The 124,786-nt window shown below is 38.0% G+C and overlaps 6 protein-coding genes across 10 annotated transcripts; 3 read left to right on the top strand and 3 right to left on the bottom strand.

Moving 5' to 3' along the window:
* Nucleotides 1-4,198: 4,198 nt before the first annotated feature.
* LOC126371082 (beta-secretase 1-like) lies at nt 4,199-15,755 on the bottom strand. The gene is made up of 9 exons (XM_050016276.1): nt 15,459-15,755; nt 14,380-14,499; nt 13,491-13,643; nt 12,771-12,945; nt 11,666-11,943; nt 10,131-10,205; nt 8,418-8,525; nt 7,058-7,192; nt 4,199-5,599 (listed from the first exon to the last, which is right to left on the bottom strand). Exons 1-9 carry the CDS (start codon nt 15,600-15,602, stop codon nt 5,288-5,290), a joined length of 1,500 nt encoding a protein of 499 aa, XP_049872233.1. The 5' UTR covers nt 15,603-15,755; the 3' UTR covers nt 4,199-5,287.
* A 1,397-nt stretch (nt 15,756-17,152) lies between these two features.
* Nucleotides 17,153-18,400, top strand: LOC126371092 (replication factor C subunit 3). The gene has a single exon (XM_050016298.1). The coding sequence runs from the start codon at nt 17,249-17,251 to the stop codon at nt 18,314-18,316; it is 1,068 nt and encodes a 355-aa protein (XP_049872255.1). The 5' UTR covers nt 17,153-17,248; the 3' UTR covers nt 18,317-18,400.
* Nucleotides 18,401-18,772: 372 nt separating this feature from the next.
* Nucleotides 18,773-31,432, bottom strand: LOC126371107 (uncharacterized). The gene is made up of 5 exons (XM_050016317.1): nt 31,304-31,432; nt 24,096-24,324; nt 22,765-22,889; nt 21,384-21,515; nt 18,773-18,952 (listed from the first exon to the last, which is right to left on the bottom strand). Exons 1-5 carry the CDS (start codon nt 31,398-31,400, stop codon nt 18,789-18,791), a joined length of 747 nt encoding a protein of 248 aa, XP_049872274.1. The 5' UTR covers nt 31,401-31,432; the 3' UTR covers nt 18,773-18,788.
* Nucleotides 31,433-43,815: 12,383 nt separating this feature from the next.
* LOC126371095 (uncharacterized) lies at nt 43,816-50,693 on the top strand. 4 transcript variants are annotated; one of them, XR_007566953.1, is made up of 3 exons: nt 43,816-44,311; nt 44,849-44,931; nt 50,075-50,215. XR_007566953.1 is itself a non-coding variant. In XM_050016300.1 (2 exons), exons 1-2 carry the CDS (start codon nt 45,147-45,149, stop codon nt 50,427-50,429), a joined length of 999 nt encoding a protein of 332 aa, XP_049872257.1. In that variant the 5' UTR covers nt 44,938-45,146; the 3' UTR covers nt 50,430-50,693. The 4 variants fall into 4 exon arrangements, 1 of the variants encoding a protein (XP_049872257.1); XR_007566952.1 differs by lacking the exon at nt 44,849-44,931; XM_050016300.1 differs by lacking the exons at nt 43,816-44,311; nt 44,849-44,931 and adding an exon at nt 44,938-45,790 and having other exon boundaries at nt 50,075-50,693.
* A 5,726-nt stretch (nt 50,694-56,419) lies between these two features.
* On the bottom strand, nt 56,420-61,628 carry LOC126371113 (juvenile hormone-binding protein-like). Its single transcript, XM_050016324.1, has 5 exons — nt 61,469-61,628; nt 58,606-58,828; nt 57,876-57,985; nt 56,969-57,127; nt 56,420-56,611 (listed from the first exon to the last, which is right to left on the bottom strand). The coding sequence occupies exons 1-5, from the start codon at nt 61,521-61,523 to the stop codon at nt 56,481-56,483; spliced, it is 678 nt and encodes a 225-aa protein (XP_049872281.1). The 5' UTR covers nt 61,524-61,628; the 3' UTR covers nt 56,420-56,480.
* Nucleotides 61,629-70,631: 9,003 nt separating this feature from the next.
* Nucleotides 70,632-74,507, top strand: LOC126371106 (juvenile hormone-binding protein-like). 2 transcript variants are annotated; one of them, XM_050016315.1, is made up of 5 exons: nt 70,632-70,781; nt 71,154-71,385; nt 72,136-72,260; nt 73,365-73,517; nt 74,083-74,507. In XM_050016315.1, the coding sequence occupies exons 1-5, from the start codon at nt 70,718-70,720 to the stop codon at nt 74,253-74,255; spliced, it is 747 nt and encodes a 248-aa protein (XP_049872272.1). In that variant the 5' UTR covers nt 70,632-70,717; the 3' UTR covers nt 74,256-74,507. The 2 variants fall into 2 exon arrangements, with proteins under 2 accessions (XP_049872272.1, XP_049872273.1); XM_050016316.1 differs by lacking the exon at nt 74,083-74,507 and adding an exon at nt 73,799-74,029.
* Nucleotides 74,508-124,786: the final 50,279 nt, after the last annotated feature.

Raw genomic sequence — 124,786 nt, 5'->3', positions numbered from 1 at the left:
GTCATGATCGGACGGAAAGCGGTGTTCCTATTAGGATGTAGATGCTCACTAAGAATTTCAACCGAAAATTGCGAAATTTAAGGGGGTAAAATGTGGTGGTAAAGTTTGTATGCAACTTTTATAGTTTTAATATTAGGGTTTCACACGAAGTCGCGGGTTGAAACTGTCTATTTTATAAAATAGACATACCTATATGCAATGAGGTTAAACATAGTAACATTTATCAGTATATCAATGTATATTATACATCAACGCATAAATGAATAGTCAAATGTGAAAACAAATTCGGAATTCGATGAAAAATTCAACAGCCATTCGAAAACGGAGTTAAAAACAAATGACAAATAGGAACTCGTGATGTCACATGTTGCTTTTGCAATACAAACTAGGAACAACAGCCGTTTTGCAAGAACGGGACGGAGCATTCCCCCACCCCATTACATAACATAAACAGCCTATATACGTCCCACTGCTGGGCACAGGCCATTAATATCTATCTATATCACTCCCCCACCCCATTAATATCTCGATATTGAAAGACACTCTCCTTTTTTGAAGTCGGTTAAATATGGTTTTTCAGGTCTATTTTCTGCACGTGCTCATGAACAAAATCACTCTTGGCCATATTTTATTTCGATTTTCTAATTATTTATTATATTTAGCGAACCAAATAACGTGTACAGAGGTTCCTTACGTACATAGTTGTCAATAAAACAATGTATCGAGTTAATTATTGTAAATATATTTCTCATTCAGACTACATATTAACCCTTTTGCCTTTTATTGGTCAGTTATTACAATTCACACAATCCCGTGGTTTGTCACAAATCTACTGTCTATGAGAAACATAAAAAACTGTTACCTATCACAAAATTAATCCCAAAATGAATTAAGCTGTCTTATTTGCCTACATTTTATAACTAAGCGGAGATTTCAAGTCCGTGGACTTGCAACTGCAACTCTTGCTCAGTCTACCCTGAAGGGGGAAGTAGCGTGATTTGGTAATCTGCTATAAATCTGCTGTGGCGCTATGAAACGAAGACATCAAATGCTTACATTAAGCATCTAATTAGTATTGGAAGGTATTCTTGGACATTCGTAAATTTAAATAGAATACGTATGTGATTCCTGTAGACACTTCCTAATTTTATTTTAAGTTATACCGGTCATATTGACAGCTGTTAAAGAAAAAATATATAATTAACTCGGGCGTATCAAATAAGGATCTCGCTGATGTGCACCCTTTTGACGTGTGCTGTTAACTTAATTCGGTCAGATTATTGGCCAATGTAAAATTTTGAGAAGGTTGTTTAAATTTCTGCTTAAAATGGACGCGTGTTCCATAAATTATATGCCTCTCCATTTCCTGCCCCTTTCCTTTTCGGCGAATAAGAAAACGAACGGTATAACTTAAAATAAAATTAAGTGGTGCTACTGCTAATTCAGGCACGGTCACAAGTTCGGCGTATTTCGCACAGATGCATACTATTTGACCATTATATATGAACTAAACGTTAACAACCACTTTGCACAGGAGTAAAGCTGCCCATAGCTACGCTACAAACTAGTCCTTGAATGACTTGTACAAAAACATAATGCGTATCGTGAGACGCAACAGGATATTGGCTTAACATTTAACCTTAAAGACTGAGCATCATTAAACTTCACAAAACAATAGGATAGTTGACAACCCTATTATTGGATAATGTACCTCTGGCTACTCCAATTCGGATATAGTCTTGAGCTAATGTTATGTTGTTCTAAAATATACATAAATTGATATTCCAATGTGAAAACAGAATCTAAATTCGTCGAAAATTTTACAGTTACAGCTAGGGAATGCAATCCCGATCTCGCGAGATCCCGTCTAATTTTTCGGGATCAATCCCGAAACACAATATGACGAGATCCCATTCGAGATTGATGGGATTGGGCGAGTCTCGTTGAGTTATAATTTACCCGAAAATTTCGGTATCTCGCGAGATTGATATTTCGAATCCCGTGGGATCTCGAATTTGTGATCTCGAGTCGGGATTGCGTTCCCTAGTTACAGCCACCCGAAAGAAATGAGTTGAAAGAAATGGCAACAGGAACTCATGACGTCACATGTTACAACAGCCGTTTTGCTAGAACAGGACGGAGCATTCCCCACCATTGACTTTAACCATGAGTATCTCTGGTGTTAGAAGAGATATTATCAAACGGATTTTAGGTCTGTAATCAATCAATATTATTCAATAAAAATAAAAATTTTTCAGCTATCCTAGTGTATGATTGCTAAAGTATACAATAGTCACACAATCAATAGTCAGTAAACTACTTAGTAGTATTATGGCAAAAGGAACAGCTAAGAGTTTCACTTACTTCATAAACCTATAAATACGAAGCGTATTAGTCAAATCCTAATAATAACTGACTATGAGCGTATAAGTACACTGTTCATACTTATTTAATTATGAAATTATAATATGGAAGATATGAGAAACTTGGCAAAAGATGTTACACAATAATACTAGTGGCTTGGAGTTCAATACTTTGTAATTTGTATAGTATATTATGGGGCTTCCAAGCGGTTAAGGTATAAACACACCTCAGACTCTCCATACAGAAATCACATTCTTACCGTGTGTTACGCGTAAGTGCGAGCGAGACGCAGTCCGCGCGCTCTTCTCCTTACTGGCTTACGGCCATTTACAACTAAAGTAAGACCCAGAGGGAGTGAGGTAGGCGCCCGATATGAATTGGTGCGGGCGGAGTTCCCGTTCTATAAGTAATAATATTCATTATTCTATGGTATGGTTGTGTTACCGTAATCATACCGGTACAAAATTACGGTACCGATTTTCTATTGAACCGTAAAATCGATACCTTAATTTTATACCGGTAGCATAACCTTAACCGCTTCCAAGCCCTGCTATACAAGAATCACAATACATAATACGGCTCAACGCTTTACATACGTCATTTTAAGTTATTGAGATATGTTTAGAGAATAGGTACAAGGTAAAAGTCTCAACGTAAGATATTTTAGTGATAATTAATCTATTCAACGATTTATTATGAACAGTCGCATTTATTATAGAAGTACCTAAATATCGGTTTATACTAAAACACCAAGCCCCTACACCTAAAGTTAAGGAAAATAAGCACAATTATAAAGATATTATGCAAAAATAAAATATTGAATACTGTCACGAGTAGTCACTAAATGAGGTGCGTTTAACATCCATACTACTTTGTACGTGTGCAGCACCAAAATCTTAGAAAACTTTGAAATACTTTTAAGTAAACATATTTCTTATCGGTGTTATACTGGGGGGAGGGGGGAAGTATCAAACGTCTAAATACTACCCTCGACGCGTCTCGTTGCGCGAGAACTTCCGTTACCTACTCGTCGAATAGAAACTTTTGCGACTTGGCCAACCCCCTTGCCATACAAATACAAAACTGAGATCTACCTATGTAATTGGCTACTTGACAGTTGTAACAATAAAATATTAATTATAACGATAATTATCATTTTTAAATATTTTATTTTTATAAAATAAGAATTCGATTTTTTATCTGTGTATTACAAGACCCGAAACACGGGCGGCCATGATTGAGCTTCGTGTGACGTCACATATCACAAAATAAACAGAAACTATTTGTCAAGTTTCAAGTTATACTGTTTGACAGTTTTTTTGTTTATTGAAATATGACGTCACTGGCCGAATGTCACGTGTTAAGGGTTATATAAGTGTTTGTAATTTTTAAAATGCTTATCCGAAAACTGTCAACTAGCCAAATAAAAAGGTTTATTCAAAAGCTCCTTTTCAATATTGCAAACACACTTGAAGGATAAAAATAGCTTTCAAGATATGAAAATCGTGATTAAATTCAATGTTTCATAAGAATATCTACTTAACCTACCACTAACTTAGAGCTACCGATTCAGACTTATCAAAATAAATACGACCCTTTTAGAGTGAACTACTTTCCAACAATTGAAAGATAAATAACTTTTTTTAGTTAGAAATCTAATAATATTGAATTTGGTTTTAATTTCAAATACTGCCTACCAATTATATACCTATAATTTATATTGATTACTAAAATAAAGTGTTAAAGACTTCAAGATTTCACTTTTAAGGACGCATTATTATTAAAATTATAGGAAATTATTAGATTATATAGAAAAATTATATTAGAGAAATTATTAAAAAAACCGGACTTGAAAGCGGTTAAGATTATAAGGTTACTACCGGTATGAAATTACGATACCTACCGATTTGATTATCCAATAGGAAATATTAATAATTTCATACCGGTAGCGTAACCTTATACATTATCTTAACGGCTTGCAAGGCCTTTTTCAAAAGTATTCCAGTAAAGCATAAAAGTGTTTAAGAGAAGTTCATAGGCTAAGAATAATAAAGCCGCATATCAGTAGGTACTAAAGATAGACTTTTTGAGAGTTGCGAATTTTCAAACCCTATAGATATTTAGACCCCTTAACACTTTTATAGCAATAAAGTCTATCGTATTTGATCTACAAATCACGAAATCAAGTCATACATAAAAAAGAAATAAGTGTTTTTTAAGCTCTCGCTCGAAGCTCACAGAGGAGGCACCGGGCACGTTTCGGCCGAAATTGTTGTTTAAGATTGTATATAAGCGTTCACACAGATCCTGACGCGGTTTCATGCAATCTTCGCTTATTCGCCCGTTACGGTCGCAATGCCGCCTCAATATTATGCATTCCAATTTTCCAAAATCCATTTGAAGTCCACTTCAAATATTTTTTTCTAAAAGATAATTATTATAATATTATCATAAGAATTCGACGTATAACACATTAGTGTGTCATCAGCTTGGGTTTTAATCAAATCGTAACTTATTAATAGTGATATAAATGTCACATTAATGGATAAATACCACATTAAAGTCATTACAGACTCTCCTTTTAACATCCAAACCCATAGATTTACTACTACCCCATTGTTTAACTATTGAGTCTGGAAATGTCGCCCGCATGAGGGTGACAATGGACACACGTAACTTAGTAATATTTTTGGCATGTTGCATACGGGAATCGAACTCAAGCCAAACGATCGAACCGAACAGATGTCTTTAAAACTTGGTTTTGGTGGAACAATATTTTTAAATATTATTTTGATGGTAGTTGTTTTCGTTTCAATCACTTTTTACTATTTCAATATTTGAGCCTAGTAACCCTGTTGTTGGCGTACTAATCAAAACGAGCTTTAACCACTTAAGCTGACGACACACTAATGCGAGACGGCCCCTAGGCAGACTCTTGCTCGAACAGCGCAGCTTGCGACAGCGAAATCTGCGGCGAACTCGGCATTTGCTTTACCAACATCATTTTCACGCAAGGAGCTAGCAGATACACTAAAACGCCTCCAGCTATGATAGAGACGACGCATAGAGCCCATTGCGCGGCTTTTATAGATATAGCTGTGTCGATAACAGGCCTTGTAAGCTGGCAGTAGGTGACTAGAGAACGGGAGAAGTTGTAAGGGCCGCTGATGCGGGCGTTTGGACCGCAGTTGGATGTCTGGAAACCGATCCAGCCGGCTGATCTGTTGAACAGAACCTGAAAATAAAAAAGTGGAATTTAAAATAGGCCAGTTTCCAACTAGTTAATTTAGTTTTTTTTTCTAAACGGCAAAACACGAAATGACTATGGAATTTTGTACGAAAAAACCTCGAAAATGCACATTGTGACGTCACAGAAAAACGTGATAAAATGTCGCACTTATTATTACGTTCACTAACGTTTGTCTTGATAAAAGTTCATAAACAAGGTATTTAAATAGAAAAAAGAAAATACTTTCGTCAGTTTTAGATCTGTCTTGATTTAGTAACAATAATTTTATAATTTATCCTTGATCTAGGATACTTACTATCCAAATTGATATCAAACGTTAGTCGTTAAACCAAGTCAGGAGAACTTCGGCCAACTCAAAATCTCTGGCAAAGGTACCACCTACTAACTTCGATAATGCGCCTGGAAATTGTACCCGGTCGTCTGTCTAAATTGTGAACCGAAACCTCAATAACGTCACGCGGCGCGAATTATATTGAGCGCTTCGACCAAAAGCCGTTTGACGTCCATCTACGTAGATAGCATTCGTATCGTTTATTGGTCCAAGCGCTCGATATAATTCGCGCTGCGCGGCGCGGTTGTCATGCAGACCCGGCATGAAGACTATTTATAAGTAGTACTTTTATTCGTACATATCGTAAAAATACACCATCTCCATAGCGTTATCCCGTTTTCACAGGGTCCGCTTACCTAACCTGAAGGTTTGAGATGTCCTATTTATACATATCGCAAAAATAAACAAATATAAGACATTAATTATACTACACCTACGAGGAAAGTGCCTTCTTCCTCTTTTGAAAAAGGGGAAGTATGACATTACTGTAACACAAGTAAGCGGGAGCGAAGAATGTTTAAAAATCAATTATTTCCGCTTTCTAAATTTAAATTTTTTGACATGTCAAAAGACAAAGATTTTATATCGCTAAATGCTAATAATCCAAGTTCGTTAAATGTTACTAGTGGCGGCGGCGGTGTGGCGTGGCTCCAACTACACTCTCGTAGGTAATCGGTCACTTTCTTACGTCGGTGAACACACTATTATTTCAATAGAGTACATAGATAAACTTAAAGCACATAATAACGGGTTCTTACCGCGTTTAAATGGGGATATGAGACTCCCGATATTTCGACACTGTTGCAAGTGCCATGATCACGGGATGACTGATGAGATTGAAGTGGAGTAGGTAGATCCATAATTTTCTACGGGCAGATATATCTGTCTACACTCTTTCTTTGCCACTTGTTTATGTTTTTGACATCGGAATGTTCGGAACCATCTGAACTCCACTCCAATCTCATCAGTCATCCCGTAATCATGGCACTTGCAACAGTGTCGAAATATCGGGAGACTCATATCCCCATTTAAACGCGGTAAGAACCCGTTATTATGTGCTTTAATTGTGATAATAACCGCGTAAACTTAAAACAATGTATAGATAAACTTACCTCAAAACCCTCCATGGCAGTGTAACCCAGTACGGTTTCCTTGCCGCCCGCTTCTAACCCCAACTTGTAACAGAACTCCGACACCGAGCCACTGTGCTCGCTGCTATTGCGTGCCGTCACCACCCGCATGTAGTTCTGCAAAGCAAATAAATAAAACATTATGTCAATCTTAGGGCTTAACCATCTACAGGACAGATCTGTAATTTACTATGGCGGAACAACTGACTTTTATAAAATACAACAAGGAAACAATTACAGTAAAACGTATCGATAGGTACTTATCGCTTAAAGGTCAAACCACAATTAGTCAGCACCTCAGGGGGGTTAAAATGGCCCCATCGAAGCAATTCATCTAAGAAAGCTATATTGCAATTTGACATTTGCGCATATATAAATATAATATGTAAAAGTAAGTGCGCAATGCAAACAAATGTCAAATAGCAATATTGCTTTCTTCGATGAATTGCTTCGATGTGGCCATTTTAACCAACCAGAACGTGGAAGAAATCGCTTTAGGAATCCTTTTCTGTTACTCAATACAGTCATATTTTGCTAGAGCGACCGCACACGGCAGAATCGAGACGAGGCGATAGCGCGCGTAAGCGTGCGGTCGCTCTCTCTCGCTCTAGCAAATGACGGCTCTAAGTAACAGAAAGGGATAGAAGTATAAGAAAGTGCGATGAGGTTCTGACAAAGGTGGTTCAACCCTAAAGCGATTTCTCCCACGCGACCTCAGAATGAGGAAACTACTGACAAGATTAACTAAAGGGTCTTCTTCTTCTACCGTGTGGTTTGCAAGGTGGATTACCAACCTTATCAACCTTGGTGCCAAGGTTATTATTGAGCCGCCAAAGGCCCCGACATGGCTCATGTAACAACTACGTACTTACATCAGTAAGTAGTAACCAGGGCCAACGGCTTAACGTGCCTTCCGGAGCGCGGATCATCTTACTTTCGGACACTAACCTAACCAAACCAAGGATAGCAAGTGATTTTTATGACCCCACCGGGATTCGACTAAAGGGTTATAATTCAAAATACCAAATGTATGTGGCTCCGACTTCAGTCTTTATTCCCGCTGCTAAGCTAATGCATACTCCACCTATCTGTATAATATAATAATAATAAAATATTTCAGATTCTGCATCCATATTATGTTAGTAAAACAATAGAGACTTACGAACTATGTTAGTATAATAAATTAAATGACATTACTTAGCCACACGGCGTATATGTAACACGTGAGTCATAACCCAGTGTTTCCAGAATGGGCCATCCATCCTCTCTGCTACGATTCTTAGAAGACTGTTGGCGCTGCCACGGTCTCTCATCATTAGGGTATAATGTATGGGGTAATTACCTGGGGTGGTAGCTCTAAAGTAAAATATTGACGGTCATTGTCATCGTTTAGAAGGTCTACCGCCAACCACGGCAACGACCACTCCTGAGGTTCAGGCCAGCAGGCGGCCTGAAATTACAACAAAAAATAAGTTTAAAATATATCACGGCCTCTCCGCGTTCCTCAAAACCAATATAGATGGCGCTGTACAGATTTTTCTTCGTTTAACCTTCAAATTTCATGGATAACATTATGCTTTTATCTTTGTCTTTGGGTATAAATGATGCCCCTTTTTATTACACCCTGCACAGTTACATTTTCTACCCATTATTATTTTGATCAAAATAAAGAGAAGCAGTATTATTAGCACCATAATTTTATTCTACACATAATGTGATCCAAATAGTAAGCAACAATTAATAATCTGCCATTACAATGTATTTTGGAGTAATAATAAAATCATCATCATCAGCCCATTAACGTCCCCACTGCTGGGGCACGGGCCTTCCCTATGGATGGATAGGGAGATCGGGCCTTAAACCCTCACGCGGGCCCAGTGCGGATTGATGGTTATTAACGACTGCTAATGCAGCCGGGACCAACGGCTTAACGTGCCTTCCGAAGCACGGAGGAGCTCGAGATGAAAACTTTTTTTTTGTGGTCACCCATCCTATGACCGGCCTTTGCGAAAGTTGCTTTATTTTAACAAATGCAGACCGAGCGCGTTAACCGCTGCGCCACCGAGCTTCTCAAATGTAATAAAATAGGTAATTACAACGTTAAAGCTGTACAATGCCATTTATCTCGTTCATTAGTTTCGTTAGAGATATGGTATAGTTAGAGAGACAGTATCCTTAGAGGAATAAGTTTAATTAGAGTGATAATGGCCCCGATTCCTGCAGACACCGCCTAATTTTATTTTAAGTTATATCCGTCATTTTCATATCCGTCGAAAAGGAAAGGGACGGATGATTCACAGCTCTTAATTTTAGGAAGAATGAGTAAATGAATGAATAACCCGGGCGAATCAAAAGGTACGTCGCTGGTATGCAATCCGTTTGACGTGCTGTCTACTTAACCGTGTCGGGTTATTGACGGATGTAAAATTTTTAGACGGTTGGTTTAGATTTGTGCTTAAAATTGACGTGTGTTCCATAAATTTTATGCTTGTCGATTACCCGTCCCTTTCCTTTTCGGCGGATAAGAAAATGACAGATATAGCTTAAAATAAAATTAGATGGTATTTACAGGAATTAGCACCAATGTCGTTAGAGGGATAGTGTTACTGACATACATATTGAACCATTCTTTGGGCGATGGCTTGACCACCTGTCATTGTAAGGTTCATCATATTCATCTTAAGACTTAGTATAAAGAGTGCCTGCAACTTGTGTTGTATTGTATCGTAAAACACAATCTACGCTATTTCTTTATTGCCATTCTAGTACTAAAGTTCTATGTACGTTGCAACCTTTCTTTAAAACTAGACTGAAGTCTGGCTATTGGAACAACAATTTTATGATATAAAAGAGCTTATGACAAAAAAAGTTTTAATTGACAAAATAAGTAATTGAATTATAATTGTTATCGATACTAAATAGTATACATTATTAATAGATTAATGGTGCGAATAATACAAAATATTACTCTTGATATGAAATTGTTTATTTATTTTACTTTTTGTATGTGACTTGCAACGAAATCTTCTGTTCAAAATAATCAAAGATTACATACCTCGCCGTGGTACCAAACTTCATCCAATATGAGAACATTCGATGCTTGAGCCGCATTCCTTAATTCGTCCACAACCTGGACGCAAGGAAACATGTAAATATAAGTTGTAAACTTGAAACTATGTCTGTTATGGTTAGGATCTGTTATTAAATTCCTAGGTAACCGTCATCATAATTGTATATGCAATTTCAAAGAATATTTTGGTGTAAGCATAAGGATTCCCGACCGAATCCAAACCGGGAGCTCTGGCTTGATGATCAGTGTCTTGCCATCACTTTAGGCTAAATGGGCGTTAACAGTTAGGGCTCAAACTGGATGACAGCGGCAGCGGCGCGGGGGCGATAGCGGCGCGGGGAGCGGCGCGGCGGCCGCTGTTCCGTTCTCGATGCCAGCGGCCAAATCGCGCGGTGTTGCGGCGGTATAGAGTTGTGTCTTAAATAAACGCGATGTCGAAACGGCGACAACGCATTTTTGATTGTAGTTCTTTTGTTTCGTACGATTTATTATGGGCAAAAGAAGATCAGAATCCCTATAATGAACAAAGGAAACAAAAAGGCGAGTTTCAAACGCAGAGACACCGCTCGACTAGAGCGCACCGCTCGTACCCCGCTCGCCGCGCCGCTGCCATCGAGAACACTTTAATATAAATCTTAGCATTTGAACGCGCCGCTCCCCGCACCGCCGCCGCCGCCGCGCTGCTGCCGCTGTCATCCAGTTTCAGGCCTTAAGGAGTAAGCAAGCGGACTGTCTGCCTGGCTCTCACTTGCGCGCTAGGCGGCACACGATAAGTGCGAGATTTTTTTATAGTGTCTGGGGTCTATTGGTATTGGGACATGCATACATAAACTCACGCCTATTTTCCACCGGGGTAAGCAGAGAACATAGAATTGCATTTGCTTCGATCCTGACATTGCGTCCTCCACATTTATCAATCGCTTCATACATGGACGCTGGTTCAGAGTAGATCGTACTAAACCTTTTCTAAGGACATCTCCAGTCTGGTAAATGTAATCAACTTTCGCTTTATATACAGCTTTTACAATTCTATTATCCTTCATCCGCTCTACGTGTCCAAACCAAACTAACATTCCCTTCTCAATCTTAGTCACTATATCGCCTTTTACACCACTTCTCTGTCTTATCACACTGTTTCTCACTCTATCACTCAACTTAACACCGCAAACATATGTTATATAATGTATGTATAAATAATCCGTGGTAGCCCAGTTGGTAGAACGCTTGCCTCTCAATTTGAGGTCGCAGGTTCGAATCTAGCACAGGCCTAAACCAATCATTGTTGAATTTGTTTTCGAATTCATGTTTGGATCATAAATTATTATCAAGTGCTCAGCAGTTACATGTAACTTAACCTATATTGGGCTGGTTTCCCCTTCGTGGGTTGGAAGATCAGACAGGCAGTCGTTTCTGTAACTGGGCCTGTCAAATCTTCAGGCTAGGTAGGCGAACCCTGCGAAAAACGGGATAATGCTAAAGAGATAATAATGATGTATGTATAAATAATATTAATAACATACCTGTCTAAATAATAAGTCAGGCAACCTAATATTTGTGGTACCACTATCCACAATACTCTTCTCGTCATTCAGTTTGGTACAAGTTTCTTGATTCACTTCTGAGAATCCACCTTTAGCGTCACTATCAGTAGTCAGTTGTTTAAAAGTAGTATTATTTGTAATAGTATTAGAAGCGTTGCTTGGTATCAATCTTATAGATATCACTCCGACTTCGTACCAACGTTTGCGAAGTATTGTTGTTCGAAACATTGTATTGGGATTTGTTATTGGGTCGTCTTCTGTAAAGAATAACAGGGTGTGTTATGTTAGATGTTTAGGCAAGACTTGCTAAAAGGAACGAAAAAAGGAACGAAAACTAACATACACACATAGATACCGAAACTTAGGAAACGTAGGCAGAGCCATAAGTAATACAAATACAAATATAGTTTATTGCACACAACATACAAAACAAGTTTTACACACATGAACGAAAGGTACAGTACTTATAATCTGGCGGCCTTATCACAATTTGTGTGGGCCATTGTATATCTATTTAGTGTAGGAAGTATGAATGATGATACCTTGTTCTTTAAGTTATACCATAGCATCACGTCTAGATAGGCATAGGCAGAGATGTATAGTACACCCAGTACTTTCCAGCTATGTTTAAGTCCCATGTAATAGAGAACGAGCCAGTGTTTTTTTTTATAGAAAATATAATACTTAAGTATATCTTATTCTTTATTTAATAATAAATAAACTTAATAGAAACAATAATAAAAAACAGTAATAAACAAGTTTACAAAAAATAAGAGTAGGTAATAAACGCAAAAATAAGGATTAAAACTATACTACTAAAACTAAATTAAAAAGCTCAATTAAAAATGCTCCCTTTTATCACCTCTCGACCGAATGTGCCCATCACGCTCGCAGCATTGCCCCGTTGGATGGCGAGAGAAATATGCTGCGCTAAGTAATGCCCGGACCGGGAGTCGCCCCCCTGCTCCCTTAGCCGCTTACCCACCTCTCTGATAAAGCGCTTCGCTTCAGAACCCCAAGTCCCCGCCGTTTCGACGGCAAACGGCACAGTATATCTTGAAAAAATATAAATGAATAAACTTACCAAGCATCTTGAAACTGCCAATATGCGTAGCGTTGTACGCGCTGTGTGCACCGCACAATTTTAATTTAAATGACATAGGTTTATTAAGCATACGGTCCAGAGAATCCAGCCAGGATTCCACTATAACGTTCTCGCCCCATGCGCCCACTGGCAGGTAGGCTAAGCCAAGAAGACCCTGAAATCACAAACGTTTGAAAATAGGGCTGATACAACTTAGATTTGAGATAGACAGCTTAAAAATTACTCACTCGCTGTTTTCTACTTAGCTAGAAGTGGTTATTATACTACCCAATCCAGCCTGCCTGATACGTTAGGGTCGTGGGCTCGCGTAACCAGATTGCAAAAATTGACGCTAATAGACTCGCTCGATATCGTGGTTACCATGGTTACGCCAACCAATTTGCTCTTATACTACACGACTCCGATTGCCGAGCCTTGTGGCATCGTGCAGGACGGATTGGCAAATGTAATAACCGCTTAGGCTGCAGCTTTTTTTAGCTCAGTTAGAGTTATCAAACTGTAAAATAAAATTAAGTTTGTGTCTGCCAGACGGCGCGATACCACAGGATTCAGCCACGTTTTGATGCAGCAAATGCTGTACGTCGTTTAGCTATTGATATTGTGGAATTATAGTCACGCCGCGCCGCGCGCGACTACGTAACCGTGTAGAATCTACACTATCTTACGTTTTTTTATATTAAAAAAGTATATCCGTCCTACCTGCCATCCAGATCCATTCATGAAGAACTTGTGACTCTTTGTGATGAGTGCAATATCACTCCTCACCTCAGGCACCGATGGGAGTGATGGAAACTGTATAAAATCAGTTACTAGACGGCCCACCCACATGCCTTGAGAATATTTAGCTTGCACCTGAAAAGTTTTTAAAATAATAGTAGGTAAATGTAATAGTCACTGTCTTATATTAATACTACAAACTAAGGATGTCGGGAGGCATAGCATAAATCTCGTTCTTACTGCCTTACTCCATTCGTGCGAGTGAGACAGACAATCTGCATAGAGTAAAGTGGTCCTCATGTGGGATGAAGTGAACCAAGCTTGCTCCAAGCTATAGTACTATTGTTTATTCTATGCTAAAGGAAAACGTAACTTGATAGAAATGAAGCTGCCTACTATGGCCCTTTGGAAAATATTATTATGCTATTACATACCAGAGCATACACATACAATAGATGTAGATGTATGTATTATGAACTTAATCTATACAACTAAAACATAAAAACTTCATATTTAGCTTAAACTTAATATGTTTAAGGATATTATTTGCCTTCCTCGTTCATTTGTCTTTTGACAAAGGGCTCCTCCAGCTCTTTCTACTTATCTCTGTCTCTCGCCACTCTTTCATTTTTATTAGTATGTGTGTTACTTGTTGCAGATGTTGGTTTTATTGGATGCTTATTAGTATCTACTTTACATATACAATAGTTCATCATAATTCAACTTAAGACTTGGAAACAGGATGCAAATTGTCTTGTGATAAATTGCATGGTGGCCTTGTTTTAATTAAGTTATTTATGTGGCAATTGTGAGGAAAAATATAATATTATATAAGTAGGTATTTAAGTGAATAAGCCAATAATTTACTCACTTCTTTTGCACTGTCATAAATGCTGCTTGAATTTTTTGACTGGAAGTATATATCACTGTCTTGTCGAGCATATGAAGCTATGGCCAAAGTTGTACTGCCTGTATCCACTAGGACGCTCAGCTATAAATAAAAATTATAAGAAAATTAAACAGTTTTTTAACAAGTAATATAATAATAATATTTTTTAAAATAAATTTAGCAACATTACAATGGAATTTGGGGGAGCCCTATGCCCAGCAGTGGACGTCGTACGGCTGATGATGATGATGACAATGGAATATTTCCTTGAATATTTTTTTCTTAGACATGGCATCAAGTATCCTAAATTTACCAAATTATTACCAGACAGCTATCTCTAGTTATTAGCTTATTCAATTTTCTTTTAGTTTAGTGTAATTTTTAATTTTATTATATCCTAAATATATTTTCAGATCAAGGATCTTTTAAAGAAGAGTCAAGTCAAGACAACTCTAAACCGGTGAGTGTGAAGTCTTTGATGAGGGTGGAAGAAGCAATAGTGGTTTGTGAGGATTGCCATAAGTGGATTTCCATGGTGTCTGCCTACCCCAACGAGGAATAAGCGTCACCTTATGTATGTATATGGAAGTAACTTTTCTACCTAATAATAGAAATACAGTAAAAGATAAATTAGGTACTTCTAACTTATAAATGTACTAGATTTAAATTTACAGATTAGTAAACAATCCTTGACCTATGCTACTGATGAAGATGCTAAAACAATTCATGATGTAACATTGTTACAAGTTTAGAATTACTATATTAATGCTATGTGTCATTTTATTTGTCTATTTTTATAGCGATGACCACAACAATATGAAACAAGCTAGCCAACAATTTAATTTTGTTCGGGTCACTCAATCAAAGATAATTTTTATGTATTGTATTGTATATATATATATGTAAACTTAACGCAATGCAAAAACGAAGTTAGGATAAGAGTTAGTTACGATAAGATTTTTTTCATTAGTAGCAATAAGATAACTAAAAATGATGTTACAGTTAACTGAAGTGGAATTTATGTTGTTTTTCAACAAAATTATACTTAATTTTATGGTTACCTTTTGATGTGGATGTCCTACGTTGATTTCTATCGCGTAAGCTTGTCCAGCCTCACCAGACAAATTGTATTCCTCTCCATAGCACTTACTTAAGAAAACAAATAAGAATATAGCAAACGATACGCAAATTCTACTCATTGTCATTACTTCTGCATCCTGCCACGAACAGTCAATAATAACTCACTGGAGTCAGTCAGATTGTTTTTAAAACAGATATTGAAATTATTTGTTTTGATTCGCTTCCTTCGTTTTTAATTTGACTTAATTGAATGAATGAAATTGTTCATTTGAGTGAGTTACTGATTGATTTTACTTTATTTCCATCTTTGCCTACCATAAACAAAATTATTGTTTTTTAAATATTATTATTATTTTTAAGCGGGCTATAAATAAACGTATATTTGAACATACATTTATTACATGTACACACACTTCTTTTTACCAGTACATGACAAAAACAAATTGTAGAGCTTAAATAAAATTAAAAGTGCCTCTAAATGATTATCCACAAAATTATCCTAGAGTTGGAGTCATAAAGTAACACAATAAGACCAAAAGAAGTGGAAATAGGCACACTAAAATAAACAATAATATTATGAGTTTGATTTTTACACACTCATGATAATATTTTATTATTAAAACATTAATTTAATAACATATTATTATAATGCTCAATTAGATATTACGGGAATTCCAGAGCATGCACACGCATTTTCATACTTACGGTAGCAGTGTTACTTATTTCCATTAAAATCATAACTCTCCTTCTCGCACAGTCCGGTAAAAGTAGACCTCAGAACAATAACTAAAGCATAGAAGGAAGGCTAAAATAGCAACAGAACTCTATAATTCTGCTCTACTTTATCTTACGGAACCGGCGTAATGTTAGACAAAGACGCATATACAAAAATTGTTTCGTAATTTCGTAGGTTGTCACAAGTTTTTCATTGCCTAGTGTTGGGTTTCACTTTAGTAATATGTCGATAAAATTAAATTTACTTACAATTAATGTCGATAATTTTTTTTACAAGATTTCTTTTTGTAGGACGCAATTATCTTCTTCTTGATGAAAGGAGACTCTGTCTCTGATAGGTAAGTATCTAACCATTTTTGGATTATATTATCTGGTTTATATTAGTTTGGAGCTGCAGCTCACATTCAGGAAGGAAAGAAAATAGCCAACTGTTATCGTTTCATCGGTAAGTATTTTGAGCTGCAGCCCCATACCACACAAGACATAATGTCACAGAGTCGAGACACTCAATTATTTGATATAAATAAAAGTTTCTTTCCATTTATTTGGAAAAATATTGTTAAATTATCACTTAAAACAATCTGAACACAAGACACTCGTAAACAAAGTTCACGCGACCGTGTCAAATAGTTCGGTAAATATAAGTAAAATCTTCTTATGTTATGTTACTATGTATTTCAAAGGAGTCCAATAGGTCCAAATGACATTTCATGTTGTGACAACTTGTGACAACCTCGGAAAAAATGAAGCAAAGAGCGAATCATTTGTCCTTTTCTCACTCATAGTTTGTGTCGTAAGCTAGAAGAGAGCCGGTTTATAGTTTCTGAATTCTTATTTTAGCCTTCCTTCTATGCTTTAGTTATTGTTCTGAGAAGTAGACCCGTGTATTGCTTGCCAATGTTACTAAAAAAATAACAGATTTTGTCTCTGATAAATTATTTGGCGCGAATTGAACGAATGGAAGAAGGAATAATTCAAATGTCATTACAAAATCTGAATTTCTGTTTCATATGTTTTGTTATCAAAATATTAGAAAATGAGTCTCTGGGTAGATAAACACCGTCCAAGGGATTTAATGAAGTTGGATTTCCACAAAGAGCAAGCTGTTAGACTGAAGAACCTCGTCCAGCAAAGCGATTTCCCTCATCTACTTGTTTACGGCCCTTCAGGAGCCGGTAAGAAAACTCGAATAATGTGCCTTCTAAGGGAGCTCTACGGCTCCGGCGTTGAACGTCTACGCCAAGAAACTATGAACTTCACTACTCCTTCAAACAAGAAAATTGAAATCATGACCGTAAGTAGCAATTATCACATTGAGGTTAACCCGACTGACGTTGGTATTTATGACAGAGTTGTTATCATGGATTTGGTGAAGAATGTAGCCCAAACGCATCAGATCGACTCATCGGGACAGAGGGAGTTTAAAGTGGTAATTTTAAATGAGGTTGATGACTTGACAAAAGACGCCCAACATGCACTTCGACGGACAATGGAGAAATATGTTGCTACTTGTCGTCTTATTCTTATTGCCAACTCCATTTCTCGCGTCATACCTGCCATTAGGTCTCGTTGTCTGACTATCAGAGTACCAGCACCTACAGAAAATGAAATTGCCTCAGTACTACATACCGTTTGCAAGAAGGAAGGTTTGAGTTTGCCTTCAGAACTGGGTTTGAGGATAGCTAAGTGTGCTGATCGCAATCTAAGAAGAGCCCTACTTATGTGTGAAGCTTGTAAAGTACAACAGTATCCGTTTACAAGTGACCAGAAAGTTCCAGAACCAGATTGGCAAGTGTACATAAGGGAAACTGCTAAAATGATATTGTCAGAACAATCTCCGAAGAAATTAGGTGAAGTGAGACAGAAATTGTATGAATTATTGATTCATGGTGTACCTCCTGATATGATCTTTGCCGGTATGCTGAGAGAATTGGTAAGGAATTGCGATATGGCAATGAAATGTCAAGTGGCAAGTCATGCAGCTAAATATGAACATCGAATGAGGCAGGGAAACAAAGCCATATTCCATTTAGAAGCATTTGTTGCTAAATTCATGGCTATATACAAAAAGTTTATGGAGGAATCTTTGGGTGATGCATTTTGAAATTGTAAATTCACAATAATTTGTTTTTTAATTAAGAACTGTAACTTTAAAATAATGTCTGTTTAATAAACATGTTTTACATAATACTGTGGTATAAAATTTACAATACATCTCTTTTTTTTATTTTTTCATATTCGGGTTAACAACAGTTCATTGTTACATGTATAATTAAGGGAGTACAATTTTTGTGAAACTAATTATAGTTAAACACATTATAATTTATCAGTCATCTTCATTTAGTTATTATTGAGTAGTTTCTCTTATTAGCAGTGACACAGCTTTTGGACAAATTAACTTGGCCACTTAATACTGACACCTGATAAAAAGTATTACTCATATATTTTCAAAGATAATAAATGTTGTATAGGTAATGTTCCATGCAATTTCAGTCATAATTAAGAGCTCATTATGGTGGAATTATCAAAAGCAAGGTCTATAAAAATAAAACACTGGATCGTGCATAGTTCAGCATTTATTTGAAGTATCCGTAGTAATATTTCACAGGTACTTTTCTAGCAAATAATCTGAAATTATCCATAACAGAGTGCATCACAGCGGAGGTCACTTCATTAGCAAGGTGATCCAAAACTGATTGCTGACTTAACGTCAAGGTCATATCCAAATCGGTGCTCGCATCTGTAATAAAAGCAAAATTTTACATTTTGCGGTAAAATTAAAATGCGGGTCGAGCAGCGCGTCGTTGCATAACGCGATGACTTCGGCGCGTGCGGCTTCTGCGGCGCGTCTAGTTGCACATTCAACTTTATTCATCACACAATTGAATTGGGAGTGTTGTGTGATGGTAAGTTTTTAGATGAGAACCAAGGAACAACAGTTTATGGCCGTAAATTATTATTTTGGCTTATTTCGACTCTCCTTATAAAGATTACGGGTTTAGGTATGTGTGTATCTACATACCTACCTTCTTAACAATAACATAATTATGAGCCCACGACAGTATTCCCAATTGGGCTAGTCTAGAGTTATCTACGTCCATTGCATGATGAACTATAAGTACCCAAAGATAAGTACCGATGCTTCACCTATGACGTCAGTCTAACAGAAAGCTAACAATAAATACCTACGTTATTCAAGTAATATACAAGTTCTGCTGGATCCATAGCATATTTACGCCGCGGTAGGCACTTCCTAAGTTAACTGGCATCTGCCAACAGCATTGTTCGAGAAATTAATAAAACACGCTAACAAAGCGCCTGAAAGCTCCTAAAGGTAATTACGTGAAAGCGAAATAAGCCGTTTGTTACCATCAGTGACAGATCCGAAATGATAAATGATGACTACAGGTCTGTAGGCGACAAATGCAGGAAAATGAAAAGTTTTTCCCATCTCTTACCACACTCCATTAGAAAGAGTGCGTCTGTAGAGAATAGGTACGTCCACACCGCTAATCTATCATTAAGTATTTTTTCAGACTCCAAACTGTAATAGGTACCTACCTACTACCTACCTGCAAATTTATTAAACCAACATTGTTGTAAGTAGGTAGGTATGCGAATTGTTTTGTGACTTATTGGGAAATTAATTCACTGCAAGTGTAATATTAATTTAAAAGTAGATAGGTATTTATCAAATAACATGTTTACAGTTAATAACTTTTAATACTTAATAATTAAAATAGTAGGTAATAATATATAAGTACAGGGTATAGATACAGAGAGAGACTCGAGGCCTTTGAAATGTGGTGTTGGAGGTGGATGGAAAGAATAGTTGGACAGAAAGGGTTATAAATGAGTAAGTAAGAGTAAGGGAAAAAAAGACAAATACTGAGAATTATTGAGGACAGAAGAGGCAAGATGATTGGACACCTAATAAAACACGACGAATTTTTTAAAAACATAGAAGGAAAGAGAGGAAGGGGAAGTCCAAGAAGAGCTTACGAGTACATGGAACAGATTAAAGAAAAGGTTAACATCGTGTCTTATAGGGAAGTCAAGGAATTGGCCTTTGATGTACTGGAATGGAAAATGCTACACCGACAAGAGCGTGGCTTTAAATTGGTGATGATGACAGGGTGTTTAGTGACACCGTACCGAATACAGAGGGGGACGATTCGGAGTTACCTAATATCATGCATGATAAATATCTGAAATTAATGTTTTTTCCATACTTTTGCGACGGAAAATGCCACTTGATACAAACTCAGAATCATGAGCTGAATCACCCCCCTCAATATTCGGTATGGTGTAAATGTCACTATCAGCCTGTATACTTATATGAGCAACAAATATTGGGAGTGCGTTGACCTCAAAAATCGAAATTACATTATCCAAAATCCATTAAGACGGTTGAAAGCGGCTTACTTTATTTTAATGAAAAAAATTATAACATTTGGCAACCAACTGGACTGGAGATTAAATTAAGTGAAATCTGTCACTCGGTCGCTGATGATAAAATTGTTCAATTCCTCAGTATGTTACACTAAATTGGAAGTAGGTATTGCAATAGAAAATCTGTTCCGGCTGCACGCCAGAGAGATTAGCCAAAAGCAAATGTAAGTATTAAGTATATTGACCTGTTTAAATTGAATAAACACAGGGAGAAGGAAAAAGCGAGGTGTGAAGTCATTGTGTCAGTCAGTTTGAAATCCAGAACTAAGAATGAAAATCACCTATGAATTATTAATTTCAGTCTTCACTGTCACAGTTGGCTCGATCATACGGTTTACCACATAATTATCACGTTGGTCTTTTCTCCTAAACGTGTGGGTTGTGAGGTGAAATACCGGCCTCATCAACCCTGGCGTCAGGGTTATGGGTTGGTGATCACGTCGGCCTAACAGAAAGCTCGGTGAGGTGTGGGTACTAGTACATCTTGCAATGAATCCCCTCTGACTACCCCAATTGTGATATAGTCGTAAGGTTATGTTATGTGTTTAGTTGAGTAGGTACCCATTATACTTTCAGCAATTACTTATAGAAATATCTTACCTACTCAGTATGCTTAGCTATATCATACGCGAATCGAGGCGCCTCGCAAGTACGCATGTTAGCGAGTGTAGATACTTACTTTATGTAGAAACATTTGACAATTTAACGCCTTGTCTTACCTTGGTGCATGAAGAATGTCGGAATCCTGGTGTTCCTAACAGCTATGGTCTCTTTACCAATCAATATGTAGTCGTTAAAATTAGCGTCTCGCTCACCGGACCATGGGTAAGTGATGTTGCTCTCGACATTGGCTGAAAAAATTGGCATTTATTTCATTTTAAACATTTTAGATTCGTAGAAGTATTGCTTTTATTATTATTAGGGGAGCCTACAGTGAATTATGGCGGGTCATCATCATCTCCCTAGCGATATCCCGTTTTCACGGGGTCCGCTTACCTAACCTGAGGATTTGACAAGTCCGATTTTTACAAAAGCGACTGCCTGTCTGAACTTCCAACCCGCAAAAGGATAACTACCCCAATACAGGATTAGGTCACATACCTTCGAAACGCATTTCTCGTGTACGCGTGTTATCTCACGATGTCATACAGGTGATTTATGACGGGTTACAACTAGAATAAATATAACCTAAAAAAAGATCGACAGTGAATCGAATGTAAGTGCATCTTTACTGTACGCTATGGAGTAGGTACGTATGCTCTAGGTTCCTCCGCTCCGGTTGATTGAGGGGAGGTCTGGGCCCAGCAGTGGGACGTAAGTTGGTACTGTTATGATGTGACCTCTTCTAGGCACATCGTCCTGGCTGGTATGCGCGTTATTTTAAAAGTTAATCTGTCTTATGACAGCGAGTGCACCATAGTGTCGTGCGCCTAGCACAAAGTTATCTACTGTTAGTAGAGAAAATAACAAGGAACTCGATAATTTCTACCTGATTATTAATTATTTGTATTTACTCTTAAAGATCCCGCGTGACGGTATTTACTTATTATAGTTTATGTAGGTATGTTATGCAACTTACTAAAGAATTACTGTTAGGTACCTTCAGTCAGCGCAAATCGAGAGCTTAATGAGCATTCCGATGCACGGAATCTTACTTCATTTTCTTAGGGACAATTAGTAATTAAACATTATACGCAGATAAGAGAATTCATTCACTAGATTGGCAAGTATGGACAATTGTCCATGCTACATACATAATCGCATGCCCTTTAATGGGGGAGTAGACCCGCAGCCCGCAAGTAATCAAAGACAACTTGCAGCCACCATTGATACAAAGTCCCACGATGGATATGACTGAGTCCACATTCGCTGTTATATGTATTTAACCAAAGAACAAGGTGATTTAATACATAGGAGGTACTAATGTAGAACAAAACTATCAATACTAACTCTCCTCTTACTAACTATACTCTTGTTTTTAGGGTTCCGAACCCCAAAAGGTAATACGGAACGTTATGGGATCACTTTGTTGTCCGTCCTTCCGTCTGTCTGTCAAGACCTTTTTTCTCGTTTTATCGATAGGCAACGTTTAACACTTACATATATCCATAGTGAATACTCCTGAGTGCGGTCGTGAGTCTGAGTGGATTTTCATATTCATTTCGCCCGTCAAATGTAGATCACTGCTAAACCTAACACCACTTCTTCCACCTTCTAGGTTGAATCTGGAAATAAAATAATCCATGAGTACTTAATACTTATTATAAATTCGAAAGTAACTCTGTCTCTCTGTTACGTTTTCACGCTTAAATCGCTGAACAGTTTTAAATGAAATTCGATAAAGCAATAGTTAAAGATCCAGAAAAGAACATAGGTAGAGCAGTTTTTATCTTCGAAATCATTCCTTAAGAGAATGGAAATGATCATGCCGCGCGATAAACGACAGAAGAAGACGGATGAACTTAGGGTGCCTAAGTAGGCACGTATTTCATACGTATCAAATTTACGTTCATAATTTATTATGTTTAACTAGCTTTCGGGGTAACACGGTTCCCCTGTCCTAATGTACCAATTTTTACAAACAAACAGACAGACACACACATATATGTACCTTCTCATTTATCATGGTAAGTATAAGAAAACCATGGTTATACTTATGTATAATATTAGTGTGGATTAGGGTGGACAGATTGAAAATGTCAGGCAGACAGGACAGATAGGGAGTATTAAGGACCTACCTAGTATTTAAAGATAATGCTTGTTATGTTTAACGGGTTGTGAAAAAAGTAAATGTGCATGGCTTAGTTTTTACTAGACGATGATTGAAATCATCATCTCAAACCAGATAATAATGGGTAGGTAAGTACCTTTTTAAAGTGTTATCGAGTAATAAAATTATACCCGAATCTTGGTCCAATTAAAACCCTTTTAACATAGCGACCGACGACAAGTTTTAAATCATTATTGTGTTAAAATGTAAACAAGGGTCTGAGACTGAGATAAACATAAAATTTTCCTAAGATCCCTTTTTAAATTAAAATCCATTTTTCAAGTGATGGTTAAATACCATTAGTTATCAAAAATAATCATAATCATCATCATCATCATCAGCCAATTAACGTCCCCACTGCAGGGGCACGGGCTTTCCCTATGGATGGATACGCGTAGGGAGAACGGGCCTTAAACCATCACGCGGGCCCAGTGCGGATTGATGGTTATTAACGACTCCTAATGCAGCCGGGACCAACGGCTTAACGTGCCTTCCGAAGCACGGAGCAGCTCGAGATGAAAACTTTTTTTGTGGTCACCCATCCTATGACCGGTCTTTGCGAAAGTTGCTTAACTTCAACGATCGCAGACCGAGCGTGTTTACCGCTGCGCCACCGAGCTTCTATCATTATCATCAAAAATAATAAAGAAGTCAAACCAACTTCCTATCTACGAGTCTAGTCCACCTAGCGCCAGTAACGTTGACTCGTCGCATCAGTATAGACAAATTTTGGTCCGGTAGGGAAATAGCCACGCTGTTCACCACCATGGGGTCGACAGGCGTCATTCCAAGATGGCCGGAGTCCATGAGGAAGAAGAACGTGCGCAGCCCGCGGCGGAGGCAGTCGATGTTGTCGGCTCGACAAGTTGGGAACGGCACGGGTGAAGGCGCTGTGAAAGAAAAGATGAAATTTAATTAGTCAGCGATACGGCTCACCACCTATCACGTTGGTCTAACAGAAAGTTCGGTATAGTTTTGGATCTTCTTCTTCTAATCCTTTTATCCTTGTTGGGATGCAGGGATGTGCTGAGTGTGGCCAGTACTCGCAAAATATGTGCGTTATCCTTGACTATACTGCGCGGACCTTTTGTATTAAATGATTGCAATGAATATCGGAAATTACCCGGTGTCAAATGCCAAACTTCCATTTATCTGAATCGTTATAAAGTCGGCGAAGTTCGGCGAATGAGCCGGTAGAGCGTCTGGTCTGTAACCTGGTCTGTAGCGTGGTGAGTATGGGGGCTTAGTTCATCTTACGATTGATGTACCTCTGACTATCCCGTAGGGATATAAAAACATATCCGTGTTTACTGCGTTGATATAACAAGATGAGGTGAAGCGTGGTTAGTTACCCAAATCATCTACTCGTGAAGGTATGTTATAAACTTACAATGTAGGTACTTACTTTCGATCTTTTTATAGAGCATGTAGTGAAGAGATATGCTCAGAAAAAAAAAATATTAACTTCATCATCATCAATTTAAGAGCCACGCTCTTGTCGATGCAGCATTTTCAATGCTACTTTTTTAGGGAAAAATAGGGCAGTGGTTTCCCTCTTGCCTTCCGCTCCGCAGTACTCTGTCTGACGCAAGTGGGATGGCGCCCAAAGTAGAATATTACAAAGCCATACTAGGACTCCTGTCCTCCGCCTCTGAATAGTACTGACAGTCACTGCTGCCCTCTGTCAGGTTCCAGGTTACAGTCCCTGTGACTGTGATTTTACGACACGCCTTCTTCTATCGTGTGGGTTTTGAGGCGAATTACTAACCTCATCAACCCTGGTGTCAGGGTTACTATTGAGCCGCCAAAGGCCCCTGACATGACTCATTTATAACGACTACGTACTTACACAGTAAGTAGTAACCGGGACCAACGGCTTAACGTGCCTTCCGAAGCACGGATCGTCTTACTGTCGGACAATCAGGTGATCAGCCTGTAATGTCCTAACCAAACTAGGGACCACAAAGTAATTTTTGTGATATGTCCCCACTGGGAATCGAACCCAGGACCTCCGGATCGTGAGTCCAACGCTCAACCACTGGACCACGGAGGCCGTTACACGCCTGACATAATAATATTAACACCTGATTGCATTCTACTTATGTTTTAGTAAGTATACTTGCCTACTCTAAAATCTAGCAGAGCGATGAGGGAATTTCCATGTTGTGTACGGTCACGAGTACTAATAGGTATGTATACACTTTGCAACCATGTCACATTAACTTTTTTGACAAATTAAACCGTAAGCCTCATGAAATGTTAAGTATGATAGTGCGACAGGGTTCTAAAGTGGGTACATGATATTGCTCATAACTGTACGTTCCCCAATAAAATATAAAGATGACGCTGTACAGAGTTACCTTCGTTTATTTAACCTTTTAATTTCATGGATAACGGACATATGCATCTTTTATCTTTGTTTTTGGGTATAAATGATGACCCTTGTTATTACACCCAGGCTCAACACATCTTCTACCCATTATTATTCGGATAAAAAAAGAGAAGCAATGTAGATAGCGACATTTTCATAACAATTCTGTACCATTTCTGATCCAAATATCAAGTAATTATTATCTTTATATATGCCTCTGCCATTACTTACATATTTTATTTGGATAAGTGATTGTGTACCCGAGCAATGAGAAAATAGGTAACATAAACAGCCTATACACGTCCCACTGCTGGGCACAGGCCTCCCCTCAATCAACCGGAGGGAGTACCACGTTGCTCCAATGCGTGTTGGTGGAGGTGTTTTTACGGCTAATAGCCGGGACCAAAGGCTTAACGTGCCCTCTGAAGCACGGAATCATCTTACATTTTCGGACAATCAGGTGATTCAAGCCTGAAAAGTCCTTACCAAACAAAGGACAGTCTCACAAAGTGATTTCGACAATGTCCCCATCGGGAATCGAACCCGGACCTCCAGATCGTGAGCCTAACGCTCTAACCACTAGACCACTGAGGCTGTAGAAAATAGGTAATTATCACGTTAAATCTGTACAGCGCCATTTATATTGTTTTTGGGGAACGTAGCCTGGAAAATCCCTTATCAGCTACTCGTATTATCGTTACTAGCTCGATATATTACGCTATTGTCTAACGTTACAGGTACCTACGTTATCACAATGACAATTATCAAATAATAGGCCTACAAATTGTAAACCTACGAGGTTACAGACAGCCCAATTATACGGCTGTGACAACATTAACATACGTACCTAAGTAAACTAAGTCTAAGCGAAGCCAGAAGCAAGTAATAAGGAGATTGCAGCCACTTTTGATCGGTATGAGAAGTTCGAAGATGGATAATTATTGTAAAGCGAAGGTGATCAAGCCATCCATCGCCCATCACATAACACAACATACATAAACAGCCTATATACGTCCCACTGCTGGGCACAGACCTCCCCTCAATCAACCGGAAGGGCTATGGAGCATACTCCACCACGCTGCTCGATTGCGGGTTAGCGGAAGTGTTTTTTACAGGTAATAGCCGGGGCCAACGGCTTAACGTGCACTCCGAAGCATCGCCCATCGCCGTTATTATACCTACTAATGATCCAACGGATTGGAAAGATTCAATGTGCGGGAAGGTGAGCAGCTGAAGCATCCAATGCTTTTATTTGCTTTCAGTACTTACAGCATATTAGAGACATTGAAGTAAGTGCGCAATGTCGACAAATGTCAAATGAATTATTGCTTTTTCAGATAAATTGCTCTAATGAGGCCTTTTTAACCCACCAGATATTACTAAATGTCTTCGGTTTTGCTTTCACGTTATCACAGTTCCGCCATGGCCTCCGTGGTCCAGTGGTTGAGCGTTGGGCTCACGATCGGTGGTCCAGGGTTCTAATCCCAGTGGGGACATATCGCAAAAATCCCTTTGTGATCCCTAGTTTGGTTAGGACATTACAGACTGATCACATAATTGTCCAAAAGTAAGAGATCCGTGCTTCGGAAGTCACGTTAAGCCGTTGGTCCCGGTTACTACTTGCTGATGTAAATGAGTAATCGTTACATGAGCCAGGTCAGGGGCCTTTGGTAGCTCAATAATAACCCTGACACCAGGGTTGATGAGGTTGCTAATTCACCTCACAACCCATACGACAGAAGAAGTTCAGCGCGTATATAAAGAATATACTTTGATGTACAATTGGGCTTAAGTTCATAAATAAATAAACATGCAGGAACAACCTAATCTTTTGTCTCTACTAAAACAATGAGCATATTTTTGATGTGACGTGACCCTTTTTAACGCACTCGGAATATTAGATTTTCCACACACATACCTTGTGATGTTGGGTACACAAAATTTCGTGATGTCGTCGGAAAATAAAATGAGACGTGTTTACCTGTAGGGGCCACTGCTAGTTTCTCAGGTAAACAATTTACACAGAGAAAAATGTTCTCGATTCAGTAGGTGGAAGGCTTTTCGGCGGGAAACGGGAACGGGACAGTTGCTTTCTTCATTGAGTAATCTAAATAATTAATACGAAGTGGTGTTTTGCGGTTAATGATCGCATTAAGTTAGTCGGAAGACATTCGCGAGTGTTATTATATTGGAGTATTCAATGAACAAAGTGTATCTGCCTATTTTCGCTTCGTGCCGGGAAGCCGCTTCATAACTCAAAAGTTTATGCGGACTTTTGAGTTAATTCGTTTGGGGTTCGGAGTATGAGTCTACTCCGAGGGTGGGGGCTTAGGTTTCATCATCATCACCTTTCATCATTTCATTAATCATCAAGAAAAAAAATACGTCAGACATGGCTGTATGGGCATAGTTCCCTTTGCCTTACCCTTCGGGGAAAACCAAAACAAAAAAAAAAAATCAGTAGGTGGAAAAATATGATGATCTCATAAATAGTAGGCACAGTTTTATCACGGACACAGTATCAGAAGTACAAACGGCCCTACTTGAATGGACCCTTAGCTCTCAAAGTGGTTCGATTCAAATCACTGATAACCTTGAGCTTTTAGGCATGGAGATGGCGTCTTCAAATTCTACCAGAGAATCTGAGGCATAAATCACGTGGTGTAAGTTATTGTATATTGCAACCTAGCGTCAAGGAGCTAACCCTTTAACCCTTTGTATTAAGTGAACCTAGCATAGAGGATTAAAGGTTCATCGTGAACCTTATTATGTCAAAACTGTAGATGCCACAGCCGAATAAAAGTCGATACAGGGAGATCACGCACGATATAATTATCACCTTTCCTGTTTACCTGTGTAAACTGGAATGTCGAAGACCGGACATAACGAGGTTGACTTTACTTACATAAAATATGTAGGTATACCTCAAATGATCTTTGAGGAAAGAACTTTCGATGAAGAGTGCAAAGTTGAATTAAAAAAAATTGCTTTCCAACCGTGGTTTCGTCCGCGTGGACGCGTGGGGTAAGTGCGGCTAGTAATCGTTAAGTTGGTAAGTTTATCCCTGTTTCGATCTATCTACTTACGTTCAGCGAGTAAAAGATTTAGGTTACCTACTTTCATGGATGAATTTAGCTTAACGCTGTCTTGAACCAAAATTATTTTTGTTAAATAAAATAATTATGGCACATCTTTGAAAAACCTGTTCAAAACAAGCGGGACCACTGGCAATAAATTTATATTTAGATGCATAATATTATGCATATATCCATTTGTGGATTATGTTTTAATTAAATTTTGAATAAACAGTTCTCAGTTCATCTTGCGAATACAGTCGTGAACTTATGTTATGTTAAACCTGAACAAAGAAAATAAGCAATCGTTATACACCAATAAAGTTCTAGCTTCAATTTGCAATACATAAGTAAAGAATCAACTCTTATAAGTTTTTCGAACTAAGTAAGTACTTATTTAACCTTGCATGATCCGCTTTGCTCGTTTAATTGTTATTATGAGGAAATAGAGCTTCCTTGACATATCCAAACATGCGGTCTAACCTGGATTGACATGTTTGCATTGAAACCATTCTCAGTCCATGATCACAAAGGGAATCCGTATCTACTGTCAATACTGCTAAACCGAACGGACTACACAATATCTACACACTTTACGGACCTATTCACGTAAAGTGACGTATCGTTCCCAGAAATGACCCCAAAGTGGGAATGTTCTTGTTGTTATAACTCTTTATTAGTAAAGACACTGGCTGTGGAGGAAGTAAGAGAAGTGTGTCAGGATCGAAGGAAATGGAATTCAATAGTTTCTGCTTACCCCGGTGGGAAATAGGTGAGTTTATGTATGTATGTGCACGGGATGCTTTTCTTTTTCAAATTTTCTTTCTTGTAATCTTATCGTATCTGCCTAAAGGCTACGTAATAAAGTTATTTTTACATAACTGTAGAGCCATTCCCACTTTTGGAAGATTCTCAGAAACGGCACATCACTTCTCACGAATCACTAAAGAGCGTCCACAGTTACTATTATTTGTGTCAATCTAAAGCATTCGTAAAAAATGTGCTGACTTAAGAAATACCCGACTTATCTTTTTCTTTCTTTTCAACTCAGTCAACATTTTTAGCCTAGATCTGGTAATCTTATAAAGATTACAAAACAAACCTGTCTAATTATTATAATAGCATAAGGTGCGAAAAAATACGAATGTTAAAATATAAAGAGTATTAGTTCGTTATTCCACGAGGCAACAAAGCAACGGATATACTTATAGCTGTTTTATACATACATACATAAACGCATGCCTATTTCCCACCGGGGTAAGCGAAGACTATATGTATTTTATCTTTTCAATAAAAGCAGTTATGACATCAGCTATACCTCGTCATCAGCCGTACGACGCCCACTGTTGGACATAGGCCTCCCCCAAGGATCTCCACGACCCAGCTATATCTAGTTACTTCTTATTTCGGAAAAAAATTATGAATGGACTATGAGAGCGTAAGTCTGTAATGACCCTCTCCATCTCAATCAAACAATCACTTTCGTTGGGTGGAAGCTTTAATAAGTAGCTAAAATTAAACCGAACGACCAGTTCAGTACAAATTTAAATATTTCAATAACTAACATCAACTCCAACTTTATAGTTGTATGGCAACATTACCATATATATAACACTAGCTTTTGCCCGCGACTTCGTCCGCGTGGCGTGTATCTATCTTACGCGGTTTAGATTTTTTCATACAAATGTTTTTTCCCGCTAACTCCCGTTTCCATGGGAATTTTGCAATATCCGTGGGAATTTCGGGAATTCCTTTCTTATTGCACCTCTACGGTACCTACGCTACGGCCCTTCCAAATTTCAAGTGCCTACGTTTAGCCGTTTAGGCTGTGCGTTGATATGTCAGTCAGTCAGTTTCTCCTTTTATATATTTAGATTTTGCAATAGTCTCAATGCGCGGTAAGCATTAGATCTCTTAAAGTACATATACGTTAGCTAGTGTTGTGACATTTTTCGATTCTCAGTCGATCGATTCTTTTCTTTCTAACATATAACGCAAGTACCTAGGTATTGTAGAATGGATGTCGAAAAAACCTTTTCTAGGTTCACGGTTTAATGTATTAATATTTTTGTAGGTTGTAAACTCGATGACCTTAAATCTTCATGTTACTTTTTCCTATCAGCTACTTACTAGTAATTTGTCTAAAACTATCCTTTTAATTTTGACGTAATGACAGAGAAATAACCAATTCAATATTAAAGGGTAAACACAACTCTGATGTAGGTATAGGTAAAGTTTGTTTAAAGTGATTATAAGATTTTCTTTTCAAACAAGGCCAAGATGTTTCTATGCTAATTTAATAATTATTTAATTAAATTTATGAAATAAAACAGGTGGGTAGGTAGACAGGCAGACCTATTTAAAAAGAAAGCAAATAAGAAAGTAAATTCTAAAAAGAGCAAGTGTAAAAATGTATGTACTTACTGGTGTATTCATATCTAAAGCTGGGTGTAAAATTAAATTGAGCATTGCACAAATCACTGAGCAGCACAAGCACGCACAAGCAAACGCATAACCGCATCGTCTTGCAAGCACTAAATAAGTCCAAAAGGCTCAGCGGCCCGAGTCAACAATTTATACTCGATTCATGTAAAAAAGAAAAAAAAAACATTCTCAAAACCGAAACATACGAAACCACAATCCGCTCTGCCTGGTAAAGGAAAGTAGACCCACAATAAATACCTATCTGATACCTGTATAACTTCTGTTCAGACTGTTTTTTGTCTTAATTTTATGATGTCGAGTCACTTGCCTATTAAGCCTTGTTTCCACTAGACGACATTTTCTCGGACAACATGTGTCTACATCAATCATGTGTCGGCGGTGTCGGCAAGTTTCATTTGACATTTCATTGTCATTAAAGCGGTTATTAGGCTACCCAATCCATCCTGCCAGATGCGTCTCGGCTCGGCGATCGGAACCATGAAGTCTAAATTGGTGTGCGTAACCATGGTAACCTCATTCTTGAGCAAGTCTAATAGCGTCCATCTTTCCGATCTCGATGCGCGTGCCTCTGACGCATCGGGCTGAGTCTAACAACCGCTATAGTTGTCCTGTCGGGCGAAGTCTACCGACACATCGTCCGATAAAGCCCGATCTACGTCTGCGAGTACATAATGTCGTCCGGCAAACGCTGCCTAGTGGAGACTAGGCTTTTTACCCAAGCTCGCACCTAGTAATTTTAGATAATTTGAAGTACTTGCTGGCAATAATGTAAATTGGAAACAATTTTTCTTTTTTGATATTTTATCAAGTATTTATGGGGATCAATGGACATTAATTTGCTTGAAACATTTGTGGAATATTTTGTAATGGTCTGTGTAGACCATTGATCTCAATTCTCTCATTTTAAGCTCTTTGGAAAAATTTGAAAGACATTGTTTCTCTACTCATAATTAATCTAATGATGGACTTTCCAGGCTACTTTCCCCAAAAAACCTATAGATGGCGCTGTACAGATTTGTTTTCGTTTAACCTTCTAATTTCATGGATAACAAACTTATACATCTTTTATCTTCGTTTTTGGGTATAAATGATAACCCTTGTTATTAAACCCAGGCACAACATATCTACCACCCATTATTATTCAGATCGAAATAAAAAGAAGAAATATATCTGGTCCAAATATCAAGCACAAAATATTTTTATACAGGGTGTTAGTGACTTCGTAACGAAAACTTTGAGGGATGATTGAGACCATGATTCTGAGATGATATCAAGTGGAATTTTCCGTCGCAAAAGTATGAAACAGAAAATAAACTTAAAAAAAAAACAAAAATTTTCTTGAATTTTCCGACTGAAAATTCCACTTGATATCAAAAATCATTTTCAGAATCATGGTCTGAATCATCCCCCTCAGTATTTGTTACGGTGTCACTAACACCCATACCTACTTGTATGACTACAGTATGTACTTGTGCGGGGTGTAAGTGACATCGTAACGAATACTGAGGGGGATGATTCAGCTGATTATTCTGAGTTAATATCAAGTGGAATTTTTCATCGCAAAAGTATAGAATTGAAAATAATTTTAAAAAACTAAATAAAAAACATGAATTTTGCGACGGAAAATTCCACTTGATATCAACTCAGAATCATGGTCTGAATCATCCCCCTCAGTATTCGTTACGATGTCACTAACACCCTGTATATCCCCTAGCCATTAAAAGTAATTATGTACCCCGTGTAATGAGAAAATATGTAATTATCACGTTGAATCTGAACAGCACCATCTATATTGTTTTTGGGAATGTAGCCTGGATTGTCCCCCATTGTTACTTGATGGAGTCCCACGCATAATGAAAATTGTGACAAATTAAAGTAATTTTAAGCTGATTGTTTCATTACTCACAGAGCTGAAGCAAAGAGGAAACTTTGTCAAAATAGACTACAAAAGATATTTAAGTAACATAAGTAATTATTCATTAATATTGACAACACCTGTGCGATCTCCGATTAACCTCGGATTGTTGTGAAAAAGACTCAAAATGAACATAATAATATAAAATACTTACTCTTAGGCAATCTCAACTCTATCTTCTTCTATCGTGTGGGTTGTAAGGTGAATTACCAACAACCTCATCAACCCTTCCCGGATAATTATTGAGATGCCAAAGGCCCCTGAAATGGCTCATGTAACGACTACTTACATCAGTAAGTAATAACCGGGACCAACTCTACCTATTCTATCTTCTTCTTGTCGTTTCGATGGCATTCAGATTTGATATCGTAACTGGGAAGGCAAAATTACTTAAACGCCAAAATATTCTGAAATAGCAGCTAAGTTATAATTATGTATTGCTAGATGTAAAAAATTAAAAAAGCAATGTGGGTAAAATTTGATAAATAAGTTACGAAAAATACTTTAAATGACTTTTTTTCGAAATGGCCTCTTCGCACTTATAAGTAATATTTTTGTCTTTCCAGTGACGATATAATAACTGTCTCTATTTATAATTCTTGCTTAAAAAACTGGAACGCCTGGCATCAGCTCCACCGGGTATGGTGTTAATTAATAAATTATGATATTACTTAAAATAAACGATATAATATAATATGTTGATGAGTATGTTTATTATTAACTAAAACTTGTATGTGTTTATAGCGCCCTACGGTTACTATAGGCACACCTCAGACACTTCATACAACCAACCTCGTTTTACACAGACACTACACATTTAAATTATCGTACACGCGCATCTGTGTGTGTGACGTCTGACACCATACGATTCAAGTCTAGACTGTGTTCGAGGGGGGATGAGGTAAACCTAGCTCAGGCGCTGGTGGGGAGCGGAGAGTCTCCGTTCTATATGTAATATTATTACTTATTATATTATTCTATGCTATAGGTTCAACTACCTTTTACGATAAGTCAATGTTTGATAGAAAGATGTTTGTTCCATATTTGTGGGTTGTGTTTATCTTGGGTCTTCTTACAAGAAGTATTAGCGTTATTGTATTAATATATATTCAGTTTGGCATTATCCATAATATATAAAGTATAGGTTTTTGGTGTGTGATTGACTACTACTTAGTCTTAGACATTTTTGTTGCACCGTCCCGCAGCCCAGTTTATATGACTCATTCCTGGTAGTTGTTGCCTGAATGAAATTACTTCAGAGCAATAAGGCCACCCATTTGTACTGTAGTTATATGTTGTGTTACCTATTTTTAATAATGAATACTTAATAAAACTATATTTTGATTTGATTTGATTGAATTTACGTAAAGAATTCGTTTATTACGAAATTCTTGATTGAACGTAAATAAATCAGTAACTAGAAAAATAATTAAGTTGTTTATGGCAAATGTTTTATTAGTTGAAATATTTTGAAGAATTTGTAATATTTTTTTAATTCTTGATTACTTTTTATCTTATATCGTAAAGTGTTGTTAAATTGTTTTGGAAATGAAGCTTTAAGAATACATGTTTTCAGTAACATAATACCTTTTGATTTAGCGCGACGTCGCCTATAAGAACTGAACAATCAAGACGCTTCTAGTGACACCTAATTTGTTGAATTTTGATAAATAGTTTAGAAGTTAGTAAGTAGGGAGCAGACCTACATACGTACATATATAGCGGTCAAACACCTAATCATTTTTTCTTCACCGCAGTCGGGTAAAAATGTGAAATACCTGCTATAGATTTTGATTCTTGTGTGTACTCTAATCGACGATCCGCGAAGATTTAAAGCGTATAAGTACGCTTAATTATGTGAAGCGGCTGAGTTTTATCGTTGCTGTTAAAGAACGCTTCGTCGGGTTTTGCGACGATTTATGGATGTGGCAGGGAGGTAAATTATAGAGATTATATAGAGATTATTGAGATGTTGATTTACGGAAGAAAGCGACGGTATTAAAGGGAATGTCCCTATTTGTTTGTTGCGACGGTTTTCCATTCGAAACAATTGGGGATAGCGGCTTGTGATTCAAAATTTTGTTGCTGTGAAGTGAGAAAAAATACTTAAGTACCTACTTGGGAATATTCCTAGTCTATATCCTAATTGGGAAGTCAGAGGTACATCCATCGTGAAGAACCTCTCAACGTGCTTTCCGTTAGACCAACGTGATTAGGCGGTGAGCTGTTTCGCCGTCTATAATGGTCGAGGTAGAGGTCATTTTTAATTCTGATTGAATGCCAACGAGTGTAATTGAAGGAAGGAGTTCCTAGGGTATTGATGCGGATGTTCAGAAAGGCTGTCTTAGCCAAGGTTTTCGGAAATCCCATAGGGAAAGTCCTGGCATGTTGAATTGTTGCCCAACAATATGCGGATATGTTGGCAATAAAAGTCTCCATTATCCCATTATCGGTAGTGAGTAAGTGACTTATCATCATCAACATCATGTCATTATGTCATGTAACGGCTTCCGTGGTCCAGTGGTTTGAACGTTGGGGTCACGATCTGGAGGTCTGGGTTCAAATCCCGGCGGGGACATATCACAAAAATCACCCCTCCCTCCCTAGTTAGGACATTACAGGCCGATCGCCTGATTGTTCGAAACTGCCATGATCCGTGCTTCGGAAGGGACGTTAAGCCGTTGGTCCCGGCTGCATTAGCAGTCGTTAATAACCATCAATCCGCACTGGGCCCGCGTGATGGTTTAAGGCCCGATCTCCCTATCCATCCATAGGGAAGGCCCGTGCCCCCGCAGTGAGGACGTTAATGGGCTGATGATGATGATGATGAATGAATACTGGTCAAACTGTGTCAAGGCGATCCACTCACCCTAATTTTTCATAATTTTAAATTGTATCTTCAATCTCTTCATCGTAGTCATGTAGAGAAAAGATGCACCAAAAAAAACCTTACTTGCAAATAGACATGAGGCATTTTTCATGCGCAAAAGATAAAAGGTACCTATTTAGATAACTTTTCCCATAGATAATCATTGTAATTTGTTATTAAGCAGCTAGTGTTGAAACAATACCACTTTTCTAAGATACCTACATAAAATACATAAACTCACGCCTATTTCCCACGAGGGTAAACAGAGACTATGGAATTCCATCTGTTTCGATCCTGATACACTTCTCTTGCTCCAAGATACCTACTGCAGCAAAAAGACCGAAGGTAAATGAACCTTTACCATAAAGTACGGTTGCTAGTTCAGGTAAAAAAACAAGTTTATTGAACCTGAACTTGTCCTCACAAAATTCTTACCAGTTTACTTACTTTTCTGATTGTTATCAAGTTGACTCACACCCAAATCTTAACTGCAGACACACCCACGACTTAAACCTGTTATTTAGGGCTATTACAGACGGTCTGCATTGGAACTGCCTTTTTTGTCGTAACTTATTGTAGATTTGCCGCAGATGGCATTAACTACTCAGACAAATGGAGATGATTGGAAATGCCAAGCAGCGGGAAAATTCCGGTTGTTATAAATGCGTTTGGCATAATTACATAGAAACTGTAAAGACGCCAACTGCAAACAAACACCATAGTCGGTATGTGATCGCCCTTAAAAATAAAATTATTGTTAACCCATCAGGCGTCCTGTCCAAAACAAAACAAAATTCGAATTTCAAGTTCTCCTTGAAAGTACTACAAAAATGCCAAAGAACTTTTTGGTTCGGAATTTAAATTTTGCCGGGTACTTTTCCAGTTTTTTGGACTAATATGACATTTTTTAATTTTAAAAATAGAGCCTTTGCATTTCAGTGCCCTACCAACGAACAGATTCGATGTTTATGTAATTAATTTATGGAAGTATCATAATAAAATGATTAAGCAACACTTCAACTGATACTTATAACATACGGTAATGCAATTGTTATTTCCTTTCTTTGTTGTGCCTTGACCTTTTTACAAATATTAACAATGAAACAGTGCTTACTTACTTTTTTTTACCCACGACGGAACGGAGCAGGTATATGCGTTTAGGGTGAGAGATGTTTGTGTGTGCGTTTGTGCAAAGTAATGTTATCACTTATCTTCTAAACTAATGATCCGATTTTGATACGGTTTTCAATAACGGGTTTGTGTTTGATGAATTCATGTTATTAGATAAGTGTCATGTCTGTAACTCACTAGGGGGCGCCACAATATTAGTGTTTAGAGTCAATATTATTCGAAACGCCTTTTCAATTTATAAGAGCAATTTATTTGCAATAGTTTTTATTAGTTAATTGTTTTTGACAGGCGTTTTTTTTTCGGTTCCATCGATTACACGTAATTACGTCGAACACGGTGCTGTTTCATTGCTACCTAAATCCCTTAAAAATCAGTAAAAAGTCATATCAGGCATATTCATGGTCCTTCGAGCCGGATTTCAGAGAAGATCATAAACAATAAATTGTAGATAAATTAATACGAAGTGATTGGCGAAGATTAAAGAAAAATCAAGATCGACTATAAGTGGCACGTGGATTGTGTGGTCAAGTGAATCAAATTCATCCTATTAATCCTCATTTAATTCATAAAGTTGAACCTATCACTCAATAATCAGGTAGTATTAAGTAAAGCAAAGTGTTGTTAATTACGGTTAGTATAATTTTAATTACATTTATTACCCACGACGGAACGGAGCAGGTATATGTGTTTAGGGTGAGAGATGTTTGTGTGTGCGTTTGTGCAAAGTAATGTTACCACCTATCTTTTAAACTAATGATCCGATTTTGAGGCGGTTTTCAATAACGGGATTGTGTTTGTTGAGTTCATGTTCTTAGACAGGTGTCATGGCTGTAACTCACTAGGGGGCGCCACAATATTAGTGCAAAACAATGTTGCAATATAATCAAAACGAAATGTCCGATTACAATTCTGTTTTCAGCAATGTGTACGTGGTAGCTTAATGCATGTTCCCAAATAATAAAAATTACGTCTTTACCTCACTAGAGGGCGCTACAATATTAGTGAAAAATAGTATTGCAATAATATTAAAACGAATTGTCCAATTTCAATGCGGTTTTCAGCAATGGGTTCGTAGTTGAATGGTGCATGGTCTAAGATAAGTCTTATGATATTAACTCACTAGGGGGCGCTGCTCTATTAGTGTGAATCGTTTATATTGCAATATTATTAAAATTAAAACGTATTGTCTGATTTCAATGCGGATTTCAGAAATGAGTTCGTGGGTGATTGGTGCATGTTCTAAGATGAGTGTTATAGAGGTAACTTTAAACAGAAAGCAACTGTATAATATTTAATAAGAAACTTAATATTATGTGGTAGGATGAATCACACTTATTGTTTTGCGAGATCTTACCTACACAATATATAGATTATAATTCGTATATGCTCTCTAAAAAGTCTGAAATAAAATTAAGCAAAATTAAAAATTTTGAAATAACCCACGACGGTAAAAATTTCATCGACATAATAACTCAAAACCCCCGACTTAACCAAAGTATTATGTAACGAAATATTATATTAGACTTAAAAATACTTTCTAAAAAAGAGTTGATATCTCGAGACATCGGTAATAGATATACTTAAGTACCTAAACAATGAATATGGATGTTTACAGTTTTTTCCTAACGTGTCTGTTTCTCGAAGATATACTTAAATGTAGCGATATTAATTTTACCATAATACATAACCGAGGAATATCCGTCGGGGGCTGCCTTTTCTATATAAAATTTCAACAAAAAAATCATACTTTTTTTCAAGAATAAGTATCTGTGGTTATTACGAATCTCTTTAATCAAATCAAATCAAATACATCTTATTTCACAGAACTTAATTTGAACAATCAGGCATAACACGTGAACACAGTACAACTTGACCAGCCTTATTGCTCTATAGCAATTTCTTCCAGGCAACCACTACCAGGAACAGATAGACTAGACTTGGATGCGGAATGGTGCAATAATAATAAGATATAATAAAAGTAAAATAAAGTTAATATCATAAATATTATTATTCTGAATCTGAACAAAATAGAGAGAAGCAATATAAATATTTATTTACGACAGGTAGCGCATATCAAAGAAAGGCACACAGCGATTTCCCTCTGATGCAGTTATTCAGATATTCATTGAGTGGTCTAAGTTATACTCGACTTATTGGGTTATGTTTTAAATTATAACGCACCAACCAGAGTCAGTAAGTTTCGTCATAAATAAACTTATTAGGTACGAAATCTTTACTTAACAAAATATTCAATGAGGGATTAACGGCCTCCGTGGTCCAGTGGTTGAACGTTGGGTTCACGATCCGAAGGCCCCGGGTTCGAATCCCGGTGGGGACATATCACAAAAATCACTTTGTTTGGTAAGGACATTACAGGCTGATCACCTGATTGTCTGAAAGTAAGATGATCCGTGCTTCGTAAGGTTGGTCCCGGCTACTATTTACCGATGTAAGTAAGTAGTCGTTACATGAGTAATGTCAGGGGCCTTCGGCGGCTCAGTAATAACCCTGACACCAGGGTTGATGAGGTTGGTATTCCACCTCACAACCCACACGATAAGAAGAATGAGCGACTTTCCAGGCTGCGTTCACCAAAAACAATATAGATGGCGTTGTACAGCTTCAACGTGATTATCTATTTTCTCATTACTCGGGTACATAATTGACAACATTTCTCCCGGGTGAGAGCCTTCAGCGCTCCCCATTTGTCCGGCCAAGTAGTTAATGCCATCTGCGGCAATAAGTCACGTCAAAAAAAAAAAAAAAATGACAACATTTCATTTTTACTAAGGTGCCTTAAATCGAAAACCATTTCGAGATATTTCTATGATTTACACAAAACACATTTTTTCAGATTTTTTAATTCAGTAATAATAGAAATATATTGAAAAATCCACGAGGTTCAGACCGTTACATAAAAATTATAAAAAAAGTAAATGTCATACATAACATGACACTTTGTTTGCGACTTGTTTTAAATACGCATGCAAAGGTACATTACATTATACTGCCTTCATTCTATCAATGGCAGAATCCAATTTTCAAAAAATATTTTTTGTAACTTCTAGTGGAAAAATCTTGAAAAGAAAAAATACGTGTCTTCTATTTAAACAAGTACTTTCGAAATAGCACAAAAAAACCACGGCTTAAAAATTTGAAATGTTGTCAATTATACCAAAATACAATGTAATGGATGGAAAGAAAGAAAGAAAATATTTATTCGGCATACTTAACACTAATTAACAAAAAAATAATAATAATTATACATAGTGCCGAAACGGCTTCAGCTCAGCAAATGTCACGGCCTAGCTGTAGCAAGACTATGACGCTGATTTTCAGCTGCAGCCGGTTGGGGAATCAAAAAACAGTAAAACAAAAAGAACTGGGCTCTAAAGTCTAAGCACATAATTACGTACCTAAACCGTAATATAAAGTATTTGAGGAAAAAGAAAATATTAATAAGAAAAATAAATAAATTAATAATTCTGTATATTATGTATTATACTGTATGTGTGTGTATAATATACTATTATGTATGTGAGTTATATATGGCTTACATAATGCATGAATATTTTTAATAGGTTGTATCACCGCTTAACTGGCATTGTAGAAAGTGAAATGGATAGGGAGATCGGGCCTTAAACCATCACGCGGGCCGAGTGCGGTGGGTATGGTGTTCCATAGGGAAGGCCCGTGCCCCAGCAGTGGGGACGTTAATGGGCTGATGATGATGATGTTGATGACAATGTAATGGCAGAAGCATGTATAAAAATTATTGTTGCTTGATACATACATAAACTCACGCCTATTTCCCACCGGGGTAAGCAGAGACTATAGAATTCCATTTGCTTCGATCCTGGCACACTTCTCTTGCTTCCTCCACATTACACGCACGCCGGTTCAGAGTAGATCGTATCGAACCTTTTCTAAGGACATCTAAGACAAGACATCTAAGGACATTGTTGCTTGATATTCGGTTCAAGTACGTTATAGAATTATTTTGATCACAATAATAATGGGTGGAACATGTATTGTACCTGGACGTAATAAAAGGAGTCATCATTTATACCCAAAAACAAAGAAAAACGATGCATAATATGTCTGTTATCCATAAAATTAGAAGGTTCATCATCATCAGCCGTATGACGCCCACTGCTGGGCATAGGCCTCCCCCAAGGATCTCCACGACGATCGGTCCTGCGCTGCCCGCATCCAGCGGCTTCCCGCGACCTTCACCAGATCGTCGGTCCACCTTGTAGCGGGCCTACCCACTGAGCGTCGTCCGACACGTGGTCGCCACTCCAGAACCTTTCCGCCCCATCGGCCATCGGTTCTCCTCGCTATGTGTCCTGCCCACTGCCACTTCAGCTTTGCAATTCTTCGAGCTATGTCGGTGACTTTAGTTCTCCTGCGGATCTCCTCATTTCTGAGGAAAAAATAATTGTAATTTTAAAATAATAAAATTAGAAGGTTATACGAAGGAAAATCTGTACAGCGCCATCTGTATTGTTTTTGAAGAACGTAACCTGGAAAGTCCCTCATAGAGTACATTCGAATGGTAATAAGCAGTTGGTTCTTTAAACTTGGACTTTTATTTAAAATCAATAAGATGAAAATAGAATTACTAAATCAAGGCGTAATTCCATAAATATTTCAATCATTTTCCATAGGAACATTATGCTTATTGTCAAAAAACGATGTTATTTTTTTATTTTTGCATTAAAATACGTAAAGTATATTGAATCTCATCTGAAATGGAATAATAAGGAAAAAGACAATGGAAACAACCATCAAACCAATTCAGTAAAAAACGAAACGGTTCGTTTGGTAATTAATTCCATTATGACAAAGAAAAATAAAGCAAATAATTTTATTACAATCTTTTTTGGTCACGAATCGAGCAATGTCGAATGGTTTTGCAAACAGATACAAATTCGACATTTCTTTATTTATTAGTTCGATGACTTTTCGAGTTGAAAATTGGGTTTATTAAACAAAATGCCTTACTTTAACACCCACGCGTACGTACCTCTTATTTTTTGACGTGAGTTATTGTAGATTTGCCGCAGATGGCATTAACTACTTGGCCGGACAAATGGGGAGCGCTGAAGGCTCTCTCCCGGTACAACGTTTAAGACAACCCACATCTTCTATCGTGTGAACTGTAAGGCGTATTACCAAGCTCATCAACCCTGGTGTCAGGGTTATTATTGAGCCGCCAAATGCCCCTGACATAACTCACGTAACGACTACGTACTTACATCAGTAAGTAGTAACCGGGACCAACGGTTTAACGTGCCTTCGGAAGCACGGCTCATCTAACTTTTGGACAATCAGGGGATCAGCCTGTAATGTTCTAACCAAACTAGATTTGTCCCCACCGTGATTCGAACGCGGGACCTCCGAATCGTTGGCATAACGCTCAACAACTGGACCACGGAGGCCGATAGAAGAATGTGTGATATATGTGTGTGGTTACATTTAGGTAAGTACCTGGTAGGTACGTTAGTTTAGTTCATACTATAGGTAATATTTACGAACTAATTATTCAAGCACCAAATGTATGTTGTCTTGTCGCTCCATTAACGAGACTTGTTAAAATACTAACCCTTTTATTTGAAACTCCAATTCACATAAGAGTCTGTATAAAATGATATGGTTTGTAACTTTCAAACAGTAACAGAAATTGAACTAGTTCAGTACAATTTGTGATTATATTTCAATAAGTGTACTAATAAACAATAAACGATTCGCCTCTTTCTTTTTCATGGGAACAGTGATGGATTAAAACTGCCTGCCGTCGTCTGCTTTTCCACCTCGTTATAATCTGAGAGTGTTCAAGGCTAGAATGAATAGGCATTTGCTAGGTAAACGTGATCCACCCTAGACCACATCGCGACTTACGATCAGGTGAGATTGTGGTGTTTTTTTTTTGACATGACTTATTCTTGATTTGCCGCAGATGGCATTAACTACTTGGCCGGCCAAATGGGGAGCGCTGAGGGCTCTCACCCGGTACAAAATTTAAGACAACAGGCCTAAGGGTGCCCACTTGGGCGCGAACCTCAGGGCGTCGTCTAAGAGGAAGAATATTTTAAATAATCAACCCTAGAGGGTCGATAGCGATAAGCGTTGAATGAGGGAAATCGACGACCACGCCGGCTGGGTCGGTATCGGAGTTCTGAAGTGTTTGGTGTCGCGAGCTGATTGGCCGCGTTTATGGCAAGAGTAATCGGGTCGTCGGGATCGTATATTACGTCCTTTGGACGCCGATACTTTTTAGTACTGTCCCTGAGTGGGTGAGATTGTAGTCACACGCGAGCTAATAATTATTATTTAAAAAGTATAAATAATGGTTTATAACAGCTTCAATGCGCGGTACGAGTTAGTTAGTAGTCACACAAGCCAGAGTTGTGACGTTAAGTTTAGCATAATGATGTATCCAGAGATATTAGATGTATCAAACGAGATCTAACAGTACACAAACAACATTTGTTTATTTAATGATGAACCGAAGAGAAGGGGGGTTAAAATGGTTACATCGAAGCAATATTGCTATTTGACAATTGTTCGCGCGCGTAATAAGGAATGCGCGAGCGGCGACGGCGGCGGCTGAGGCGCGGGAGGCAGGCTCCGCGCAGGCGACGGCGGCGCGGCGGCTGAGGCGCGGGCGCCGGGGCGACCGCCGCCACACACACTACCTTGCTACCTTAACCGAACGGACGCGTTGCGAGCAATCTCGCTGTTTTGTCGGGAATTTGTATTTAATTTCATAATCACGAACATTATAAGTAATAATCACCAGTATTTCTTTTATTTTATGTCCCACAAGAGACATAATTTGGCGCCCCCGGGTGGGCCACGAACTGCCTATTTCGGAATTACGTCGTAAGCATAGTCCGTCTGTTCCATTGTTGTTACGTGTCACCGCAGCACCGCGCGCTACAATATTACATCGCGTTGTGATTCGATAACCCTGAGCAGAGTCTGAGAAGCCCGAAAGAAGGCTAACACGACGAGGTGACGGTCCAGCGGCACGAAAGCGGTTTCGTCCTCCATCATCGAGTGCCACGTAAGACAGCCACTGACGGAAGTTCATCATCAAAACGCTGCACTGCATGATTCATCTGCTAAGGGGAGTGTCGTGAGCCTGCTTTTTCCTTATATTTCCTACCTAATTACCTATATTTTACTTTGGCAGACAGTGTTAGATTGCTCATCAACGCGTGTGTTGCATCATCCATCTTCATCATTGCTAATAAGCATAATTTGTTCGTGCATCCTTGTGCAAATCATCCTACAAATTGCCACAGCTACCTCACCAGGTATATTTTTGAAATATTCGTCATTTTTCGAAAAGGCGTTTATATCGTAAATAAGTAGGTATCTTACATCCATCCTTTGCTTAAACATAGCATTAAACGTGGCATACCTATACCTGAAATATTACTTTCCTTCATGCTACATTTAAGTATATCTTCATAACTTCGTAAATAATCTTCCCAAATTCCTGTTATAAAATAATCCAGTCAGAAACATAAATATTCGCACCGCATCGCACCATTATATTGCACGCTTACTAACGCATTCCTTTCTATAACCCTTCCAGTGAGAAACCACGAACTTACCTACAGTCATCGACCGCTCGGCGACTTGCGATTGTGTGCCTGCCTACTTTGCTCAGCTGTTCGGGTACCGGACAACCTGCCGGCTCGCTGGCGCGTGTTCGTCATTATTACAAGGAGCGTAAGCCGTTTCATTTTTAGTTTCTACTTTCCGTTTTTTTTATTCTTATCAGCTCCAAACATTTTATTTGTTAAATAGTTTTATTTTTTGCATTACCTTAGTTTCTTGTTGCTACTCACTTCTTATCTTCGTACTATATTATTAACTTTTTTTTTTAAACCATGTCTGGTACGTCGGACGACGAGGGTAGAGATATGGAGATTGAATTAGCGCAACTTGAAGCAAAACGTAGTTCAATAAAAGGACAAACTACAAAAATTGAAAAGTTTTTGAAGTCTTTCGATGATAGTGAGGCAGTTGATGCTGTCGAGTTTAATAAATTAACTCTAAAACTACATAAGTGTATGGAGCTGATACAGAAATTTGAGACGCTGCAGAGTCGCATAGAGGTTCTGAATAGTGGAAAACTCGAAGAAGAACTCACAACACGAGACACTATGGAAGAAAATCTCCATAATTGTATTGCAACCGTTCAATTTTTACTTGAAAAACATAAGCTAAAGTCGAGCTCTGGGGCTGATAATACAAATTCTTCCACTACCACTCATCACTCGCATTGCCGCGATACCATAGTTGGTTTTAACTTGCCTCAAATTAAAATAAATAAATTTGATGGAACATTTTATAAATGGCTTGAATTCCGTGATACATATGAATCATTGATACACGATAACATTAGTTTGAAGCCCATTCACAAGTTCCATTACCTTTGCTCTTACTTAGAAGGTGAAGCGGCGCGAGTTATTAGTAACTTGGAAATATCAGCGGCGAATTATTCCGAAGCTTGGACTCTTTTATGCGAGAGGTATAATAATAAGCGGCAACTTATTTATAATCATTTAAATTCATTATTTAGTGTTGATGCAATCCAAAGAGAGTCTGACAAGTCACTGCGCTTTTTAGGTGATCACATCACTAAAAATTTGCGCGCTTTGAAAACACTAGGCCAGCCCACAGAGCAATGGGACACCATCATTATACATCTTGCCACTACGAAACTAGATTCAGTTACTAGTGTAAAATGGGAGGAGTACCGAAACGGTCTGACAAGTGAAATACCTACTTTGAAGGATTTTAAAGAATTCTTAAAGTCACGGGCAGATGTTCTAGAGACCTTGTATAGATCTAAAAGGGACAAACAAGCTAGAACACCTTCTTCATCTCATTTCAAACAAAATAATCATCATTCACATCATAAACAAGATTTTCAAACGAAGTCCTTCGTAATTTCAGCTAACAACGGCAGGCAGCTGCGTCCGTGCGTCATTTGCCAGGGAAAACATCGTATCTTCGATTGCAACGCGTTCAAGGCCCTGACAACTGAAGAGAAATGGGCACAGGTTCATAAGTTGAAGCTCTGCCACAACTGCTTGCGTCCAGACCACGATGCAGCTCATTGCCGCTTGGGTGGCTGTCGCGCTTGTAAGGGACGACACAACACAGTACTTCATAAACATGACACTACCTCAAATACATACACATCCTCACCGTCTACCTCCCAAGGTGAAAACAATGGTGGGGAGGGCCAGCCCCCTTTTATAGTTATGTCGTCTACCTCTTGTGTAGAGTCCGAAACTCTTCTTTCCACTGCGATGATTGACATCATTAATCCCCATAACAATAAAGTAGAAACTGTGAGAGCGCTGCTAGACAGCGGGAGTCAGTCGTCTTTCATCACTACAAACTTAAAGTCACGTCTGCAGCTGACATCTCAGCCATCAGGTGCCACAAGCATCTTAGGTATTGGTGACACCTCGCTTGACATCATTCCCGAGCGATGCACTGCCATTATTCAGTCAAAACTAAACACTTTTGTTCAAACGCAGAACTTTTTAGTACTGCCTCATATCACAGACAAACTTCCTAAGCGTCATATAGATATTTCATCACTAAAACTACCTTCAGTGGTACGTTTAGCAGACCCCTTCTTTAATAAACCATCTCCAATAGACGTGCTCCTCGGAGCTGACATCTTTTGGGATCTTCTTAGCCCTGAGCGTCATTCACTAGGACCAAATCTACCTACTTTGTGTAATACAAGGTTGGGCTGGATTGTAGCAGGACATATTCCATCGCTTCATAAACCAAACCAAATTCGTTGTAATTTTGTGTCTACTGAACAGCTTCACTCAGAATTAGCAAAATTCTGGAATGATGAGGATTTCCCTTTACCAAATCACAAGGAAAATATCATTACTGAAAGCGAAACCCACTTCATAGAAAATACTTATCGCCTGAATGATGGTAGGTTCTGTGTTCGGCTTCCTCTCTTAGACTCACCCGATTGTCTAGGGGATTCCTATGGTCGAGCTAGGACTCGTTTTTTTGGGCTAGAGAAACGATTTAGACAAAATCCTTGCTTAAAAAAGATGTATACCGACTTCATTTCTGAATATCGAGATCTAGGTCACCTTGCAGAAGCACCCAATCAGAGACCCAGCTCATCTTATTTTTTGCCTCATCACGCAATACTTAAAGAAAATAGCGAATCAACCAAGCTACGAGTGGTATTTGATGCCTCTGCGCGCACTTCATCGGGTTTCTCCATCAACGACATTCAAATGGTAGGGCCCACCATTCAAGATTCGTTATTTAACATCCTACTCAGATTTCGCCATTACAAATACGTTCTCTCCGGCGACATAGAAAAACAATATCGCCAAGTCATTATGAATGAACTTGATCGTGATTTACAGCTCATTCTATGGAGAGAGAATGAAAGCCTTCCAATTCGTTCACTTAGACTAAATACGGTCACATACGGTTTTGCTAGTGCTAGTTTTCTTGCAGCTAGATGTTTGTGGCAGCTCGGGGAGGAATCAGCTAGTATTTTAAATTCATCCGAGCACGGCCCCCAGGATGGTGTCACCGCCGATTTAATTAAGGAAATAATTCAGTCACAGTTTTATTGTGATGATTTGCTCTGCGGCGCTGACACTGAAAACGAACTGCTTCATATAAAGAACTCTGTTTCAAAGGTATTATCATCGGGTTGCTTCAACCTACGGAAATACCGTTCTAATTCCTCAACTATTATAAATTCAGAAATTAAAAACATGGAAACTGATAACTTGATTCTTAGTCAGTCTGTCCAAACACTGGGTTTAGGATGGAATCCTACTCAAGATGTTCTTCATTTTAATATCGACAATAATGCACCGAACAGTGTCACAAAGCGCACTATCTTATCAACCACTTTCAAGATATTCGATCCACTCGGGTTGCTAACGTTGTGTACAGTTAGGCCAAAAATTCTTATGCAAAAAATGTGGACTTTAAAAATTAATTGGGATGACCCTGTTCCTAGCGAAATAAAACGGGCATGGGAACATTTTATAGACAATGTCAAATACCTAAAGCTTCTTACTATTCCCAGATGCATTTTTAACGACATTCCTTCTTACATAGAACTTCATACATTTTGTGACGCGTCGCAACTTGCTTATGGCGCTTGCGTCTACGTAAAGTCCGTGTCAGCATCGGGCCGTCAAACCTGTAATCTACTTTGTGCCAAATCACGGGTAGCACCTATCAAGCCAACTACCATTCCGCGACTAGAACTCTGCGCGGCCCTGCTAGGAGCTCGTCTCTCTGCAACGGTTAGTAGCGCCCTTCGTAAGCCTATAGCTAGAAGTATTTATTGGTCCGATTCTAGTGTCGTGTTGGCATGGTTAACAAGTTGTCCATCTAAGCTTAAGGCTTACGTGGCTAATAGAGTCACCGCCGTGCTGGAGCTCACTCAAGGTTCTCCCTGGCGCTACGTGCCTACCGCCTTAAACCCAGCCGACCTGGCGTCACGCGGGGTAGACCCACAGCGTGTCGAGTCAGAATCCAAATGGTGGCACGGGCCACAATTTATTTTACAAAAAGAAGAAGACTGGCCTTCTCTGCCCGATGATAAACAAACGCAACAATTACCCGAAACAAAACACATCATAAATACATTGACAAGCACTGACGTGCCTGTTGCGGTAATAGATTTTGAAAGACATTCCAATTTTAAGCGATTACGCCGCATTGTTGCATATGTATTGCGTTTTATAAATGCAAAATGTAAAAACATAGTTAATAAAGGGCATTTAACAGTAGCGGAACTAAATGATGCCCTGACCACCCTAGTAAAGTTATCACAACAGGAATCATTCTCCAAGGAATTAACTTTACTTCACGAGAAAAAAAATATCAGTTCTAAGTCCTTACTTGCTTCATTATCTCCATTTATTGACTCTCAGGGAATCCTGAGAGTGGGGGGGAGGATACGTAAATCAAACTTTGACTTTACGACAAAACATCCCATACTTTTAAACTCGAAACACATTCTTACCAAACTCATATTCTCAAATGAACACACTCGCCTCTTACATGCGGGACCGCAGCTTTTGCTGGCGTCAGTCCGCGAGCAGTTCTGGCCGATCGGGGGTAGGGACCTGGCACGACGCACGGCGCGCAGATGTGTCACCTGTAGTCGACACAACGCTAAACTAATGAAAAACATAATGGGTGACTTACCTTCACAGCGTCTGGTGCCGGACTTCCCATTCTCCACTGTTGCTATGGATTTCGCAGGCCCTTTCTTAATAACTGATCGTCGCGGGCGCGGATGCAAAATAACAAAATGCTATTTATGCCTTTTTATTTGTCTCAGGTTCAAATGTGTCCATTTGGAGTGTGTTAGTGAGCTATCTAAAGATTCGTTTATACTAGCCTTACGCCGATTTATCTCTCGTAGGGGTAAACCAAGAGAAATATTCTGTGATAACGGAAGAAACTTCGTAGCTGCGGCGAAGGAAGTAAATGAGTTTTTCAAACAGTATTCGAAGTCTATGTGTGCCTTTGCAGCTGATCATGATATAAAGTTTAAATTCTCACCGGCTTACGCTCCTAATTTTAACGGCTACGCAGAGGCTGGCATAAAGGCAGCAAAGCACCTCATAAAGCGTGCTTTAGGGAATACGCACCTCACCTTTGAGGAGCTTTCGTCTTTGTTTGCCCAAGTGGAAGCGATCCTCAACAGTAGACCTATCTCTCCCCTCTCCTCCTCACCTAATGACTATGCAGCGCTCACACCTGGACATTTCCTCCTTGGCAGGTCCCTGATGTCGCTACCGTCTCCAGAGCTAATTGACATCAATCCAAGAAGACTAAACAGATATGAAGTATTGGAACAAATGAGACAACACTTCTGGAAAAGATGGCAGTCAGAATATGTTACTGAACTCCAGCATCGTTGCAAATGGAAAACCCGGTGCAGAGATTTAAAAGAAGGAGAGCTAGTGATAATTAAAGATGACAATGTGCCTCCACTATTATGGCGACTTGGAAGAGTTCAAAAACTTTACCCAGGCGCAGACGGAGTGCCGCGAGTTGCTGATATAAAGACATCAAGAGGAGTCATCAGACGCGCACTCAATCGTATATCCCTTCTTCTAGACGACATTGCTTGAAAGCAGCGCTTTCAAGGGCCCCCAGTATGTTCGCGCGCGTAATAAGGAATGCGCGAGCGGCGACGGCGGCGGCTGAGGCGCGGGAGGCAGGCTCCGCGCAGGCGACGGCGGCGCGGCGGCTGAGGCGCGGGCGCCGGGGCGACCGCCGCCACACACACTACCTTGCTACCTTAACCGAACGGACGCGTTGCGAGCAATCTCGCTGTTTTGTCGGGAATTTGTATTTAATTTCATAATCACGAACATTATAAGTAATAATCACCAGTATTTCTTTTATTTTATGTCCCACAAGAGACAACAATTGTTTGCTTTTTGATTACTTTTTTATGTGCAAATGTCACATTGCAATATTGCTTTCTTAGATGAATTGCTTCGGTGTGGCCATTTTTACCCCCCAGTACTTGAAAAGGTTAAGAAGAAGATGTTAAGGTACGCTACAATTATCATACCGGTATAAAATTAAGATACCGTGATTTCGTACCGTTATGATAACGGTAGCGCAACCTTAACCGCTTCTAACCTTAACCTTTTTAAGACCTGAAAGAGAACGGGAGTTAGTGCTGAAGTTATATCTTCCTTGAGTAATTCTAGTTACGTAACTGTCAAGTAGATTTTCAATTTAGGAAACTCAGTCTCCACCAGAGTCCATTCTAGGTCAATACTGACCTTACCAATCCCTAGGTCAGTGTCATGATTGACACTTGGAGATCTAAAAGTTTGAGACCTATCTGTTAAAATAAAATAAAGTTGAATAATGCTCCATACCCCCTCCGGTTGATTAAGGGGAGGCCTATGCCCAGCAGCGGGACGTATATAGGCTGTTTATTTTATGTTATGTTAAATAATGACATATTTAAAGAACAGCAATGTATTTCAAATGTCACATACAAAATGTTACAGAATTAGACGAAATGAAACCGACGGAATTCGTTTTAAAAGTTATTTGCATGCATGAAAAAGGAATGTCCCATTCGTTTGTACATTATCCATTAGTCAATATTGTATTTGGTTAAAACATTTCGCGTGTTTTGTGAAGATAAAAACTTGTTTAAGGCTTGTTTGTTTTTTAAATGGATGTCTAATCGAGTGTTATTATCATATATAATTGGTTTAACGCTACTCTTCTCGTTACTCCGACAATTATATTGTTCATTAGGCCAAGTACAATTCGGTGTAGACCACGGGGTGTTTCGTGGAAATAAAATCGACAATAGAATACGAGTAACTAACATAAGTAGCTAAGTCCAACTTCAAGAAAGAGATCTCTCGTCGGATCCAACTCGGATGGGCAGCGTTCGGGAAGCTGCGGAATATCTTCTCGTCCAAAATACCTCAGTGTCTCAAGACGAAAGTCTTTGACCAGTGCGTGTTGCCAGTAATGACCTACGGCAGTGAGACGTGGCCGCTTACTATGGGTCTCGTGAGGAGGCTCGGTGTCGCTCAGCGGGCAATGGAGAGAGCTATGCTCGGTATTTCCCTGCTCGATCGAATCAGAAATGAGGCGATCCGCAGGAGAACTAAAGTCACCAACATAGCTCGGAGAATTGCCAAGCTGAAGTGGCAGTGGGCAGGACACACAGCGAGGAGAACCGATGGCCGCTGGGGCGGAAAGGTTCTAGAATGGCGACCACGTGTCGGACGTCGCTCAGTGGGTAGGCCCGTTACAAGGTGGACCGACGATCTGGTGAAGGTCGCGGGAAGCCGCTGGATGCGGGCAGCGCAGGACCGATCGTCGTGGAGATCCTTGGGGGGGGCCTATGCCCAGCAGTGGGCGTCGTACGGCTGATGATGATGAACATAAGTTCACAGGCAATATTCAGTAAGCACTAGGTATGTAGCATAGGTATCTATATATTGTCTTATTCCGTTTACAAGCTGGAAACCCGTGACATATGGACAGATGGATAGACAAACGGACAGTGGAATGACAGCGACAGCAATAGGGTCCAGTTCGTTTTCAGGTTCGGATCTTTAAAAATAAAACTCACAACAGTCAGAAAGATTGGATGGATCTAAATATTGTACACTTACTGCACACAAATCCAGGAAAGCGACACAATGGAGTCGAAACGCGATATTTTTTATGAAACAGCAAATGAAATCTCACTAGCCCGTGTTCCTAAATAAATAACATCCTTGACAAGAACATATATTTCAATGATAACGAATTGTTACAAATTAGCGGAGAATGCTGAAGTTGGCAAAATTTTGTTAAGAGTCTTAAAGTTATTCAGTACTTATGCTATTTCAACCGCCTTGCATACGATTTTCTTATTAATTTCATCCGAATTTTTTTATCTGCATCAAAAATGGTGAAAAGTCTTTGGTGTTTTTGACGAACACTGGAGTATTGGAACACACAGAGCTATAGGTAAGTACGTACTTTTGATTTTAATGATTATACTTCTATGACGTACCAGATTATAAATAAAAGCGACAAAAACACCCGCGGCCGTTATGATACTGAATATTGATGTACCTACCCCAGTCCTACTCTCAGTACCTACCTATATAATATATTTATGAGACAAGATGAAAGTTAAAGAGAATTTAGAATTTTATTATGAATTGAATTAAGACTGAATTGTAACCAGCCAGTACGTTAATTTCGATGGATGTTCAAACAATAAGTTTGACACTGTTACAATACTAGCAAGTAGTGATATTTTCTGTTCTGAGAGTGAGATGTTTAGCCATTGATATATTAATGTTACCAGTCGCTTACTTTCCTTAGCTCAACCTCTTAACGCCGAGATTTCCAGACACAATAGTTAAACAATGGGTTTTGGATTTTAAAAGAACATTCGGTCTTACGACTTTAAAGAATGAATGGATAAACAAGAACAATATCAGAGTGGATCCATCAAGCTTTGTATCATAATAATTACAAAAATACTAATTTGGGACAAACTTCTATATACATTCCCTTAAACAATTATATATTAAGTATCTCAATTCAGGACTTCTAACATTCTACATTGTTTTAAGTTTACGCGGTTATTATCATAATTAAAACACATAATAACGGGTTCTTACCGCGTTAAAATGGGGATATGATGGTTCCGAACATTCCGATATCAAAAACATAAACAAGCGGCAAAGAAAGAGGGTAGACAGATATGTCTGCCCGTAGAAAATTATGGATCTACCTACTCCACTCCAATCTCATCAGTCATCCCGTGATCATGGCACTTGCAACAGTGTCGAAATATCGGGAGTCTCATATCCCCATTTAAACGCGGTAAGAACCCGTTATTATGTGTTCTAACATTCTGCTTTAATACCAATTGAGCACTTTTTCAGTATTCTAAACCCTACTGTATGTACACGGGGTATCATTTGTTGGAAATCGTATTTAAATTACTCACCTTGGAATAAGGATTAAGAAAGCTGGTCGTTACTGGTGGTAACCTCACAAAAACTGCTTCCCAGCTGCATCTTTTACTTCAAGTAAAAATGCAGTCCGCCTCTAATTGCCCTTATAGATACTTCTCCTATACTTACAGACTGTTGAGTTACAACAGATACTTACGTGGAGTTTAAAAATCTCAAATTCTTTAGTCTCACCACAGAGACTTCTTTCAATTCGGCAACATTGTCCTGCGGAATCTGGATGGTTACAGATGAGATTACCATTGGGTCGATGGGTTCCATAATATACTTCCGTATGTTTTGTTTTATGCACTGAAAGTCCATTACGTCAGAAGGTGATTCGTATTTAACTCAGATTTTTTTAAATTTTATTTACTAGTACGTATTTAGATTCAAGTTACGTCCATAACTATCGGGGTAACCACAGCATCGAGTTTTTAATAAGACATCCCACAGAAATCCTGTTTTTGGCCTAATATGGGTAGGTATAAAGAACTGTAGTATGTATCAAGTCTCGACGAGCCCGCCTCCCAATCCCAATAAAACAGCATAAAGATTTTTTTTAATAATGTATCTTATGATATTGTAAAGCGATTTATGTGATTTTTTATTGTGCTTTTTATGCTAAATAAAATTATGGCAACGGATTGCGATGATATTCCAGTTCCCGTTAGGTACTTTAAAGCACTTTACACACTAATTGAGTTCGTGTGAAAATGTGCCTTTGTAATGGAGTCAATAAAACCAGAGCTTCCTTACTTACTTCTAATTTGTCCCAGGCAAGATGTTTCTGATTTTAAATGCTTTAAAACCACCCAAACAAAAGAAAGACATCAAAATTGGACCTGTCTCCGGCAAGTTAGAAGTAAAAGAAGAAACCCTTATTGACTCCACTATCTGTATAAAATTTAAAATAAGGGGGTTAAAATGGCCAGATCGAAGCAATTCATCTAAAAAAGCAATGTTGCAACTTGACATTTGCGCATATAAAAGGAAGTGCGCAATGCAAATAAATGTCAAATAGCAATATTGCTTTCTTAGATAAATTGCTTCGATGTGGCCATTTTAACCCCCTGCGCGAAAATCCAGCGAGTTCCAAACTCTTATATACTTAAATTATAAAAAAAAAAAATTACACACATAAATAATATTGACAAAACCCTATTGACAAAAGATCACAAATAAATAGCAAATAACGGAGGCAATAAATATGAAGATTTAAAATAATGGTAGGTTATACGGTAGGTAAAAGTATCATGGAAAATGCTACTCCGACAAGATCGTGGCTCTTGAAATAGTGTTGATACGGTAGGAAATGAAAAACTTGCGTCGAGCAGTGACAATAATGATATTAGAATACTTGGCAACTTGGCTAAGGCCCCTGTTCATCTACCTAATCATAGTGAACTGACAATGTTCATGACAAAAAATACATTGTCGTTTTGGGAGTTCTTTCTCTTCACCTTATTGTTGAAACGTTAGTAAATTGGTGTGGATGTTGTATGGAACTATAATAGAGTATTGACATTCAATATAACAGTTCTGTAAAGAAACAAAATCCTTCAAATAAAAAATCTCCTTTACTGTAGGCATACTTAAACATTCTAGAGGTATACGAGTATGTCCCACTGCTGGCACAGTCGTCCCCGCGATCAACCGCAGCAAGGACCGGGGAATCACCATGCTGCTGTACTGCGGGTTGGTGGAGCACTGCTAGGCAACTAAGTTATGTTGCAGCCCCTTTTAAATAAAATCGTTCTCTTCTCCGAAGCAAACGAATTCACGTCATTCCTTCATTCCTGGAGTTATTCTCAGAAAATATCTTAAAAATGTTGCTATAATTACATTATTTATGCAATACCAGCCATTTATTTTCCGGTTTAAAGTGCATAAAGTTATCAACATTGTTTTGAACTCGTGTAGTCATTAAATGGAAGTGCCCTGCTTATCTAACAAATGTTTATTAAAAGCAATCATGACTGTGTAATTTACTTAGCAACAGATTACTTATTTTTATTGTTTCCTTTGCTACTCGCAACATCCGTGGTCTAATGATTCTCTAAGTTTGGGGCTCACGATCTGGAGTTCCGGGCACGTTTTCCGAAGGGGACGCTGTCAAAAAATACTTTTTGAGACTGTCCTTTGTTTGGCAAAGACATTCCGGGCTTAATAAAATCTGACTGTTCGAAAAAGTAAGATGATTCCGTGCTTCGTTGGTTCCCGGTTCCAACCCAAACACCACCACCAATCCGCACTGGAGCAGCGTGGTGAAATATGCTCCATATTCCCTCCGATTGATTGAGAGGATATGCAGCAGTGGGACGTATATAGGCTATATGTTTATGTTATCCTTTACAATTATTTGTTGCTATTTGAGCCTCTAGCTTAATTTGTGCTCCACTATTGAGCCACCCCTCTCATCCTCCAGAATCCATGCAGGTCATTTCATTGACAAACTAAAAAAAGTAGGTAGCGTGATAGAACTCTTAGAATTATGTTTTTCAGAGTACCTAATATTTTGGAAAGCAAAAGTTTCAAGTAGGCAACTCTATGGTTAGAAGAAATACAATACGTCAACTACAAGTACATTGACGATGTTTAAATGAAAAGGCTCATCGTTCAATTTGAATACAAGAAGGGTTTGTTAGCATAAATTATAGTTTATTGGAAACAACAAACTCAAAGGTTGGTGAAAAACGCATTCTTCGGATAGAGAGTGGCGATGGTTCTCAAGTTGCTTATTACTCTGCCACACGCAATTTGAAACGTCTCGCAAGCCAGTTTCTTTTTGATCTCGTCATCTGAATCGTCTGTAATTATAAATATGCAAAAAGTTATTACAAACTTCTGATCCCGGTTGGGCCATATCATTTTAATCCCTTAGGACATTACAGGCTGATAACCTGATTGTCCGAAAGTGAGATGATCCCGCGTGATTCGGAAGGCACGTTATGCCGTTGGTCCCGGTTAATAATTACTGATGTAAGTAAGAAAGTCGTTACATGAGACATATCAGGGGCCTTTGGTCGCTCAATAACCTTGACACCAGGGTTGACGAGGTTGGTAATCCACCTCACAACCCCCACGATAGAAGAAGAGAAGATTACAAAGATTGTGTGGCGATTGTGGAAAACGGCATAACGCTTAAGGAGATGATGATAACTTACCATTACCACTAAATAAAGCCTTTGATACGACTTCGCTCACATTCAGTTCAGGTTTTTGTTTCAGATTACAATCGATGGTCACGGGACCGACTTTAAAGAATTCGACTCCTTTGTCATTCTTGATCAACTCATACGTGTAGTGTGCCGTCTGCAATCCAGCTGTATCATAAAACAGAAAATTTTGATATCAATACATATGCGAATGTTGGCTTCTAATGAGAGCGTCACAGATAATTCGACAGAAAAGTCGTTTTATCGTTCAAGAAATAATTGAAAATCATCTAAATAATATATATAAAAAAAAAAAATATTTATTCATAAAAACATAACAAAGTTCGCTGACGAGACTTCCCAGTAAGTAACAGTAGTACTTGTGTTGGGAATGACTCGCAACCTCCCTTATATATGTATATTATATTCTGGAATTATTAAAACTTGATTCAAAATGTTAATTTGCTAAAGCTGCAATATATTTGGAATTTTATCATAATGTTATCAATTTATTTCGATCCCTATAGAAGTTATCGCAATACATCCTGGTTATAGAGTAAGCACATGATTTTATTTCTTTTTTAAAAATTACTAAAACTTATGTTGTTCTTTTTTATGTAAAGTGACGAATTATTCTTTAGTATATCTCCATCTCCATCTCCATCTGGATCTCCATCCAGTAGGCCTGTTTAAATTACTTTCCACAAAGAGCAGGTAGCGATAGTACGGTCACGAGTACTAATATGAATACACTTTGCAACCATGTCACATTAACTTTTCGGACAAATTAAACCATAAGCCTCATTAAATGTTAAATATGATAGTGCGACAGGGTTCTAAAGTGGGTACATGATATTGCTCATGACATGACTGTACCCACCATGCTATCAAAGCGCTACTCTTTGTGTACACTTACCTATTTTACCAGAAAAAGGTGTTGAATCCTTATCGTTTACTGAAATGTGACCCTGTACATTTGCTTCAGCATCCATTGCTAACGCTACAGACCTTGTGCTGAGGTCCATCCTGAAAAACAACAATCAAAAATTTAACAAACACTTTTTTTTTTCGTTTCAGACTAGACTCTTTGTTTTTCTTGCTTGATTTGGTGAATTTGATGCATTAGCCTCCGTAATCTAACCTTACCTTGACTAGGTAACCTAACCTAACCTAGTCAAGGTTAGGTTAGCTTCACTATCTGGAGGTACAGATGATATTGACTGTACATATTTTGTGACTCTGCCCTTTGTTTGGTTAAGACATTGCAGGCTGAATCACTAACTTGATTGTTCAAAACTAAGGAAACTTCGCAAGGCATATTATTCCATTGGTTCTATCTGCTATTTGTAGGTATTTAAGTAAGTGCGCAGTCATTACTATTATAAGCCTGACTGGAAGTTGATTTTGTACAAATGTGACTTGAAAATGCTTAGTAAGCGGACCTCAGAACATAAACAATCTTCTTTTTCATCTGGGCTTTGCGGTCGATGACCGACCACATCAACCCTGATGTCCGCCAAAGACCCCTAACAAGGGTCATGTCACGTCTACGATAAAGCATGACTATGATCGATAATGTATGCAGATGGAGATGTGGAAACAAAAAACCGAAAACTTTGGTTTAGCAAAAATCTCTAAGTACTTACGTGAAGTTATCGATGCGTAGGTTTTTCAGTCCAGTAACAGCAATTTCTTTAAGATCAACTGTCTTTTCTGGAGCCACCTGTACTTCTATTGAAGCTATGGCCATGGGGTCAATAGGAACAATGTTGAACTGTGGAATACCAGAACTGGATTTGTCGAGGAAGGTTTGTGTGGTCTGTCTGAGGCAGTCTATGTCTTGTGAGTGACATGGTTTCAACAGTTGATCTGAAACAATAATATGGTTGAGGGTAATGTAAACAGGCGAGCATGTATGATGATTTAGATGTGAGTGGAAAAAGCATAAAGGTGTCTCAGAAGTAGAACTATAGTAACTGGAATAAGAGCTAGAGCCATTTTAATAGGTTAGGCTTAATAGTGTTTGATGGGATTAGTTGAATAGTTTTACTTTAGATGTTATTGTATCCTAAACTGTACACGTTTATTATTTCGTTTCCTATTTATTAATGCTGCTGTTATCGGACTTGTCCCGTTAACAAACGGTTTACGTTATTTTTAGTACGTAGTTAACTATTTAGACTCATACCTATATGAGGTTTTTTTTTGTTGGCATGTAGCTTCTTAGAGTTGTATAAATTTTGTGTTATTTTGCTGTAAATTTCCCTAAAAATAAATAAATAATAATAATAAATAATTCCGCGGTCTCTGCCTACCCCAACGACCTTGACATTTGATACACTGTTTCTAGGCATATAAGTCACTGTCCATCCTATAAAAAGGAAATCATCAGAAAACGCTTTGATACTGATTTCAAGTAAGTACTATTAAAATATGTATTAACCTATTCTATTTTGAATAAAACATTTTTCAATGTTTTGAAAATCCCACTTGATATTAATTCAGAATAATGAGCCGAATCATCCCCCTCAGAATTTGTTACGATGTCAGTTACACCCCATACAAGTACGTACAGATAGCCATACGAGTACCTACGTATGGATGTTAGTGACACCCATACGCAATTGTTGAGAATTTCCTGTAGGAAAGTTGATGAAAATTTAAGTTTTTTTTAATTATTTTTAGTTCTATACGTTTGCGATGGGAAATTCCATTTGTTATTAACTTAGAATCATGTACAGGTTCATCCCTCAAAGTTTTCGTTATAATGTCACTAACACCCTGTATAATAATATGAACTTTAAACCCATAACATTATGTTAAAGTTTCAATTACTTAACATATCTCAAAATTGCTGGATATATCAAAGGAGTTAATGTAAATATGAGGTACGTTACAAATGCACCTTGTTTTCTTGATATTATTTCATAACAAAATAATCGTTGTGATAGGTTTACCTACTTACGTATTGGTTATTGACAAATTAAAACATTTAATTACTATCATGTTTTAAATATAAAAATGTTGTAATATGTTTCAAAAAGAAAACGGGCTTCATTTGAATTGCACGAATTCATATAATTCAAAACGGTTTTCATAAATCAATGCTTACTTGAAGCTTTTGAAATAATTATGATATTATCATCATCGCGTCCAAGCCGTGTCCGGCGACGGCGACTCCTAAATGTCTATCCCAGGTCGTCGATATTAAAATTGTACAATAAATTAAAAAATGAATGAAACAAGAGAGCACTGTGAACTAAACTCAAACCTAATCTGAGCCTTAGTGTCATGTCGTAAGCTATTTTATATAGCTTTTGCAATACCGATATAGAGCGAAACAGAATTTAAAAAATAATATCTAACAATAATGAAAAACTCTTAACTATAATATATTTTATAGTTAAGAGAAATCATGCTTCATTTAAAATAGGTACTTACACAAAAAATATAATTATTTCCAAACTGTACATAATTTTTTAAGGTTTTAGATGTAAAAATATTTTACAAATTCGTAGAATAGTAAGAACGTTTGACTGGGAGCAAAAAAACAAGAGAATGCGTTCAGCTGGTTAATTTTCCCGACATGTCGTAAAACTGACATAGAATTTGTGTAACATTGGGCTGATCGCCTACCCTTCGTCATATCCATCTAAGGACTTAGCATCAAGAGCAGCTGCAAGTTGTCTTCTAATGAGCAACTTTCTAGTCCATGTTCCTCAAAATCAACATAGATATTTTAACGTGATAATTTCTTATTTTCTCATTGCTCGGGTACATAATTATTCAAAAATATAATGTAATAGCAAAGGCATGTAAAAATAATTGGTGCTTGAATATTTGGATCGGGCTTTTTATTTTGATCAGAATAATAATGAGTGGAAGATGCTGAGTGCAATAACAAGGGTCATCATTTATACCCAAAAACAAAGATAAAGGTGCATACGTCTGTTATCCATTGAATTATAAAGTAAAACGGAGGCAACTCTGTACAGCGCCATCTATATTTTTTAAGGAAACAGCCTGGAAAGTACCTCATTACCTGAAGCTCTGCACACCAAAGAACAAATTACGGCCGTATTTTAGCAGCGCATGAGGTTGAATAATATTTTATGCCTATTTTTTACAACTTGGATACGTTATCGTTTTAGTAAGGATCCCTTTTTTTCTAGTAATAAATATAATCTGTAGCACTAAGAAATAATGTAGCATTCTAAAGGTGAAAGAATTTTTGAAATCGATCCATTAGTTTTTGAGTTTATTCATCACAAACAGAAATACAAATATTTCCTGTTTATAATATTAGTATAGATAATATTATAGATTATAATTCTACTTAAGTACGTCCTGTCTATTTTATTACTTATTCTTTTTAAGATAAGTTCTGTTGCCTTTAATGAAATAAGTCGTTTAAAAAAGTAGATTTATCTAACACATGCCTGCTCTATCTTTTAAAAAACAATAGGCTACCACAACAACTATAAATTGTATAAAAACAAAATTATTTACCTTCACAAAGTGCACTGTGAACTAAAAACAAAACGAATCCAAGCCTGACAGACATGTTGTTTGCTATAACACCAAAAGCAATACTGATAGACCGTAACGAAACTTAATAAGTATTATAGTTTATCTATCACAGCACACTCTTCCACGAACTGTCCATGTACAAATAAATAATAGTTTAACCTAATGTAAATAAAAGTAGTAATGTACATAATATTGATATTAAATGAAGTCATGTTTGTCTCATTTAATACTTTGTCCTGTTTTACTACGTCAGTCTGAGGACCTGTGTGTTGAGTAGGTTGAGTGTTGAGCGTTGGGCTTATTTATATACTTAGTTATTTACTTTCCGATTAAGAAGGTACTTTATACTCAGAAATCAAAATTGCAGATACACGTAAAAAATATATATGAAAGTTGTTGACCGAACAGTTGCAGGTTTCCCCGAATCAAATTTTTCCTTATCATAAATTGACGCCCACTCTCCGATTATTCATATTACATAGCTTACTAAACGTTTATAAGAATTGTAGCGTTGACAGCGACTCTCCGAACAGTGAGTCTCTTTACGACGAGTGGCCTTATTTTCTCTCTATGTCGAGCGAGTTTTACTTACAGTATACCTAAATGCAAATATGCACATGATAACTACAACAAAACTACGAGCAATGAAGTGCAATTCTTCATTTAATTCATGGTAAGTTGTTAATGTGAGAATGTTTCTGATGTAAAAACACTTTAATAGTAAGAACGCTAGCTGCTCTTTTTAAAATGTTGTTTCTTGTACTCTGATCTGGCTAGGTAATAAAGCTCTTTTTACAAGGATTTTTTACTGCCGGGAACATTCCAGAAATGGGAAAATTCCCGAGAACGGCCCATCACTAACTATGAGAAGGGAGGCAGGAAACACTTTGTTGGGATGATTGACCAGCATAGTCAAATTGGTCAAAGTGAGATTGATCGGATTTGGTTAGGTTAGATATCCGTTATACAGGGTGTTAGTGACATCGTAACAAAAACGTTGAGTTATAATTCAGACCATGATTATGACTTAGGAACTTTCCGTTGCAAAAGTGTGGAACTGAATATAATTAAAAAAAACACAAAAAGTCATGAATTTTTCGACAGGAAATTCCACTTGATGTCACCACCGAATCATGGTCTGAATCATTCCTCGCAGTATTCGCTATTACAGGGTCACTAACACCCGTACGTACTTGTATGGGGTGTACGTGACATGATAACGATTTTTGAGGGGGAAGATTCAGCTTATTCTGAGTTAATATCAAGTGGAATTTTCCAAAGCAAAATTGTAGAATTGAAAAAAAAAACATGAATTTTGCGACGAAAAATTCCACTTGATATTAAGTCAGAATCATGGTCTGAATCATTCCCCTCAGTATTCGTTACGATGTCACTAACACCCTGTATAACTAGCGACCGTTTGCCTCTCCGCATTTATGGATCGTCTTTATTCCCTGCGTTCATACACAACCCACAGATAATCCTGATAATCGTCTTAGCACATTTAAAGATCAATACGGTGCTTACGGTTGCGACGTAAAATTTTACTTGATATCAACTTAGAGTCATGGTCTGAATCATCCTTTCAAGTTTTCGTTACGATGTTACTAATAGCCTGTATGTCCCACTGCTGGGCACAGGCCTCCTCTCTATCAATCGGTAGGGATATGGAGCGTACTCCACCAGGATGCTCCACGGCGGATAGACTGCATTTTGTAGTTTCTGGTTTACTACTACCTAGTAGTATACTACTACCTTAATAATATAAATGTATAAACTTAATAATATATAATGTATTTTATCGTAGTGCAGTTGATGCCGTCTCTTAATGTTACGCCATATTATTTCTGCGATAAACAAAATGATTCCTGGTTTAAAGTCCTGTGTGTCAAATAGGACCAAGTAGCTAGATTGTCGTCGACATTTTTCTCGCTTGTAAACAAGATAATGATAGGTAAGTACCTACGCTTACGCTTACTCCCGTTTCCGTGGGAATTTTTCAAATATCCTGTTGCAACTAAGCTTTAAGTTAACTAAAGTACCTGCATGCCAAATTTCAAGCGTCTAACTTAAGCGGTTTAGATTTTTCATACAAAAGGTTTTTCCCGCTAATTCCCGTCCCGTGGGAATTCCTTTCTTAGTGCACCTCTGCGGTACCTAAGCTACGTCCCTTCCAAATTTCAAGTGCCTACGTTTAGCCGTTTAGGCTGTGCGTTGATATGTCAGTCTGTCAGTTTCTCTTTTTATATATTTAGATTAATCCGACGCAGTCGCCATCTATCTAGAATCATCATCATCATCATCAGCCCATTAACGTCCCCACTGCTGGGGCACGGGCCTTCCCTATGGATGGATAGGGAGATCGGGCCTTAAACCACCACGCGGGCCCAGTGCGGATATCTAGAATAATGAGTACTAATATTACTTTAGACCGATAAGTCTACAGTTAGATGTAAGTAAGTAGATTTAAACTAAGCACGGGCTTACCCTTTACGAGTATAACCAAATAAATGCTAGTGCTACAAAACCAAAAATCGTGCAAACGATAGTTTGCGGTTCCACAATTAAAATTCTATAAAATCACATACATAAGCAATCAGAATGTGATACGAAGGGGTCACGCCTTATCAAACGTATTGGATATCATGTAAATGGTAATAACCATTAGTCTATTGGAAACATCTGGTATTATGATAAATCGGCCTTTAATTTGAAATAAAAGCAAGAGATCGTTTCCTTTCTACCCACGGTAGGTACTGGCATGTGTGTTACTGGCCGTGCGTTAGTTTATGGTCGGTTTATTTGAATATTCGTGTTTTGAATTCTTTGAGAGGAGTCGGTTGTTTTTGCTGGCAGATGAAAGCCGACGACGCCCGAGGCTGAACCATAGAATAAGGAATAATACTACGAATAGATGTACGATAACGTCAATGTGTAGTGTCTGTGTAAAACTAGGTTGTTTGTATGAAGTGTCCGGGGTGTGGGTGAACACACATAGATATTTTCTCTATTCGGGGTGTATTTAGGGTATTGTCTTCTGAAGGTCGGACGGAGAAAATAATCATTATTAAGTCTTATCTGTTACCCGCAGTGGAGCAGCGTGGTGGAGTATGCTCCATACCACTTCCGGTTGATTGAGGGGTGGCCTGTGCCCAGCACTGGGACGTATATAGGCTGTTTATGTATGTTATGTGTTCTCTATTAATCTACTAAATCACTAGCACGTATTACCTATCAGTTGTTTCAATATACCTATAGTCACATTGACGTATAATTTGTTACTATATGCTTTACCTATTATATTATACAGGAATAAAAGTTAATAAAATAAAAACAACTATTACTGTTTAGTCAAGATAAATATATAGATTTCTAAAAAACCGCAAACAGAGATATTTATACGAGAAATGAAAAGTAAACTTATCAATATAACAACTGCTTGTTAATATTCCTAACGAGTTGTATATTTAGCTATTCGCGATAAGAAACGGTCATTAACCCAATTATATAGTAAAACATAGGCAGAACACATTTTCTTCTATCGCGTGGGTTGTGAGGTGGATTACCAACGACATCAACCCTGGTGTCAGGGTTACTATTGAGCCGCCAAAGGCCCCTGACATGAGTCATGTAACGACTACTTACTTACATCAGTAAGTAGTAACCGGGACCAACGTGCCTTCCGAAGCACGGATCGTCTTACTTTCGGACAATCAGGTGATCAGCCTGTAAAGTCCTAACCAAACTAGGGATCACAAAGTGATTTTTGTGAGATGTCCCCACCGGGATTCGAACCAGGGACCTCGGGATCGTGAGCCCAACGCTCAACCACTGGACCACGGAGGCCGTTACAATCAAAATCAAATCACAACCAAAGTATACCTAATTGGTACTTTTATCTATAGGTACTGAACTGCACAGACCTAATATTGTATCGTCGCGTTAGGTTGACTGACCACCGGAGCGCAGGGAGGCAGCGGAGTGGAGAAAAGAAGAAAATAATACAGGGAGTTGCGAACTAGGTTTTGCCATGGTATAAGAATACCAGGTATGCTCAATCCTATGACAAGCCGCCATTGCTAGCCCATTGATGACGTAAGTGTTACCATTCAATTGGTATCTCCAACATTCCAAGGACGTAAATTTTATTATTGAAAATTAAGTGAATTACGGAATTTATTTTATTACTATTATTTGTGACATATTATGTAAAAATCATTAAAACTGTACGACAATCTTTTACTAAAAGTACAAAATTTAATTGCAATGTAAATTAAAAACATTGGATGTGGGTAATTTATTTTTTACGAAATGGCAATGTAGGGTGGGATGACGTCAGCTGGGCTAACCTTGAAATGCTAGCTGCTAGCTGTCAGCTTTGAGCATACCTGATTTTCTTATACCATGGGTTTTGCAGTTCTATTGGTTAATCTTTCTCTGTTTCTCCGCTCCGCTGCCTCGCTCCGCTCCGGTAGCTAGTAGTGAAAACCACGTAAGCGCATTTTTGAAAACTCACATTCTGATCAATACCTTCCACAAAACCTCGATTTCTTTTTCGGGTAAAATTGACACCATAATTTTTTACCCGAATTAAACTAACCTAAACTAGGTACATCTATTCTCAGTAGAAACCTACCTTTTTCTAAACGTCGTAATTGTCAAAAATAGTATGGAATATGTATTGAAAGAACTTTGACGTGTAAACATTGTCACCCTGGTCCGATATAACCATACCGTCAGCTTATGACAAGTTCATGAATTAATAAAAAGGAAAACGGAGGACCAGAGATGTGGCGATCCCGGGTATGTTGCTACTTTGAGAACGGTCCCGACAGTTAAAGACGCAAAACTTACCTATGTAAAAATAACTTTATTACCTAGCTTTAAGTATCTACTTAAAGCTTAAGGTTCTAGGTTCTCTGAACCTATCTACGTACTTAAAGCCAGAACCAGAACGAAAAATTTGAAAAAAAAAGCAGCCAGTGCTAAAGAGTTTTCACAACAGGAACATTTCCACTTTGGAAATTTCCCGGGAACGGCACATCACATCAGTACATCAGGGTCGGGTATGTATATACTTAATAGGGAGTCGTAGCAGACCCTGAGAGAGATGGCGTGACGACCGTCAGAGGGACTTCCCGGAGTACACAAAAGACCGCGAGAAAAGGAAAGATAAGTGAGATCGTCTAGGCTAGATTAGATTAGTCTATTTCGTATTTGCGTTCTTAAAATTTATTTTTAATCTTAGAAACTTTCTCATTTTTTAAACATTCATAAGGGCCCGATTAGTAAAAAATGCATCGAAAATTAGAATAAAAATAAATAATTTATGGTTGCGAATGTCGCGATCCTCAATAATCACAAGGAACCGATGAAGAAGAAGGACTAGATAAAGGCAAAGGCCAATTAGGTTGATATCATTAATAGGTACTTCTATGGCTGATAAATACTTGTTTAATTTGTCTATAACTTTTCATGGCCTTTCGTCGATCATAAGTGTTAGATAGAAAACAATCGATCGACTTAACATCTACTGATACATCACTATGCTATTGTACGTCACAACACTAGCTTACTTACTTACTTTGACAGATCTAATTCTTATCGCGCAAGGAGACTATTGTAAAATGTTGTCTTATTCAAATACTTATAATCACATATTGTACTGATTGGTCGCTCTGTTACTTCGTCATCAGCCGTACGACGCCCACTGCTGGGCATAGGCTCCTGCGCTGCCCGCATCCAGCGGCTTCCCGCGACCTTCACCAGATCGTCGGTCCACCTTGTAGCGGGCCTACCCACTGAGCGTCGTCCGACACGTGGTCGCCATTCTAAAACCTTTCCGCCCCATCGGCCATCGGTTCTCCTCGGCACTGCCACTGCCACTTCAGCTTTGCAATTCTCCGAGCTATGTCGGTGACTTTAGTTCTTCTGCGGATCTCCTCATTTCTGATTCAATCGAGCAGGGAAATACCGAGCATAGCTCTCTCCATTGCCCGCTGAGCGACACCGAGCCTCCTCACGAGACCCATAGTAAGCGGCCACGTCTCACTGCCGTAGGTCATCACTGGCAACACGCACTGGTCAAAGCTCTGTTACTTACTTGGTTCCTATATTAAGACAAATATAAATATAATATAGATATTGGCTAGGTATTTATTTAGAAGTATTATTTTTCGATACTTATAAACATATAAATCGCTTGTTTCATGATTTGTGTTCAATAATCGTATCGTGAACTGAAAGTCAAGGTTTCCCGTTGATGCGGAGGTACCTAACAAGATTTGTTACAAGATCTCAACATTTAATTTGGTCATAGGTATGTTATACTTAGGTACCTAAAATATTTAACTCTTAAATTTGATTGTTGTTTATTTTATACAAGTTTTTAATCCGTTAGCTGCACATCAGTTTTTTTCAGAAGCTATGAGTCACTCACTACTAGGTTGACTCAGTCAGAGAGTGAGTTGTGTGTGGGGCCTTATACAATATTCATAGCAATAACATCACTGTGCGTGAATATTTTATATTTGCTTTTAAAATTTCAAAAGGCGTTTTGACTCTGCAATTTTAATGACGATTGAACATTCTGTTACTATGTACCTGTGTATATGCAGAAAAATAATTAAAACAGAGTTGTACAGGAATTTACACTCATACATTGAACCAAAAATTAATGTGAATACTGAATGTGAAATTCTGGCATTTAAATAAAGTGCATTTCTCCATATTTCTTTATGTATACTTATTAAGTATAGATAGAGTAGGTGTAATTTATATTTTGTCCAGTGGGTTTTAAGGTCGATAATCGATCTCCTCAACACTGGTGTCGGGGTTTTTTTTTTGGAAATCTGCCCGTAATCCCCCCCTCCATCTCCCCCTCAGAGGGTGAAATTTTATATGGGACTTTTCGCAGTTTTCAAGGTAGGAAGCTAAAAATTGTTACATTAGGAAAGACGTTTACCCTGAATTTAACGCGAGCGAAGCCGCGTGCGAAAGCTAGTGTGTGTGTATAATTATATATATATACATATATTACCCCCTTTTCGTTTTTAGTTTTCCTCGTATTTTAACTGTGTTTGTGTGGGCAATAAAGTGTTTAATTCATTCATTCATTCATGGTTAGAAATAAAAAGTAAATAGCTGGTTACTCAATATATAAGTATTCCCATGCTGCACTCTCCCGCTTTATTACATAATAATCAATATCTCCTATACTTAAAGGTTGCCTGGAAGAGATTGCTACTTAGCAATAAGGCCGCCTATTGTACGAATTATATTTCTCTTTTGTTTTGTATTTTGATTTTTCCTGTTTGTGCAATAAAGTATCTGTTATGTTATGTTACGTTACATGTTAATAGTAAAAGTTTTATAGCTACTATTAAAATTACTGAATCTACTGAATTACTGTTTACTGAACCCTAACTTTCAATTTTAAGCTACTCAAATTCAAACCATTATTCAGCATTTCAAAACATTTTCAACTCGTTCTGTTAACTGCGAGAATAAGTTATAAAATATCATTTACAATCTCCTTAATTACTTTATTCTCAACAAACTTTCACAATTAAGTTACTTGAGATGAGAGAGCTGCAGGGAAGTCGAGATGTGATCAGGTAAGGGGATTGTCTTTGTGTGTTTGTGGAGTTAGATGCTTCTAATTGTGCCCGCGTATGAGGCACGTAGGGTAACGTTACCTACTGTCATAGACTAAGACATAATACTACGTATACGCAGAACGGCAACTCTCCGCTCCCCACCAGCGGCTGAGCTAGGATTACCTCCCCCCTCGGTCAGACGTCATACACAGATACGCGGGTAGTGTCTGTTTAAAACGAGGTTGTTTTTTGTATGAAGTGTCCGATGTGCAACTATTTATTTATTTAACGGATCACTTATAGCTATGCGCATTGTAATATTTAGTTATGACATAATTAAACAAAGTAAAACAGAACTAATGTGTACGCCAAGTACAGGTGAACACAACATTTATCATTAAAAACATCTAGTCAGTTGAGACTTACTTCTCAGCTGCTAAAATCTCACTATTAATAACAGTAATATATCATATTATTGCACTAGTTGGTACAAAAAGAAAATAAACTATACTAATATAACAAGTTTTTAATGGAGAACGTTGCGATAAATGTACAAGAATCAAGCCCGCGCCATAAGAATAGGCACATACAACAAAATTACATTTATTTACTTAGGCTCCTGACGCACACTGTCGCTTCCAATTCCATCAAAGTCATCGTACATGCTCGCCGGTTTAAAGGACTATTATTGACATAGCCTTTCCTTAAAACAAACATATAAGTGATAAGTGTCCTCGTTTTTATACCTAGTATTATCAATATAATTATTGCTACTAACAACTCAACCTGACCTGCACCTGGATACATTTTTTTAGCTAATTGTCTTCTTAGAGAAATGTAGATCATTATTGGAAAAAATAAAAACAAATCCGTTGAAAAATTCTCGAGATAAGAGCGAACAGTTCATTTTATAGATATCTACTGTGTATTGATTGATTGCAATAAATCGTTGAACTGTGAACTCTAAAGAGATAACATTCATTAGTTATACGTACATCCTGGTGGCATTATTCAACAATAGAGTGTGAGAATGAAACCTACTCACTACGTATACGTACTACTGCACGTATTACTATTGGTTCTTTTAACGCGTCGCGCGCGATATGCGCATGCCATATCGGTCAATCCATCGGTCCGATATAACCATACCGTCAGCAGGCTTTGAATGGTAACCGCGCGGCAATAGACGCAGCGGATGCTATCTACGTAGATAGACATCATTATGGCTATTGGTCAAAGCCTTCCATATATGTCGCGCCACCGTCGCTGTATTGTGCCGGGCTGAACGTGTATATTGTCTGTTACTGTGACCAATAATAGGATTGTATCGGCCGCAGAGAGGAATGCACTTAACGCACCTACTTAATAATTCATACTCATTTAACTACAAAGTAATAAAAAAGACAACCTCCTATATATGATATTGTATGCACTTCCTGTGTTTGTGCTGTAACATGAAATATGATTTATTATAATCTGCAAAATATAAACATAATATAATTATTGGTCTCGTAACAGATAACAAATGCGAGATTATAATATAAAAGCAAGATTTATTCATGACACATGTTATTGAGATTTCAAATTACAGTTTATATCTTGCCTGGTACACTGAAGATTTGTAGTCAAAATGGGTTATTTGTGTTTGAAATTGTTTGCTGTGCTACTATTCTGTTCTAATATCACTGCATATGGTAGGCATTATAATCTTCTTACCAGTAAAATGAGTTCTGTTAATAATTATAAAACAATAACCAGTTTTGCTTTTGAATGCGTTCTAAATTTGATTCTAAATTTAAATTTATATTATATTAAAATTTATTTATATTATATATTAATTTATATTATAGAATACTTTAAAGAGAGGAAGGGGAAGACCAAGAAGAGCTTACTTACATGGAACAGATTAAAGAAAAGGTTAACGTCGTGTCTTATAGGGAAGTCAAGGAATTTGATAAGGCCTTTGATAGACTGGAATGGAATATGCTACACCGACAAGAGTGTGGCTCTTAAATTGATGATGATGATAGAATACTTTAAACCTGTGTATTTTTTTTATATTTCAGAACGTTTGCTAACACCGTGCAAACAGACAGATTCCGTTTGTCTAAGAACCTCGTGTACGGAGCTTTTAAATAGGACTTGCAAGGGTGTAGGTGAACCTTACAATATAGCGCCATTCGACCCGCTGGAGCTTCCTCCAATGGAATTTACTGGAATTGGTGAACCAGTAACAAAGATAAATATGAGGAAGATAAAAGTAGAAGGTTTGAAGGATATGATGCTTGGAGAATTGATGTAAGTTTTTATCATTTTGCTGTTGGAATATGACGAAATTGGCAATGGAAAAATGGTCGTAGATATGTAATACTTTTTTTGAATTAGGTGCATGCTTGCTAAGTAATTTAGTAGAATCAAAACGAACGAATTGTCAGGATTTGTATTGGTAAAAAAATGGAAACTCTTAAAAAAATACATACCAAGTACCTATGCTGATAATTCTCAGACTCTTGTCTGACGTGCGCACATTTTTAATAGTTCAAGTTTCCAATCGATATTTGGGTCGTTCTTCTTTTTTATCGACAATGATCTGTCCTTCGTTCTGCTTCTGATAAGTTATGTTTTAGAATTTTATTTCATGTTTTGATTGTCTAAAAATATAGTTATCTTATTATACTCAAAATACAAGCAAAATACTAATCGGTTCCTCAATTAGTTATTAACGTAGCTTGATCGTTTTTCACAAAATTCTGTGACAGAGTGGTAAATTGAAATGCTGTCTCCGATGAAAAGGGCCACTCTGTCACAATATTTTTTGGAATGCGCCTGCAAAGAAAAGTATGTTACCAAGATAAAGAGAACCACGAAATAGTCCTCTACAGACACATATTTATATGATGTTTTAAAATAATTATTGCCGTTATAATTTTAAAGATGTTAAATCCGATAAATCGAGAAAATGTCTTTTTATTGTCGATAAAAAAGAAGAACGACCCATTTGCAGTTGAAATAGATGTAACCTCACAAATTCTTCTGAAATTATTTCAGACTGGATCCTGTGGACAAAACAATAAGATTTAACGCGACCGCTGTCTACTTATTTTCAGCTGGTATCAAAATCGACTTCGTTGGTAAAGAAAAGAACTATACTGGATTTGCGATGACAACATTAAGTAAGTACCTACACAATTATTTTTATTGTTTCAGCTTTTACTGTAAGCAGGTGGGGGAACCTGTTATACGTTGAACGGAGTTTCACTTTGGAAAATCGTTATTCTTTGAAAATTCCTGCACATTAAAATAATATTGTGTATTTCAAATCGAAGCACCTTTTGGTAGCTCTAGGGTGAAGAAAGTTGTAATGAGGGACGATCCTGGCTACGTTCCCCAATAAAATTATGCTTCCGCTTAACCTTCTAATTTCATGGATAATAGACGCATCTTTTATCTTTGTTTTTGGGTATAAATGATGCCCCTGTTATTACACCCAGACACAACACATGTTACACTTATACTGCAAACAAATGTCAATATGAATTTCTGGGTTTGGTAGTACAAAATCTGATGAGTAGCGAATCTGGTTAATAGAGAATCTGGTGAATTGAGAATCTGGTAAACTGCTCCGAAAGGAATAGTAATATTGCTTTCTTAGATGAATTTCTTCGATGTGGCAATTTTAACCTCCCTGATCAAAATAAAGAGAAATAATATAGGTAGCAACATAATTCTATACCATATCTGATACAACTATCAAGCAACATTTATTTTTCATTATACCTGTATCATTACATTATATTTTTGAATAATTATGTACCTGAGTAATGAGAAAATAGGTAATTATCACGTTAAAGCTGTACAATGCCATATATATTGCTTTTGGTCCCTCGTTCAGTAAATGTAGCTCGACACCGTTACGAATTGGTGGCCACATTTCTCGAGAAATGTGTTTCAGAGGTATGTGATCTAACTTGTATTGGGCTCGTTATTCCTTCGCGGGTTAGGCCAGACAGTCAGTCTTTTTTTAAAAACTAGACCTGTCAAATCCTCAGGTTAGGTCAGCGGATCCTGTAAGAAACAGGATATCGCTAGATGAGATGTACGCGGTGAGAAGACGATACATTCTTTCCACTCCCTGTGGGGTTTTTATTGTATCAATGTTTATTTGTACCCTTATGAAAAATAATTGTTTTACTTACTTAATTATTTTAAAAACTAGGGTCTTTAACTGTTTCCGTTTGTGTCATAGGTAATAAATAACAATAAAGCATTTTTTCCAGAAACGTCAGTTCACGTGCAATATCCCTTCAGTTTGGATAGAGATGAAAACGGAGGACTTCACTTGGTAATCCACCCTGAGACGTCGACTTGTGAACCAATGGAGACTCCGGTCTTCACATATTGTCCTAATTTGACGGAGAAACTGAACAATGGTATGTTACACTCCTGTAATAGGCTCACGATCTGGAGGTGCCGGGTTCTATCCCGGTGGTATGCCTTGGTTTGGTTTGGATATTATAGGCTGATCACCCGATTGTCCGAAAGTAAGATAATTAATCCGTGATTCGGAAGGCACGTTAAGCCGTTGGTCCCGGTAACTACGGGTTCGAACCCGAGCTTTCTGTTACGTAACGCCGTCTATAATGGTCGAGCCAGCTGTGTTAGTAACTAAGTAACTGTTTTAATTTTTAATTTTTGACGTGACTTATTGTAGATTTGCCGCAGATGGCATTAACTACTTGGCCGGACAAATGGGGAGCGCCAAAGGCTTTCACCCGGTACAACGTTTAAGACAACAGGCCTGAGGGTGCCCAGTTGGGCGCGAAACTCGGCTCAGGGCGTCGTCTGACAGGGAAAATATTTGAAAGAATTGATCGACCCTAGTGGGTCGTTAGCGATAAGCGCTGATTGAGGGAAGTTGTCGGCGGGGTCGATATCGAGATTGAGTAACTGTGTGTATGTGCTGGTATGACTAACTAATTGTTTTTTTTTTTGCAGATCCAGATGTCAAGGAAATGCGTGAGAAGTACAAGACTGAAATTATGGAAGTTAATAGGAAGTTTGCTTGTACAATTTCTGATTTGGCATTTCCTGCATTAATCGACGTATTCAGGAAGGCTTCCAAAATCATGACCATGCAAGATTATTTCTTGGATTTCAAGGAGGAATAAAAGAAATCAATTATCTTTACGTCTTGTATTAGTCTGGAGTACAGACAACATACAAATATAGCAAGAAAACATAGAGGTACTTAAAGATACTGAATAGAAATATTACAATTTAATTGGCGCCCTTATTGCATGACAGTTTCTTCTAGGCGACCTGTGATAGATCACATCAACCATGCCTTATTTACATAATACATAACGTATCGCTTGTAGCGGTAAATTAAAAAATATATAAATGTTGGTTTTAAAAGCAAAGTGTATTTATTTTAGTATTAGCTAATAACTTAATTAATTGTGTTCCAATTACCAATTTATAACTAGGAGCCTCAAGGGGCAGTCAAGTTGCAAATGATTTATTGTAGATTTGTCGCTAATGGCATTAACTACTTGGCTGGACAAATTTCAATAGGTGTGCTGAGGGCTCTCACCCGGTATAACATTTAAGACTCCAGGCCTGATGGCGCCCAGTTGTTGTGCTAGGTCTGCTGATCCGGTAAACTTTCTAACAGTTCATGGGAGTAGGTATTTGTTGAATTAAAATGGCTTCCTGCGCATACTCTCTGCTAGCTATTCTATGAGCTTTTAAAACAATTCAAAAAACGCCTACGAACTTGTTAAAAAGGGTTCTGTGGATAATTGATTAATACACTATTGAAATGGGTGTGACGGGTGGTTATTACTAGAACTATTAACTTATTAATTTTAGACTTGAAACCCAAAAACTTTAAGTACCTACATTAGGATGTTGAAATGATACTTCAACATTTTGAATTAATAACCTTGAAACCAAAGTTAAGTTAGCAATGCATTTGTTATTCAAACTTTTTGTACATTCTATGAGATTTGCTTGCTGGTCTACTATAGCTGACTCGTGCTATGATTCGAACCTGCGATCTCGTAATGAGAGTCAAGCGTTCTTCAGCTCAGCTACCACGGCTATGTTATTTCTTTATTGTTTATTTTAATTTTAATTTTATCATGGGTAGAACTTCGATAGTCTAAGTATTAGAGACTTAATAGTAACTGAGAAATAAGTTTGTCAATAAAATCTAAACAATTTTATCTGACCCCTTGTTTGGGTTGGAATCTGAGTTAGATGTAATTATCAGATTGGGTCGTGCATAATAAGAAGTTACAACGAGACTAATAATCGTTCCGTTTATAGGGAAAGTTGAAGCGCAATATTGTTCACTGTTATTGAGTTCTTATCTATTTCGTTTGTATCTGTTTATCTGGTTGTTGGGAAGTGTAGTCTCAATAACAGACTTTCTGTTATCGTATTGAGCTTGGTTGATTCAAAGGAAGTTGTTTAGACAAAGTTCAATTTTCAAGCAATCAGAAAACAACTTTAAGATAACTTTGGTACTAGGTACAGTCATGAGCAAAAGCACCTTAGAACCCTGTCGCACTATCATATTTGACGTTAAATGAGACTTACGGCTTAATTTGTCAAAAAGTTAATGTGATATGTTTTCAAAGTGTATACATATTAGTACTCGTGACCGTACAGACCTATTGTTTCCACTTCGCCATGGCATGCTAGTTGGCGATCTTCCTCGCCGTTATGGCAAAGTATGACAAAGTTGAGATAGCCTAATGTTATATTTGTTTACATTCTGTGATAACCCTGCGTGATTTACATCGTAGTATAAAATAAGGAATAATACTTCGATCCACACCAGCGGCTGAGCTACCCCGTCAGTCTTACTTTAAGGGCTTATTACACATACCTTTCCAACAGGCTAGAGATGGTTTCCACGGTTACGACCCGGCGATTTGCTATTAGACTACCTACACGAATTGATCGGGAAACGGGAGTTGGTGGGGAGTAACCATGGCAACCACCGTGACCTTGACGCATATAGCCTGTAGGACAGGTAGGTGTAATAAACCCTTTAGTCTCCTGTCGTATGGGCGTCAGACGTCACACACACAGATGCGCGTGTACGATAACGTCAGTGTGAAGTGTCTGTGTAAGACGAGGTGTTTTGTATGAAGTGTCTGGGGTGTGATCGTAGTGTCACGGTTTTCTCGAAACCCGGATCGAGCTTTAAACCATTGAATCGACGAAGTTTGAATCCTTCTTTGGATCATTCAAAGATCAGTTCAAATCGGAACGACTTAAGAAACCCGAATGTTGTCTCAAACTTTATTAATACCCGGTATTATCTAATCGGCCTCTGTGGTCCAGTGGTTGAGTGATGTGCTCACGATCCAGAGGTTCGATTCCCGGTGGGGACAAATCACAAAATCACTTTGTGATCCCTAGTTTGGTTAGGACATTACAGGCTGATCACCTGATCGTCCGAAAGTAAGATGATCCGTGCTTCGGGAGGCACGTTAAGCCGTTGGTCCCGGTTACTACTTACTGATGTAAGTACGTAGTCGTTACATGACCATGTCAGGGGCCTTTGGCGGCTTAATAATAACCCTGACACCAGGGTTGATGAGGTTGGTATTCCACTTCACAACTCACACGATAAGAAGAAGATCTAATTACGAGTCCGAATTCCGTCAGTTCTTATAAAAACCGCCTTGCAAACTGTGAGGTATCGAGTAAAGATTTAGTTAGAAGACCTAACCTGGTTTACAAAGCATTCATGTGGGAACGCCTTTAAAAACATCAGAGCAATCGGATTCCGAATGTTGTCCTCAAACTTTATTAACACCCGTATTATCTGATTCCGTGTCCGGATTCCGCCAGTTCTTATAAAAAGCACCTTGCAAACAGTGAGGTGCTTCGAATAAATTTGATTTAGTTATCAGACCTTACCTGGTTTACAAGGGACGTGACCTGCATATTAAAAAGCGCCCTCAAGTCTGAAGTGAAGCCCCTAAAGGACGTCTGGACCGTTGTCTCGGTAATAATGATAGGGTACTTTCCAACTAGTCAATCCAGTTACTTTTGTCAATACAGATACGGAGTGAAATTAAACTTTTGGAATTTTTCGTGGCAAAAATTTTACTTGTTGAAATCTTCATCGAGTCAAAATGATAGCTGTGAGTTGCCAAAATTTACTTTTCCCGAATTGAAACCGGGCACGTAAAACCTTTCGACTGTAAGTATTCAATTAACCATCCAATACCTAAATAGTAAACAAGATTCTATTACGTCGGGGATTGCCAGGACAGATTTTCACTTTCCTCCTATCTTATTTCCGCATTATTCGTTTGCCTACAGCAAAGTAATTTCCGAATAAAATTTAGAGGTCCAAGTTGAGGAAATGGGATTATAAGGCGATCACCTTTTGAATTGGGATTCGAGTGATGAGGGTGGAAAACGTTTCTAAAGTTGTGTGTCCATTTAAGTGGAACCAGAGCAGTTGGACGGTACGGAACATCCGCGGCGTCGGCATTTGCGAATTTATACCAAATAAAATGAGGACGCTAGACGAAGTTAGATATTTAATTTAATTACATATCGATCCCACTGCTGGGCAAAGGCCTCCCCTTGATTTTTCCACTCCTCTCGACTTTGCGCGATCCCCGGCCAATTCTTCCGATAAGCAATGAGGTCGTCACACCATCTTTTACGCGGTCTGTGAGTGGAAAAATCAAGGGGAGGCCTTTGCCCAGCAGTGGGATTGAATAAGTTAAATAAGATAAGCCGTTTTGAGAAAATAAAGAACATTACTCGCTTCGTCAATATAGTTACAAATTAATACGAAACTTTTTGAACAGAATAAAGCTCAGGTACTTGTTCTTTTAAAGTAGTTATCAGTTAATGAGCAACGGGACAACGGGAAAAAGTTTGCGTGCATTTTTGATGGTACTATATATAACATTTCGCTCGATTGGGTTCACAATAAATACCTTAGATGCGAGTAAAGTCGGTAAATAATTGGAAATGGTAATTTTTGTCATGATAACAAGGTAAACAATACAATAATTCTTTATTGGACACGAAAAAATCAATTAGTTATGTTCTCAATTAGCTTGTTATCATATCAAATATAGTTTTTAATCACTCAACGAAGTAATAATACTAAAAAAATCATGTTATAGTTTTTGTATTTTGTCCCACTGCTGGGCAAAGACCCTGCCTTCATCCTTCCACCCTAGAGGTTAATATTTTATATATATTATAAAAAATCGTTTTATAAATAGACATGAATATAACACCCATAAAATCCACAATGAAAGCATTAAACAAATCAATGAAAGAAAATACAAAACAAAAATATGCAAAAAGTAACAATTAAGTATACGATTAATCATCTGATTTCAACGAATAATGACTGAATGTAAGATAACATTATTCTACGAGTAATAATTTATATCAAAAGATAAACACCTTTACGTCATTACTGTTATATTAGCGTAAACAAAATTAATTTTCAACGCCATGGGCTAGAAGCCACTGTATAATCGGCGAAGAATTTACAGAAGTAATTTTGTTCCGCGGCTGAGGGTATTAAGGAAATTAAAGGCACTCAGAAACATCCAACGGATAATCTTAATTTTTTTATGCAATGCTTGTATTTCTGAAATACTCATTCGTTAATACTGATAGGCATTGTAAAAACAACTTGTGTTGTTTGTTTCAAAGCTTAATTTCGTTGTTACTAACAAAGGTTTGATGCAAAGGATTATTGGCTTTTGGACAGGGAAAGTTTGAAGAGAATAAGCTGTTTGCTGAGTGGCTATCAACAACAATTGATGTACTTTGTAGATTGGGGAAAGTAATAATACTAACTTTGCATAGTAAACAGAAATGGCGAGTCGAAGATAATAAATGCGAATCTCAACATCAACAATCACTGACATATTTACCTAACTGCTAAACAAAACAAAGGATACAATTTATGTGACTTATCCTAAATAGATACTTTACTAATTAGGTATCTTCTTTGAGAAGTTTTCTGAATTCGTAAAGCAACAAACAATCCTCGTTTATAAAAATGAAAGTCAGAAGTTCTGTTCACGAGTCCATGTCGCGATTTGTTTTGTAATCGAGGAGTCTCCAGATGACGGAAACTTGAATTTTCACTTTATAATGCCATGTCGTGTAAATGTGATCACGAACTAGGTACTTATAGATTATTTCTTTAGCTGTTTGGCAAAAATAAGCATTGCAATTCATATTTTCCGCCCAATTACTTACCTACCCAAATAAATTAGCTGTAAATGACATGTTCCACATGTTTTTACTAATAGTGAAACAACGAAAACTAAGAAAAAAAACGAATAGTACTTACCAGATGTCGGAGTGATTGAGTGTCACAACATATAGCTGAGCAGACGTCCCTTTTTAGAGATAAGGTTTAATTATTATGTTAACTCCTACTGTGTACCTATACTTATTGATATCTAAAATAAATGATTTATATTCCTATTCCTCTATTTTTACCAAATTCCGCGCTGTGCTTTTAATATTGTGCGATAAACAAACTATGAGCCTCCTACATAAGCAAAGACAATTACAGATGACATAAAACAGCAAAGCAAACAGAACATGTTACTCACGGCTTAAATCTTACGAAAACAACACAACTAGGTAAATTATTACAGAGAGAGTAATAAATTTTCCGGGCCATTACGCCTCCACTGCGCGCCCTAAAACGAAGGTGTCTTCAACATATTGCCAGGGGTTGCAGGACACGTTGTAAAAACAAACTAATATAGCCTGAATGAACGAACATGTTCATTTGCCATTGCTTTATGTCGCGGAATGTTCCATGGTGCATGCTGCTATCATTCAAAGTTTTTATTGGACAATCACCACTAATATAAGAACCACGCTCTTGTCGGTGTAGCATTCTCCATGCTAGTTTTTTTATGGAAAAATACGGCAGTGGTTTCCCGTTTGTCTTCCGCCCCGCAGTACTCTGTCTGACGCGAGAGTGATTGGACAATAAGTCATCTATAAATCTCGTCGTGTGAAAATCTAGGCATACTTGTAGACGCTAAGTGGTAACCAGCCTCTACATACACAGTTCATCATAATATGGCTATATAAGTTGAAGTATGATCTTCGGCAGAATTGTCAGTTTTATTTTTAATTATTTAAGCACTATCCTGCACTATCACAGAAAAGACAAGTTCGATTGTTTATTTGTTAATTTGAAAAATATCCATACTTACATTTATATTACTCACCGAATTCTTTTGGTTTACACCTTATCTGTCCCGTTTTTTATTTCCACATAAAACTGAACTGTATGACAGTGCGTAAGATGCGGAAGAATTTTGGTGTGCTTTCAACTTAAGACGTGTCATGACTACGCAATGCTAAGATTTCAGACTAAGATTTCTTGGTTTCTCTCGACAATCCATAATTATTTTATAAAATTTTCTTTATGTATCATAACAATATATAAATAATGAAAGCAGTGCTTACCTAACTATACTACGCACATCATACTAAAACATACCATTAAAATTCATGTAAGTTAACGAGTTGCCAAAACGAAGCTTTGAGTGTTTATTACCCGTGTTATGAGATTGATATAGGCATATTAATACTTCATTTTTTGGCAACTTTATGCTGGCACAACATGTCTGAATCCCTCTGAATCATGGTGAATTCATAATATTCCGTGCCAACCAGACTAATCATGATATCGATATTGTCATGCTTTCAAAACGATTACGTGTTTTACCCTAATTTCAGATAGCTACTGGTGACTTTTGTACCCAGTTTAGTACCTACTTTGGTGCCTTATTACAAAACAAAACGAAAGATATACCAGGTTTAAAATATAGTCCGCGCGAAATAAGTCTCGCAGTCGCGGCGTTGGTGTCGCATAGAATTATTAAGACTTTCTATGCGTTTTGTGGCGCGGATGGTTTTTTATATTTGATATGCGACGGAATGAGTTGAGTGTCGAGCTTCAGATTTGAGAATTCAGTTTTATTTGTTTTCCTAGATGCAACGTCACATCTTACTTCAGTCACGACTGAATGCCTTTCAGGTTCAGATAATTTATTTAATGTCAATACAGAAATTGTTGTTCAAAATCAATATATTAATAAATTGAACGTTGTGAGTTTTTAGGTTAAAATAGGGACAATAAATAGCTACAGACAAAAAGCGGTTATAAGTTATCTTCTGATTATAATTACGTTGCCCACCCAATTAGGAATTACGAGAGCGAGTTTACGTGTTTATACCAATGTACAGTTGGCCGTGATAACAAACAAACGCGCTAAATTCAAATGTATTACACGTACGCTTCCCATAGGTAGGTACTCTAATTAATATGGGGAATGATTTTACATAATTCCGACTGTATATTATGCAGCCGACCGTACCTACAGATAAAAGAAGCAAACTGAAAAAACACGTGTAAGCATTTTTTCAAAACGGATTCCACAGCTGCGAAGTTTCTTTTCATCCCCGCCAGTTTTCTCCTGAGACGAAATATAGCTAATGAAATGGCTCGATTGCCAACAAATGCTTTCGAGTGTAAGTAAAATATCGCCACTACACCAGTGTGTTTACGAGATGTAAGTGTAAAGACTTTCTTGTTACTAGGAAAAGCGACCTTGTTTCACAAAATCATTAAATTATGTAGCATAGGCGTTCTCGTTTTGTATAGCGAATAGTGTATGGATTAAATTCGCGGATTGATTCAATAATAATTATGAATAAAAGCTGGAAATTCGGTGGTATATTTCCCTGAACTAGCAGTCCGTAGAGTTATGGGTGAGGAAATCAATGTTCCCGAGAAATGCATTTAGGGGGTATGTGACCTAGCTGTATTGGACAGGCAGAAGCTTCTGTAAAAGTCCAGACCTGTCAAATATTCAGGTTAGGTAAGCTGCCCTGGAAAAAATGTGATAACTGAAATAGATCTAATTTATTTACCAGTAAGTAAGTATTTAAACATGCAAATATATTTAGAATGTATAGGATCTTTTGAAAAGATTATCTAAGTTACAAATTTATAATTAATCATTCTTATACCACTGCCAAACTAATGAGTTACAGCCTTTATAGTCTAGTGGTTAGAGTGCTAGGCTCCCCTGGAGGTTCGGGTTCGATTCCCGATGGGGACAATGTAGAAATCACGTTGTGAGACTGTCCTTTGTTTAGCTAGGATATCGCAGGCTGAATCACTTGATTCTCCGAAAAAAATAAGATGATTCCGTGCTTCGGAATACACGTTATTGATTCCGGGCTACTACTCCAAACCACTTACCCGAAGCGGAATAACATAAGTATAACACCTGCAATCGGGAAGGTACGAATGGGTTGTTTCCCTCAGGGTTTTCCTTGCAAATCCCTTCCTTTCATTTCAATTTATTTTTCACATAAAAGACCTTCGCTTACCGTGGCTTAACACGCCGCTACTTTTATACAAAACCTAATCCCCTATAAGTACGGGATTATAATATTTATGATTTTATAACGTTTTATCTTATAATATATTATATCCTTTAGCTTTTTCATTTAGGACTGTAGTACTTAGTTTTAAAAAAGGCTATTAACACTTTCAAATCACCAGGTAAAGTTTTCCCAGGATATTTATTATTTATTTATTTATTTATCTAATAATTACAACTATAAGTTACCATACAGGCATATGCCCAAGGCGGTAACTTAGACACATAAGTTAATATAAACTTAAATGATTCAGCTCATTATTCTGAGTTAATAACAAGTGGAATTTTCCATGGAAAAGTATAGAATTGAAAATAATTTAAAAAAATAGAAAAAATATATATTAATTTTGCGACGGACAATTCCACTTGATATTAACTCAGAATCATGGTCTGAATCATCCCCCTCAGTATTCGTTACGATGTCACTAACACCGTGTATAAATGAAAATGTTTTACCGACCCGACTTTTTGTCCGTCAAGAACAAGTTTCAATTAAAAAGTTACTCAACATCAGTGTGATTACTTTCCCAAAAATCTCTAAGTAACAGACGTTAAAAGTTTTTTTCAAAGGAATGTAATCTTTTATTCGAGTTTTGTTACCATGGAAGTGATAAATTGAGTTACGCCCTATAAACTTTATTGTTCTCTGCTAACGTTTCCCCACCCGTTCGTCAAGGATTATTTCAGTTTCAGTGCTTTTTGAACAGCTATACTTTAATTATTGGAAAAAGATACAGTTGTTTAGTTTGAGGAAAACGCTACGGAAATAATCTGGATTACGAATTTTAAGAAGTTACTTCCCCTCAGACGACGCCCTGAGCCGACCTCAGGCCTGTTGTCTTAAATTGTGTACCGGGTGAGAGCACTCAGAGTTCCCATTTCTCCGGCCAAGTAGTTAATGCCATCTGCAGCAAATGAACAATATGTCACGTCAAATGAAAAGCTGAATATGCTATCAAACTAAATCCAATCAAATATTTATTGCACAGAACTTAATTTTAAAAATCAGACATCATACATGGATACAGTAAAATTAGACGGCTCTAGAGTACATTGTTGTGCTCTTTGTGGTTTTGTTCACCCGAATATGTAGAGTTTGGATAATTTCTCCTGCTTTAAGTTTTTATATTTTTAGACCACCAAATCAGTTTTCCACTTCTTCTAGACATGACTTACTTACTTGCATACATCTTTTACTAAAAAAAAGCAAATATACACTCTATGGTCCTCAGTTTGATTAGAACATTACAGGCTGATCACCGGAAGAAATTAAAACACATAATAACGGGTTCTTACCGCGTTTAAAGCAGGGATATGACACTCCCGATATTTCGACACTATTGCACCCGAAGTAAGATGATCCGTGTTTTGGGATGGTTCCTGTTACTACTTACTGACGTAAATATGTAGTCATATGTAGTACAATAATAACCCTGATACCATTTTTGAAAAAATGAAAGAGATTTCATTTTTCATAGTCTCTCGGCTGAATATTTCGCTTGCGCTTTCGCTATAAATAAATACTGACATGATTTAAAAACTTCTAGTTCCAATTTAAAGATACGACGTGCCTTCCAGGCCTTCCAGTGCTCAAGCTAACCCAATCAATTTAAAGTCAGCAAAGCTACTCCAAGTTCGTTCTTTCCTGAAACATCGAGGAAAAATACTTTGAAATAATTTATGAGGGTAGAAAAAGACTTTACCCAGGTAAAGGTTAAGGTAAAATATTTAGGTCGTTATTTCGAACTCGAATTCAAAATTTATACGATATAATTATTATTTGATTGCTTGCGGTAATACCTACACTATTTTACCGCATTTGCAGAAGTAGTAATTTTCGCTCGAACAAACTTAAAATACCTCTTTATTTTGTTTGTTTGTGCTCAATAATTTACCACTGGTGCCAGAACTACTATTGGAAAAGTTTAGGAACATTTCAATTACTTTCGAGGTCGAAGGACGAAGGCTTATTTTCGTAGTAAAGGCCGCCTGACTTAGATATTATTAATAAGTTTAATATAAATGTTTTTTGAATTTCCTTCTAATATTTCTTTTTATTAATAATTGTGTCGGAGAACAATTTGTGGATACAAGTTTTTTTGATTTTCGCAAAGATAAAAAAAAAAAAATAGTAAATGCACACCTCAAACATTTACTTTACTGCGAGAGTTTCTTTTGTAAGTAATTAAAATAAAATAATCTCGCGTAGCATACCCGATAGGCTTCAGGATAACACCAAATAGTGTTCTCTTTCGAATGTAAGTAATTTCCTGAGACAGATTTATTTTCCTGCGGCTCGAATGCCTTTCGAATTTACGCTGAAGAACCAGCAAATGGTACGTCCTTTGGGGTAACTAAACTATAAACGCGGCGACGTAGCCCCTTACAGCTTGTTGAAACGTTTTATGGCCAATAAATCTGAAAACGTTCGTTAAATCCGCTGCTTGGTCAGAACTTAGGGTCTTTTATTTGACGCTTTAAAAAGGGACGGAACTTCTGAATCGTACGTCAAAAATGTGCGGAATCATTCCGCCTCTCCGATGACGTATGTGCGTCGCGTCGTAAAATTCATGGCGAGAATACGATAACATATCATTTCAAGTGAGCTAAAATAAAATGCTCATTAATAATAATAATAATAACTTTATTTACTTAAAACAGGGTTCAGACATAATTTCTTAGTATAAGTAACGCATTATAAACTTAGTCTAGTGTTCACTAGTATCTGAACTAGGCCGAGCCTGTATCTCAGATACTAGTCCCTTCCTTGTGTACAATATAAATACAATGCGTAACAAACAGAGTGAGTATAAAGCGCAGTAAATGGACCAGGAAAAAAATAAGCAAGCATCACAAACATAGAGCATAGAGCAACAGGGACCTCCTTGGTTCATCACAAACAATCATCAGACCATTCTTATTTTACTGTCACAAACAAATTTTCAACCTTGTCATAGTTCTGTTGTTTTAGCCAAACTGTCAGTATTTGCTTACACGTGTAATAATTTATCATTGAATCAGTAAAATAAAGTATGTTTCATAAAACACACTGTTCATTGCTGGTAGCGTAAAATAAAAGCTGATTTTTATTGCATTGCTGAGTATTACGGGTATGTTTTTGTAATGGCTAATACAATCAACAATTTCATTAAATTTCCACGTTGAACGTTTCCACAAATTCTGTTCAAATAAAATGTCCGTTAATGTTTAAACCAATCGAAGCAATGACAAATAAAACATTTTATATCTCTGTCAGTCTTCATAAACTGAATAAAGAGGTGTCAGGTTTTTTTACCGACTTCAAAAAAGGATGAGGTTCTCAATTCGACCGTATACATTTATAATATATATATATATATATATTTGTTTTGATAAAACGTAATTCTTTAAACAGCTTTACAGGAAAATATTAAAAAAGTACAATAAAACATAGTAAGTAAAAAAGTAGTATTTGAAAAGTTGGCTTAGTAATCTAAAAACACATGGCTGAGTTTCAATCGCATGTTGAATAAAACGTTTTTATTTTACTTGAAAGGTAATCCGGAATTCGATCAGTAGTTAAAGGTAAAATCCTATACTTAGTCAAATCAAATACATTTATTTACCATACTTATATCTATCTATAACCATAATGATGTCTCGTTTTCAAACCCTCATATAGAAAATGGTACAAAGTTTTTTTCTGATTAATGCGGATTTTGCGGCACCGCTGTTTATTCTGCCAATAGCGAGGAAAATAATGATACAAACCAAAACCAAGGAAAAACATCTGGTTTGTATCATTATTTTCCTAACATACGAACAAAGTCGGAGTCGGAGTCGGAGGAGCTCGGTGGCGCAGCGGTAAACGCGCTCGGTCTGCGATTGTTGAAGTTAAGCAACTTTCGCAAAGGCCGGTCATAGGATGGGTGACCACAAATAAAAAAAAAAAGATTTCATCTCGAGCTCCTCCGTACTTCGGAAGGCACGTTAAGCCGTTGGTCCCGGCTGCATTAGCAGTCGTTAATAACCACCAATCCACACTGGGCCCGCGTGGTGGTTTAAGGCCCGATCTCCCTATCCATCCATAGGGAAGGCCCGTACCTCAGCAGTGGGGACGTTAATGGGCTGGTAATGATGATGATGATGACGAACAAAGTCGCACAATAAGAATGCAAGAGTAATCTATTTACCATTTACGTTCTATAGTCTAAAGATAACATTTTAGAAAACAAGTTACAAAGTCATCCTAATCTTTATACAAATTCCGAGGGGTACAGTATCGTGGCATCTATATAAAAGAAATGTAAACCTTCTTTCAGTCATGTAGACTGTAGATATTAATGATAGATGTATTACTAGGGACCAGGGTGTAACCGGAGGCGCCCGAATCCGCTGACGGAGCCACGAATAATTGATGAAACCGCATCTCGCCACAACCGCTGCTTCTACAACCTTACCAGGATACTATGTTGGACTATGTACTATGTACCTACAGTGTACCTCGTAGAACAGGGGGGTTAAAATGGTCACATCGAAGCAATTCATATAAGAAAGCAATATTGCTATTTGACATTTGTTTGCATTGCGCACTTACTTTTTTTACAAATGTCAAATTGCAATATTGCTTTCTTAAATGAATTGCTTCGATGTCGCCTTTTTAATCCCCCAGATCCTTTACTAACATGCTCACAAGTAGTTTTATTTATATTTTTTTCGGAAGTAATATATCTTGTAGTGATATATAAAACCACGGAAAAGAAGAAAGAGGTTGGAAGGGCCCAGAAACCAAATAGTTCATACCTCAACTTGGCACTCCACTCGTCCGCAAACTGTACGACTCACGGAGCTCCGTGATAGTAATACTATGTTAAAAGGTCGACTTGTGCATTATAACCTGCAAGGAAAGAAGTCAAATATTGACTATCATGTTAGGAGATCCTTCCTTATCACAGGAAGGCTAAAAACCTTCATATGATCGGCTGATTATCGAATTTTTTTGTATACAGTATTTTACGAAAAATAATGAAGAAATTGCAGCTTATCACATAAAATTACAGGGTGTTAGTGACATTGTAACGAAATCTTTGAGGAATGATTCAGGCCTTGATTCTGAGTTGATATCAAGTCGAATTTTCCGTCGGAAAAGTATGCTAAAAAAACACTCATAATCATGGTCTGAATCTGTTACGATGTCACTGATACCATTTCTACGTGTATGGCTACTTGTATGTACAGGGTGTAAGTGACATCGTAACAAATACCGAGGGGGATGATTCAGTTCATTATTATGAGTTAATATCATAAATAATTTTATACTATTACATGGATTCCAGAGTGGGACATATCTATTACATGGGCCTCCTCCACCTTGGCTTACCCCTTCGGGTACATAGGCGTGATGCTACACGTTAAATAAAAATCTTAAAATCGTATCAGATACCATGCCTAGATACCACGAGCGAAAACAGAAAATCACTTTCTTTTATGTCGATCGCTTACGGACCCTTAAATATTTACCCAAAATTCATTATCTTCGGAAGCCCGTGTTGGGTGCCAAATGATATCGTGAATTTATGAAACGTGATTAAAATATTCATAAGTGGATCGGTATTTCTCATAAAAATGTAGAGCTAATACATTATTCAAATTAAATCAAATATCCTTTATTGCACAGAAACAAGACGTACTTACAAACATTTATGAAACATTTAGCAACAGTACGGGTGGAAGAGATTGCTTCAGATCAATATAGCCGCCCATTTGTACTGTTTTTTTATTATTATAGAATATAAATATAAAGAAAAATTAACAATACAATTAAAATAACACCGCTAAACCCCACACGGGTCTGTCTCGGGTCGGCGCTATAATCCGCTTAGAATTACTTACATTACTTTTATTTGAATTGATTTACCTTAGTAATGAGATTTACCTTATCGATGATGTACTGATGAGAGCACCTAACACAGTTCGTTATGTGACGTCTCACCGCGGACACTTCATACAAACAACCTCGTTTTACACAGACACCACACATTGACGTTACCGTACACGCGCATCTGTGTGTGTGACGCCATACGATTCAAGTCTAAACTATGTTCGAGAGGGGGGGGGGGGGGGGAGGGAGGGGGAGGTAAACATAGCTCAGATGCTGGTGGGGAGCGGAGAGTTGACATTCTATACGTAGTATTATTCCTTATTCTATGGTGACGTTCTTAAATGGATCTTGTTGATCGATAATAAAATATTTTTATTTTTTTTTATTATTTTTTTAAATAACTGACGTAACTGATCTTACAATTCCCTGCACGTCAAAGGTCTTCCATCAAAGTTGTAGGTTATGGCCGCAGGTGGTCAACCTTCTTTGTATAAGTTGCTTTTCTGTTTATTTATGTATAACCCAAATACTTTCCGAGTTTATTCTCACAGTCATAAGTTATCATGAAAACAATCCGCAGCCATTCCTACTCTTCGAAGATACCAGATCATCAGTCCATGGCCCAGATAAACTTTTTTTAGATTATAAATCATTTTATTTTCCTTAAGAGTGGCAGATTGTCTTGTTAAATTCAATCTGCCCTCGACGAATGTGCAGTATTATACGTTAATAAAGTTGTCATAAATATTGAAAATAAGTTTAATTCAAAAACAAGGGTCAACCTCACGTTGTCTCTATAGCTATACGATATTGAATGTCAAAATGTTTTCACATGATTTCGCCTAAATATAGATAATAATTAGGAGAAATCATTCGATGTAAGCAAGCAACATATAAATTATTCCTAGTAGGTAGGTATGTCATTAAAATTTTCATTACAAAGTATATCAGGATATGATAATAAAGTCAATTCTGTTATTTAAACATTTGGAAAGAACCACACTTGTTCGGTCAAGTCGTAAACCGTTCAGGCAAATCTAAAATAAGTCATCTCAAAAAGTAAACAAATCCGTCTATTTTCCTTCCTATTTCTTTGTCATGTAATGTTTACTATTGTATTTATTATTTGAGTAACCACAAGTATATTTGTATTGTATTTTGTTGTATGAAAGAGCAAACAGTTGGCAAGGATATGGGTTGTATGTATTTCCAAAAGCATTCTATTCAATAAACAATTTGGCGATGTTTGGCATCGATTGCTTCCGCTTCTACCATGTCAGCTTTTTGTTTGAACGTTTTTAAACACTTTAATAAAAAAAAATGTTTTGAAAGGATTCAGTTTAATTAAAAAGCATTGTTCAAAATAAACGTAAAATTTTTAGGACTCCGAATATATAATGGACCGTGAAAAATGCTCCAATATACAAAAACGAACTAATTGAGCAGTTGATAATTAAACCAAAACAAAAAGAGTAAAGAACAACAAATCCGAAATACTTATAAACACTTATACTCCAGGAAATGTATTACGGGTCGCTATTAAATATTTCTAACGACCCATACCCGGTCCACATTTGGACACAAAAAGTATAAACTCCGAAACGAAAGGCCGCATAAAATATTTTAAAGAGGGCACTTCCTCCATAAACAGAGTGACCGTAAGCGTGTTACGTCATCACACAGAAGGGAATATGCTGAATACTCTATCTGCAGGGAAATATTGCACACGGCCCCAACTGCAGACGCTGCAATACCCACACGTGTCACGGCCTCATTCCTGCGAGTGGGGTAAACTGCTGACGCCGATGAGACCCCAACGTAACGTGATCGCGCCACTGCGAGTCACTTTGATTCTTGTATCGATCAGGTCAACTCGCCCGTAAAATTAAGTTAATATAAGTAATTTTTGTAACTTGTTATTTTACGTAATTAAATTAGTGTTAGAAATTTTTGGTTTTTTTTGAGTACTCCGGCTACCGCGATCATAATTGGCGCAGTCGGTAGGATACTCACGGGAAGAACGAAGAACAACGTGGAAGATCTCCCCGGGTGGCTTTCAAGTCACAATCGAGAGTATCCTGAATCTACGATCCAGTGCCGGAGAATCCAGACATCGATTGCAACTCGAGAAGACCAAGAAGAAGATGTGTATGTAAGTGCACCGCTAGATTTTATTATTTGCGTTGCTCTCCTTTCATACTTCCTTATTTTTAATTGAATATTATAAGCCTTCAAAATTTTTCACCCCCGTAATTCTAGTGGCCGTAAGGCTGTTTTACGATCCAGTGGTAATCAGGATATAGATAGTCGTAGGAATATTGATAGTGATAGCAGTAGTACCAGTAGCGACGATTATAGCACAATGGCCACAGATCCAGATACTATCTTCAAAGGCCTCCGCGCGCTGCCGGATTTCGATGGAAATCCTAATGTGCTTACCAGATTCATTGAATTGTGTGACCAACTCGTCAAGTCCTATGGAGGAGGAGCCGATGAATTAAATAGATTGTTTCTGCTAAATGGGATTTTAAATAAAATCTCGGGTCCAGCAGCAAGAACCATAAACTCTAACGGAATGCCTGCGAGTTGGGAAGGCATTAAAATCATTCTCATAAATAACTTCAGTGATCAAAGGGATGAAACCGCCCTATATAATGACCTCGCTGCCCAAACCCAAGGTAACAGTACTCCGCAAGAGTTCTATGAAAAGTGCCAATCGTTATTTTCTACCATAATGACATATGTAACCTTACACGAGAACGTGCCTACCACCATAGAAGCGAAGCGTACGTTGTACAGAAAGTTAACCATGCAAGCGTTCGTACGTGGACTTAAGGATCCACTCGGATCTCGTATAAGGTGCATGCGTCCGGAAACCATTGAAAATGCCTTGAAATATGTACAGGAAGAGTTAAATGCTATATACCTCCAACATCGTAACGAATTATTGCCAAAGCAGTTACAGAACGCGTCAAGTTACAAACCTCCTGTACATATGCCAATGCACGATAATTATGTTGTGCCCAAACCATTTGTGTTCCCACCTAACATGCAGGTTCCTTCACAGCCCCGCTTCAATAACTATGTTCCGCAAAAACCCCAATTCCAACCATTTGCACCACAACCCTTCATGCGTATGCCCACTCGCACGCAACAAATGTTCGCAGCACGACCCCCTAATTACAACCCGCAAAATAACGCTTTTAAAATTACACAAAGACCCACTTTTAATGCTAATAATTTCCCAAAACCTATGAGCGGTGTTAGCCATTTTACGCCCCGAGTCTTGCCACCAACTGGACAACCACTACGGACAGGACATGACTGGTCACGACAGGGCAATCCACCCCCGTCGAACTATTTTAAAACTCGAGACGTAAATGTGAATGAATGCATTTCATATGACGACTATTACGACTATAACAGCTGTTATAACTATTGCCCCGAGGTGAATTATGACACCGAGTTGTATTACACGGATTACAATTCACATAACGGTATTATATACGACAACTTTACTCCTTATCATTATGATGAACCGTCACAGATACAACCTGAGTTGTGCTATCAGCAGCCTGAAGTTCAGGACGAGCAAGGACAAATAACTCAGTCTGAAAATGGTCAGGATTTTCGGAAACCCAACAGCTCAAAAAAGTCAAAATAGAGATAAATTTACAGTGTCAAAGGCAACTCCCGTACATTCAAATAGAAAACCCACCGTTAAAATTACTTATCGACACAGGTGCCAACCAATCATTCTTGAACCCTGAAGCCGTGCAGGAGTATTACCCGCACTTAACGCTAAATTTTGATCCTTTTGAAGTCACAAATATACACGGTTCAAGTAAGAATAACTACTCCATTATGTTGCCTTGCTTTCCAAATTTTAACGATGATAAAGAAATTAAGTTGTTCGTATATAAGTTTCATGATTTTTTCGACGGACTCATCGGACTAGACTTACTGAGCCAGTGGGAAGCGAGAATAGACCTTAAGGATAACGTTCTAATTACGCGGACTTCAACGAACCCTATAAAAATGTACAACTCACGGAATGTAAACTTTTATGAGAATGTAATCCCTGCAAATAGTTCTAATTTATATCGGATACCTATCAACGCGCCTAACGGTGACGTAATCGTTGAAGAACAAATACTTTGCAATTGTTTAATACATGAATGCCTAACAAAAGTTAAAAATAATCGAGGTATAGTTACAATCGAAAATCCAACCAACTTTGACATTATTTTCTCTTTAGATAGGCCCGCAACGGCGGAGATATTTAACACCGAACTGTTTGATACTAAGTGCACGAGCACTGACTCGAACTCGACACCACGAACCGATGAAGTCATTTCTCGTTTAAGAACTGAGCATTTAAACCCCGAGGAAAAAGCTAACCTTATACAGCTTTGCTCACGTTACTCGGACATATTCTATATTGACGGCGAAAATTTGACTTTTACCAATAAAATAAAGCACTGTATTAAAACTACTGACGAAATCCCAATTTACACCAAAAGTTACCGATACCCATTTATACATAGACAGGAAGTCGCTGACCAAATTTCTAAAATGTTAGAACAGGGAATTATTCGACCTTCAGACTCGGCCTGGAGTTCGCCAATTTGGGTAGTACCCAAAAAAGCTGATGCTTCGGGCAGACAAAAGTGGCGTTTGGTTGTTGACTTCCGGAAATTGAACGAAAAAACACTTGACGATAAATATCCCATCCCTAACATAACTGACGTACTCGACAAGTTGGGGAAGTGCCAATACTTCACCACCTTAGACTTGGCAAGTGGCTTTTATCAAGTCGAGATGAACGAAGCTGACATACACAAGACCGCGTTCAATGTTGAACATGGGCACTTTGAATTTTTGAGAATGCCCATGGGTCTCAAAAACTCACCGTCTACCTTCCAGAGGGTGATGGATAATGTTCTGAGAGGCTTACAAAACGTGATTTGTCTTGTATACCTTGATGACATCATCGTGTTCAGCACCAGCTTACAGGAACACATGATCAATCTCGAGAAGGTATTTCGAAGATTGAGGGAATCTAATTTCAAGATACAAATGGACAAGTCCGAGTTCTTGAAATTGGAAACCGCTTACCTTGGTCACGTAATAAGTAGGGATGGTATCAAGCCCAATCCAGACAAGATAAAGGCCATTAGAGACTATCCTTTACCGAAAACGACTAGACAAATAAAACAATTTTTGGGTTTAATTGGCTATTACAGGAAATTCATCCCGGACTTCGCTAAAATGACAAAACCACTGACAATTTGTCTCAAAAAAGGTAAATCAATTACATTAGATTCAAATTACACACAATGTTTCGAGAAATGCAAACAGTTACTGACTAACGACCCAATCTTACAATACCCGGATTTTACTCGCGACTTTAACCTAACTACTGACGCGTCTAACTACGCCATTGGTGCCGTTCTTTCGCAAGGCCCAATAGGTTCTGACAAACCCATTGCATATGCCTCTCGTACACTCAATGAGAGCGAGATCAACTATAGTACGATTGAGAAAGAATTATTGGCTATAGTATGGGCTACAAAATACTTCCGCCCTTATCTCTTTGGCCGCAAGTTTAAGGTCATAACAGACCATAAACCACTACAGTGGCTTATGAATCTAAAAGAGCCTAATTCACGACTCACGCGATGGCGACTAAAACTGAGTGAATATAACTTCAATGTTGTATACAAGTCCGGAAAGGCTAACACGAACGCTGATGCCCTTTCCAGAGTAGAATTACATAATGAAGAGACGAACTCAATGGCAGTAAACCCGACTGAACACCCCGCTAACTTGGACGACTCTCGCACGGACACTGTACACACCGACCAGGAGAATCCGATACTTGAGATACCTATTACCGACGACCCACTCAACAAATTCAACAGACAACTGTGTTTAACAATCGTAGGAGACATAAAAAAACGACCGACTATGACTAAGCCTTTCGATACACACACCCGAATCTCAGTCCAATTATCGGAGTCAAGCTTAGAAGAGGACTTAATCAATGCTGTCAAAGAATACATACATCCTAAAGTCAAAACTGCCCTTTTGATAAAACCCCCATTAGGTATTTATAAAATAGTCCCGATTTTGCAAGAGAAATTCAGGAGTTCGGCAATGAACCTTGTCATTTCAAAAATGGAAATTGAAAACGTGAAAGAGTATCTTAGGCAGCAAGAGTTAATAAGACATTATCATGATGGCAAAAGTAACCACAGGGGAATAACTGAATGTTATTTATCCCTTTCCCGCAAGTATTACTGGCCCAAAATGAAACAACACATCACGAATTTCATCAATGAGTGTACCATCTGTGGGCAAGCTAAATATGACCGCAATCCTATTCGTCCACAATTTCATATTGTACCACCTCCTTCCAAACCCTTTGAAATAGTCCATATGGACTTATTTACAGCACAAAATGAAAAATATGTCACCTTCATTGATGTCTTCTCCAAATATGGTCAGGCTTATCACCTTCGCGATGGCACTGCTCTGAGTGTAGTTCAAGCCTTATTACAGTATTCTACCCACCACGGGCTACCTCTGACTATAGTTACCGATAAAGGCACAGAATTCACCAATCAGATGTTTGCTGAATTTACAAGAGTACATAAGATCATACACCATCAAACTCTTGCTAATGCACCTAATGATAATGGTAATATAGAGAGATTCCATCTGACCCTCCTTGAGCACCTTAGGATCTTACGTCTTCAAAATAAGGATGAAGTTGTAATTAACTTGATGCCGTATGCTGTAATTGCGTACAATAGCTCAATACACAGTTTTACGAAATGCCGACCTTATGACGTTATTCAAGGACATATTGACCCTAGAGACCCGACAGACATTGACCTGACCGCACATCTTATGCAACAATATATTCAAACCCATAGAGAACGAATGAAAACCGTGTACGACCTTATTAATGATTCTAGTTTAGCCGACCGAACCGCCCTCATTGAAAACCGAAATAAAACCCGCGAGCCAGAGGAGGAATATCAACCGCGACAACAAGTCTTTATCTCGAACCCCATGGCCAGTAGACAAAAACTAGCACCCCGTTATACGCAAGATAACGTCCTAGCCGATCTGCCCATTCACATTTATACTTCGAAAAAACGCGGACCCATTGCAAAATCTAGGCTCAAACGTGTACCCAAGAGCGCCAAATTGTTACAGGATACTGCTGATGCTGACAGTGACTGCAGGACTGGCACAGGAAATAAGACTTGAGACTATGGATGACGGACCGGGCATCTTACCGTTTAAACTAGGGTCGATGAGAATGGTGACACACCACCATAGCTTTGTGCAATACATCGAGCTTACTAACATCGATGACAAAATTAATTTAATAAGGTCTCAAATATCAGAAATGGAAAATAAATTACCTAATGATACCCATTCATTATTCGAAATTCAAATTACTTACCTTAGTTCGAAATTAGATAAAGTATCGTATCAATTACAAAGCTTAGAACCACATAGGATGAAGCGAGGCCTTATTGATGGCCTAGGCTCGGTTATCAAATCGTTAACCGGGAATCTAGATTATACCGACGCGATTAAGTATAACAAGGCAATTAAAGCGCTTAGTGACAACCAGGTAAAAGTAACTTCTCAAGTAAATAACCACATAAGTCTTAGCAAAGACTGGATGGGTCGCCATGCCACTATAATTTCACAGTTGGTCGAAAACCAAAAAAAGATAAATGAGACTTTACACTTGGTATTAGATAGCGAAAGCTATAAGCAAAGTAGCCTTATAAAATACGCCAAACTGGCACAACTTTTAACTATAATTAGTGATAACGTAGAAGTACTATCGGATGAACTACTGAGAATAGAAGATGTTTTAGCGTTTGCACGTACATCGAGTACGCATCATTCTATTTTAGGTATAGATGTTTTAAGTAAAATGTTAACAGGTCTTACGAACCTTTATGATAAGCAACAATTATTAGATTTAGATTTGCGAGAATATTATGACGTTATAAAAACTGGATCGTATTACACCGGCAATAGAATAGTTATAATCTTTAAAATTCCCATAATATCCCCTTACACTTACGATCTCTTTAAACTTGCTATAGTACCTAATAAAAAAAAAACAGATCCTAGTCCCTCCTTACCCTTTAGTAGCAACCAATGGTAATATCTATGTGTACGTAGAGGCTGAATGCCCGAAGTATGACACTCGCTACCTCTGTGAGGACAAACTAAGCCGACAGATGAGGACGGAGCCGGACTGCATTCAGAAGCTCATCACCAACCAGATCATCGATTCATCGTGCCAACACACCACCATTGCTTTGCTTAGAGAAACTATGGAGAAACTGGACGATCGCCGTTACGTCATAGTATTCCCACGACCTACGAATATACAACTTACCTGCGAGCGCGACGAGTTTCGGACATTGGAGGGAAGTTTCCTTGTTACCATACCACACAAATGCTCACTACGTACCAAGGAATTCACTATCTATAATAGCAACGACGTCGTCAAAGGACAACCAATGAAGATCATTAACATTCCGCCAAACTACGAGATGGCATCCGTGACGCAGCCTCCGATTAACCTAGAATCAATCAATCTCAACGAGCTAAGAAGCATACAGACCAGAATCATGTCGCAAGAACCAATTGAACTGGATAAACTAAACACGGGATCATTTTACCATACTACTCTACCATTCTACATAGTATTGATAAGTACATGTGCACTCACTATCATCGTACTGTACAAAAAATATTCCAACCGCCCAAAGAAAGGCGATAAGAACCCATCCACCACTGAACAACTACATCATTACGAGAAACCTGGTTCTTCCAAAGTTATCCAGCATCCTGCAACATTTTTACTAAACGTGAAAAAATAGTTGCCAGTCTTCGGGAGGGAGGTGTTACGTCATCACACAGAAGGGAATATGCTGAATACTCTATCTGCAGGGAAATATTGCACACGGCCCCAACTGCAGACGCTGCAATACCCACACGTGTCACGGCCTCATTCCTGCGAGTGGGGTAAACTGCTGACGCCGATGAGACCCCAACGTAACGTGATCGCGCCACTGCGAGTCACTTTGATTCTTGTATCGATCAGGTCAACTCGCCCGTAAAATTAAGTTAATATAAGTAATTTTTGTAACTTGTTATTTTACGTAATTAAATTAGTGTTAGAAATTTTTGGTTTTTTTTGAGTACTCCGGCTACCGCGATCATAATTAGCGTCTTTGAAAGTGCTCCTTTGGGACGTGGTCGTGACTCGAACAAAGAGGAATCTGGCCCGCAACAATTTTTAAAACTTCTTCGCAAATATCTTCTTTGTAAGCGCGCCCGGAAAATGGCTGGTCGATTTTTATTGAGAACGATGGTGCACTCGCGGTCCTGTTTATCTTAGTTGGCAAAAGTTTTTTGTGGACTTGTATTGCTATTCAGTAGCTGCAAGTGTAAGCAAAGTGCCTTGCGGGAGTCAAAGTTTTCTTGTTTGAATTTTTGGTCTATTTATTTGGCGGGAATTTCATGTGGAAACTGCTGGGTGACATACTTTCAGGTAAAATAGCCTAAGCTTGCTCAGTTTTAACAACTTTAAGCAATCCGTGGATTCGTAATAGCCCAGTTCGATGAACATGTGACTTACATCGTAATGTCACGGTTTTGAATCCCGGCTCGGGCTGTATAAGACTGAAGACTAAAGTAGGACTGATTGTGAAAGAAACCTAGTTCAGCCGCTAGTGGGGAGCAGAGAGTTGCCGTTCTAGTCATAAGTGGTATTATTCTATTGCAGGACTTGCAGATAATGTCCAAAAAATTCAATATGACAAATCACATTTTTTTTTGATGTGACTTATTGTAGATTTGCCGCAGATGGCATTAACTACTTAGCCGGACAAATGGGGAGCGCTGAAGGCTCTCACCCGACAAATCGCATTCTCCTGTCCTGTTTGAACACGTTTCCATCTGTATTTTGTTTGCAGTGCCGTATATTGGTACGTTCACCGATCCTCTCACAAACACTCATGTTACGTAACCGGTGATATTAGAACTAAAAATATTTAGTTTCCCACTTTTCGGTGAAATGAAATATATTTATCGTGTAGCATAGAATAGATATTTAAGGCAATCGAAGTATATCCAGCTACTTAAAAGTTGTTCCTAAGACTGTCTAGAATAAAAATAAACTTATGAATATTTTTTCTGACAGCTTATTCAGAATAGTTCACTTTGTAACTTTTCAGACACTTATCCGGTATATTTACTATACTGACAGTTTATCAGCAAAACAGGCCCTCAGAATGTAGGTATCAATTTGTTTATCACATTTGCAGGTTCCAATTTTTGCTTGTTAAACAAACATTTGACATGTATTTGCAAAACTAATAAAGCTCCGTATAACAGATCGGCGTAATCAATTGTGAAACAGTAGCAAATAGTAAATTATTCACGCGGAAAAAGCGAGAGATCGTTTATTATATCAAAACTCTATGTGAGAGAAAATAATGGTCTTGAACGGATTTTGTTGGTAAGGTTTTCGTTTGATGAACACTTTTAAACTTTTTTTACAGCCGATTTTTATCTCGGTTTTGATGGCACGAATAGGTTTCAAGTAAGTATTTCCTACTGATCACGTCCTCTTATAAGTCATTACCAGATATATCACATAAACAATCTATATTGGTATGTTCCACTTTCTGCTTGTGCTTGTGCTGGGCACAGACCTCCCCTCAATCAACCGGAGGGGGTGTGGCGCATACTCCAGAATCATGTTCGTACATTTCTTGAGAATGACTGTACAGTTCTATAGATATTGTTCGAATAAGGTTCGAATAAGAAAAGTACGGTCACGAGTACTAATATGTATACACTAAGAAACCATGTCACATTAACTTTTTTGCAAATGAAACCGTAAGTCTCATTACTTGTCAAATATGATAGTGCGACAAGGTTCTAAAGTGGGTACATGATATTGCTCATGACTGTACTTTCTTCCATTAGATCAGAACAAGACGTCGGGTCAACTAGTATACAATAATATTAATGGCGCTAGGTAAGGTACAATGTTCATAAGCTTTTGAAAAACATTTAATAAGTAAGTATAATGAGTGAGTAGAGCGGGTCAAGGATAATAGGATTACGAAAGCAGTATATGTAGGGCTGGCAGAGGTAGACCTAGAAGGACGTACATTGACCAAATTGGAGATGTCCTTAGAAAAGATTTAGTAAGATCTACTCTGAACCGGCGTGCGTGTATGAAATGATTGATGAATGTGGAGGAAGCAAGAGAAGTATGTCAGGATCTGATGGGAAAGAGGCGTGAATTTATGTATGTATATGAGTATGAGTAAGGTGAACTTGTTTGTGGTAAAATATCACAATCACAGCCCAAATCTGAGCCGTACGTACAGGTACCGGTAGTGAGAGTTTTACTTATAAACGAATAGAATTTTAACTTATAAACATTGCCGTAACTAAAAAATCTCGACTTCAGTCTTAAGGCTTTGCCTGTCTTACTTTAGAATGTAAGTAGTACTTAGTAGCAAAAAATTGGCTCATTTAAATTAAACCAGAAATGCATTTGCTTGATGAAAGTCTGCCCGCAAATACATATTTCCTTCGCTGAAAACGTTGCTCGATGAGGAAAAAACCAACGGATTTCCTTTCTGTTATCCCAAACTAGGTCTGTTTACATCGAGTTTCGGTATAATAATGAACGGCTATCGGTTACCAGAATCAAATCAATGAGTTTATGGGATAGAGGCCGACAGGAATTGGGGTAAAATGTATTTATTATTTACAAGCGGCCTTTTTATTTCGCCTGTGAAGGTGCCTGAAAATCAACATTGTCCTGTCTGCATTTCCAATTTTTTATGAAATTATAATCAGTATCACAGACAAAGTTATCATAGCACAAAGAAGGACAATTTTTGTTATGCGGATGCCATCCAGTGACATTACTTACGTAATTAGAATTTTAAATATGGACGACTCTAAATAGTCACATAACATTATGTTTCAACAATTTCTAAAGTTAAAATTTCTCCTTTGTGCGACAAATGCACTCTACGGAAATCACCACATGTACCTATACTAAAATGTAAATAAACGCCAGGTAAACATACGCTTTTCCATACGAATGGGATATTTGAAATCCCGCAAACGAGTAGAAAATGGACTTCTCCAAGCTGAGTAGGTACAAAAATGTTTGCTGGTGATTTTTCAGGCGTTAGCTTACGTAGAGGTAAGCTTCGCGAACATTTTCGCATTTTAAATATTATGTCTTCTTAGATCTTTTTTAAAATGTTGTTGGTTTTAGAAAACGGAGCTTATTCATTATACTCATCGTCCTTCTGCTCTTATCCCACTCATGGGAGGGCGGCACAACATGTTTTCTTCGATAAATTAAAATATGAAAATATAATAAATAATAAATATAATACGAAAGTAAAGAAAAAAGCATTTGATGATGATAAACTATGGAAATTATTTATTTAACCGTTATAAATAGATATATAAAATACTTTATTGAGCACAATGGACACAAAATACAGGGATAAGGACAACATATACAGAAAAGCACAACAGGCGGCCTTATTGCTCATGCAGCAATTTCTTCCGGCCGAGCCCGATCGCTTAACATGCCCTCCGAAGCATGAATCAGCTTTCTTTCGTACAATCGGATGATTTGCATGCGGTGTCCTAACCAAAATAGGAAACATAAAGGTGACTTTTGCGATTATGACCCCACCAGGATTCGAACTAATAAATAAGTTTTTTTGCTCAACGACCAAAATAATGACAAAGTAAGCTCTTCAGAAACGTTCCGGAAATTGGCCTAAATAAGTTGACTTTGAACGAAACAAAATTTACTTACTTACCTTCATAAGTCTGCAAAGGTACCTAATTAAGTATGTCTTCACTTTGTGTTGGATAACCGCTTTTATGTTCTTGTTCTTTCGTAAGTATCTTCAACCTCACCAACCCAGGAACCTTAAGCCAAGTTGTAAACGATTACGAAAAGCGACCCTGTAGTCGAATGGTTTTGAAATGGTATTCTTACGCTATCTTTTGTCAATCCTATACATATTATGCGATTAAACTGTCGGGTTTCATCTCGTACCTACAGTTTGTTGTTCATCTTTGTTTATTAGGTTTATGTCAATTGTGCATGTATTTATGGGCAATACAGTTGACACTATTTCACGTTGTTGGGCGTTGGAGTGCGTCACTAAAACACTTCTTCTATCGTGTGGGTTGAGAGGTGGATTACCAACCTCAGCAACCCAGTGTCAGGATTACCATTGAGCCGCCAAAAGCCCCTGACATGGCTCATGTAACGATTACTCACTTACATCAGTAAGTACGCTAAACGTGCCTTCCGAAGCACGGATCTTACTTTCGGACAATCAGGTGATCAGCCTGTAATGTCCTAATAAAACTAGGGATCACAAAGTGATTTTTGTGATATGTCCCCACCGGGATTCAAACCCGGGACCTCCGGATCGTGACTAAAACAATGTACTGTATCAATATAATATCAGTCAAGATCCAGTTGTATTTTTTGCAAAGTTGGGTTCATTTCCGACGGATAAATCGGGTGTCCTAAGGACAAATCGAGGGTCTCTAAGTGGGTGCGAACCTCTGATAATAGTTGTCTACATTACCCTACGTCTGTAACTCCTAATAGTAAGCAGACCCACAAGTAATCAGTAGACAACTAGCTGACCCATAATTATGTATAACATTTTAAATCTTTCACATACTACTGAAAGACTATGAAGATGATGATAGAATGCTTCTTTTTTGACGTGACTTATTACTACTACTTGCCTGGTATAAGTTGCCTATCCTTGTACATTAATACATAACATAAACCGCTTCTAAACGTCCCACTGCTGAGCACAGGCGTCCCCTCAATCAACTGTAGAGGGTATGAAGTATACTCGATTCCCGTAGCCTCCTTATAAATTAGCGTAGATGTAGATATACTGAGTTGCACACTTAGCGGTTACCCTCGAGCACGCAACTATACCCACGTAAGCTCACGAGACATACAATCCACAATTAACCGGTAATCGCGGCAATATTGAACGATCTCGCTACGACCGCTAACCTTCTTGTTAAGGGAACACGCTTGAACTAACACTTGGTATTAATTGGTTAGACGATTTAATGTTACATGTTAATAGAGTAAGGCCCAAAATGGTAACTGGTAACTAATAAGACGTTATAGGTGTTATTGATATAGGAATGCCCTGATCGACTGGCAGTCCTGAAGACCTTATCATTCTTAAAGGCGAAGCCTTGAAGAGGTTGAAATTAAATTATGTAATTAATTAATTAAGAAGAAGAAGGGAAGAGAGGTCTTTGCCCTACAGTGGGACATCGAGGGCTATTAATAACAATATAATAATAATAATTAATTAATTCGTTTAAATCTCTTTCTTCCTTGCTTCTCTCGCTTTCTTCACACTCGTGAATCGTTTCTAAAAAGTAATAAAATAACTGTAGCAGCAGCCTCCGTAGTTTAGTGGTTAGAGCGTTAGGCTCACGACCTGGAGGTCCGGGTTCGATTCCCGATGGGGACATTGTCGAAATCACTTTGTGAGACTGTCCTTTGTTTGGTAAGGACTTTTCAGGCTTGAATCACCTGATTGTCCGAAAAAGTAAGATGATTCCGTGCTTCGGAGGGCACGTTAAGCCGTTGGTCCCGGCTATTAGTCATAAAAACACCTCCATCAATCCGCATTGGAGCAGCGTGGTGGAGTATGCTCCATAGCCCCTCCGGTTGATGTAGAACGTATATAGGCTGTTTATATATTAACGTGATTCGCGTTTTGATATCAAAACTATGTTTTAAGATGTAGTACAACAAAATATGGCGATGCATTACTAGGTTTAATTACACAGAATACAAGCACACAATGCAGCAGGATTACTGCTTTGTGAGCAAAATCTGGATATGTTCATAGAGCGAGCATATACACTACACTTTGTGCTTTCATATTACGTGTAGAACTGTAGTAGGTATGCCTTCTACTTTCGCATTAACTAAACCATAGGTTTCTGCAAGGTTGCAGCAGAAATTGGATGTGGTCCAGATGTTGATTGACCGGAACTTGAGTCTTCAAACTATTTTCTGTTGGATACAATTGTATTGCTAAAATAAATCGAAGCGGATTTAAATTAGTTGCGTGAGAGACGACATCATTTAAGTTTATTTTCATTAATTATACATTTTATAACACTTCATACTCTGCAACTAATTATCAGAAATCAGTCAATTTAACATTTATACTACGTAATTATTCAAGGTGTTATGGCTGAGGTGAAGAAATGGTGTGATGCTCTGTCGCGGAGCCACCACCTCCAATTCTGTTGAAAATGATATAGATTAATGTATAAAATCTTTTCACGTACACTATGTACATGGTACGTACATTAATCTATATCGTCTTCAACAGAATTGGAGGTGGTGGCCCCGCGACAGAGCATCACACAAGAATTGACAAGAAAGTGCAACAGCAACTCATCTTTTAAGTCAATGTTAATATCAAGCATTTTTGTCATTTAGGTAACCATTAATCTTATAATACGCTTACGTAAAGTAAGCTTCTATGCTGTTCTGGGAGCAAATAAAAAAACATAGAACACGTTCAGCTGCTTGTCTTCCGGGGCATGTTGTAAAAACCGACAGAGGGATTGCGTCCTCTAACATGATGGACTAATGTTATGGGCGATAGGCTGATCCCTTATCACCATAAGGTTCATCATATCCATCTTAGGACTTCGTATCAACAGTGGCTGCAAGTTGTCTTTGATTACTTGTGGCTCTGCCCACCCCATTTGGGATTACGGGCGTGAGTTTATGTATGTATGTATGTATGTACGTAAAGTAAGCTTCACTTGAGCTTTAAATTTATTTTCTGATAAATTCAAAATATTGTTTGGTATTTTATTGCTGTGGGCAGAAGGCAAGAGGGAAACCACTGCTCTATTATTCCCTAAAATGTAGCATGGAGGATGCTACACCGACAACAGCATGGCTCTTAAATTAGTGGTGATGATTTTATTGTGAAAAGGTATGCATAACACCAAAAAAGATGAATTTAATTTCCTTAATCTAGAATTTTTGATAACAATTTTTATTTTTGTTTCTTATGTTGTATCACCACATTAAAACTTAACATTATTGGTATAAAAGTGTAACACCTGAATACATACTTAGTCAGACAAACTAACAATGAAACCTCAAAATTGATTGTTCACCTAACTGAAAATATAATTCGGTCTGACGCTCTTTTGATGATAAGTTCAAAACCAGAGATAGTTATTAATATCTGTTCATTCTCCGGAATAGTTTTCAATTCAACAAATCTGGATTTACTTACTACCATCATCAGAAATTATTAATTTGAATTTGGGAGGTGTAAGATACATGTAATTACTTGTACAGTCATGAGCAATATAATGTAACCACTTTAGGACTCTTTCGCACTAACATCTTTGCCATTTAGTGAGACTTACAGTTCAATTTGTCAAAAAAGTTAATGTGACATGGTACCAAAGTATATACATATTAATGCTCGTGACCGTACACAATGGTGCTGATTCCAGTACAGACCATCTAATATTCCTGACATTTTCATATCCACCAAAAAGGAAAGGGACGGGTAATGAACAGGCAGAAAATTTATGGAACACAAATGATTTACATTGTTCAATGACCCGACCTAATTAAGTCGACAGCACACATCAAAAGGTTTGCGTACCAACGAGATACCTCTTTGATTCACCCGGGTTATTTATTGATTCAGTCATTCATTTTAAAATCATTAACAGTTGTCAAGCATCCGTCCCTTTCCTTTTCGACGGATAAGAAAATTACAGGTATAACTTAAAATAAAATTAGGTGTCTGCAGGATTCGGGGCCAATGCCATACTGGGTTATAAATAGATAAAAATACTTTATTGAGCACATTGGACAAAATATACAGAAATAAGGACAACAGATACAGAAAGGCACAACAGGCGGCCCTATTGCTTATGCAGAAATTTCCATGATCCGTTAGCATGGTCCTCGCATAACTTTATTGGTGAGCAAAATACGGCTACAAAAGGTAAGCTTATTTCTTTTACAATAATTTTGCACAACTCCAGACAGAAATACTGTTAAAATGAGAATTCATTTCTGAAGAATTCATGTATGTATATGTAGGTATTACTTAGTACTTACAATATTGAGAGAGAGAGAGAGAGAAATGTCTATTTCGCAAAACTGCACACACAAAAATCAAGCAAAAAACAAAGAAGAAAAAACAAGAAAACCAATTCGATTGTGTACCAATTCGACTGAATTTCAACTTAGTAAATAAATGAAGGCAAAATAGTGTATTTTTAAATCGTTTTCAGAATTTACCTTCGCTAAGCTAAGAGGAACCCAAGAACCCATGCAAATGCTAGAAAGCCAGATTTAAGCAAAAGTAATTTAAATACCAATCGTATTTTCATTCGACTCTGAATTTCAAATTCCGATGCATTTTATGCAGTCATAGTACGACCGTGGATGCCGCATAATCCACATTTTATACAAGTTCACACTTAGTCCCAACACTGCCTGGATAATGCGTTTTTGAGCGATTTTGAAATCGACGACAAGAAATGACGACGTAATATATAAGATACCTATTTATCATCCTTACCCCAGTTGAAATGATGTTGTGGTTGTTGGTGGAAGTGGAGGCCCGGAGTTCCGACGTGCCAGCAGAATAGTACGACAGGAGTAGGTAGTAGCAGTAAGAAAGTAGTCGAACAGTAAACAGTTTCTTAATTGGCACGTAGATCACAGTCAAAAATAATGGACACTGCCACAGTTAAGCAAATAAGTCCGCAAGTCGGGCCGCACCTTTCCCTCAAAAATGTGCGAAGGGAGCGATGGCTGGCTTTCGCGTCAACTCGTGATCGGGTGCTGCGTATGTGGACAGGCCTGCTTCTGTCAGAGAGCTCATAAAACACTGTTTCTGTGATAAAGTCACATAAACTCTTTATTTTTCACTCTCCTTCCACCGACTGTAATTGGAATACTATTGTATTTAATTTTATAAATTATGTAATACAAACTGGATTTAAAAAAAGAAAGGAAAACATGAAACAGTAGGACTAGGGCCCTGTGCTGGGAGGTTTTCTGGCCACGTCTTTCCCTCAGCGTTACAGATTCCAATGTGGTAGTAGTTTTACAGCTAGTTACATAATATGTAATTTAGTTTTTGAGGTTCAAAAATTGCTAACTTTGTAAGCCAATTTTGAAAAATAAATATTTTTGAATTTTGAATAGATATTATTCTTATCAAGGTCGCGGATATAATAGCCGTTAGGTACTGTCACAAGCACAGACGGTAATTCAATTTAACCGATAGTAAGTTTAAAACAAGGGAGGGTTATGTGTTTGACCGCTATGTATACGTATATGTGTGATATGTATACACGTCTGTTACTAAATAACTTCTAAACTAGTCTGAATTTAAGAAAGCAGGTGTCATTTGAAGCCTCATAAATGTTTGGTGGTCATAGGCAATGTAACGTCAGGATAAATTCAATGTGGCGCCATCTAGAGGACATAAACTGAAGACGAAAGAAATGTTTTTCTTCCAATGATATTGTGTTGGCTGACAAATGAAAGGCTGTGTGCCTCTGCACATTACAATAATGTGCAAATTACTAGCTTTTATTTGCTGGTTTTATTGTATTTACTCGATAATTAAGTTGAATTGATATTATGACTGCTTAGACATGTTCCGGATAGATTTTATCTCCCAAATAATGCATAAAACACATATCGAAAGCACGTTATTTTAATAAATAAGACTTAAAAATATAAGTTTGAAAACTAAAACCCGCCTACGGAAAATTCACTCTCTAAAATGTTTGAAACAAGGAATTATTATCTTCTATTCTCTGAAATTCTTGCGAATAGTGATGTTTAGGAGAGTAAACAATATCTTAGGACAGATCGGCATTCGCGTCTCATACATTTTAGGGCGTGACTTTTCCATAGTCGGGTGTTAGTTTTCAGACTTATATTTTAATGTATGGAGAATTTAACTTTCGTTACGTACTTTTGGGAAATTAGATTAGTACCGCGCTGAAACGTCTTAACTTATTACAATCTTAGAACATCCATACTTAACACATTCGAGGACAGAACTTCTAATGCGGTTCCGATTCCAAGTTGTCATACTCTCATACTACCTATTATGAACCATTAATGACCCATGGCCTCTGTCCGTGAAAGGGTTAAGTGTGGTTGCCATTATATTTTGGACCTGGGACTTATTCAGCCCCAAATTGTTTTCATGCATTAACACTCAGGCTATTTGCCAACTCATAGCTAGGTTCGCTACTATAATAAATACATTTCAGTATTTTATAGTGTAGGTGTGTTTAGCCAAGTGGAATATCTTCAAGTTATCTTGGAATGTTGACAATAAAATTCGTTTGTAACCAACGATTTTGTAACTCTTGAACAAGGAATTTCTTAAATATAAAATCTTTAAAATATTATTATTGTTTCTATCCTGCAGCATTTTGTTTGAACATTAGGCCTGAAGTTAAATCCGCATACTAATAAATTACAAACTTGGCTTCCATTCATAAGCAGAAGAGCTTTTAAGAAATTAAATAAGGAAGTCTTACCTCAACGAAAAATTCGAGCTAACATTTTCATTATTCCGATTATATTTTAATTTTAAGAGAAATTGATTTAATTGCTTTCAAACAACAATTTAGCGGGTAAACATTTTCTAGCAATTAAAATATCAAACATATTTTATTTCATCATCTAGCTTTATCTTGTAAATGGGTAGCTTATCTACCCTGAAGATTTAACGGGTCCAGATTTTTTTACAAAAGTACCTAATCAAGCATTCCTAACTATTATTTGAAAGATAAAAATACTCTTACCTAGGTATACATTTATTGAATTATTATTTCTTTCTTTTGTATTTTTTCCAAGTTTTTGAGGATTTATTATTGAGTCTCTATGGACAAATACATCTTTACAAAGCTCTTTATTTAATTTATTTGAAATTATTAGATTTTGAAGAAGAGCGTAGCCCATAATGAGTTCAAAGATTAGGTTTGGTGTACATATACCTTTGCCCCTATAAAATCTATAATAACACGCCTCCGGGTATGATTTTGGAAAATATCGACGGTTTTCCTCATTCAGCATTTATCGCCTACTAGAGTCAATTAATTCTTTCAAATAGAATCCTCTCAGCCAAGGTCTGTCCAACTGGGCACCCTCAGGTTTGTTGTCTTGAATTTTCTACCGGCTGAGAGCCTTCAGCGCTTTTCACATGTTTGGCCAAGCAGTTAATTCTGGTAAATCTAAAAATACAATAAGTCACGTAAAAAAAAGTGCTAGACAAAATGCCTTTTGCTGTCGTTAAATGCTTAAGCCTATTCTAATAACGTTATAGAATAAAAATGTATGGGATTTAAAATACTTTAGTAAATCACGTAACACTTTTGAAATTAGAAGGTTAAACTAAGTAAAATGTGTACAGCGCCATCTATATTGTTTTTGAAGAACGTAGCCTGGAAAATCCCTCATTAAAACATTTTATACCTCGCTGAGCATTTTAATTAATTGGATTACCATAAAAGTCAACACTTATTCAATTTCGACCTTTGTCAAACATTTGAATGTACTATATTTATTCCGAAATTAAGATCACTTGCTTCGAAATTTGATATTCCGTATTTATTATTCATTGATTGATTTTTGATAGAAATGAAAAAGGATTATAATAAAATAGGTATAGCAAGTTCTGTTTTTTAATTTCTTTCTGGGGGCGATTAGATCTCGCATAGAGTCGGTAAAATGATAATTATATTCCTACGTTTTTAAATTTCAAATGACAAAACAAAATTATGTTTGTCTGTGGTCAAAATACAAAAACTGAAGTATGATGTGTGGCACACATAAGTCAGTTATGTATTTTAGGGTTGTGTGTGTTCGCCTCAAAGTAAGACAGAGCACAAACCAACCGTAATTTGTTTTCATACCTACTCGACGGGTATAGTTCTTATTGTTGATTTTCTGAAACATTACGAATATAGATTACTTATGTTAAGTTTCAGAACGGCCTCCGTGGTCCAGTGGTTGAGCGTTAGATTCACGATCCGGAGGCCCCGGTTCGAATCCCGGTGTGGACATATCACAAAAATCGCTTTGTGATCCCTAGTTTGGTTAGGACATTACAGGTTGATCACCTGATCGTCCGAAAGTAAGAACATCCGTGCTTCGGAAGGTACGTTAAGCCGTTGGTCCCGGTTACTACTAACTAATGTAAGTGAGTAATCGTTACATGAGCAATGGCGCGGGACTTTGGCGGCTCAATAATAACCCTGACACCAGTGTTGATGAGGCTGGTATTCCACCTCATAACCCACACGATAAGAAGATGTTTAGTTTAAGCTTACATGGAAACGCTAAATCACGAATGGAAAAGAACACTTAAAAAGTACACTAACATACCAATACTTTGGCCCTAAAACAAACCGCACGAGAAGATCTATAGGTTCTATTTTCACCTTTTAAAGCACAAAACTGAACAAACAACGAAACTTGTTTTCAGGAGAGACAAAACGGTTCCCCGCACTACCAATCTTACTGACTTCGAATTCACTTCAGTCGCACAAACAACTCTAATACCACAACTTAGAACTTGTGGAAACAGCTCTAAAAGGGTCAGCTTAAAATAGTTTCCTATTTGATTGACCCCCTTTTATTGTGAAAGTCGTACGTGATCTTTAACTCAGCACAGTATTTGTTGGCCCGTGAAATGTTAAACGTGTAAAATATATCTGAAACGTACGTGACCCGCTTGCGAGTGCACAGACTATAAGTTTCTTCTTGCAGTAAGATATTTTTGCTGTGACGTCCAGATTTCAAGCTCTTTCTGGAAAGTAATTTAAAGTATATTACAACATAAATAATGTTTTCTTTTTATTATTAAAAGTTTTATTTAAATAAAACATTTAAAATTATAAGACAAACTATGACTAGTGAGTCAGTCTAAAATACCGCCCCCTCTCGTACCCGGTTCAAAGGTGCCCATTATACTGGCCGCGTTACCGCGCACTATTGCCAAGGAAACCTGTTGAACCAGGAACGAGCTGGCGCGGGGGTCACTACCGCGGTCCCTCAAGCGCCTCCCCAAAACACGAATAAAATCCTTGGCCGCCGAGCACCACACACCCGAAGTCTCGACGGCAAAAGGGACAAAATCGTGGGTCCGCGTTAAGTCCCCGTATTTCGCCAGCTTTTGGCTAGCAGACCACTCGGCAGCTGCCCCTGCGGTTCGAGTAGTACGGGGCAGGTGCGTTGCTGCAAACGTGCAAGCACAGGTGGCGTCCCACAATAAAGCGCGCCCCCTCTCCCAGGGTATGAGCGTGAGCCCATCGGGCCTCTTACCGTCTGTACGGCTTAGACCCGGCGGTTCCAACTTGCACGGCACGTCGATCGACGCCAGTGCACGGCGGATGACATCATTCAGCGCATGATGCCGGGGGTGTCTTCCCGCGCACTTTAGGCAAGCGAGGCCGTGCCGCCCATCAGAGCCAACCGGCTTACCACAGCGGCATGTATGTGGCTCACACATTCTACACCCCAGCCGAAGGGCAACTCCTATCCTCAGGGTGTTATCGTCCAAGAGCGTGCCCACGTGCGGCGAAGGCAGGGCGTGAAGCCAAGCTCCGGACTCGGGACAGAGGGCCGCACGCAATCTGGCCAAGTCCGCCCCTGACGACAACTCCATAAGGTCCGCAACAGCTGATTTGGCCCAAAGGTCGTCCCAGTTCCTCTGATACTGAGGCTTTTCGGGGGACGTGGTATTAGGGCAAAGCGCATTCCATGCTGATTGGGCTTCGTCCGCAAACGGGATCCTGAAACTGTCACCCTCGAAAAAGATAATATTAGTGACAAGTTCCAGTGAGCCGTTTGCCGAAGCCAAGAAAGCAGACACCCCGATATCCTGCACTCGCCTCACCCCTAAACCTCCATGACGAACCGGAAGACCAGCCTGCCTCCACTCCCGTTCCCCCAGGCTAATGTTAATAATATCTTCCAGAGAGCACCTGAGAACTTCGTCTATGTCGGCAACCTCTTGAGGAAATAACCAAGTAGGACTGGTTCTTATTAAGTAGGTGAGCTTTGGAAGAGAGAGGCTACCCCTGAGAAGAACCAGGGCAACGTGAGCTGACAGGTGCTTTAGCTCCGCGTGTCCCCTGAGCAGCAATTCTTTTTTTTCTCGGAGCGCGGCGGAAACCGCGTCGGGGAAGATTGGCGCTCCTAAAAGCATAAAATTGTCTTTAGTGACGACCCTTAGGCCAGGAATCAGGTCTTTAAAAGTTGCCAAACCAGCCATCGCCTCGGGCCCGCACGGGAAAATCTCGCATTTTGCGGTATTAACCTTGAGACCCATCTCCCCAAGAGCCGGAAACAGGCGATGAATGTCCCGCGCGACTACATCTTGCGGGCCGCCGATAGTACCATCGTCCAAATACCAAATGTTTAAAGGCGACTTCAGGGATTCAACAGCCTTATGAATCGCTAGGCTAAAAATAAGAGGTCCCAACGGGTCACCCTGCTGGGCACCAACCTGCGATTCGATGGAAGAGTCGTCGAAAAAAAGTTTGGACGCCGTTGCATAGCACTGGTACACAAACGGGTACACCGACGGGATCAGGTCTTTCACCTGTGCGAGAACGGTATCCCTCTCAACGCTGTTAAAGGCATTGCAAACATCTAACTTAACAATGACCTTTCCGGAGTTACCCACGTTCATCGCAAAGGCCCGAGTGGCGTGAATAGCCGCCTCACACCCCAGTGCTGTCCCGAAGCCCAATTGATGGGGCCGGAGGAGAGCAGCCATCCGGTCCTTCACTGCACGACAACCGAGTTTGGCTACTAAACGTCTAAAAGTGTTTCCCACAGCTATAGGTCGGATCCCACCATCCTTCTTAGCGAGTGCAAAGAGCGAAGCCCCATAAATATACGGGCACACCTCCGGGTTCACCGCGCCCCGCAACATAAAATTACAAAGGCATGTGATCGACTCCAGGAGACGAAACCCATTGTCGCCGGCTGACGGCGAGATCAACTCCTTTAAGTGCTGCGGCCGCAACCCATCCAAACCGGAAGCGGAACTATTATAAAAAGATCCGATAGCATCCGCAACATCCTCAACAGACACTGTAAGAGCATTGTCCCCCCCGTCCGGCCCATCCGGTATCGACAATGGTCTAGATGGAGAGGGATGCTTTTCCTGGAGCGCCCTTAACGTGTCCTCCCCAAAAGGAGCGAGGCCGCCGTCGGAAACAAGAAGGCGCATCGCACCTCTCAAATCCCCATCGTGAACCTTGGCCTCAATGCGTCTGTAATGCGAACTCGGCCGCAAGACATCCTCGACTGGGAGGCAGGGAGACAGGTTTTCCACGTTTTCTTTCACCTTAGTCGTCAATGACCTACCGCTCACCCGCTCCGGAACCTTTAATCCAAAGAAAGAAAAAGACAAGAGCGAGAACCAAGACGATTTGCTATTGGACCGTAGGCAATTGTCGATGAGACCCCTTAATCTCTCAGCAGCGGCATATCTTGCTCCCTTAGGTATATGTTTAAGAACCCTCACCTTAGCTCTCAAACGGGAAAGAGTTTCCAGGTCCGAACATCCGTTCCCTGGCAAAGGAGACACGGGGTTAGGCTGACCGTTGGTGAGGGGGGCGCTCGCAGCCTCCAGTGCAACCTGCACATCCTTGTGTTTAGCCCGGATGTGTCGCTTAAGGCCACCACTTGTAAATAAATAAGGATTTGTCGTTGTCGGGCAGTGGGGGCATGGCACTCTTGGGCGGCCGCTCATTATTTCAAATAAATCGATTACAATAAATAATTACTTATAGAAAAAAAAAACCCCTACTTAATATAAAATAAAACAAAAGAAAAAAAAAAACATAAGAGGTATAAAGCCAAATAGTCACCTTCTAGATTAATAAAAAAAAAAACTCAATGTAAAAAAAATAAATAATAAGAACAATTAAAAATAAGATTAATAAAACATACAATTGATTGATAAATTAATTAATTAATAAAACGGCGATAAACAATAAAAAAAAATCTATAAATATGAAAATGAGCTACCTAAATATTACTAGTGCTAATTAACAACACAGTAGAAAATGAATTAATTGAGATCCAGTCAGAGTTTGCTTCAGAATTCTATCACGCCGGGCGTCGTCGTCCACGCAGGTAGGTATACGCAGTCGTCGCCGCTGTGATAGATTTGAGCGGTCCTCCACATAATGGCCAATATCTGCGAGCCGACGACACGAAAAGGAACGAGTTGTTGTTCCGACCGGGCCCGATGAGACGTAAACGACGTTTGCCGGTGAAGCCGCCGAACTATATCAATATGGCACAACATAAATTAATATCAATATGGCACTTGACTTCATAGAGCTTGTTTGAATGGAACACATAAGTACATGCTTGAATGGAACTGAAGACCATCTACTTAATGTACTAGTGTCCCTTCCGAGATAACCCGCGTTGACTTTGGTTAAAGGTACCTATTGTGCTCTAAGTCCATCCCAATAGTGCATATTACGAACATTTAAGGATTGCCATTGCACTAATTTATAGGGATGATCTTAGTGCACGATACAACCAAAGTCCAAGCGAGTCAATCTCTGGTGGACTACCAGTAAATGAAGTATATAATTTAGTTATATTTTTCGTCCTGTCTTCATTTAAACAAGCTCTTTGAGTCATGTGACACTTCACAGAAAGGCTCTTTGGATGTGCCAATCCAATGCTAGACCTATCTACATTTTGTTTAGTAATTTAGCCGAGATAGTAGAAAGTCCTTATAATTAAAAGAGTTGAACAAGCAAACTAACCTTAAATAATATTATTAAATTTGAGCAAACATTTATAGGCTTATAATAAATACCTTCCAAAAATAGGTGACTGTAATATAATCTCCTGTACTTAATGAAAACAAAATATTTATTTAATGTTCAATATAAGCAACAGCGCTTTCAGATTTAGCAGGTAAATGTTCACATGAATTTAATTACGACGGATTTTCTTCATCAAGCTGACAAGAATGTCTCTGCAAATTAAATTTTCTCTGAGAATCGTATGCTTCGCGCGAAGCCAAGTTTTTGACACGGGCACTTTTGTCGCTTGAACCTTTAAATGTTTTATAAATTAATTTTAAATTTGACTTATGACTGCCTGCTGCAATTCAAAACGTTTATTTTTTCTCTGTGCTTGTGATATGTTAGCTCGATTCAAATCTTTTCAATTAAGATTTTGTGTCTATTTTCTATCGTAACCCAATTTCTATACGTTAATCCATAGCGCAATAAAGCTAGGTACTGAAAAAGCAGCTCATTTTACTCAAAGTCCGTACAGGCGGGATTTAAACAAATCGGTTCAGCGAATCTGGAATAAAACGTAAGCAATTGCCGATTTGATTGAAGGATAACACGGGATCTATTTCCAATTATTTCACTTACGACGGAAACACATTGTTTTATTTTGTCAGCTTTTGAAATGTGACTTTAGGATCCATTTGCAATTGATGGAATTTCGTGGTCTCTGCCTACCTCAATGGGAAATAGGCGTCATATTAAGTATGTAATGCACAATTGGTAGCTTTTTTATTTACAAAATGTGCAAGAGCTTTGTCTGTTTCTCGTTTGCCAGCGATATTGCGGGGTTACATCATTTGACCCTGAAGGTGAGTATAATATAATAATAGTATGTACTTACTTCTTCTTCTTCTTCTAGTGCCTGTCCATTACTGGACGTTGGCCGTCAGCTTTGAGAACTCTTCTCTGTCAGAAGCAAGACGAAACAGCTGTTCTACGGTTGTAGAACATTTGGCAGCTTTCCATCCTGCCTCAGACTTCTCACATTCCATGTCCCTGCCTTAAGTGTTTTCCGCCCGGAGATTCTTCGCACCCCGGTCCCACTTAAGGGACGCCGGGAACTCGGGGCCATGGCTATATAAGACTTGTTCATTCATAAAGCTAACTTCTAGGGAAATAATAGTGCAGTGGTTTCCCGTTGCCTTCTGCACCAGCCATTTTAGGGGTTATTTAGATCCCAAGGTCGCTGTTGCCTCTTCCCTACGGTTACCCGATAGAGGTGCATGGTTATACCGCCATTGCTCGGTCGTCAGAGCCCCGTCTGTTGTCTAGCAGGGAGCACCACGGAAACCCATTGGTCGCCGCCGCCCTTCGGCGCGTGCAGGTGAGGTTGACAGTTGGGCCGGAATAGATGTTATGCTCCGTTCTCCCCTTACTCCCCTACACTTACTTACTTAATACATACTTATTGTTCAATGGCATGGGTTTCTAAATATTATTTTCAAATGTTTTTTTTTACGTTGTCCGAATTTGGTATTCAGAATAGTATACCTACCTAATAATATTATAAACTACAGTAGCAAACTAATGCCGATTTGATTTAATAAAAAATGTAATGTTGTACAGATAAATTGGTACATTGCAGAGGCGCACATAAAGTACTTACCGCGAGAACAAATTTTCATACCAACGAAGTCACAGGTAAAAGTTAGGTTTATAAAATAGATTAACAAATAAATAATTAGGTATAAGAATTATCCCAGTATAAAGCATTTCAAACCTCAAGCTGTCTGTTTCATTGTTCTGGAACAAGTTTAAACAACTGGTAAGTAAAGCCTGGCGTTGTCAGGATAAGTAAGAATTTTACTTTTTATAATCATAAATCGTATTTCTGTTAAAAAGTACTTTTTGTGAGCAACAGTAAAGCGATTCTCACACGGCGCCTGGCACCGACGCGATTGGCGGTGAAGCGGTTTGTACTGTGTTTTAACTTGTATGTAATCCGTTCTTCTTCTTCTATCGTCTGGGTTGTGAAGTGTTACTCCACCAACCTCATCAACCCTGGTGTCAGGGTTACTATTGAGCTGCCAAAGGCTCCTGAGATGGCTCATGTAACGACTACTTCTTACATCAGTAAGTAGTAATCGGTACCAGCCTTCCGAAGCACGGATCATCTTATTTTCGGACAATCTGGTGATCAGCCAGTAATGTCCTAACAAAAAACAACGTAGTTAGTGACGATGTCACTAACACCCTGTATATTATTCTAATCGAAAACCATACGAGCGGCGAGGCGGTCATCCGTGCGGGCAAGCGGTGCACGATGTCATCTGCTTTTTTTTTCAAGCTTATCTGTCTCTCTAGCGTTATCCCGTTTGTCACAGCGTCCGCTTACCTGACCTGAAGATTTGACAGGTCCGGTTTTTTTTACAGACGCGACTGCCTGTATGACCTTCCATACCGCAAAGGGAAACCAGCCCAATACAAGTTAAGTCACATACCTCCGAAATCCTCCGATTTTTCCTCAAGCTACATAAAAACATTGTATCATAAACACATTACGTCCCACTGCTGGGCACAGGATTCCCATTAATCAACAGGAGGAGGTGTTGAGCACACAGCGTCACAGCGTCCGCTTATCTGACCTGAAGATTTGACAGGTCCGGTTTTATTTTACAGACGCGACTGCCTGTATGACCTTCCATATCGCGAAGGGAAACCAGCCCAATACAAGTTGAGTCACAAACCTCCGAAATCCTCCGATTTTTCCTCAAGCTACATAAAAACATTGTATCATAAACAGCTTACGTCCCACTGCTGGGCACAGGATTCCCATTAATCAACGGGAGGAGGTGTGGAGCATAGTCTCGCTGCTCCATTGAGGGTTTGGGGAGGGAGGGTGTTTGGGCTAGCAGCCGTAAAAACGATGAGGAATAATAAAACGCAATTAAGGATTGTACCTACGGACTTCTAAGCTTACTGCTTGTGACCATTACGTTCCGGGTGACATTTCCAATTTTCCAGACTATACTCCTCTGACGTGTCTGGCACCATTGTTAGCACCGAGCACTTGTAACTTTATTGAGATGCTCAGATTAGATTAAATTTGGAGCCATTTCGGAAATTAAACACGTAGAGAATGCAAAGAACTGAAAATTTTGCGTGGAGAATTGGGTAGTTTACTAGGTCAAACATAAATTATGAAATTCTGATTACTAAATAAAGACAGATCTAAAGGTTACAAAAAAACATTGTCTATTTTCTATTTAAGTTTTTTATAATTTTAATAAAGAAAAATGTATTAATAACTTCGACACTTTGTCACGTTTTTCTATGACGCCACAGGTTGCTTTTTCATGCAAATCCATAGTAATTTCGTGTTATTTATTTATTTATTTGGAGAATAAACAGATATAGACTTAAAAGCTAGATACAATTATTTGTGTTTAGAATATGAAGCCTACATCCTTAACATTCTCACTGAGACACTTATAATCTAATATAACAACTGCTCCTCAATTTACGGACGGACCACTTGGTGACAGGCCAGAGAGTAATAGAATATAAACTAAAATTTTGTTGATGTGTGTGTGTGTGTGTGTGTGTGTGTGCGCACGCATATGTGTGCATTGGTGTGGTTGTTTTGATGTTTAGTAAAAAGTAACTAATTTGACTAGTTGGAAACTACCCTATTGTTGGTAAAAACAGCATAATGTTCTTTTTCGTGGCCAACTTGAGCCGTGCCATAGAATAAGGAATAATAGTACGTATAGAATGGCAACTCTTCGCTCCCCACCAGCGGCTGAGCTAGGTTCATCTCACCTCCCTTGGTCTTACTTTAGTCTTCAATCGTATGGGCGTCAGATGTGTCAACTAAAAACAAACAATAATACAAAAAAAATATTTACTTGAGTTATTTTAATTAGTAAGCCTCTACAACGTAAGTATTTATCGAAATAGTGTAATAGTGTTCTTAATGAATAGGTAGGGTACATTCGGAATTTTTAATGTTGAATGTACCCTATCTATTCATTACAAATATTAATTTACCCAAGTTTAACAGCGTTTGAATAAATAGTATTTCATTTCATCAAATAATAAAAATATATGTATGGATATCGTCCTGACAATAAAATTGAAAATCCATCTACCGGAAATTGCCATACAATATCCGTCGAATTTCATATATACTTTTATAACTACTAATATATTAATATTAATACTCTCTGTCTGTCTGTTGTCTCCTTTTCATGCCTGGATGAAAATTGGTATAAGTAATACAGTAGAGTAGATTATTACAAAAATATTTAATGTTAGGTTATGCCTGTCACTTTCATATTCACTGAAAAGGAAAGGGACGGGCAATCGACAGACATAAAGATTATGGAACAAGTCAATTTTAGACAGAAATTTAAAAAAGCCCTCCCAAAATTTTATATTTGCCAACAACCCGACAGAATAAAGTTGACAGCACACGTCAAACAGGTTGAATACCAGCGGGAAGCCTATTTTGCCCGCCCGGGTTATTCATTCATTTACTCATATATTTTAGATAAGAAAATGACGGGTATAACTTATAATAAACCTAGGTGTCTGCAGTAATCTATGACAGTATATAACCCATACAAATATATACAATGTATGAATATAATATGTAAGAATTTTAGTATTTGTATATATTTGTATAAAATGGATGTAACGTTTGTTCTAAATTCGGGTTAATCTCAAATACTACTGAATAATGTGCATGCGGTTTTAATTATGATTTAATTTTGCATGTTTCGACAAATATTATTATATTTCTTTCGGTCACTATTATTTAAAATACAATATACCCACTTCACGTAGCACATCAGAAGTTCATTTGCAAGATGAGAGAGGTATATATTACCGCACGCGAATTGAAGGCAGGCGTTTAAAATAAAGTTCCTGTATAATAATTGAACGAAGCCCACGCGAGCAATATCGCGGGCGGAAAGCTAGTTCTAAATAAATGAAACGGTGGCTATCGGAAAATCAGTCTAAACTAAACTGAAATATCCCGAGACTAGTGGCAAACTCAACTTGGCAATTGTCGAGTTAGAGTTTTAATCCAAACTCTGTGGTGTAGTTTGTTGATACCTTCCGCCCCACTAAACCAATCTGACGGAATGAAAACTCTTGTTTCTCGCTACGTTAAAGTCCGGTCAATAAATGGGTTATAGAGTGCGTGGGGACCTAAGCGATTCGTTTAGAAATGTGTTCAGGGTGATTAGGGAGTTAACAAACTAAAAGTCCCCAGGTCTAGGAGGCGAGTCGGAGTGAGGGGAGGGGGAAAAGGGCCCATTTTTAAGTTTTTCACTAATATCTTAGAAAAAGTGCGTTGTAGAGAAAATATTTGTAGGACTAAATGAAAGCTTACTAAATTTCCTACAGATTTGTTCTGACATACTTTTATGAATTTCCAATAGTTTTTCACCTACAACCTCCGGAAAATTGACAGTGAAAAAATAACCCCAAAAAGTAGTAAGAGATCTTAAAATTAGGGGACCGTTTCCTCCTTCCCCCACTCCAGCTCGCCTTCTAGACGTGGGGACTTTTAGTATGTTAACTTCTTAAACATAAAAGAATCGCTTATATCTTCCCTCACGCACTCTTCTGAACGACTTGCTGACCGAACTATTATTTTGATTCGGATTCACTTAAATTGCACTCGCTCTCGTCTTAACACTGACAGAGGATTTTACTAGTTTAAACTGGAATTCGTTAGTAGTATCGGATTATTGTGAAACTTTGTAGCGTCGGTGCAGAGCTTTTTAAGTTTTAGTTTCGATCGTACTCTGCAATTTAAAGATCGTTAATAATAATATGTAATGGATAGGAGTTATCTGCTTCTTTTCTTCAACCATTACAAATATCCGAGGTGATAAATAATGAGAATGTTGTAACTAATACAACTTAAATAGAAGCTTGACATTCTAATGAACTACTAAAGGCAGCTTAAAAAGTATGATCCATCACCATTGGCCACAACATCTTGACAGATAATGATAACAGTAGCTGTGTAGCTGTCACGTTCTGCTGCAGAATCTTTTCGGACTTATCAAGCCAATAGCAGCACAGCACCTTTTGCCGCATTTCACACAAAAAATAATGATCCATATGATAATTATGTGGATATTGTTATCTTTTTTTTTTTTTTTTGGTTGATGGAGGGACACAGAAAACGTGTGCCCAGCACCGGGACGGATGTACGTTAGGTTGTTTAAGTATTCATATTAAATTTATTATCTTTCAAAATAAGTTTCTACTCGAATAGATATAAAATAATCATACGCTTTGGCGAGAAACCGTTGAAAATTTTAAACTGACGTAGTGTTTCCTTTTACTGGCACATTAATTTCCTTTTCACGAAGCGATTTGCCTCACTGAAGTGGGTTAGGTAACTCAAGAGTATACTTTGCTCGTATGAAGAAAGTTTTAATTATCTTCGCAATAGCTTTTATACTACCCGTGAGTTGTACTATCGTGTACTATCGGTTGTTAATTGCACGGTGTAGAAGAAAGAGGTCGGATGGACCCAGTGAGCGTGAAACGCACGCCATACAAGTAAAAGCAAATAGTTCATATTTCAACTTTGCACTCCACTCGTCCGCAAGCTTTACGACGCACGGACCTCACTCTTGTGTGCGATCCCTCTTTATCACAAGAAAGCTTAAAACAAACAGCAGCTTGAAACCTTAGTTTGATTGAAATTACTTTTGTATGCAATATCTTGTCTATCTTGTCTCAAAAGCTATGATAAAATTGCCTATCACATAAAATATACATTGCCGGTAAAGTGGCTATGGAATTTGAGTAATCGTAGTTATGAAATGAAATGAAATGAAATATTTATTGTGGATCATAGGTACAGTATAGGCGTTCATATAAATTATAAGTTGTTTCATCCAGCTATATCCCGCCATATAGGCATACAATGTTAGGTCTTATAAATCTAAAGTCATGCTCGTAAACATATTATACACATAATCATTATTAGCATTTCAATATTCATAATGTCAAATACAATAATAATACAATCAAATTGTCACCACATATACATTTAATTTAATTTATATAATATCATTTATCTGTTTGCAGGAGTAGTAGTAAAAGAGAGTGGAGTTGAACCGGTATCAGCGGTTCTCATACCTTTTTCCGATCTCTTTCTTCTTTTGCACATAAGAGTGCTCCTTCACCTGCGTCCTCCTTACGAGCATTCGAGATTCCATATCGAGCTTTCAATTAAGGGGGTTTTGACCACACCAACAAAGAGGCAGAACATAGAACCAGAGTGTCCTTTTCTTGTGCTCTTGCTACAAATTCAAATTCAAAAATATCTTTATTCAATAGGTACATAGTTACACTTTGAATCGTCAATAATAATTGTTACATAACGAACGTCTCATCCGCTTAAAACTACTGCAGCTTCTCACAACCTGTATAGCCGGGGAAAAGAAGTTGCAAGAAAAACCTCGGCACTACATAAGAAGATCTCTCTGTCGCTCTTTTACAGAACGAGCATTCGCGCGTTTGGTCTAAATTCTAAATTAATTCTAAATTCACATTTCTGCGAACATTTGCTGACTCAGCGCGCTGCTGATGCGGCGGTATATACGAGTAGTGTTGTGAATGAAGTGAGCGCGATGTTGAAGAGGTGACAATTCTATTTTTGACTGTAGTACTTTTGTTTTATACAATTAGCTCACGACTAATCTCAATAGAATAGGCAGGAAGTAACCACATCTCACCGATATTTCTGTTAGACGAACGTGATAGGCGGTGAGCCGTATCGCCGTACTTAATAATCCTTGTATTTATAACTATTATTATACAGGCAGATGCTCGCTGTTGAAAGAGCACCCCTAAGGAAAGAACAGCTTGTTTGGCCGTTTGCGATGGTAGCATTCGGATGGATCATACAATTAACATTAAACACGCCTGGGGTAGGTACTCACAGAGGTATATAGATTAAAACAGACGTCTACAGAAAACCGGCTTTAAATGGCCTGTCACCTATTTTTAAATATTATGTTAATCCACACTACATTTTCGAGATAATTTCTATTTACTAAATTTTGTATAACCTCCTAAGACCGAATATTCTTTATAAATACAAACCCCATTGTTTAACTATTGTGTCTGGAAATCTCGGTCTTAAAAGGATAATTCAGGTAAGTATTATTAGTATATTATCTGGTCTGTTCTGGTGGTCTAGTGATTACTTAGTTGGACTCACAATCTGGGGGTCCTGATTCGATTCCCGATGGGGACATTGTCGAAATCTCTTTGTAAGACTGTCCTTTGTTTGGTAAGGATATTGAAGGTTTGAATCACATGATTGTCCGAAAAAGTATGACGATGCCGTTAGTCCCGGCTATTAACCCTATAAAACTCCTCCACCAAACCGCAGTGGAGCAGAGTGGTGGAGTATGCAACATACCTTCTCCAGTTGCATTAGGGGAGGCTTGTGCCCAACAGTAGCATAATATAGGCTGTTTATAGCTAAATCAGGATAAAGACCAATCGACGATATGCAGAAATATTCTACGTTCATTTTTCATACTGCAAGCTGGCAGGAGGAATATAATATTTACCTTGAGTCGTTTGCATGAGCCAATTGAAAAACTTTGAAAAAGTTGCTTTTTATCCCGGATAAGTATATTATTGAAGTCGACTAAGCGATTTGTGTCTGATGGTCCTATAAACCATCAGCGGCAATACGTGTTATTATTAATTAATTTTTAACACATATATCTGTGAAAACAGGGATGTTTTCAGATTCTATGCTGGATTGGAAATGAACAAAAACATAAAACACATTCGGCTGCTTTCCAGGAATGTCATAAAATCTTACAGAGCGATCGTGTCCTGTCTAATATGATGGACAATAAGCTAAATGACTGGGTCAAAATTAAATGATTAATAACACAACAAACAACATAATGATTAATAACACAACAGGCAACTAAATTGTAGTAGTGGATGAGTAGTAGTACGGTCACGAGCATTAAATATGTCTACACTTTGGTACCATGTCACATTAACTTTTTCGACAAATTCAACAGTAAGTCTCACTAAATGTCAAATATGGTAGTGCGACAGAGTCCTAAAGGGGGTACATTATATTGCTCATGACTGTACATCCATCGCAAGATGAACTAAGTATACACACCAAATTATAAAATTCTAATCTAGAAACAAAAACCAGCCTAAAAGTATCAAATTCAATGAATAGATTAATAAAAATGTAAGATTGAAAAAAAAAATCCGACTATGGAAAAAAATACGCTCTAAAAAGTATGAAACAAGAAAATAGGTACATTTCTCTGAAATTCTTCCGAATAGCTATGTTTAGGAGATAGGCCTGGTCGTGTGGTTAGGAATGCCGTGGTAAGCAAACTTTTAGGACAAATTGGCATATGACCACGGCTATCTTGTAAACATCGAAGTATTTTAGGGAAATATTATCTTGTTTCATACTTTTTAGGGCGTGATTCTTCCGTAGTTGTATTTTAGTTATATTGAGGTCTTATTTAATAACATGCAAGTAAAAACAAATAAAATGTACATATTTGAAATGTGAAAATTAATCTCCTATGTCCTCTAGAGGGCGCCACATTGAATTTAGCGTGACGTTTCTACCACCGGACATACAAGACGCTTTTAGTGTCTCACACATCGTTCTCACACATCGTTTGTTAAATTCTGACAGGTGGTTTAGAAGTTACGTTGGAACAGACGTGCTTACACACACATACATACATACATACATTATATAGATATATACGTATACAGACAGACATAGGTGCACATATCCATACATACATATTATAGACATAGTGGTCAAACAAATAACGCTCCGTTTTGTTTCTCAGCAGTCGGATAAAAACGCAAGTAGAAATAATTTTATTGGAATTGCCAGACAACAAAATAATGAATTGCCAAAACCTCTGTTCTGCAGCATTCCGGTGCGTAAAAGATATATAAACGGAACATCGAGAGAAAATATGGTAAATAATATTTGATATTTGCATAATGTGATTCGGTCGGTGCCAAGTATAGAAGGCCAAGGATCGTGAAATTGAGTTCAGTATACCTATTGATGATACGAAAATATCATCATATATATCGCTTTTTTATCTTTGAAATCTAGATAATATACTTATTTGACTGTGATCCTGTGGTCCTACCGGCTTACTGGTGCTCTCACAAGCAGGGCGCCTGGTTGATCCCGGGTAGAGGACTTGTACCTATGAGTTATTACTTTGTCTATACAATTTTCACTAAAACAGTTGGCTATCGACCTTAGCAGATGGCAACACGATGGTCACCACAATAA

The sequence above is a fragment of the Pectinophora gossypiella genome, chromosome 12 (genome assembly GCF_024362695.1).
Source record: "Pectinophora gossypiella chromosome 12, ilPecGoss1.1, whole genome shotgun sequence".
In the NCBI taxonomy this organism is placed as follows: Eukaryota; Metazoa; Arthropoda; class Insecta; order Lepidoptera; family Gelechiidae; genus Pectinophora; species Pectinophora gossypiella.
Note: the sequence above shows the minus strand (reverse complement) of the source record. Positions and strands in the feature narration are given on the sequence as shown.

Bases quoted from the DNA above. Each gene is read 5' to 3' on its own strand.
- LOC126371082 (XM_050016276.1), bottom strand. From the start codon at position 15,602: ATGACAATGAGTAGAATTTGCGTATCGTTTGCTATATTCTTATTTGTT. The intron at 14,500-15,458 runs GTAACCATAAAA...TTTTATTTATAG, and splicing joins TAGGACATCCACATCAAAAG to CTGAGCGTCCTAGTGGATAC. The intron at 5,600-7,057 runs GTAAGTTTATCT...TTTTATTTTCAG, and splicing joins CTGCCATGGAGGGTTTTGAG to GTTCTGTTCAACAGATCAGC.
- LOC126371092 (XM_050016298.1), top strand. From the start codon at position 17,249: ATGAGTCTCTGGGTAGATAAACACCGTCCAAGGGATTTAATGAAGTTG.
- LOC126371107 (XM_050016317.1), bottom strand. From the start codon at position 31,400: ATGCGGTTATGCGTTTGCTTGTGCGTGCTTGTGCTGCTCAGTGATTTG. The intron at 24,325-31,303 runs GTAAGTACATAC...TTTCTTTCACAG, and splicing joins CTTTAGATATGAATACACCA to CGCCTTCACCCGTGCCGTTC. The intron at 18,953-21,383 runs GTAAGACAAGGC...CTTTTATTACAG, and splicing joins GACATTCTTCATGCACCAAG to ATGCGAGCACCGATTTGGAT.
- LOC126371095 (XM_050016300.1), top strand. From the start codon at position 45,147: ATGTCTGGTACGTCGGACGACGAGGGTAGAGATATGGAGATTGAATTA. The intron at 45,791-50,074 runs GTATAATAATAA...CCTCCTTGGCAG, and splicing joins TGGACTCTTTTATGCGAGAG to GTCCCTGATGTCGCTACCGT.
- LOC126371113 (XM_050016324.1), bottom strand. From the start codon at position 61,523: ATGTCTGTCAGGCTTGGATTCGTTTTGTTTTTAGTTCACAGTGCACTT. The intron at 58,829-61,468 runs GTAAATAATTTT...TTATTGTTTCAG, and splicing joins TCACAGTGCACTTTGTGAAG to ATCAACTGTTGAAACCATGT. The intron at 57,986-58,605 runs GTAAGTACTTAG...GTTGTTTTTCAG, and splicing joins CTACGCATCGATAACTTCAC to GATGGACCTCAGCACAAGGT.
- LOC126371106 (XM_050016315.1), top strand. From the start codon at position 70,718: ATGGGTTATTTGTGTTTGAAATTGTTTGCTGTGCTACTATTCTGTTCT. The intron at 72,261-73,364 runs GTAAGTACCTAC...CATTTTTTCCAG, and splicing joins ATTTGCGATGACAACATTAA to AAACGTCAGTTCACGTGCAA. The intron at 73,518-74,082 runs GTATGTTACACT...TTTTTTTTGCAG, and splicing joins GACGGAGAAACTGAACAATG to ATCCAGATGTCAAGGAAATG.